Source organism: Hypomesus nipponensis, chromosome 9, assembly GCF_054491055.1.
Source record: "Hypomesus nipponensis isolate SF chromosome 9, ASM5449105v1, whole genome shotgun sequence".
NCBI lineage: Eukaryota > Metazoa > Chordata > Actinopteri > Osmeriformes > Osmeridae > Hypomesus > Hypomesus nipponensis.
This window is the reverse complement of record NC_140369.1, coordinates 5,370,493-5,511,052: the sequence shown is the minus strand read 5'-3', so window position 1 is coordinate 5,511,052 and position 140,560 is coordinate 5,370,493. Positions and strand designations below refer to the sequence as shown.

Genomic DNA, 140,560 nt, shown 5'->3' with positions numbered 1-140,560 from the left:
TAGGGTGTGGTGGTGCTGGGGATAAGGGGGTAAACAGGGGTAAAATGAGGGGTGGGAATGGAAGGGGGGTTAAGCTCCACTTTAACAGTTAAACTACATAGTAAATACTGTGGAAACCCCATCTATAAATGTCACCCACACACACACCCACAACTCCAAGCCAGGGAGAGTCTGCCAAAGGTTGAATACAGGTTTTTACGGGGGGCTTGCATGGGAATACTTCCACATCAAATTATGGCTGCATTTCCTTTCCTGGAGAACAGACTAATGTGAGCAAAAAAGGACGGGATGACTGGGTTTGTTAGTAAAAAAACGTTAATTGTAATTTTTCTTCCTTTTTTAAACACATTGAACTTTAAGGTTATTTGACAGTTGAGGTCTAAAATGTATTTGTGGGGTTCTATTCTTAATCATCCTAGAAATGATGGTGAAAGCCACATAGAGGGAACTGAAGTCTGGAACTACACCTGAGGCAGGAGGCTGGAGAATTAGAGGCTGGAGCGGCAAAGGCTGGAGGCCGTCACTGTTTGTTAGCCAGTCCCAGGGATCAGCCACCTGTGTGTCTACTCGGGCATTAGAATCCTGCCCCACCCCCTCTTACCCTGAATCTGCCCCCTGCCCCTGCAACCCTGTCACCCCCCTCCTCCCCATCAGCCTGCCTCCAGCGCGGGCTGCTGTCCTGGCTACTGTTTGATCCCACATCACTGGGTCGTTCACTGGGGGTTTTCTCACGGTCACCCTCCAACCCCCGACCCCACCACACACTCTCACTGCTAGCAGGCAAACTACAACTGTGCCACATGCACAACATCAGAAGGCATGGGAGGGAAATTAAGAGTGTCAGTTCATTCGGGGATGGAAGGCAGATTCATATTCCGCAGATATTGTTTACATGCAGCCAAGCTCAGTGGTTTTCCAGAGATTTCTATCATGTTATTTTTCACGGTGTGACTTCCAGTTCACCCCTGAGGAGGAGTTGAAATCAAGCCCACCTCAGTCTTGATGAGGGGGACTTTTCCCCACCACATATTTTAAGCTTCTCGGGGAATCACATCTATAAAACTGAGCAGGTGAAGTTCCATTCATGCAAATGGCAGAATATGAGCCTGCTGTAGTCTGTAATTAGGCCCATGAAACTGAGAGAGAAGCTCCAACTGAACCACAACTCAGCAAGTCCTTTAAAGCTCATGTTCTTTTAACTGACAAGAGGCTCCCACAAAGAACAACATAGGAGCTAATGAGTCGATGGCTCGCTAACAACATGCTAATGAGATGCTGCCTACATGCTAACAAAACGCAAACATCATGCTAACTCAGTGTCAACAACCACTCTGCAGACATCACACATTAATGCCAACAATACACCAAAGACATGCCAGCATCACCTAAGCATCATGCCAAAATCCACTCAGCACCATGCCAGTGACACACCAGCATCATGCCAGCAACACAGCAACGACAACACCATAACGCCAAATCAACAGCATCCAAACGACAAGCCTACTGTACATCACACAACATGCAGGATACATGCCAATGCCGTTTCCACTCGTTTATACTAGCTGTTTTAGCCATTACTCCTTCAGCTAGGCTTCACAGGAGAGTCCCCTTCAATGGGGGTTAAAACGTCGGCTACCCAACAAGGAAGCCCATTCTTTAGAAAGGATCCCTACATTTCGATGGTAATTTAATTCCTGTGTGCTTGCTGTCCCATATCGTGGCTGGACGTCTCAAAGGAACAACACGGCAGTAAATAACGTCTGGGGTTCGCAGCTCAGCGCTCGCTAGCTTGCTCCAGTCCCCTCTACAGTTGAAGAATCATAAAGAGGCCAGCGCTGTAAATATACGGTGTCCAGCTCTGGTAAGAAGCCACAGATGGTTCTTGTAGCCAAGCATGGATGCTCACATAAATCCAGCAGCAGAAAGCCATGAAATAGGATGCCTATTGTTTTAATAAAAAGAGTATGTAGCCATATAACATAATAGATAGACTGTAACTAACATGCTCTGACTGGATGACTAGGGGATGTGGAGGATGTGGGGGAGGTTAGGGCGAGATTGAGGAGGGTAGGTAGGATGAGAGAGGAGGTGAAAGAGGGTTTGGGTGAGAGTGCGTGTGAGTATGAGGTTGAGGGAAGGATGAGGGTTAGGGTTAGGGTAGGGGGGACTTCGAAAACAGTACTATGTGGAGAGCAGTGTTGGGGGGGATGATTCCACAATGTTGACATCTTGTCTGACTAAGGCAGAGCACAGCACACTTTCATCACAGGTCCAGTGACCCACGTTAGGAAGACGAGGAGAATCTTTGGAGAAACACATAACTCTGAAAGTCACTTTGAAAACACTCAAACAAATAAGTGGAGGAACGTCATAAACCATGGACAAGATTGATGGTTTAATGGCTTCAATAACAGAATGAAAGCCTATATAAATAAAGTTGATGCGCTATGTTGCCGTAAATTAAAGAGAAGAATGCTAAATGCTGACTTTCCCTGTATCCACCTCCCTCCCCCTCCCCCAAGCCCCTCTCCCCCAAGCCCCCCTCCCCCAAGCCCCCCTCCCCCCCCTCCTCTCTCCGGTAACCCGACCATGTTCCCCCTCTTCAGGAGCAACCGTAGGAATGAAAATCTATCGTTTCCAGATCAGTGGAGGGGGAGAGCGAGGGAAGAAGGAGGAATAGCGTGACCTTCTTTGATCTTCTCTGAAGGTCTCTCCCCCTTCTCCCTCTCTCCCCCCCCCTTCTTCCACACACGCAGGCCTGGCCTGGCCCTGCCAAGCACCTGTCCGCAGGTATGAAATGAGAGAGTCTGCATTCTTTTATCCACCGCTCAGCTATACCTGGAAACAATACCTCCTCTACTCTCACCTGGTCTTCTTTACCCCCCTTCCTCGCTCTCTCAACGCTTATCTCTCCCTCCATGTCCCTCCCACCCCACTCCCTAACCACCCTCATCTACTGCTTTCCTCTATATCTGTCAACACCTATAACTGCAGCTAAATGACTGCCAGCAACCCAGAATGGAAGCAATGATGATTAGGATCTTACACGAAGATCTGCACTTCTCAGGTGCTTACGGGGAACAGCAAACACTCATTCCTGTCTGAATGATATTTTCTGGAAGGAGTAGCGTGGGCGTTCAGGATTCTAACTCTGACATAGCTGTTAGAGGTTTTCACTGCCTACTCCTGCCTCATCTATTTTCCCACCTCCGATTCTCCCTGTCTCCATACTACACCTCCCTCCTTCCTTCCCTGTCTCTTTTCCTCCTTGGCCTCCCCTCCCTCACCGGTCCGCCTCCACCCCACCTCTTCCCTTTCCCCCAAACCACCCGTCTCCATCTTCCGGGCCTCTCACCCCCCCCCTCCCCCTTTTACCTTTCACCCCTCCTCCCCTCCACCTCCTCTAATCTCCCGGGCCTATCTCCCGGTGGGGGCAGCAGTCCCTCCGTGTTCCCAGGCTGGAATGTGACAGTCATGAGACGGCACCTTCTCCTCCTGACAGGCGTCAGAGGGGCGAAGCAGCGGCTCGTAAAGCCGAGGATATGAGACACGGTGGTGGCAGCCCGGGGTCACTCCGGAGGTGTGCTTGATTCAGCCTTTGCAGGCTGGACGATTGCACCCACAGGATAAACTCTTTCCCCCAGACCTGGTCAACCTCAAAAACTTTTACATGACTTGAAAGTTTTTGAGGTGCATTTGATTCGCCTTACAATTGTCTGTTATGGGACTGCTCCTTTGGGTGGATGAGAAACAAGTATACCACGACTTGCAGGTAATCATTGATTATTTGCAAGACTGTCTACCTCTCTAGATGCAAGCCAAGCAGCAGATGCACCTAGGCTTGGTGAAGTGAATGTTATGCATGAAGTAAAAATACTTATAGATGAGTTCATTTTCTTAATCAAACATTTTGCATGCACATTCTAGATGGATTGCTTCCCTGAGACAAACCCCTTGGCTGCATCTTCCATAACTCAGAATGTCAGAAGGTGTGGGGAACCATATGTCCGTATGTGACATCCGTGTTGACTCAGTGGCTGTGAGGGTGCTTCAGTGTCCGTGTTCACCTTCCTCAGCAGCAGGGCTGAAGTCCCCACACCGGGTTCAGGAGGCAGAGTGAAGACACGAGGCTGGAAAGGAAGCTCCATCCGCTCCTCCACTCGCACGCCAAGAGCCCATTTAGGTTTTCGGCACTCCGCTTTGCGTCATGCCTAACAACTCCCCTTACCTGTTCTAAAATCAGCGCAAAACATGGCCTCTTGGGGCTTATTGCTTAAGTGGATCTCCTGAAACATGATTTAAATATTGGTTTATGGTGGTGCTAATCACTAAAGCACAGTTAACAAAGAATGTTGGGGTATTTTGTACATAATTCTCTGTAGCAGCAATGGATATCTTGTCTGAAATGTGTCCTTCTGCACCTAACTCTAAAATCTCTCTCTCTCTCTCTCTCTCTCTCTCTCTGTGTGTGGCTGGGTTGTATTTCATTTACATTTCAAAGTGTTAGGGATCCCAGCTTGATTCTGTCAGACTGGGGAGCGCAGTCAGTGGCAGCTATGTCAACAGCCAACCGCTTCTCTCACATTTCAAACCATACAGGACACAGGAAACGCCTCCTACGAATGCATTAACAAAGGAAGCACCTTGATGAAGTGGAAAATCAGGCCGCTTTGACATAAGTTGTTAACGGAGAGAGCCAGTGAGGGGGAGGGGGGGGGGGGAGTTGAAGAGGGAATTTGGTTGGCCCTATGTGCTGTCATCTGTCAGTAGAAACAGGCCGATCAGACCAGGCCCAGGACAGACTGCTATCTGCTCTGCTATCTTCTCCCTATGTGTTAACGACTCTTACTGTATGTACTGTGTGACACACACGGTTTGATGACCTTACTGTTATGTGTGTGTGTGTGTGGGCGGTTGTAAGACAGATGAGCTGCATTGGAATGCAGTTAGCAGCATGTCTTAGTGTCACCTCCATCTGTGCTTAAACCAGGGACAAAAAAAATACATACACACACACGCGCATAGCAACCACACACAGGAAAACACACACATACCCCTCTGCCACACACAGCCACAACAATTCATACCAATTGCAGCTGTCATGCATCATCCTCTGGGCTGACAAGCATGTGTGTGTGTCTGCATGTGTGCTTGGCCTTGTTTGGCTTTGCTGCCACAAACAAGATGTTTGCTGAGAGCTGAGAGTGGACAGGCACACAGACAGAGAGAGAGGCAGAGACAGAGACAGAGAGACAGAGAGACAGAGAGACAATAGAGAAAGAGACAGAGAGAGGCAGAGACAGAGGCAGAGAGAGACAGAGAGAGACCGAGGCAGAGGCAGAGAGAGACAGAGACATAGAGAGGTTCTGGAGACTCAAAAGAATACTGAGTTTGATAGTCTTGAAAGTGATGCCTGAACACTATTTTACTAATCAATACATGCACATCTAGATCGATACTGAGACTAGAAAGATATCTGACAATCTGGGCAGAAATCCATCTGGCCCACGGCCACTCCTCACTGCCATGCTGCAACATGATAAGAAAACTGTTGCACACACATTCTGCATAGACAGACCTGCACCCACACTTCAAAACAACCACTATCTCAGTGCTGGTGGCTTATTCAGTCCAGATAGGGGAAGCTTCCAAACACAAGCTCAGACCTCCATGTAGACGTTCATCTGGCTGCACCTCACTATACTGTCACCACCGGCAACACTTCAAACTGCCATTACAACTGCAGTCCTTACTGTCAACTCAGCGACCAAACACTCGACGCCAAGGTCAACCTGTGGTCAACCTGTGGTCAACCTGTGGTCAACCTGTGGTCAACCTGTGGTCAACCTGTGGTCAACCTGTGGTCAACCTGTGGTCAACCTGTGCTCCCAACCCGCTTGTCACACTGGTGTGTGTTGGGAATTATCTCCCAGCTGTGGTTTATCCATACCGTGTGGAGCTCTGGAGATGACAGAAGAAGGTCAAGAGAAAATAAATGATCCAGGAATATTTAGCTGTGTATGTGTGTAGGTGTGTAGGTGTGTGTGTGTGTGTGCGTGCGTGTGTACTTGTTCGGAGTTGCACATCTGCCAGATTACACCCCGGGATGTGAATGTGTGATGATTAGAGGCCTCCTCTTATCAGTTGTGGGCTGCCTGTGCGTGTATGTGTGTGCGTCCGGAAAGTGAGAGGACACGCAATCTTTTTGTTCTGTGCAAGCCAGCCTCTACCCCCCTCCTACCCTACCCCCCCCTCCTACCCTACCCCCCCTCCTGCACACCCCTGAGTGGGCTGGTTGGGGCTGGATCTCCTGGAGCTTGGCCCCCAGCCATCAATCAGCCTCCACCAGAGCAGCCAACTCCCACCTCCGGATCTCCAGACCTGCCCTGTCTGTCTCTCCCGACCATACCAGGACTGTTCTCTTCCGCTGTCCCCCTGCTCACTGTTACTGGTGTTTTGTTAGATGTTTTTTGAGAGGAGAGGAGAAGAGTGGAGAGGATTCTGCGGTGCAGGGGCAGTTTGAGCCCTGGGGAGGGCGCTGTTAGCTCAGTAGCACATTCAGGTGAACTTTGATCTGCTACCTGAAGGAGTTTTGACCACAACATGGACTGATGCCCTGTGTGTTTAGCACCCTGGCTTATTGTGTGTCTGTGAGTGTGTGTGTGTGTGTGTGAACAAACAAGCCCCACACATATAAAATTATTTGGCAGTACATGAAGAAGTTTACTCATCAGAGGAAAGCCTAGGGACATTTTCAGACTTTAATATGAAAATGATTCTTTGAGTGGATTCCAATTTTTTGAATGACTGGGTGCTCGATGTGTATCTCTGTTTGTGTTCTTATGTGTCACGTCTGTGTGTGTGCAGGTGTGTGTGCATTCTGGCAAGGAACTTGAGTGGATCAAAGCCTTCCACACCCAGAAACAGAGGAAGAATTCTCCAAAGGGAAGCAGATGTCAGACCTGAGATCAGTCTGGAACTCTGCCAGCCTCTCTTTCCTCTCTGATTCTCGCCGTGAGCCCTGATCCAGGATCAGACTGCCTCTCCCCACATAATAACCCTGAATACTGTTGGTAAGAAACAGTAGCTTCTCTCTCACTCCCCACCCCCTCCATCTCTCCCTCCCTCCCTCCCTCCCTCCCTCCCTCCCTCCCTCCCTCCCTCCCTCCCTCCCTCCCTCCCTCCCTCCCTCCCTCCCTCCCTCCCTCCCTCCCTCCCTCCCTCCCTCCCTCCCTCCCTCCCTCCGTCCCTCCGTCCCTCCGTCCCTCCCTCCCTCCCTCCCTCCCTCCCTCCCTCCCTCCCTCCCTCCCTCCCTCCCTCCCTCCCTCCCTCCCTCCCTCCCTCCCTCCCTCCTCTGTGTTTCTGTCTGTGTTTTTCCTCTCAGGTGTGATGTGGGCTGGTGTAAAGAGTGTCTCCTCTGTGCAGATGCCCCTCAGTCCAGCTATGGCCTGTTCTGCTTCACTCTGCCCTGGTAAGGAGGTGCAGGGACTATGTCAGTACTAGAAGTTTGACAGTACGCTGTGTGTGTCTCAGAGGATTGACTTAATCCTGTACTTCAGAAGTAAAATAGACTGTGGATCTCCTGAAACATTATTTAAATATTGGTTTATAGTGGTGCTAATTACTAAATCACAGTAAACAAAGAATGTTTTGTACATAATTATCTAGCAGCAGTGGATATCTTGTCTGAAATGTGTCCTGCACCTAACTCTAAAATCTTAATCTTTGCGTCTGGTCTCTCTCTCTCTCTCTCACTCTCTAACTCTCTCTCTCATATCCACCCACCCACCCACTCACCCAGCCTCCCTCCCTCTCCTCAGTACTGACCCACAGCCTGGCCAGAACACATGCAGTCACACTCTCTCACTATCTCCCTCGCGCACACACATGCGCTCAGCTACAACTCTCGAAAAGTAAACCTGAGAGAGAGAGAGAGAGAGAGAGAGAGAGAGAGAGAGAGAGAGAGAGAGAGAGAGAGGGGAGACAGTCTTCTCCCGCATTCACTCCAGTAGAGCAGCAGAGTAAGAAGCCCTTAACCAGCCCAGGTCTCGCTCTCTGTCTGCCTGCGAGGACCTCCCTTCAGACCATGGACAGACAGCAGCCGGAGGAGTAGAGGAGGGGAAGGGTAGAGGAGGAGAGAAAAGGAGGAACAACTAGCTTGGATTAATGGACTTTGATTACCATTACTGTGGTGAAGCTTTGGATGGACAAGTCTTACTAAGCAGGAGACCGGACTCAGGATATTAATTTGCTTTCAGAGAATGAGGGTGTCTGCACTTGAGTAAGTGCAAGTGTGTGTGTGTGTGTGTGTGAGAGAGAGAGAGATTGAGTTGTGTGTGTGTGCGCTCTGGATCAGCGGGACCATGTCAAGTGGACTTTTCACTCACCTGCTGAAAGGACTGTGGCTCTGGCAAGGTAAGCTATTCCATGCTCTATTTCTATTTAGCTCTCCTTTCTCTTTTGCTGTTTCTACATCTCTTCATGTCTCCCTGTCTCTGACTCTGTGTGAGTATTTCTGTTTCTTAATCTCCGTCTTCCTTCATTTCAGTCTCTTTTTGACGTTTTTCTCTTTCTTCCTCACGTTGTCTCTTCAATTTTCTCTTTCCTTTTCCACCAATCTTGCTCTTTGTGTTGCTCTGTCCTGTCCTGCTGTGTCTGTTTATCTGTCCTCTGACCCTCCAGAGTCTCACATTTGGTCTAACATAGACTGTCTAACATTCTCCTGGAAAGTCAGTAACTTCTGTAACAACCAGCCTCAAGCCAGACACTACCATGATTGTGTTGAGGTAATACAGAGGATGATGAATAATATTTCTTAAGTTTCATAAGTTTTAAATGTCTGAGTGCAGGATAAAATAGTTAATTGGACGTGTGCAAAGTGCAAAGTGCATTTGAGGTTGTGGCAAAATTCATATCTTGTGATTCAAAGATGGACCTCTTGAAGATAAGACTACAATATATCAAAGATATTAACAGCCAGCTGTCCCAGTGAATCACTTTTGGACTTACATATCACAAAGATAAACCTTAAAAAATACAACAACAAATTTTTTTTTTATTCAGGTTATAGTATTGCTTTTGGGGAGCCATTTACGGCAATTTGTCTAATTCTAAGCTAAAACAACATTGCAAGGTCAACTCACTGGAGTTGACACTTTGTAAAGCCCAGCTTCCTGGTGCGGGCTCTGTGGAACAGCGTGTCTGTGTTCAGGCCGAACCACGCAGGAGCAGCGCAGAGCAGGGAATCCTCGGTGGAGGAAACCTTGGTGTGCCACAACCATTCTTCCCCAGAGGCAGGGAAGCGTGGCCCTGGAACTAATGTTGCCATTATGTTAATGGTTAGAACAACAGCAGACTTGGGTTAGTGATCCAGCATCAGACCCACGTTTACTGATGATTGTCCTCTGGTGGGGGTGGGGGGGGGGGTGGAGGGCAGCCCAACGTTTTTCCCGTCAAGGCTGGTTAGGGTGACAGTAGCGAGGGACTGCAGGAGGCATCTGGCCACTCGTAATCACTGTCATGGAACCCCCCCTCCCCACCCCCCTGAACCCCTCAATCCCTACTCCCTCGTCAACCCACTGCCTCCCCTCACCCTACTGCCTCTTCCACTCCACCCTCAGCTCCACACCCACCCCCGCTCGACTCCCTTCATCCCCCACACCCAACCCCCCTTCACCTCATCACCAGTTTTGGCAACCCTAGCACACTCTCAATTCTCTGCCAGAATATCTCACTTTTGGGTTCTGTCTCGTACATCATACATCGGTTTGTATAAATGTATTGACGTGCAAGCACGTACAGGAATAACACGCCAACCAGTTGGTCAGAGTTGGTAACCCTGAGTGGAAAGGGATGTCTCCGTAGTCTGGCAACCACTGGAAGGGTAGCTTCATGGTAGATGGTCTCCCTCTGCGAAGCCAGTGAAGGGGACAGGGCTAGTGGCTGAATGAAGGAGACAAGGGAGGTTCATGTGTTGGCCCAGACACAGACCAAGCTTGGCAAACTCTGGCCAGTTTACTTTCTTCGGTTTCATAGTTTAGTCAACGGGGCAACAAGTCACATGGCCCTCAGTATTCTCCAGGTTGCTGTGGACTGTGACTGATCACCAGGACAGTGTCTAAAACCACACAACTCCGGAGTCTTCAGTATCGATTGAAGACATTGACTCAGACTTCATGGCAACTTTTTGCTCTGCTTATCCTGATGTTGTAATCCTGCAGAGGAGAAATCAGTACTTACACTCTCTGTGCAATACACACTGATCTCTGAACCTTCACCTCTAACCTCCTACGCTCACGGTAGAAGGGGGTGGAACGTGTCATCAACAGATTTTTTCTTTGACGGCATCCCAGATCTGTTCCCTGTTCTGGGTGAATGAAACCACCAGATGAACCCAGGAAACCTCCAGTCTGCTTGAGGTTTACACAAAGGTCCTGGCCCTGCTATCTGGAATCTCTGGTCACATGATCACTGTTACATTTACATTTAGTCATTTAGCAGACGCTCTTATGCAGAGTGACTTACAGTAAGGACATTCCCCCCAAGGCAAGTAGGGGGAATTGCCTTGCCCAAGGACACATCGTCATTTGGCTTGGCCGGTAATCGATCTGGCAACCTTCAGATTACTAGTCCGATTCCCTAACCGCTCAGCCATCTGACTCCCCCATATGACTGTTACCTCTAGCTTCAATGAGACCATTCAGACTATCTCATCTGTAGCCCTGCTCTGTTCTGCTCGGCTGGGTGACGTTTCCTTCGTGTCTCCGTAGTCGTCCATCCCATTGCGTTCTCTTCGGTGTGTCGTTTCCATGGTAACGGTCGCTCCAAAACCCAGCCGGGAGGAGAGAGAGGAAGCCACGGCTAAGCTCGACTCTCGTCCACAACATCGACAACACTTCCCCTCCTCCTCGATCTCTCCCTCTTCCTGTCACTCTTCACCTCTCATTTCCTCTTACCCTTTCCTGTTTCCTCTCCAGCTCCCTCTTTCATTCTCCTCTTCTCCGTTTGACTTGTTTCTTTTTAGTGGAGATGATTCCGTCATCCGTTCAGTCGTTTTGTGTCCATGAGACCATGAATCAGTATTGTGGAGAGTTGGGGAAGGTGGAGTTTGTGTTGGTGGGGACAGAGACCGAGGCATAGGTACTGTAGAGCAGACTCAGGGAGGAGGGGGGAAGTGGTGAACTAATGTGAGCAAGACAGCTGTTGAGCCAGTGTGCAGGGGTACAGGCAAAGGTGGAGGCAGGAGGGGGGGTGGGGGGTAGAGGCAGGTTGGCGGAGGCAGAGGCAAGTGTAGAGGCAGGGTGGGGATCGAGGAAGAGTGATTCTCGAGGAGGGACCCCCATCATCCCACTTCATCCCTTCTCTAAATAAACAAGGCTGCTGGATTAAGCAGCTTTAACTTTGATGAAAAGACAACAGTGTTGGACCCTAACCCTGCCCTCGGACCAGAGGACACTTCTGGGGATGGGGGAGGGTGACGGACGTTGTATTGAGGGAGACCACGGGGGAGACAGGGGGGTTGGGAGGGGTGAAGGAGCAGAGACAGGAGACAAGAGGGGGTAGCTGGTTGGCACTCTGAAGAAAGTGTAGCAGAACCCATGCAGTTAACCCATCTGACCCCAGACTGGCTCTGTTGTTTTGCAGCTGGATGCCATCGCTAGTGAAGGAGCTTAACAGGCTGTCAGCAGGCAAGAATAACTTGAGAGCAGGAACGGATGATTATGATCAAACATTCTTACTGACTACAGCACAGCCAGAGGGAGAGGCATTCAACTCCATCAACAAATCAGAGATATAAGAAGTTTATAGTCTGCTAGTGTTATTAGTGTTTCTGAATACATGGGCATTGAGATCCCCTTTATCCAAGGCTACGATGCTGTGTGTGTTTGTGTGAGTTTGTGTGTCTTTACTGGACAAACACCCAGATGTACACTCATGCGTGACAATTCAGCATCTCTAGGCTCACACACACACCAAGACACACACACACACGTGTCGTGAAGAGGCTTCCGTCTCTCCTTCCGTCCAATTGTAGCTCATCAGCCCCTGTTAAGAAAAGAAACAAAGAAAGAAAGAGAAAAAAAGAAGAAAGGAATCTGAAAACCATCCAGATTAAATGAGGCGTGAACAGAGGCTGTTTCATCAAGGGGCCGGTAATCAGGGTGGGGGCGGAGGGGAAGGGGGGTGGAGGGGAAGGGGGGTGGAGGGGGTATGGTGAGGAAGAGGGGAGGAGGGAAAGGTTCATAAAAGACATGTAGCCATGTGTGAGGACAAGAGGATTCTGGTACAACTCTAGAGGTTTCGTCCTTTGCCACTGGGTTAGAGAGGGGAGAGGGGAGGAGAGGAGAGGAGAGGAGAGGGGAGGGGAGGGGAGGGGAGGGGAGGGGAGGGGAGGGGAGGGGAGGGGAGGAGAGGAGAGGAGAGGAGAGGAGAGGAGAGGAGAGGAGAGGAGAGGAGAGGAGAGGAGAGGAGAGGAGAGGAGAGGAGAGGAGAGGAGAGGAGAGGGGGGAGGGGGGGGGGGGGGGGGGAGGGGAGGGGGGAGGGGAGGGCAGGGGAGGGGAGGGGAAGGCTCTGGATAGTTGCTATTTATCCAGGACAACTTTAAATAGAGGGCAACATAGAGCTGTGTTTGGACTCAAGGTTATGTGGGAGACATGAGAGGAGAGAGAGAGCTGCCAAACCTTAATCACAAACACAAACAAACAAACTAGCAACCTGGAGGTCCTTCATAAATGGCATCCTTTCTATAAATCAATGTCTGCAGTGTATGTGTGCGTGTGTTTGTGTGTGAGAGAGAGTGTGCGTGTGTGTGTGTTTGCACGAATGTGTGTATTTGTCAAAGTCCTAAGCTTAAAAATTCCTGACAGGTAGATGACTTTGGCAGCTCTTCAGACAGTCCTGGTCTGGTCCGGTCTGGTCTGGTGTTGACAGGACAGGACAGGCTGGACAAGACCACACACTTCCACATCTGCTGCCCTCTAGTGGCCAGAAACACACAAGGAGGATCAGTGTCGCCCTCCATAGGACACTGACAGGACTACAGAACCCCGGGCCCTGTTTCATCACCCTCTACAGAGACACACACGCCCTTCTGCCACACACCAACACACACACACACACACACACACACACACACACACACACACCATTCTCCATTCTCTAGCATGATAGGATAAGTGAAACACTGTGGTCACCAATCATGTCTCATGAGGAACAGTAATTTCTACAACAGGGAGGAAGGGTATCTTCATTCTTGTATAAACAGCTGGCTATTGGCTTGGTCCATTACTATTTCAAAGGTTTTCTTTTGCTTGACAGTGTTTGTCTGAAAATAAGTCATACATCTTTTAGCCTGTGTCAATTTGACAGTTTGGCATATTACCTATTTTAATTCATTATGGTTGATACACCACTGTATGTCACTCTGCTGTTAAGCACTGGTCTCTTGTAATGCGTAGTGTTTATAAGCACAACCATATGCAATGGAAACTGATCACAGAAAGGAGACCACTGAATGACAGTTGGATTGAAAGAATGTGTACAGGGATTTTTTTGTCATGTATGAAATCTAAATATTCCAATCATACCCTTAAACATTAATCTTAAAACAACCAAGTTTAACAACAATCCAAAACATTAAACATGGAGGATCAAACTGGCCAATCAGAACCCTAAACATTAACTGCGTATGACCCTCCTGACCAATTAGAAACCCTGTCCCCTGAAAGCAGTGAGCAGCCAAGGGAGGAATGTTTTGGCAGTTGTTTTTCAATGTCATTACAGTGGACAAACAGGATCCAGACCTGCAGTGTGTGTGTGTGTGATTGTGTGTGTGTGTGTGCAGTATTACAGCATATTAATGAACCCGGCGCCTCTCCCATCCCCTCACAAACCACCCTGACACCGAGAAAAAACAAACACACCAGGGAGCAGTGAAATGTTTGTACGTTTCTGTCTAGAGATATTAGGAATATCAACATGTTCACATTTTAATCAGAAAATGGGCCGCCAGCCCAAACCTGGACACTGTGTGTTTGTGTCTTCATGGAGGTCCTTCTCTGCACAAGGATGGACACAGTCCAACAGTCTCTCACATCCTCTGTCCAGGAAGTAGGACAGCCTTCAGTGCTTGCCATCCTATTAGAATCAAGGAGGCAGCAATCTTGGAACACTCGAACAAACCCCTGTCCCCAAAACATCCATTACCCTTCCAAAACCCCTCTGTCCCCAATCCAACCTCTTCCAACCCCCCTCCACCACCCTCCACCTCCCTCCACCCTCCTCCATCCCTCTTCCTCCTGCTCCTTCCCCCCTCCAGCTCCCTTGATGAACTACATCAGGAATGAGCAAGCTGAGCCAGGATCCCAGTGTTAGCTAGCCAGGATCCTAGTGTTAGGTAGCCAGGATCCTAGTGTTAGCTAGCCAGGATCCTCATGTTAGCTAGCCAGGATCCTCGTGTTAGGTAGCCAGGATCCTAGTGTTAGCTAGCCAGGATCCTCATGTTAGCTAGCCAGGATCCTCGTGTTAGCTAGCCAGGATCCTAGTGTTAGCTAGCCAGGGTCCTAGTGTTAGCTAGCCTGGGTCCTACTGTTAGCTAGCCAGGATCCTAGTGTTAGCTAGCCTGGGTCTTGGTCTTTGACTCTTCCACAACCACCCTCTTCAACCTCAGGCTTAACTGATGATGTCCTCCCTGCTAGCAGCCCGGGTGAAGCAGGGAGGGCGGGTTAGGAGGCTGGAGGAGTGTTAGTGTAGAGGTGTGGGTTTGGTGGATGGGGGGATAAGAGTGAGTGTGTGTCATAGACAAACAAGGGACAGTCTTTAGAGCAGGCCCAGGCCTGGAGCCAGCGAGGGAACATCCATAAAACCGTCTACACAAGACCCAGGACAAGTTCCTGCATCCTGGGGCCAAAAGGAGAGAAGGACGGGGGGAGAGATGGAGCAGAGCTGAAAAGAGAAGGGGAGGTGGAGAGAGGAAAATGAGAAATTATGGAGAGAGAGCTGGGGGAGAAAGGGAAGGAGAGGGAGATGGAAGAGAAACCCGGGTGAAAGACACAGCAGGAGATGTGGAGGGAGATGGGAGGGGAGACCAGGGTGAGAGACACAGCAGGAGATGTGGAGGGAGATGGGAGGGGAGACCAGGGTGAGAGACACAGCAGGAGATGTGGAGGGAGATGGGAGGGGAGACCAGGGTGAGAAAGGACAAGTGGGAGTCTGCGAGAACTCATCCTCGTTAGTGTTTGACGTTTGGCCGAGAAGGCTGAAACCGGAGCCATGATCTTCATCACACACACACACACACACATAAACACACACACACACACACACACACATAAACACACACACACACACACACACACACAGTGAGCTACAGTGACCAAACTATAAAGCTATGCTCATGCAATCTGTAGCCAGAGCAAGATTCTCATCACCTTGAGATTGATATCTACATATTTAAATTTGGATGCAGCACAATCTCCTCTAAGACTAAAATGACTAAAAACCCTGTGGACCATGGCATAGTTTAGACCAGAGAAGGACATTTACTTGGAGCACTTTCCCTTTTAAATTTGGTCAATTCAAAAAGTTAGATTTAAAAAATACCTGTTAATGCAACTTAATCATATCTATCTTCAATACAGTTAATTGTAAAATGACCTAACATCCAGTATTTCAGTTGGTTAGGGTTGATAAATACATGATAAATGGTTGGGGTACATAAAATGATGGATCTAAAACTATATTGAACCCAAAACTGCATCGTAGAAAGGGATGAACCCTGACTGTTGAGTCAAGTCTAAGGAAGGAGCCTGATTATGATCTGGGAACCCTTGAGTTTCTGCTTCTGGTATACACCACAGAGGGATCAGTGTGGGACATCTAGGCCTACAGTAGGATGATGAGTGGATCTGATAATGACCGGGTCTGGTGTATCAATCACATGAGCGTTCTACGTACTCCTGACCAAAGCAGTGGTTGAGGTCAAATAAAGTTTCAGTTCCATAAATTGGGATTTTAAACTTTCATAACTTTTTTTTTTTACCTGTCTTTGCTGACTTTTCTAATCCAAATGACTGAGTATGTGAGTGCCTTTAAACCGTCTGACCCAGGTGATGTCTCGTCTTGTTTTCCACAGCAGCGCTCCTCGCCAGCAGCAGTAAGCTATGGGAGGTTCCCTCCGCCCCCTTCTCCTCTTCCTCCAATCACACTGCCAGCACGCAGTGGGAGCCGCTGTGCCAACGACGACACCTACAGGACGGGGTGAAAATCACAGCTGACATTCCCCCTAGACTGGAGGGGAACTGGGTTTCAACCAGGTTTGTGCCCTAGGAGCACTCTCATCATCAAATGACAGTAAATAAACACATATGTGATGACAGAGTCATTTTTCGCGAAGGAAACTTCAGCTGTGTGGGTTGAGTACCCAAGCCATCATCATCCACGCACACAAACACTTCAGCAAACGTTATCTGTGTAGCAAACATGACATCACTCAGCAAGGCAACCTCCACACTCATCCCTCCCTCCCTCCCCCTCCGTTCCCTGTGCAGGTGTGAGGTGCGGCCCGGCCCTGAGTTCCTGACGCGTTCCTACACCTTCCATGCCAGCCGCCACCTCCGCGCCCTGCAGCACTACTACAGCGACAGCGCCTGCCAGCAGCCCACCTACTCCTTGCTGGTCCGCGCCAAGCTGCGCCTCCGCCAGGCATCCTGGCTGACCCGGGGAGCCACCGAGGCTGATCACCACCTCCAGAAGGTGGGCATGGTGGTCCACAGCCCCGGGGCCACGCAGCACCTCAGCGCCCGGCTACCGGAGGTGTGTGTGGGGCTGGGGCTCGGCCGCATGGTGCCCGGGAAGCTGTACGAGCTGCACAACGCCCGGGCCGGCAGGGCCTGTCTGGGGGCTCTGGGGTTCTCCATGGGGGAGCTGGGTCTGGTGAGGGTGGAGACCCAGCACCACCCTCATGGAGGGAATGTGCAGGAGCTGTTTCTGGGGGAGGTGCATACTGACTGGGCTCAGAGGACACATCACCGCCCTACTGGCTACCAGTTGCCACTGCAGAACGCCATGGTGAGGATGACAGGATTGCGAGAAAAACAATGGAACATCACGATGATGACAATTTGAGTCTTTTCATCCATCCTCTGGTCTCATAGTGTGTATTACATTAACAGAGCATCACTTCCAATTGTGTTTCAGCATGTACTGTGAGTTTTGTCTGTGCTGACGTATTTGACACAGGGACTGAAGAGTTTTCTGTGGGTTTGTCCCTTCCTTGGCATGACCTGTGTCAAGCCTCACAGTTAAAAATGAAGCTACAACAACACCTAGAAGACAACAGCGACTTTGCTGCTTGAATCTTTACTTTCTAACTCCCACCCCCTTTCCTTCTCTCTCCCCCCAGCACCACGTCCACCCCTGCCCTGTCTGTGCCCTGGTGTTCCGCTCCTCAGAACAGCACCCCCCGGTGTTGCCCCTGCCGCACGCCGGCCCCATATCCCTGTCCGGTCGCTGGGTGAGTCAGCGCTGCGAAACCCGCCCGTCCGTCCTCTTCCTGACCAGAGAGTTCACCTTCGCCCCCGAGCACCATGGCTGGGAGGGGGTGTACCGCCACTACTCTGACCCCACCTGCACCCGGCCTACCTTCGCCCTGCGGGCCTCGGGTCACTACGCCCAGACGGGCCCCTCGGGGAAGGTCGCCGGAGGGACGGAGTTCGTCTTCAAGGTGACGGAGGTGAGGGTGACGGCTCTGGAGGAGGCCACGGTGAGGCTGCTGAACGGGAGCCGTCCCGTGGGGAGCTGTGGCGGGGCGGGGGGCTGGGCGCTGGGGGTGGAGCGGGACTTGACGCCCACAAACGGATGCACGGCCCTGGGAATCAAGCTGCCCCACAAGGAGTACGAGCTGTTGAAGGTGGAGCTCGACCACAGAGGGCGCCCCCTGCTGTTCAACGGAGAGAGGCCGACGGACGGCTCCAGCCCTGACCGGCCCCAGAGGAGACCCACCTCCTACCAGGCTGCCATGGTGCTCTGCGGCCAGGAGCAGACGGTGGCTATGCCCTCCTATCGCTTCCGCAAGCAGGACAGCCTTGTTCTGGGACCACCGACCAGTGGAGGGGAGGGGCTGGTGCTCATGCCGGCCCTGGTCCTGGTGTCGACACTGTTGGCCTGGTATCACTGTGGGGTGTAGCCAGTTCCACAGGGCAGCCCCAGGGACCCCCACACAGCTTAGGGGGAGGATGGAGCAGGCAAGGGTGTTTGAGACAGACTCACAGTCACCCCACCCAGCCAGGACCCATCCCTGCAGGACCACTTGATGAATGACTGCTCACTAATATTGGGAGGAGATTGTTTTTAGGAAAGAATGGGGATTATAGCTATATTTTACTGTCTGTAGTTCTTATCCAATGCTTTTTGCATATATAAATTCTGATTCTAAACCGTGTTTAAAACTGACCCCAAGGCTGTAATGCCATGACTTTATTTAGTGTATTCTCCAATGAACATTTCTGCAAAACTATGATCTGTAGAGAGACCTGTATACAAGTCTCACACCGTAACTAACTTTTAAATGTATCAGATTGTCTTTTAGGATTCGAGGTCTTTGTTTCAGTACAAACTGTCTACGATGAATGAGGCATGATGGAGGAAAAAGTTTAGAAAGTGTTCTTACAGTAAAATGAGTATTAGAAGAGGCTGTTTACCAACATCCCACATCTGACTGCAAATGGCAGGCATTCCACTGGATATGATATTGGGATGGGCCTTCTCTTCTGGCCACAGTACAAAGGACATCCAAACAGAACGTTAAACTGTCATGGACTAGATGAGAGAGAGAAGGTATTAATGTCTAGTCATGCCTGCACAGAACTGAACCACACAGGCCTTGTGGTGTATTGTCTTTGTTTCAAAGTTGTGGTGCTCACATATATCATATGACTGCCTTGTATGATTTAAAAAAACAATATATTTATTATCATCAAATTATAGTTATTTTGATGCTGTAAAGGAAAACATTGCTGTAATTATTGTTTGGTGGTTGTATGTTTTTGTCAGACACCCCTGTATCTGTTTCATTCAGCTCACTGTAAAGCCTGTCTGTTTTTATTCATCTGTGATATACAGCTACTAATATTATACTTTCGGAATTGTTTCTAATATTGCGCATTAAAGAACAATTTCTTTCATCCTGTCCATTGTGATGATTAGAAAACCCAAGAATTCCTTCCCAACTAAAACATTGAAGTTAGTCTCCATGCAGGAGGCTGCTTAGACTGTCTTCTCTGCCTCCTCAAAGGAATAATATTCTGTAGTCTAGGCTTGCTATCTTCTACAAACACTCTTTCAACAGGAGCTGAAGATTGAGGACATCTCACTTGCCTAACTCTAAATATTTAATAATCTTGGGTGGAAGTGTTAAAAAGAAAACCTGCATAGAAGACATAAGGGAAAGCTGTGTATTACACCTCTAAAAACAGAACGCCAACAGAGCTAGTTACTGTAGCAAGCCTGCTGACTCTCTCCAACCTTAAGAACGTAAGTGAATGTTCCCTGAGCAGTGTGAATGCGCGTGTGAACATTTCACATGTGAATGTGTTTCATATGTGTCTATGCAAGCATTTCACAAATGTGAAAGTACTAGTGTCAATGTGTGTGAATGTTTCATATGTGAATATGTATGTGTTATTATTTCCCAAACGGCCCCTTATGAGGCAGTGTCAGCGCTTAACCAGCTGTGCTTCAATGCTGACACATGGGATACACTCATCCAAAATAATCACAGTCATTACTGCAAAAATAATCATTTCTTATGATCTGACCGTTAAGATGTTGTTTGACGTAACTTTGAAATGCTCGAATGAAACGACACTGCGGCTTGTCTTCGGAAAAGTCAGGAAAATAAAGCGAGTGGTAGTTGCCACTGGTGCAGAGAGGGAAAGAGAGAGAGCAGAGAGAGAGAGAGAGAGAGAGAGAGAGAGAGAGAGAGAGAGAGAGCAGAGAGAGAGAGCAGAGAGAGAGAGAGCAGAGAGAGAGAGAGAGAGAGAGAGGCATGAGCCACTTCCAAAGTCAACATATTGTTCCTATTAACTCTTGAGAGCAAGAGGGAACGGTGATGCTAGTGATCTGCCAACCCCATTAGGTCATCCTCTGGGTTTGAGCAAGTGTTCTCCACGCTTGGATGAACCATCTAACCAGAAAAGCAAGGGAAAGAAAAAAGGATGACTGGCATTTACCAGAACTCTAACGTGCAGGATCTGTCATTAAATGGCCCCCAAAGCCATCTAAATCCATGTCTTCCCTCCAAGCCAACACCAACGCATGGTTCTTCCCAGGTTGTGTGCTGAAGACAGCGACATGATGATGACTGAGAGAGGATTTTTTGTAGTCTGTTAACGGTTTCTGTTGCACGCCATAAGAGCGTAGCATTACGAAGAAGACACTCTTGTAGTAGCATCGGAAGGCTATAGGGCCGACAACCTGTTAGCAATCAAACTGGTGGCTTGTTAAAGTCGTCAGTTAAACAGCAGTTATAAAACGCTGTTCCAATTTGGTGAAACAGACGACGGAAAAGGGAAAAGCAAGCTTGACTGCTGCTTCCAGGATGTGTATTCATGTTCATTGGGCTCCGGCTCTAATAGTAAGACTAGAGAACGGAGGAACGCAGAGGGAACAAAGTTAGACCGCTGAAAGGTTAACAGACATGGTTTTCAAGTGAGTGGCTTTGTTATTTAGGCATACATTTAGAGGAATGCAGGCTGTATCAAGGTACTCCACCTGGTTATCCAAAGATCAAAAGGCTTGGTTGGATATGGTAGGATTTTGACCCACCTCTCTGGCACAAGAGCCAGGTGCAAAGTGTACTGAAATGCCATGTTGTTTCAACATCACTAAAGACAAAGAATGCTCCATTAAAGCAGAGACAGTGAATTTGTATCAACACTGAAGGGGTTTCCTTTCAGGAAAACAGGCTTTCCAAACCTCAAGCAGTCTGGTGAGTTTGTCAGACAAAATGTCTCTGTAGTAGAATGCTCGAGTTAAACTAAATAACAAAGGCCTAGAAGAATGTTCTCTGTCTGTAGAAAGCAGTTCTTACCTTTTCTCTCTATTCACGTCCCTGTCTCCCTCTCTACCCCTTTTTTGGTCTCTCTCCCATTATGCCTCCCTCCCTCCCTCTCTCCCTCCCCCCCCCCTCTCTCTCTCTACCCCACCCTTGTTTAAAACATAATCTGCCCTTCAACAGCCAACCAAACTGGTGAACAGCTTCATGCTACGGTTGCACCTACAACTTCCGGTTTCAAGCTCCGTTGAGAGAACTTCATTATATTTCTGCTGCACCCGACGTACAGCAGCTGGCCTATAACGGGGCACCAGACCAGCCGCATTCAGCCACGCCCCAAGCCCTTAGCGGGCACGGCAGCGGCGGCGACTGGACGGGAGGAGCCAACCAAGAGCCGTGTTTGACCCCAAAGCTGCAGAGAGAAGCAGAACAGTGCAGAGCGCTCCTGCTTTATCGGCTGCCAAGCTCCTTCATACTGTATCATGATCTAATGCTCATCTGGAAAAAAGGGGAAAGTAATGGGTTACGCTTTCTTTTGAGGGGCCCCTCAGAGATGGTCTGTGGATTCTGGAGCAGCTATCAACTAAACTGACTGAACCTCCCATTTATTATTATTAAAATTCCCACATGCATCTCTCCTTATCCGATCTTTTTCTGATTAACAATCTCAGTGTCAGTTGGTTTATTGGTCATTTGTTTAACTATCCCTTGCAGGCACCCTAACAGTGTTGAAAACAGCGTTGCGTTAAGTATTCTTTCTACTCTTTTATAGATATGATCCAGAGGGAATTGGAAACTAAACATGAGTCGATCAAACTGGACTATATGCATATTTTACAGTAAAAACAAAAACATTTTCCGTTTGTCTGAAATCCGTCCTGCCGAAGTATTTCAGGCTTTGTGTTTGTGCTGAGGAAAGGATCTTACAAACGAGGTGAGCTTTACTGGAGAAGACTGTACAAAGTCAGCCAGTTGTTCTGCCTCCAACCATCCTGGCAAAGTCTCGTCAAGTGCTATTTAAACAGTTATGGGCAGATGTATCAGAACTGTAACATGGCCTGACTTCACTCAGTCATATTATTCACAGGTTACAATGGAATTGCAACAGTTTTTTTTCCTAGTCAAACAACCACTTTTTCCTGCGATGAGAAGCACGTCAAATGTTGGCCGAGTTTATTTGTTACTTTAAAAAGAAAGAGAATTTTCCCAGTGGATTTGAACAGTCAAACAATCACCTTTTACACGCCTGCGATGAGAAGCACATCAACTGTTGGCCGAGTTTATTTGTTACTTTAAACAGAAAGATAATTTTCTCTGTGGATTTGAACAGCAGAGGAGAACAATAGCAAAGACCTTGCCAGGGCTAATCATGGCACACAGTTACCACTCTCAACCCAGTGTGTGGTGGGGATGTGTGTGTGGTGGGGATGTGTGTGTGGTGGGGATGTGTGTGTGATGCACAGTTGAGTGGAAGTGGACGGTGATGTTTTATATGTTTTCCAACTTGGAAACCCAGCCAGACGTCTCTTAGATGACACAGACCTCAATGCGGACCAGACCATTCAAACACAGGGGTGGAGGAGAGAGCGGAGGAGTGGGCTTAGAAGAAAAAGTGAAATAAAATATTTGATGGATGTGGATAAAACAACCTTTACACTGTGGTGGAATGCTTATAAATCATGTTGACCGTTCATAGACTCTGGAGTCTGTCCTATCAGGGTAAATGCACTGTTGACATCCCAACGACACTCTGTCCTCCATCATTCTCCTGGTGTGGGGCACACAGCCCAAGTCTTCAGTGACAGAGGGTACTGTGTTCATTGTTGACTTTTCAGTCTGGGACCTTGTCCGGAGGGCCCCGAATCCAGGGCCCAGAGATGAGATACGGCATGCATGTCTGTAATTGCTAAGTATTTCAGAGTCAGGGGGCTGGAAGAGGATCAATTCTAAATTACAAGTCTTTAGTCATTTATCTTGGAAATGAGCTATTTCCCATCTGAATTTTGAAAATGTAAATGAATGCTGGTTCATTTCCTCAGCCTTGTCTCTCCAGGTGCACTTGACCCCTGCCAAAACAAACACCCTGGTCACTTCTGGGTCCTGGTGCATGCTGGGGAATCTAGAACAACCATGGCCCTATCCAAACTCTCTCAACATATATCATTTCATTCTTTTTTTGTTCCTTTTTTGAGAATCCTTCCTTCAAATTCATCAAAACGATTCATCCATAATACAATAGTATACTTTTTATCCAAAAGCTTCCATTTCTAATCGACCAACCTAGTTAGTGTCTGAATTATTTATGAATTTGTTTTAATGAAAGCATAACTTCAGTAGCCTATAACTACATTCATCATTCCTTATTTCCCATCACCCCTCCTCTCCACTAAAAGGACCAATGAAAACATGCGCTTCTCTTCATGTGATCAGTTCATTCTCAAAGGGGAAGTAAAGAAGAAAGATGCAGAGACACTGCCTCAGTTCTGACTCTCAAGCAGGCCAACTGTGCTCAACTCAAACCACCAAGTGCAGACAGAAAGGCTCCCAGGGTAAACAAGATATAATAACACTGGATGAATTAACAAGCTTTCTTTCAACACAACTAGCTATTAAAAGCCAAATGGCCATTAATTATCTGACGGAAATCTGTTTTTACACATTTATAGCCAAGAATATGGGGTGTGCTCCAATCCAAGCACAGAGAATGAACTGGCTAGCGTACAGCCAGCAATACCGGAACAGATTATGATATTCTGTCAGAAATTCTACATGCACCCTCTGTAGAAGACATGCCTCTAACAGAGCCTGCAAGTATTACCTGGAGATGGCAGGTTAAGAAAAGACAATTCACTCTGTATATATTTGTCTGTGTACACAGTGTGTGTGTGTGTGTGTGTGTGTGTATCAATCATAAAATAACACCACATTGAGACGGAACAGACTTTAATTCATTTAATTTATTAAGATGCTACATAGTCCAACAAGGTGGTTGGTTATTTTTTATACACCAGAGACTAACTTGACTAGGAATATTAATCTTTTCAGATAGACTTATTTATTTATATACATACAAAACAGTTGCCGGACTGCTTACATAGATCATGGAGATATCCAGAGTTTGAAGCTGACAGAAGCCTCAGTGAGGTGGGCTGCTGGGTTCACAGCCAAGCAGTTTGAAGCTGCTTTAGAATGGAATGTTTGGTTTTGAAATGGCCTTCTCAGTTCTGCGCTCTGACATGTTACATCTTCAAACTGAGAGAACTTCTAAAACATTCTAACACGTCTTAAAACTGTCTTGGCTGTCGCATGGGAACCCAGTTATTCTGAGCGCCGAGGTCACTGGGGACCTGGTCACCTCAGGCCTGCTTTGCCCTTGCACTACACTGCAAGTCATCCTCACATCAGGGCCCGGTCACACTCTCCAGGAACACATCCTTCCTCTCTGCCTTGGAGAAACCACTGATCTGACATGACCGGTGACAACTGTGTAGACCAGAACATTCTTCAGCTCATCCAGGTCTGTTGGATCTGTTGGTTTACTCCAGAAGAGGAGGGGGGGAGGAGGGAGGACGCCGGCCAGATAACATAGCCCACTCCACTCCTCACTACACACACAACAAACCATTTCTCTTTTCCCTTTCACTACTCTTTTATTAAGTAAAGCTGAGTGTCCCTTTCCTCGCTCTCCCTCTCTCTCTCTCTCTCCCCCCCTCTGCTCTTCGCTGTGGGTTAAGTAGAATGCACTAGGTCTCTCTTTTCTTCTCCTTGAGTTAACGTGTAGTTACAGCAGAACAATAGTGTCTCCTTTGTAGGTTAAGTAGAATCCACTACCTCCATCTCCACTTCTCCCCCCCGCTAAATACAGATTATTACAGTAGCTTACATAAGATTACAGTAGCTTCCTTTGTTATTTTCGGTCCCCTCGTGCATTTAGCTAGAGAAGAATACACTTTTTTAGTCTCTCCATCATCTCCTCCTCCTCACATATTTGACCAGTAAGAAATAAGCTTTCTATATACTCCACTCTGCTTCACTCTCTCTACAGCTCCTCTTCTTTGTTGAGTTCAAACAAAAGTTTACTGGGTGGAATTTATGATATCAAACATTATCCTCTTACCCACCCCAACACCCCCCTTCTTTCTTGCATCCTGGCAGAAGCTGGCCTTGTGACAATATGGTCCCTTGAGGATAGCGCCTGGAGATACAATACTCTCCCTACAAGTCCCATGACTGACAACACAGACAGACGCAAACTAACAGGGGGTGCTATTATGGGATGGGTAGGAACTGGGGGAAACATGATTTGGACTACTTGTGCATGACAATGAAGATGAGTGTAGCGCCGTGATAGCTGAACCAATAACGATAGAACAAACATTCACTCACTCTTCCGGAATTCAGCAGGGGAAAGGAAGATGAGCAGAGGGAAGTGGAGCAGAGGGGGGGCAGGATGAACGTGGAGAAGGAGACGCAAAGGTACGGCAGAGAAGAAGAGTTGATAGGAGGAGAGGAGAGATTTTTCATAGATGGGGAGACGGAGAGAACGTGACCAGACAGACAGACGGCATGGAACACGGTTCGGATCACAGACAGGCTTTTATCCTAACAGCCAGCAGCAATAAACGAGCGGTTTGACATCACATAGGGCATATCAGTATTGCTACTTGGTAAAAATGTAGTAAACCTCCCTACAGTAATCACTTCTACCCTCAACTGTCCCACAGCTATCTCTCTCTCTGTATGTCTTTCTCTCTCTCTCTGTATGTCTCTCTCTCTCTCTCTGTATGTCTCTCTCTCTCTCTCTGTATGTCTTTTTCTGTCTCTCTCTCTCTGTATCTCTCTCTCTCTCTGTATGTCTTTTTATGTCTCTCTCTCTCTGCCCAAGAATAACTTGCCCATACAGGTCACAAGGCAAAAGGCTTATCCCCATGAAGTCTTGGAGTCAGGAGCCAGTTGTACCCACCTCAAGCTCTACTAGCTAGCCAGCTAGGTTAGCTTGTAACGCCTCCGTTTTACAAACATGAATCACCAAATCATAAAAATGCACAAGAAAATAAAGAGAGCGAGAAAATCCGAAAATTGAGCTGTGCGAATCTACAGCTGAGAGACATGAGACAACAATGATAAAAAGCCATAAAATTAAATGTCAAACTCCAACAATCTTTGTGGACGCATGCAATCAAGACACCTCTGTTTTCTCGGGTCAGGGATCAAGGGAAGGGCTGCCAGGTTTCCTCCACAAAAACACAAAACTGGGAGGAGGGACAAATGGTATGGATCAATCAAATATGTCCCTCAATCAGGGAGGATCCTGTCTACACAAAGACTCTGACTGGGTTGGTCAATTTGATTGACAGTAGCCCTGCATGAAAAGGGGATTAGCTGAAAGGAGTGCTGCAAACCTGGCAACACAGTACAGAGGGGTGGGTACATAAACTAGCTCTGGTCTCCATCGTTTAGAGAAGGAAAAGGCGGTACATGAAAACGCTATTCACACAATGTAAACTGACTGAAACCGCTCCCTCAGTGGTTGGTAACTCCATAGGGATGAGGGACTGAACAGCTAGCATCTCCCTGGATTCAGCAGTCCAATACTGCGGTCATCATCAGTACATTTGGAAGTTTGGGAGGAACGCCAGGATGATTATGTAATGGTTACACAGAGGCAAGACCAGTGACAGTTTGTTTGTTCATAACATGATGACTTTTCTTTTTTTTTTGTCTTTTTTTTTTGTACATATCTCCTTAGAATTTTTACATAAATGACAGAATCAAAAGTAGCCCATTGATATGGCATTTCTCATCAAAAATCCCGAATCCCTGTTTGTTTTGTTTTCGTCCCCCGAAGCATGCTGTCACCACGGCAACGCAGTTGCAGCCATCGCCACGGCAAACGCGCTCTACAATACCAGCTTGCCAACGACGACGCCGACCACGAAGAAGAGGACGATGAGCGCCACTGTGCGAGCGCTAAGCCCCTCCTCCTTCACCATGCCGACTGAGGAGGAGGCGGAGTGCTGGGAGGACATCACATTGCTCTTCCTCATCCGTAGCCCATCATCTTCCTAGTAGCATGGAGGGGGGAGGGGGGGGAACGAGGGGGGAGGTAAGATAAACTTTTTTGAAAGGAAATTTGAAAGGAAAAAAGTAACAGTCCAGCCCCATCTGTCATACGGACAGTCATCTATCTATTCATCAGTCCAGCCATCCATTAACTCCTCCCTCCATCCCACCATCCCAATAGAAGAAAGAAGGAGCCATACGTTTAAATGTACATCTGTTCAAACCCCAGGGGAGTGCATTAGGCGCCAGGCTTTAATACACTCCATTTCCCCATGACGGGTGGTGTGTGTAGGTGTGTGTGCGTGTGTGTGTGCGTGGGTGGAGATCTGCAAGGGTTCTGTTAGTTTAATCCACCACAGGAGCCGCCAACACTCATTCTGACTCTGGCAACACTTAAAGAGGAGGGGGTGGTGCTGTGTGTGCTGTGTTGGTGTGTGCTGTTGTGTTAGGTTGTGTGTGTGCGGTATGCTGTGTGTGTGTGTGTGTCGTCTGACCCTGATCTGTTTGTTCTCTTCTCGTAGCCTCTGTGCCTCCATCTGCAGCCTCTTGCATTCCTCCATGATCTTCCTGACTTCTCCGTCATCCAGGGTGGAGCCCATGGACTTCATCGACAGAGTGGAGGACTCGGACTTCAGCAGGCTGGACGACATCATCTTGGAGGAGTCCATGTCGTGCTGTGTGGGGGGGGGGGGGGTCAGGGGAGGTGAGAGGGGTGAGGGGAGAGCAGGATAGGATCAGAGTTGGGAGAGAGGTGAGTAGAAATGATCCTCAGCTCCCTTCTCCTTGGCAGGCCGAGTGGTGACCCTCAGCCGTTGTGTATACAGACTTGATGAGAGTGCACCCTTCAAAGAGATTCAGGCTGGTTTCAATCTAGCTACAGTGTGTTTCAGGGTGTTGCTGTACAGCAGTGAGCGTGGCAACCGATCCAAAACAACAACATCAATGGCCAACCTTCGCTAGTTCATCATACGTCTGGGGTTGTCTGTGTGTGTCTCTGTGTATGTGTCTGTGTGTGTATGTGTGTGTAGAGAGAGACAGAGAAGGTACCCACCGTTTTATCATTCTCTGCCGGCAGCTCAAAATTGCACCTCAGCTTAGAGTCCATCAGTTCCTCCGGCTTGGCTTCCTTCCACTGGGGAGAAGAGGACGAGGGAGAGATAGAAAGAGAGAGAGACAGAGAGAGATAGAGGGGGAGAAAAAAAGGGGTTGAGAAGGAGAAAAAAAAACCCTGACTGGACAGAACTGACAGGCAGGACTAATCTCCAATGTCGTTTTTTTTTTTGTTCTTTTCCTCATGCTACTCCTCCATTCTTTCTCTCTCCTCCTCGTTACTCTTCCTCCACCGCCCCCTCATTGCTCCCCCATGCCTCCTTCCCTCCCGCACTCTCTCCTCTTCTTCCTCCATGTTTCTCTAACCCCTCTGTCACAATCCCCGGCTTGCACAACAGCCAGCTGGCTCTCACACTCTGCACCATCTCCTTCCTCACCCTCTGTGTGTGTGTGTGTGTGTGTGTGCAACAGAGACAGAGGGATGGAGGAGGTGGTTGTGTGTCTCAATCGCAATATCCGACCATTTTCTCTGGAGGCCTGTCTGTGCAGAGGAAGCACATGAGATCATTTACAACTGAGTGTAAACTAATGACAGTGTCGTTAAGAGAGAGACCACACACACACACACACACACACATGCAGCACTAGGGTCTTGCGGTGGCTACAGGCCAGGGGCCCTCCTCCACACCCCTACACTGTGCTCCTCAGGGTCTGGGTGTGTCGGGGACCTCTGTGTGGGTAACCATGGGCTTCGTTGGAGTGTGTGTGTGTGTGTGTGTGCGTACAGTTTAAAGTATGTGTATATATGTGTATGTCTCATGTGTACAATAGATGCTGAGATAATATGCATGTGTGTGTGTGTGTGTGTGTGTGTGTGGATGGCCACAAGACACACTCACCACTCCCTCCATGTCAGTCATCTCAGGCGGAGCCAGCATGGACTGGACCATGAACTTGTGTTTGCTCTTCTCATTGGGGTCGTAGTCGAAGGGCTGCAGCATGACTGGAGGACAGAGAGAAAAGAAAGACCCAAAAACAAGAAAGAAAGAAAAGACCGAGAGAGAAAGAAAGGAAGAACAGACAGATTAGTCCAACATCAACAATGTTCCTGGGGAGAAATAAACAGTACTTATCCTCTAATGAACTTAGAATAGTTTGTCAGTTTATTCCCCAGTTTAAGTATAAAAAAGTGTGAGGTATGTATTTTGCTGTGGGTCCTTAAGTAGTTGACTCCGCTGTGTGAGGCACACAGCAAGTATCACTGATGCTAACTCTCTAAAACACAGATGCTTTTTAAGTTCTTGATCTATAAATATGTCCCTGGCCAGATCGAACACCTACATACAACAGCTGCAGCCAAGCAGTGAACTAGTGTAAACCCTCTCCCTGCCTCCCTCCCTCCCTCCCTGCCTCCCTCACCCACCCCCTCTCTCTCACAAATACGGCACTCATGATTTATTTCCTTGTTCATGTTACCATGACAGCATTTATTTTTTTCAAGCGATGGATCTCCAAGCAACACCCTGGAGGGAGATCTCTGACAGCTTCCAAACTGTGTTTCAGAGACGCGAGCAACACATGGCTGTAAGCAGAAACAGGTGCTGGGTTGGGCTAGCGTTTAAGTCATCATCTTTAACCCACATCACCCAAACACTGGTATTTGATTTCATTCCAGTGACCAAAAGGTATTTGGAAGCTGTAACAATGATTTATCATGATCACTTTCTTATGTTGAGGTTGTTCCTGCATATGAGGCTGTCGGAGGGGGGGGTGGGGGGTGGGGGGGGGCACTGATGGCTGATCCCGCTCCTCTACCAGTCATTACACTAAGAAGCGCACTGGGAGTCAAAGGCTCATTTAACATCAATACCGACTAGCAGCGCTTGTGTGTGCGTGACATTTGGGCTTTCATTAGAAACAAAATGACCTCTTGATTTCAGAGTCAGGGCCGGGGCTCTCACATGTGGTAAGCACAACCTCTCTCGTCTTAAGACACATGCCAATACTCCACACAGCCCACAACCCAGCCCTCTCCTTCACCATAACACACACACACACTACGGCAATCAGGCGAGTCCAATAAGCCAAACCAGAAGCAGACGTCTGGGACAGATTGAGAACGTCCTGTTTCCGTCTGAGCCAATCAGGCCTGGTGGCTGAGGTCCGAGAGGAGCCGGTCAGACCGGGGAGACAGGGGACACCGGAGGAAGTTCTTTGACAGTTTATGTGAATAACATAAAAAGGGGTCCCGTCTTGGTCAAATGGAAATAAAATCAATCCGTCTTGAAGTCTCAATCTGCTTTGAACTAGGGAGAGAACTAACCAGGGCTTGACAAAACTCCTTTTCTATGGTGTGAAGTCAGAACCGAGTCAGGCAGGGTGACCAGTGGTAGGAGCCCTAACAGTGAGGTGTCATCAGACTACATTTACATTACATTTAGTCATTTAGCAGACGCTCTTATCCAGAGCGACTTACAGTAAGTACAGGGACATTCCCCCCGAGGCAAGTAGGGTGAAGTGCCTTGCCCAAGGACACAACATCATTTGGCACGTCCAGGAATCGATCTGGCAACCTTCAGATTACTAGCCCGATTCCCTCACCGTTCAGCAACCTGACTAGTGACTAGCCCTCTTTCCTCTTGTAAACGCTGCACCCTGTTTACCCAGGAGGAGTGCAGGAGGGGAGGTTGCAAAGAGATCTCCGGGACAGGAACGTGAAACCGTCAAGAGCTCTATCTGGACGCAGTTTAAGGGGTAAGATTCCCCACACACACGACATGCCCTGCCCTCACCGACCGTACGGTGTCTCCGTAACAGCAGGCGGTCTATTTGAGGCTACAGGCCAAGGCGATCATTAATGATATTTAAGGAACAAGTAAACACACTGTGTAAGCATTTCTTCAAAGGAAACTCGTGTGAATTGTTGGCGAACCATAAGGAAGGTGGTCGGGACCAACTGTGATTGTTGGTAAGCTGATCTTCATCGTGATTCCCCAAAAATGTTGATATAACTGGAGAACCTGGAAATCAGTCTTGAGACAACAAAGACTTCTCAAAAGCAGATCAATATTTGTTGACACAAGGATTTCTGTGGGACTTTGAGACATTCGCTCTCTGTTTTTCCCGTTGTGAGCGACACAACGGAGCAGAACACCACCTCTTATGTGGTGCGGTTCACGTCTAAAGTTTCGTCCTGTTTAACCTTCAAAAGCTGCGTGTGTGTCTTCAACTAAGCCTGCAAATGACACATTGGGGACTTGTAGGTGTCTTGTGGCAAAGTGTTCCCTTTCCGAATGACAGAAGAAAATCCCCCACATTGTTTTTGTACTGCTCTGTTTACGCTCAGTGTGCATAGCTCCACTAGGGATCCACAGCAGACCAGCAGACAGGCTGGCTGGCCCAGGGAGGTCTGGGGTCTGTCTGTTGGGTGACATAAAGAAAGTAACACCCAGGAACCCCATGCCAGGGTCAGGATACACACTTCTATCTGAGTGGTTTGAAGTGTGAATTTGATCCGGGCCTGTATTGGGCTTTGTTTGATGTGGTTTGTGCAGGAGCATGTGACCATCAGGGTTTTGTGTACCAGAATCTGTGTACCATCAGCTGGATCGAACTGTCTGTCTGTCTGTCTGTTTGGGGCATGTCTGTCTGTCTCTGGGGTCTGTCTGTCTGTCCGGGGCATGTTTGTCTGTCTCTGTTCTGGGGGTCTGTCTGGATTATGTCAGTCTGAGGTTTGCATCCATGTCTGTATGTATGTTTGTCTGTCTGTCTCACTGCGTGTCTGGAAAAACATATATTTGTCTGTGTATCTGCATTGATGTCAGTAAGGAAGTCAGTCAGAAAGCCTGTCTGTCTCTTTGTTTCTGATATCAGATACTGCAGCTGAAAACTAAGTCGGAGGCAGAAAATAGCAGAGGTGGTTTCGTCTGGAAACCCTACGCTGGGCCTGGAGTCCCTCCAAAACTAGATCTAGGGGAAACTGAATGGTAAGGTGTTGGAAGAAAGGGTGGACAGGAGAAGAGAGGGGAGGAGGAGGGGAGGAGTAAGGGGAAGGGAGAGGGGGGAGGAAGAGAGAAGTGAGGAGAAAGAGAGGAAGAGGGTCGGGGAGAAGGGTGAGAGAGATCAACAAGAGGGGAGGGATACGTGGACAACACGAGGAGGGTGTGGAGGAGGGTGTGGAGGAGGCTGTGGAGGAGGGGGTGGAGGAGGCTGTGGAGGAGGCTGTGGAGGAGGGTGTGGAGGAGGGGGTGGAGGAGGGGGTGGAGGAGGGTGTGGAGGAGGGGATGGAGGAGGGTGTGGAGGAGGGGATGGAGGAGGGGGTGGAGGAGGCTGTGGAGGAGGGTGTGGAGGAGGGGATGGAGGAGGGGGTGGAGGAGGGGATGGAGGAGGGTGTGGAGGAGGGTGTGGAGGAGGGGGTGGAGGAGGGGGTGGAGGAGGGTGTGGAGGAGGGTGTGGAGGAGGGTGTGGAGGAGGGGGTGGAGGAGGTTGTGGAGGAGGGTGTGGAGGAGGGTGTGGAGGAGGGTGTGGAGGAGGGGATGGAGGAGGGGATGGAGGAGGTTGTGGAGGAGGGTGTGGAGGAGGCTGTGGAGGAGGGGGTGGAGGAGGCTGTGGAGGAGGGTGTGGAGGAGGGTGTGGAGGAGGGGGTGGAGGAGGCTGTGGAGGAGGGTGTGGAGGAGGGGATGGAGGAGGGGGTGGAGGAGGGGGTGGAGGAGGGTGTAGAGGAGGGGGTGGAGGAGGGGGTGGAGGAGGGTGTGGAGGAGGGGATGGAGGAGGGTGTGGAGGAGGGGATGGAGGAGGGGGTGGAGGAGGCTGTGGAGGAGGGGATGGAGGAGGGGGTGGAGGAGGGGATGGAGGAGGGTGTGGAGGAGGGTGTGGAGGAGGGGGTGGAGGAGGGTGTGGAGGAGGGTGTGGAGGAGGGGGTGGAGGAGGTTGTGGAGGAGGGTGTGGAGGAGGGTGTGGAGGAGGGTGTGGAGGAGGGGATGGAGGAGGGGATGGAGGAGGTTGTGGAGGAGGGGATGGAGGAGGGGGTGGAGGAGGGGGTGGAGGAGGAGGGGGTGGAGGAGGGGATGGAGGAGGGGGTGGAGGAGGGGGTGGAGGAGGGGATGGAGGAGGGGATGGAGGAGGGGGTGGAGGAGGAGGGGGTGGAGGAGGGGATGGAGGAGGGGGTGGAGGAGGGGATGGAGGAGGGGGTGGAGGAGGAGAAGGAGGAGACAGCTGACACCACTCGTACCTGAGACATTGATGGAGGTCCCCGCATCGATGACGCCGCTGTTCGGCCGCACGCAGTACCGGCGCGGCGCAGTCGTCTTCACCTTGAAACACACATTCCTGTCTGTCGGGTTGGAGAGTTTGAGAGTCGTGGTGACGACGTCTGAGAATGGACCTGACAGAGAAAGAGAAAGGTGGAGGAGAGAGAGAGTACATTTTGAGACAGACAAGGAGGGAAAAAAGACAAAAACACACTTATTAATTGACTGACTAATTATAATTGGCCTAAAACTGCTGCCTATAAATGATAGGAGCTATGTATGGACTAGCTTGTCTTGTCAATGTATGAAGGAGATAGATCTTCTAGAGTATGATACTTGGGAGACCTGTGGAGATCCAGGGAGAGGGGCAAGCTTAGGGAGAAGCAAAGAGAGTTATAGGGATACAGAGAGAAAAAGACAAGTTAGAGAGGCAAAGAGAGGTCGAAAGTCACTGAGCGGTAGGGAGAGGTAGATAGAGTTACAGAGGAGAGAGGTGGAGTGATGGAGAGGATGAGGGATTGCCTTAAATGCCCGACTGTGAACACTGTAGATCTTGTGACAAATTTATATCAAGTGCCACAAACACTCTCCTCGACAGTAGGTTAACAGCGAGAGAGAGCCTTGGAGGAAATCGAGGGGCTATGAGAAAGAAGGACAGCCAAAGTGCCAGTTGCAGACTCGAATGCACAGCTTGTGATCATGTGCAACTGCGCAGCGGAACACAAAAATGATGAGCCAGTCAAATGAAATGAATGCAACCAAGTCAGCACATCAGAAGACATGAAAGCACACATCCGTCATCAGCCACGTTGCCATGGTACACAGAAGAAGAGTTTGGTGAAGGGAGGAGCCTGGCACTCCAGTGAGAAACCCAGGCCTGAGGCAATGCTTGTTACATAATTGCCAAAGAAAGAGACACTTGCAGTACAACCTGGGAGGAACTAAATGTACCAAACACCAAGATATTGAAGGTCATTTTACATATCTACCAGAGTGAATATTGTCTTCCAATTATAAGATACAGACTATGAATCCTGTAGAACAGACAGCATTGTTTTATTTGAGGTTAGCATCACGAGGTAACACGCAGCTGTGGCAAGACAGCTGGCAACACAAGACTTTTGTCGTTTCCTGGACGGTGACATCACGTCATTAACCTTCAGTCTGCGACGTCAAGGGCAACATTTGCAATCTCTATATATGCATCCTTTCTTCCTACAAAATCACAGATATAAAATGAAAGCGTTGGTAAAAAAACTATGATCGATTAGGCTACCTCAAAAACAGCAGGATGGCCTTAGTGATTATTACAATCAGTTTATCGCTAGCATTTGTATTATGATTATATTACTATGATCATATTATTCAAATATTGACACAGACACAACAATTCCATAGGAAGCTACTGTCAGGCCCTTTGACAGAGAGAGAACAGAATGTTCCCATTCTGCTGCCTCTTCCTCCCTATTCTAATAAGTGGAGCACAGAGCAATTAGGTCATAGCTAATTAGAGAGCAGGGTTCATGGCCACCACTACATAAACCCAGACTTGGCCTTCTCCATGAGCAGCCCCATTCATTCTTCAGTCGTACATGTCAATCGATACCAGACTAGAGCCTTTCATACAGACTGCAGACCAGTTTAGCAGTAGCACTGGGAGAAACACTAGGAACAGCACCGGGACATTCAACACCAATGCGCCTCACATCGATCACAGTCTTCTGAAATGCAATGAATCTGTTCTGGTGATCTGGAGAAGAGCGGTGATCAAACAGGTTTGGAACTGGAGGCGTTTAAACCTGTCTACAGTGGATCAGATGGGCTGAAGTGTCTGTGTGTGTGTCCTGGGTCTAGGCCCCAGGTTCAAACATCATTCCACCGGTTATCAAAAGGCCTACTCTGCTTTGGTAGCTTAACATAAAGCCTTTGCGGGATGGGGGGGGGGGGTGATGCAGCATTCATTTTCTTTTTTTTTTTTTTTTGATTTGTTAACTTATCACAATATAAACACATAAAAAGGTGTTCCATCTAGTGAACTGCATCTTCAGAGAACTGTAGTAGGGGAACAGGGCAGAGTAGCATCAAGCTGGGTAGACTGTGGTCCCTAAACGCAGTCAGCCAGCTGTGACCCCAGAGTGTCGAAGGTTTGGGGGTATTTTTACAGCTTTCTATTATTTGATTCAAACTACTCTCCAAATAACAGAGGCCTTCTCTAACTACGTCCAATTTGTTTCTAATAATATCTAATAGAACAGAAATAGGATAATGGCGAGACCGTTAGGACAGTCATAGATGTCCTTGAGAAGCTGTTAGACATTTCAGGGATAATAGAGGGGTCAACCTTTATGGGTTGTGGGTGGGTTTGGTTGCATTAGGCAGGGCTGGGTTGGACTGAGTAGGGCTAGAGGACTGGACTGAATGAAGGCCTCTGCTGATCTATGAGGAAGGAACTACTGACCTGAAGCAACTGCTACAAACAAATCATATCCTGTCTTTATTTCATCAGCTGAGCCTTGTCAATGTTTGACACAATAGGTTTCCATCCTAGCATGTAAACATTCACTGTAGAAGAATACCTCCGATTCTGGTAGTAAAGTTTCCCTCGCCAGGAAAACCAGTTCAATAAACCTGTCAGCTTTCACATCAATCATGAGGCACGATGAGTCACATCCTGGTTCTCAACTCCTTGCTACGGGATCCAATCAGATTGTTGCTGATGGAGTTGCTCAACGTGAAACCATCAGGATCATGTGGGTTGTGTGTGTCACAGTTTAGTGATCCGATGGATTGTAACAACCTGGGGTTAGCTGATGTGGGTGTGGTCAAACCAGAAGAGAATGGCTTTAAGAGTATGGCAACCTACATAACCTCACCGTAAACAGGTACAGCACACAGCTAAACTGTGCACAACTAAAATGGATTTAACTGCTTAGTGGCTTTACATTCCAGCCTTAAGCAATCCAGAGCTGTAAATATTCTGTAGGACCTGGCTGTGTTTGGTTGTATTTCTAAAAAATTCTACCTGGGGCCTCACCGACAAGAGGGTGCACAGAGAAGGAGAGCCTTGGTCTTAGACATAATAGAGAAGTACATCGTGTGAGTGGAAATGTAGAAGCGAGTACAGTAAGCTGGTTGGGAATTAACACTCCTGTATAGGCCAACAGTAGATTCTAGATCAGGTTTCAACACCCCCCCCCCCCACACACACACACACACACACACACACACACACACACACGCTCAGACAAAGAACAGCTTCAGACGATCACATAGCTGGCATGACTACTGAGGGTCTTTCACAGAGTCGCCCCACGCCACCAGTCGACAACCGTACACCTGATCTACAGCCGATTATACCTTACTCTGGGAAGGAAACGGTCTCCAAAAGGGAAGATATTAGGAGCTGTTGCTTCAACGAGGAAGTGTGTTTTGATCAGATAAAAAGAGAGCCAATCAAGGTGTGTGTGTGTGTGTGTGTTTGCATTGGGAGACCAAGCCTTGGTGTACCTGTTCGCCCGGGGGGCCTATTTTTTTTTTAATCAACAATGCTACAGAATCAAAATAATGTCAAATGTGTGCAGAGGCTCCACATTTCAAGACATTGTACAATAGCTGAGTTAGATTTCATGGTTACATTAGACCTACTGCACTTGCAGACTTCAACTTCAGACTTTAATGAATGATTTAGGCCTGAGTGCTTCAGAGCAATGGAAACTGACATCCTGACTAAACCCATGACCACAACTGTAAACCACCTCCAAAAAAGGAAGCCTACTAGGTAACAAATCAATTTGCTAACCCATTATGAAATATATACATTCAAAAGGGTAAGTTAGCACTAGCAGTATATTGCCTAATTGGATAAACACAGCCTAGTGTTGCAAGAACACACCTTAGTGTCTTTCCATACCCTAGAAAGGGATATTGAATGTCTCCTGTCACTTTTGACAAATTGGGGTGGAGAACTTAGATGGGAATATATCCAGCCGTAAATATCTGTCATGTTAAAATTGTGTTGTTGACTCACTGGCTGTGGCTACCAGCGGTGTGTTCAGTTGATCATCTAGAGCTGTCAATTCTTAGATCTTAAATGACAGCTAAAGTGGCAGCCAAGCTAGCTAACTACGTGTTTCGACGGATTTTCGCGTGCAATAATATGACTAAACTGTCGGTTGGTAGTTAAATGTTAAGGCAAGATTTATCTAGGCAAGTTTTCACTAATTTGGAATGGTTTATTGAACGTCAAGGTAGACCTACTGAAACAACCAATTTATACTTGGCTAGATAGCGTTAGTTGGCTAGCCAGCTAGCAGGCTAATTGACAGGTGCAGGAATGTATGACAGGGCCTGGCTAGCAAACGCAAGCTACGCGCTTAGCTAACACTAGCGATGCTGTTAGCGCAGTGGACTATTGCTACGGGGATATGATCATAATTAGCTACCCCACTGACAACACACAGTGCATAACGTTAAATGTTGTTATCTAGCTAGCTGGATATGTCTCGAATTCGTTACCGTAATGTGGGCCTGCCCCCCTCCCCACCATACTGTCACTGAAAGACACCCCTCTCAAGCAAGAGTTGGGCCCTCCCTCTTACCTCGGAATTTCAGTTCGTGCTGTGGCTCCAAGAGCAAAACCTGTTCTTGTCTGGCCATATCCCAGCGGTTCGAAGAGGGTGATCTGAATACAGTTGGTATTCGTAGAGTTGTCTTGATATCGTATTGTTACCTGATTTGAAGTCTACAGTTATTATCTGTTATAATTAGCTACGATTATCCTGTCACCCGGTCACCGCAAAGATCCAGGGTGCTACTCGAGCTACTAGCGGCTGTTATGATGCAGCAGGAAGGGACTGAGAGAGAGGCTTCGTGCAACGTCACAGCCCCTGCATAGTCTCTCAACTAGAGGTGTGAGGGGGGATGCATTGCAAAGGACTGCGGGCAAGGGGACTGGGGCGCGACCAAAGCTTGGGGCAAACCCAAAACTGGGACCCTCAAAGACGTAATCAATCATTCTTAAATTTCGTCTGATATTGCTTAACCAGCAAGCTATACGTTAAAGTAGTGTTATAGGTCTTACTCTTCACCCACCTTTGTATTTGTCACTGTCACTTCAGATTAACCATCCCTTCAAACCCCATCATCTAGTAAATGCATCAGTGTAGACCTATATTCTATCCAGAACAGGTGTTCTGGATACAGTGGACCTGAGTGATCATGTATGTTAGGTGTTGAGAGGCTCTCTGGTGGGAGTTCTGCCCCCTTCAGCAGAATCCAAAGAGCATCGAGGAGGTCCTTTCCGTCTAACACATACCTCAGGTGTCATTTTTATATATATAGCCGGGGGGCTGGTTGCCACCGAAGCAAGACGACTTATTACTAACAACACTGTCACAGTATCCCCCTACGAACACGTTAGCACAGTGTCAGTTTCAAACATCACCATTCTCAAGCCGGAACATTGCAGGACTACAAGCCTCACTCACAAACCTTTTCTCTCTCCAACCTCCCCCCACACATGGAGAAGATACAAATACCCTTTCTTAGTATTGTTTTATTAATAAACAGGTTGACAACTCCCTTTTTTTTTAAGACATTCAGAAATACACTGGGAACAAGTGTTTTCAGGTATTTTTAGTTTACAATCGATATGAAATGCACTGTATTAAAAGCTAAATATGACAACTACTGCTAGGAGTAATTAACTTGTGTATGTAAGTCTATGGGTTTCTTGTATTTCAGACATCATACAAGTAATTCTGACAGGCTGAATATCAATAGACATTTGTGCAATGTACAGGTTGGATGGTATGTACAGTGAAAAATACATAATTAAGAGATTTTGCCAAACATTCTCAGGGCCTGCCCAAGAAGATCTGTATTTTTTCAAACATCAACAATGCACAACTAGTAATATCCACCAATGCTTCAAGTTCAAATTTCATAAAGTAGATATTTTCACAAACCTGACATCATTTTATTATTTAGAACATTTAGGCTAAAGGGGACCATCACCTGTTACAAAAATGCCATTGAAAAGCAATGGAGGACAGAGGTGAATTATATAAGTCATATTAGTCATGTGCTGTGTAAAAATGGCATTTACATGATATTGACAAGACAACAGCTTCTGTAACAAAATTATAAATGAATGAACAGGCATACTACAAACGAATCAAGTGATACTAAGGCTTGCAGGATCATCCAAAGGAACAAGCTGGATAATGTGGATTCACCCAAAACAGTGAACAACAAATTGGTAAACTTCTTTGTACTTTTCAGTTACTTGAAGTACATCTAGAATGTCTGGGAAACCTTGACACACCTAACAACACAAAAGAAGGTTAAGGTTAGGTGCGTAAAGTGCAATTGCTGAAGTACCATAGCTAAAATGTTTCTCTTTTTTAATAAATGCCCTGTCCTTTCAAGACAAGAAAGTCATATTTATGCCTTACAATTCATTATTATTGTTTTTGCTGTTTATAATAAGATAATGTATTCAGTAAATCATCTATAGATCTACCAGTTGTTATCTGTCACATTTTAGTGAAACTTGTCACAAAGACAATTATTGCACATTGAATTCATCTCTAAATAAAACCTGAAGAATATTCAGATTACCTTGTATTTGACAGAGTTCACCAGTAACAAGCCACTTGGATATGCATTATGGCAAGAAAAGAAAGACAGAAAAGTACATATGCTGTTTTATAGTAGACCACCGTAACATCCACAGAGACCAGGCTATGTAGTAACCCATAGTGTCCATCCAAGTCCATGCAGAAACACTGTAACAGAGATGCTCAGAGGCAGCATACCATCCTATCTACTGTTTTCCCCATCTATTAAATTTGAAACAATAGGGGTAAGACAAAAGAAGATAAATGAAATGTGAATTAACATTGCTTGGACAAATATCTAGTACATTCAACACTTGTCCAGCAAAACTTATCCTTCATTCTAGTGTTTTCTGGATGTCTCACCATTTTCTCATCCCACTGCACAAGAAAGGAAAGAGGGAGAGAGGAGATACGAGGTGGGGAGAGGAGAGGAGGAGGGGGGGGGGGGGGATCTCAAGGTTGAAAAGAATACTAATAACAGGTCCCTTGAGCAGAGCAGCACATCACTCAGAGTGGAAAAGCGACCACGGTTCGTTAGCGGGTCAGCATGCTAACAGAACAGAATGTCTGTTTCTGCACAGAATCTTTTCCCCTCAAAGGGTTCCAAGCTCTAACAGCATAGCTTGGTTCGCCCTGAAACAAGTTTCCAGATAGCACCCTTTTCATCACAGGCCAGGCAATAAAACTAGGTTGGATGTGCAAGCCAGTGCTTACTCTGAAAGAATAAGAAGTGAAAGATGAAAAATGTTTATGGGACAATTAAATAATTGGCAAGACCTCACAAAATCAGCCTCCCCTGTAAAACAATCATAAAAAACAGCAAGGGGTTCGAGGAAAGACAGGTTCGCCAACTAACACAAACAGTTAAAATGCCATTTAAGAAACATTGAAGCAAAACTAATACTGTAAAATGACTGGCAGCACACTCTCCAGGCACTCTGGAGCAATTCATTTACAGAATTCCAGAGATTGGCTCATTCTCTCAACCATTAAAAAGGGAAATGTGGAAAACATGTGAGCAGTTGGAAAAGTTAGCACATCACACACTTGGAGGCTGCCAGCCTTGTCAGCACTTGAGGCGAGCCCTCAGCAACACTGTCACCGGGCCTAGAAGATACTGGGGGGATACTGAATCTCATTAGACACCAGTGGCTGAGGCACACCGGACCAAGACTAGAAAGAAAGGGAAGAGATGCTTCTCTGCGTGGCTCTTGGTCTGCTCTGTGGACTGTCTAGTTTAGCAAGGCTTGCTTCATTATTCTTATTGAAGAAGTGTAGCATGGTAGTTCTTACTGCTTAGGGTATGCTACTCTCTATATATTTATTGTGTGTAGGCTGTGACATACCCTCAAAAGTGCAGAACGTGAAACTTTAGTTAAATGTGTTAATTCAATTTGATTAAATGTTTGCAAAGACGAGCTCTAAATGAATAAAACACAAAAATTTGTGTTCAGCCATGCCTCCATGATGATGTGTGTCTGTCAAAGAACACAGAGCGCATGGAAAAGACTGCAAGATATCTAGTACACAATTTAGTTCTGGTAGGGCTTAGCTTAATGAATAATGGCATGTTGTTTTGGTCCTTGTTGTTTTAGAGATTGTGTTTATAGTTCCATCTGGAGCATGGAATAAAGCAAACTTCTACATATGGCACAATCTGAATCAACCATTCCCCATCCATTGTGTTTGACAGGGCATGATGCGGACATCTGAACATTACCTGCTGTGTCCAGGCAAGAAGACAGGATGAGAGTCTACAGCCAACCACCGTACCATGATGGAGCTGGGGCTGGCTCCATGGACCAGCCAGGCGGCAGGGTGTGGAGCAGATGTGTCCCTGTGTGTGGTCGGGATGAGCAGACAGCATGTCGGTGTTGTCTGAGAAAACAACGAGGACTTGACAGATCCATCGGAGGCCTGTGGTGGGCAGACCTGTTGGGACATGTTCGCCCGCGAAACAAGGGGATGTAATGAAGCAGGCCTGCCGTGGCGTGGAGTACAGTACCATCCTGGTCTCTGACGGGCACAAGGAAGTGTTTGATGGACTGACAGGACTGTTGGTAGAGGCTAGTCCCAGGGTATGGGCGGAACACTCTAAGGCAGCGTTAGCATGAATCGCGGTTCTCTGTGACAGGAAGTGGAAGCTCCGAGGGGGCTGTGGGCTGAGACGGGGTCAGAGGTCGGGGGGGGGGGGGGGGGGGTCAAAGTGTACCGGTCCTGGGCAGCATCAGCAGCAGCTGCGTCGGGTCTCAGAGGGCTGGCGCCGCAGTTTGAAGCCCTGCCCTGCAGTCCCTCCTACCGTGTCCAGCACAGGGATACGCTGGCCTGCAGGGGAGGGGACACAAAACAGTGTGACACCCAAAGGGAGGGAAAACAACGTAACATCCAGGCTTAAATACAGTGAACACCCACCCAGAAATCACTTGTGCTACATAAGAGTATTCACCACACAGGGTTTGGTCTTGGAAGCAAAAGTGATGCCTCAAACAATCCCATTAAGGGCCTCTGACAATGGCTGGCTCATTGAAACACACACTTACTAATCTCAATAAACACTTCATTGATGTTAATTGCGTTTTTGGCACTGCTTTCCACAAATATGGCATGAATGGAGTCAGCATAGTCTTTGGCATCCTTCTCTGACACCTCCCTGGAGAGAGATAGAGATACAGCACACGTTTAACACCAGTACCACAAAGAGGGGGAGGGGGGGGCGAGAGACAGAGCAGAAATATACAAAGGAAAAGATGAAACAGATAGTAGAGACACTTCCCCTTTGTCATGTCTTCATACAGTGTAACCAGCAGCAGCCTTGAGTAGGTTAGTCCACTCCAGCTGGAGGCTGTCTCCCCTGCACTCTGGTCATTCAACCCTAAACTGCTGATCAGATTACGCCGTAGCTACAAATGGTGGTGAATGACCATCCACAGATCATGTTTCTACAACAGATTCTACTCTGAACGACGCAAGGGCACATTTATCTGTCTCGAACTCCTGGCTTTGTCTCACAAACAATTACAATAGCTCTGTAATGTGTGTCTATTGTATTGACATTTTCAATAGGCACTGTTGGTCCATTAGTAATCTGGGTAAGCACATTCATACATTAGTTAGGCCTAAATGGACTTGGTAAGCATTGGTCTGGTGAATCTAAATATAAAAGGCAGGAATATCTGTGTGTCTATCACTCGATGATCTTGGGAACCGGGCACTGAGTGATGTTGACCTACGCCAGGTGTACAGCCAGGCAAGTTGTACCTGGCATCAGACAGGTCACACTTGTTTCCGGCGATGGCCACCACAATGTTGGGAGGGCCGTGCTGCCGGAGTTCCTTCACCCAGTTCTTCAGCGTCTGGAAAGACTCCTGAGGAACACATGGAGAGGGACACTGGATAAACAACACGTTTTAGGAAATACACTTTGTGGGTATTTCATGAGAAGTCAAAGGAAAGGGACTAAGAGGGGGATACTGTCTGGTACCTCTTTAGTGATGTCATAGACAATGATGGCTGCAGCCGAGCCTCGGTAGTACATTGGCGCCAGAGCACGGAACTATGGGGAGAGAGAGAGAGAGAGAGAGAGAGAGAGAGAGAGAGATAAAACATGGTAGTAAATGTCCTGCAGTTATTCTTCAAAGACAGAGTCAGTCTGCTGGCTGGAGAAGACTACATCCTTCTGAAGGTCTTTCTCTCTGGATGAACCAGCCTTATTGGAGGTCATGAACCGGCCTTACTGGAGGCCAGGGCCCTTGTACAAGCTGCATGTAGCAGGGGGACTGTACATCAAGATACCGACGCAAGTACAGGTCTAGGATTTAAGACTTCATATACTTCAAAAGGAACGTTAAGAGACACTTTTTGGCATCTCTTCGAAGGCCATTTAAATAGATTTTCCTGCCCAAATGCCTTGTATGTGGAGAAGCATAGGAAAATGAAGGATCCTAAAACAGCTTTACAATCACCAATAACTATGCAAAGAAATTAAAAAAATTCCCTCGTGTGTTTAAGATGTGAATAACCTACCATGGCTTATCACTGCTCATCTATACAGCACCGATAGTTTTTTATGACCCTCATAAATTAACTTTAGACTTCATGAAGATTATTGGAAAAAGCAAAGATGCACCGTTTTGAGAAACCAGAAGAATGTTCTGGGCCCACAGAGCCAGGAAGCTGTGTGTAACTGGAAGTGTGGCAGGCCTTTCCACCAACCAGTCCCACATGTGGTAACCATCAGGAGAAAGATGAGCACAATGTGTCAAAATCAGTTAGCGTTGTCATATTTATGGAGGACTATACATTCGGTCTTAACCCAAGACATCACAAGGCCCGGCGTAATCAAAACAATGTGAACATATTCTCCAATTCCACAGTTGGGGGAATAACTGTTCAGATGTTTGCCAGTTCTTGGTATCCGTTCTGGTATAGTATTTTCCAAAAGCTTATGAGCTCTGAGGGTTTGAAACGTTCAAGTTCAATTAGCAAACTCCTGTCTGCATAAAACTTCAAATCAAATAGCTTACATATCCGAGTCAGTGTTGTACAATAGAAGGGCGTGGAGGATGTGAGGTGGTATAAGTACCACCAGACGGGTCCTAGGCTGATGCGGGGGTTAGACAGAGAGAGTGATTGGTTAGGACAGGCTCCTCAATACGGGTGACCTTCCATCTCATATACTGAACCTCTGTCTTCTTGGATAAAAACAAAATATCATGTGGTTATATTTCCTCTGAAACGAAAAGAAACGTGAGAAACGAAATGTGATTTGTGAGCTGGGTACAAAGCAGCAAGCTACAAACTAAGAAGTGGAAAGCAAAGTGGCCAAAATAATTCAGGTCTTAATGAAGATCCATGTATGTATCTTGAATTGATCCTACAGAGCAGCAACTGAATTCAATGTACAGGACTATACTGTTCAGACTCGTTTCTTTTGGGACAATAAAGTCCATCTTATCTAAAGCCGTCTTTTTGTAAGGTAGTCTTTATTAACACATTTATTATAATAATCCGAGGTGTCACATATTAGCTAATAAAATAAAAAGATTTGACTAAAGAAAAAAAAAAAAAAGTATAACAGGAGCAGCCGAAGCTGGAATGAGCCGCCTTTTCCCGCCAATTCCATTTTACTCAGCAAATATAAAGAAATACACGATCCTCCTTGGAATGAAACAGTTACCTCAGGGAAACACACATTCCACACAATTATAGTTGTTACTGGCTCCAACTCCACCAAAGGCAGTCCAACTAGGGATATTTGGCAGAAGGATTGAGGGGACTCTGTCTGTCTGGCCAGAGCTGAAGCTAGCTCTGCTACAGACAGTCCTGTGTGGTCTGACTGCCTGTGCCCAGAGAGCGCTCACCACAAGGCTAAACCACACATCTGGCCACACTGCCGCCCTCTAACAGCTCCCCGGCTGCTCAGTATGTGCAGATTAATTACAGAAATGATGAGCCTGGCAGTGAGTGAAAGGTGTTCCTCTGTGCCAGTAGGGTGCCCCCAGAGTGGGTTCTCCGGGGGTCAGAGTCAGAGTCCATCCTGCTTGTTGTCTGCATGTGCAGACAGATCAGTCATAATGGATCAGGACTCAGGAGTTAACCGTCTGGTTCGGCTGTACACTAATGATTCCACAAAATCACAACTCTGCTTCTGTGCTCGCTCATTTGATGCCACCTCGTCTCGGTTTACTCTCCAACAGGTCAAAAAATAAAATAATTGGGGGTCAGATGGCTGAGCGGTTACTGTAGGGAAGCGGGCTATTAATCAGAAGGTTGCTGGTTCAATTCCTGGCCATGCCAAAATGATGTTGTGTCCTTGGGCAAGGCACTTCACCCTAATTGCCTCGGGGGAATGTCAATGTACTTACTGTAAGTCGTAAGTCGCACTGGATAAGAGAGACTGTGTAAATGTAAAAAGCCTAAAAAGACTATTCTCCAGAAGCTGAAAATCACACACCATGAGAGCTTTGCAAAATACCACAGCAGCTTAAAAGGAAAACAACATCAAGCCACCAACAGAATATTTCTACATTCTTGCACACAGCTGTGAGCCACTCGGTAGAAAGAGAGATCAGCACAAGCAGACATGGAGCAGAGAAGGAAAGTCTGTGGCAGAGAAGGGAAGTTGGAGATGAAACGAGTGAGAGTGAGGAGAAGGGGAAGAGGAACCGAGCATTGGAAGAGGAGCTGGCAAGGCATCACACAGTGGCAGGCTGGAGACCGCTCTGGTTTCATCTGCCTGCCTTATCTTAAAGGGTTTATTTCACGGGGGTCTGCTCCGGGGACCCTGGCCAGGCCAGGCCCCAGCGGACAAAGGACACGACACAAACACAGTGACTCATCTCGCACCTCTGGGGAAAACAAGGAGGGGCTAGAACAGTTCAGTAGGCGACGCTGTGCTCGCTGAGGAAAGAGTAGGGGAACAACACAAAAAAGGAAAAACAGCTGCGGATCGCTCGATTAAAGAGGGAACTGTTCAGCAAACATTAGAAATGTTTCTCCTTTAGTTGTTTTTAAGTTCCTTATGTGATTGTGCTTATTAGCATACAAGCTAAATATGTTTCTGAAGATGATTATGGTACTCATATCCTATGTTATTTGCATGTGGCAAAGCCCAGGCCTGGGTGGTCTGTGAGGCATTCCAAATATAGCATCATGTAGTATAGTAGACAAACATGAGAGCAGATCAAGTTACGAGAAGCCTCCCATTTTGCCCACCATGTTATGACTGCTGACATACAACTCCTCTGACTGTTCACATAAATGTGTGACATTCTTTAGAATATCAGCCTTGAGTACTGTGTGTAAGCGATTCAACATGCAAATGAATGTGTAGATGTGTTAGGGTGAATGAAAAGAGACAGTGATAGACAGAGAGAGTGAGAGATGGCAAAGGGAGAGGGAGTGGGAGGGGGAGGGGAGAAGAGGTCATGAAGAGCGGGAAGAGAGCAGGAGTTACTTTAATCATGACAGACATACCTATGTTATCCACAAGACTAAACAGGCAGCATTGCTGTTGATAATGCAAACCCATGATTCCTTAACCTGTCAACTCCACTTTATGATGGGGCCTCTTCTAAGCGTTTCAACAATGTAAAAAAACCAACTAAACTTTATGGATAGATAAACAGCGCCCCCTACCAGACATATGATATCACTGCACCTGCAGTAAAAACGAAAGGCCCTTCTTTAGATGAAAATGATGCTAAAACTATCTCCTTTAAGTACTGACCCTCTCCTGTCCAGCAGTGTCCCAAATCAGGAACTTGTGCAGCTCGTTCTGATACTGCACAGTCTTGGTCATGAAGGATGCCCTGAAAAACACAGAAAGAAATATGACACACAACCTACTGTTGGTGTCCATGATCTAAACTACATACTGCAAATGACACCCCCTCCCCTTCATCAAAAAGAAAACCCACTTCACAATCAGATATATTGTTTGCACATGAAAAGATGGGAAACATTGGAGTAAGACTGTGATTGTGATCCAGCTGTATGTTTTTTTACAGTACTTACCCAATAGTTGGATTGATGTTTGGGTCAAAGCTGTCTTCCACAAACCTCCACACAATACTGGACTTGCCAACCCCCGTGTCCTGTAGAAACACAAGAAAATAAGAGATTAACTGTTCCACACACGCAAGGGGCCAAATTGTAACTGTTATACGTTTTAAATCTAGCATCATCAGGTATATAACCTATTCACTAGAAGCAATAATGTATTCCTACTGTTTCCTTCCTTTCTGTCTAAGCCTACATGAACATGTAACATTGTCAACATTAGTAACATTAACTTTAAGATGCACTGTATCCTCTAACGTACACCTCCTTTGTGTATCACTTTTAATAAATTGTGTCAACATATCAACAGGACAGTGAGAGGATAGGATGTGAACTAAAAGAAATTCTGCAGTGATAGACTGATAATGATGGTGATATTTAACTTGATGTAATTAGATAGCTAACGGTAGGCAACTTAGTAGTTAGGAAACAATATCAAACTGGAATAAACCGTTTAGAGAGGCTATGTCTTACCCCAAGAAGGCAAACTTTTAACTCCCGTAGCGCCATATTGATCTCCAAATTTATAGGACATTTATGAACATTCCAACCACTTGACAGATTGCTGCTAGCTCGCTTGCTAAATAGATTCCTCAATGATCAAATTTAGAGAAAATCAATATTTAACAGACAGATTTAAGATGACCGCATATAGATTTAATAAAAAATAAAGAAAATATGCATTTGCTACTCTCTAATCCTAAACATCACTCGTACTATTTAACACATTTTGATTACAGTACACATCCTCGAAACGCCTCGACTCCATCTTGCATTACGGATGACCGTGTCACGTGACAGCATTGGTCCTGTTTTTGTTTAGAAAACATAAGAAGCTGTCAAGCATCCTTTGTGTCTAGTTCATTTGTATATCTACATACTTTGCGTTCAATGTGTCAAAAATATTGTTTAACAAATAAAAACGGTTGAAAAACAACATCAGGAAGTGCTTTCAGGAAGTAGTTTGCCGATGCTGGCAACGTTGAGTGACAACCCACACGGCAGCTCGCCGAGCAGATAATCAAGATGGCAGGTAATATACCTATCATAACATTTATTCCAAAACTTAAACAACGCACTGTTTGACAAAAGGGTTTATATGGTTTTTGTCTGTTAAGTTTTGTGTTTTCTGTAACGCCCAATTTGTTATTGTAGGCTTTGTTTTAATGTGTTTTCAAGCGAGAAGGCTAGCCTACATGGCCAGCAAGCGGTGTTGTCAAGCGAAAGCTAACGCTGCAGCGGCTAGTACTGCAGTACAGGACTGGGTATGCAATGCTAGCCGCGATACTGCCTAGTTTAGCCAACCCAGTTCCCGTGGATGTTATATATTGACAACACTCTGTAAAAAGAATTCTCATAGACACTGGGATGTGGTGGCGCGATTGTAATAATGATGACTAACAATTAACTGCTCATTTATTTGATATTACAAACCCTATCGAGTTATCTGACCTTTTCAGCCCTGTTAGCTTAGCAGGGTAGCTTAGCTAGTTGATCAGCAAGCAACTAGCCTCACTAGCTTGATTTTTAAGCTGACCAAATCCAGCTCAAAACTATAACAAATAGGCCTACATTACGCAGATCGCTAACCAGGTTGCTTGCTGACCACCTATTGACTGCACACGTCGAGTCATTCCTCAAGCGGAGCTGAAGTGTCATGTTCATTTCCCACATTGTGGTCAAAATACGGAGGGGTTTTACCGTGTAAATAACGTTAATTTAGCTGCAGTAGTAGCAGGTTCGCTGCAGCCAGTGTTCCATTTGGTAAACATTGTAACATAGCTATTTTTAAATGGGTGGTCTTCGTTATGACAATATTAAGTTATAGCTATTGTGCTAGTGGCTACACCAGTTAAGAAGTTGTCAGCTGCTGCTTAATACTTCTGTCCAGGCCCAGAGGATGTGTTAGGCAATTTTATCTTTGACAACAGTGGCCAAGTGATCTTAGATGTTTGTTGGGCAATTTCGATGCACATTACAAGATTAATCCCAGCTTGAAGATCCTGTGCATAGTCTACATGAATTCACCTAGTTCTGACCTTCACCTCAACAAGATCCATTAACGTCTCACCAGATCACCAGATCCAAGTTTTTCAGATCAGCACGGCACAAACCTTTTCAGTCACCGCCACACCACTGCCTACTCACTGTCATGCCCGAGATGCCCAGCCGCCCCTCTCCTTGTCTTGGATACGAGGGAGGGAAAGTATGTTGATTACATGTTAGTGACATTGTTGCCTCTCTTACTCTGTCCCATTGTCTCAGGTCTGTCTTTATATTTTGAAGATGGTCACGACGATCTGGATGACTGTGAGTGTTCTCAATCACATTGCGTTTTTGAACGCGTGCATGGCTCAAGCCTTCATTTCAAGTTTAGTTTGAGTTTGGATATTGTTGTTAACGAAGGGACTTTCCAGTTTTCAAAGGCTTAAATGCCTCACATATAACACAACCTGAACTTCTGATCTGCTACATTTTCTCATTGTGGAAATCAGCCGGGGTAATAACACAAGGCTGTTTCTCTTGGTAAGGCCAGCCCATATAGACCACACATGTACAATCACACTAACATTGTCACTGTATTCTCTCCCAGTTGGGTTTGATGACTATGGATCAGAGTGCGATGGTATCCGTATCACAGCGTTCCTGGACGCAGGGCAGGACAACCTAACTCCTCTAGGCAGGCTAGAGAAATATGCCTTCAGTGAGAATGTCTTCAACAGGTAAGCAACTTCCTGACTGGCAGTGTTACAAAGTAAAAGCAAAAGGACACACACACACACCCACCCAGTCTCTTCTAGCTTATAGATGGTAGGCTAAAGGAAATGTTTAGTATTGCCACTGGAATGCTGTGCCAGAACAAAGTCCAACACCAGTAAAATGAAGTAATATCTTGTTCCATCTACATTCCTGTGTATTACCCAGCAGGGCAAAAACCACCTGGACCAATTCCATAGCTCAGGAATGCAACAACACCTAGCCTACCGTTGCTAACGATGCTGCCCATAACTGGTCCCCTAGTTCAGATCAGGCCCGTTCATGATGTCTCTATCAGGCCCCACCCTGTGAACTTGTGGGAAGCCTTGCATGTCGTTCTCTCCCTCCAGGCACAGTGTGTTTCAGTGTGTGTGTCTGTGCTGTTTGCCCCCAGCTGCCTGCATGGTGGTTGACAGGTCTCAGGGAGGGTTTGTGGCTTGGCCTCTCAGATGTGGAGCCTAACACCTCTCTGTGCTCTGCTGCCCCCAGTTGAACTTGTGAAGAGGCCTAGTCTACCCTCCCTCCGCCTGTTAGAAGCTTCAGTTAGAGAGGAGGAATTTAAAACATTCTTATGCAAATCTCCAGCACCATGTACATATTTGTGAGCAGACTGCTTTGTTGGGCTATGGCAGTGTTTTTTTGGGCAAGTCACGTTCAAACACGTGACGTGATTTATATTCACAATGTGCTCTGAAACCAGTGTCAGAACTGTGACTTATCAACTCATCTCATGTTTAACAATCTTATGGTCTAGTTTGAAGCTTTGGATGTGTCTGAGGCCTGGTGCTTTGTTGGAGTGTGGCTCAGTAGGTAATGGCACACTGCAGGCCGGACTAACCTGGAGCTCGTGTTGCTTTCTAGGCAGATTGTGGCGCGCGGGCTGCTTGACGTGCTTCGAGAGTTCAGTGACAATGAGAATGACTTTATCAGTGTCATGGAAACGGTTGCCAGAATGTCAGAAGATGGAGGTATTGGCTTTGTTTGTCTGTCTTGACTGTTTGTTTTGTGTTTATGATGTCCCAAAATTCCCAATGTAATTGCTTCTGGGACAGAGGCCAAATCAAAGCCATTAGAATATTGTAGTTAACCTGAACATTTGTGAATGTGTCGTTTAATCCAAACACATCTAGCACAGGACCATTCCCCCCTATGTTTCAACGTGGTGTGTGTTTGCGTGTATGCGTGTGCCTCTTGTGCATGTGTGTGTCTCAGAACCCACAGTGCGTGCAGAGCTCATGGAGCAGGTCCCAAACATCGCCATGTTCCTACACGAGAATCGGCCCAACTTCCCCGCAGCCTTCTCCAGATACCTGGTGCCCATCGTTGTGCGTTACCTCACAGACCCCAACAACCAGGTTGGCAACACACACACACACACACACCTGTCAGGCTAAACTAGGGTTAGATAGCTGAGATCAGATTATTATCTCAAGCAGGTTGAGTGAGTGATTTGTCACTAAAGTTTTTCTTATCTGATATGTAGGCTTTTATGTCTAGTACCTCTACAGCAGATTCATATAAAATATAGTTAGCATGTCTTTATGGATGTATGGCCAGATGTGTGTGCTCGGCATCTTGTGAAACTTGATGTGCAGTGTTTCCCCACACATGGACTCATTTGTGGCAGTGCGCCACAGAATCAACACCAGCCACCACATTTCATGCGTTTCGTAAAAAACATGTTTTTAACACTATTTAGGCTAAAACACGCAGCGTATTGGTTCAGCTGCAATTCCTTTCCCTGCTGTCCCTCCGTCTCTCTGTCACTCACCTGTCTCTCTGTCACACACAGACACACAGTCACACACAGTCACAACGTCAGCACACGTTAGCAACTATGCATACGTGCGCCGTTCTAGTAAGACAGACAGCTATATCAACGAGCCTTCAGCATTAGTACCGTAGCTAAAGGTCTAGGAAAGTTGAGGCTACTTTTCTCTAGGTACTTACGAACATGTCTTAATCTGCTAGACGAATGGGTTCCCCTTCGTTCTTTTGGTGAGCAGTTTTAGGAACCCTAGGTACTTACCCGGTGTCATGGAGCCGACCAGTTAAATAGTTATTTAGCCCTAGCATTGCTACCTGTAAATGCAGAAATTGTTTGTTGTTGTTGATTTTGTGAAGGTGTGAAACATTTTGTTGGATTAATTTGTAATGTAATAAAGTTCTGTGTAACAAATGATTAACTAAGGAATTATTTTGAATTCCTCCCCACCACCCCCCCCCCCCCCCCCCCCCCCCCCCGATATGAAACATCCCCCGCCCCCCTCCACAAATAGTTTTTCTAATCTGAGGGAAACACTGATGTGTGTGGCAGGTGCGTAAGACCAGCCAAGCAGCACTGCTGGTCCTGCTGGAGCAGGGTCTGATCTGCAAGGCCGACATGGAGACCAAAGTGTGTCCAGTCCTCCTGGACCTCACAGAGCCCAGCAGTGATGATGACTACAAGATAGAAGCCGTGGCGGTAAGGCTGCCCCCTCTCCCCCCCCCCCCATGGCCCCCACCACCCTGAAACCACAGTCAGACTGATTTGGGGTTCATAGACTTCCAGCCCCATGGGCTACCAGTCTGATCAATGCCAGATCAGTACAGTGGTGCAGATGGACGAGAGAAGCTTGTGTTTCTCTACTTGGTTTCTCAGGATTTACACGGATCCTTATCCCCCCTCTCTCTCTCCCTCTCTCCCACTCTCTTGCTCTCTCTCTCTTTTTTTCTCTCTCTCCCTCTCTCTCTCGCTCTCTTTCTCTCTCTCTGTAGATCATGTGCAAGCTGGTGACGATGTTGAGTAAAGACACTGTGGAGCACCTGCTCCTGCTGCGCTTCTGTGAGCTGTGCAGCGACGCCAGGCTCTTCCAAGTCCGCAAGGAACTCCTCCACACCTCTCCTCTTCCACAGACCCCAGTGAGGATGAACACTGCTCGGGTCGCTGGGCTGTTGAGCAAGAGGGGTTGTTGTTGTCTGGGTGGAATTTGAGTCGTGGCGTAGCTGCTGCAGGCTGAGGCAGGGTGTTTGGGACGATCTGTTGTTGAACGTTGGAATGCGTGTCAGCGTTGACACACATTCTCCCTGTTAGTGGGATAAACAAGTTAAATAGGTTACAGACAGACAGACAGACACGTCCTTATTGTGGTGTTTTCCCCCCTCTCTCCCAGGTGTGTGCAGCTAATTTCGGCGAGTTCTGTTCCATCGTGGGTCAGGATGCCACAGAGAAACTACTGGTGAGAACCAGACAATGTTGACATCACCACACATATGCACTGCTTCCATGTTATTGATTTCTTAGCCAGTTCTAACCGCCACAGTGTGTTTGTTTTTCCTGCCGGCGCTGCGCTGCCTTTGTTCCAGATGTCCAAGTTCTTCGACCTGTGCTCAGACAGCCTGTGGGGCATCAGGAAGGCGTGTGCCGAGTGCTTCATGATCGTCTCCAACTCTACCTCCCCGGAGGTGCGACGCACTAAACTGTCCCCTCTCTTCATCAGCCTCATCAGTGACCAGTCCCGCTGGGTAAGAGCTTTGCTGGCATGGAGAGGGGGGGGGTGGGTGGTGGTGATGAGAGACGAGGAGGGGGGGGGGATTGATTGAGGGTAGGAAAGAAAAGATACAGATGTGGGTAACACTTTATATCCAGGTGTTTGTAATGAGAGTTAGTTAATAGGTCATATTTTGGGGGGGGAGACTTTAAGTGTTCAGGAGGGGTTGGGGTGTTATTGCAAGATGAGAAAAGCAATAAGGCCCTATTAAAATGCTTACTAACTTACTGCTACCTACTAACTGATGCTTGGTACAAGCACCTGGATTGACATCACGGGTGTTCCAGTGGTGTGTGTTTAGTGACCCCCTGTGTTCCCCTGCTCGTCCAGGTGCGTCAGGCAGCCTTCCAGTCTCTGGGACGCTTCATCTCCACCTTCGCCAACCCCTCCAGCACAGGCCTCCTCTTCAGAGAGGACGGCACCCTGCTGGAGATGCCCAGGTGTTTTTCTGACAGGTACAAAACAAGCCAACCTCTAATACTGTCGAATCACTGGAAAATACAGATGGGGTGCGCTTGATTTGGTTGAGCCAAATTAAACCAACGAGTGACTTGCAAAAGTGCTAATTGTGTTTGTTTTAATTGTGCTTCCTTGGCAGTGAGTCGCCCCTGTGTATCCAGTCCTCCATGACCTGCTCTGAGTCTGGAGGCTGTCTGGCGGGCAGGACCGGCCGTCACACCCCAGCCAACCAGGACGGGCGGGCCACCCCCGCCCCTGAGCTTCTCTCCAGGGGGGACCATGGAGCCGTGGATCACCCGGGCCCCGGACCCCCTTCCTCCAGCTCTGGAGACGGACATGGACCCCACACACACCACCACAGCCACAAGCCCGTATCAGTCACGGAAAACAGCAAAGAGTCGGATCAGACGGACGAAAACTTTAACTCTTTCCACTACTGGAGACCTCCGTTACCGGACATCAGCGGAGATCTGGAGATGCTGCAGGGGCCCGTGGTCCAGGAAGAGGGGGAGGAGAAGGAGGAGAGGAAGGTGGGAGAGGTGGAGTTGGAGGATGGGGAGGTGGAGGAGACAGAGGAAGAGTACCGGGGGCTAGACTCCAGCCAGGGACCGGCCACCAGCTCCCAGATTCAGAAGGTTCTGGACTGCCTCCAGCCTCACATGGATGACCCGGACGTACAGGGTGAGTCAGAACGAACGAGGACGCACATCCACAACGTTTTTATTTGCTAGTTTGCAAAGTGGTATTTTGGGAGTTTAGTATGTGCGTAAATGTGTGCTAACCTCTGTGTGTGTGTTTGTGTGTGTCCTTGAACAGCTCAAGTCTCTGTGCTGTCAGCCGCCCTAAAGGCAGCCCAGCTGGAGAGCCAATCAGAAAGTCAGCCTGACAGCCAGTCCGAAAGCCAGTCCGAAAGCCAGTCCGAAAGCCAGTCCGAAAGCCAGTCCGAAAGCCAGTCCGAAAGTCCAGCAGCCATCCAAATGGAGGAGAGCGAAGCTCTGGAGGCCCAATCGGAGAACGGCGAGAGCGGGGCAGCGGAGGAGCAGGTGTCAGACCCAGCTCCTACGCTGGAAGCGGAGCCCAGCCCCACCCAGGAGCAGGCCGAGACCCAGACGGAAGCGGAAGCAGATGCCCAGGAGAACCAGGACTCTGCTTCAGACTCCCCCGTCCTCGTACGGGATGATTCTGACCACAGCAGTGTGGTGAGTCCACAGTCCTCCTCCTCACCCAGAGGAAGACACTGGGGGAAACGCTGAGGCTTCTATAGAGGGCCCCCATCGTCTCCACATGACTGAGTGTGTGTGTTTTGTTAGGAGTCTGAGCTGATTGAGAGTGTGGAGGAGGAGAGGAAGGATGCCTCTTCTTCAGGTCAGGTGTATGAGGAAAAACCTAAGGTTCAGGTGAGTGTCCGACAGACTGGTTCAGTCCAGCCGCACCTTCTCTAACACCCCTCGGTCTGTCCGTCCTGTCCTTACATTTACATTTAGCAGACACTCTTATCCAAAGCGACTTACAGTAAGTACAGGGACATTCCCCCGGAGTAGGGTGAAGTGCCTTGCCCAAGGACACAACGTCATTTGGCATAGTGGGGAATCGATCCGGCAACTTTCTGATTACTAGCCCGACTCCCTCACCGCTCAGCCATCTGACTCCTTCCATAACCCCATCGTCTTCACCCTGTCCTCCTTTCCCCTCTCTCCTGCTCCTCCAGAACGTGATCCCCCAGCAGCTGCTGGACCAGTACCTGTCCATGACGGACCCAGCCCGGGCTCAGACGGTGGACACAGAGATAGCTAAGCACTGTGCCTTCAGCCTGCCCGGGGTGGCCCTGACGCTGGGCCGGCAGAACTGGCACTGCCTGAAGGACACCTACGAGACGCTGGCCACGGATGTCCAGGTGGGCACCGCCGGCCCCTTCACACACTTCCTGTTTCGGAGCCGGCCAACATCCTCTCCTGTTTTAATTTTTTAAATTATTTTTCTGAGGATGCGGCCGCTAAATATAGCTTTGTGTCATCAAAAAGAAAGGGGATACATTTGCAATGACCTGTCCCACCCACTGATCATAAAACCTGCGCCCCTGGGTTTCCATATTGATTCAGCTCACAGCAGTAGTGTAGAACTGAATGTGAATCAATATTTTCTCTCTCTCTCCACCTCTGTCTCCCCAGTGGAAGGTGAGAAGGACCCTGGCCTTCTCCATCCATGAGCTGGCGGTGATCCTGGGAGACCAGCTCACGGCTGCAGACCTGGTGCCCATCTTCAACGGTTTCCTCAAGGACCTGGACGAGGTCCGCATCGGGGTCCTCAAACACCTCTACGACTTCCTCAAGGTACCCGCTCACCCCCCCCCTCCCTCGATCCCTTCCTTCCTTCCTCCCTGTTTGAAACGTGGGATTCTTCCACGAGAGGGCGACCTGTTCCTCCATGACTTGAGCCGACTCCTGACACCCCTTTCATTCATCCCCATTATGGTCAGGAATAAGACCAGCAACACTTGACCTTGATCTTGACAACAACCAGTAAACCACTAAGGCTCAGGTTTTTCTGACCTTGGCCAAAAATGAATGGTGATGAAGGTGGTCGCGATGATGATGATGAACTTGGTGATAGTGATGATGGTGAGATGTTGAAGATGATGGTGTTTAGGAGGGTGTTGATGGTGGTGGTTGTGTGTTGCAGCTTCTCCACGCAGACAAGCGGAGGGAGTATCTGTACCAGCTTCAAGAGTTCATGGTCACAGACAACAGCCGCAACTGGAGGTTCAGATACGAGCTGGCAGAGTAGGTGCCTTTGGGTTATTGACATTATCTTCATGGATCTAGCCGTGTGTTCTGTAACAGAGCGTGTGCGTGTGTGTGTGTGTCCACCAGGCAGTTGATCCTGATCATCGAGTTGTACAGCCACTATGATGTGTATGACTACCTCAGACAGATAGCTCTCACCCTCTGTTCAGACAAGGTGTCTGAGGTCCGGTGGATCTCCTACAAGCTGGTGAGATCTCCAGGAGCCCTGCTCACTCATCTCCTATCTCTCTCTCTCACACACACACATTCCCACTCCTCCCCTGCAGCCCTACTTGACAGCGCATACCTGAAGTGCTGTGTGTCTCCTCAGGTGGTTGAGATCCTTCAGAAGCTGTACGCGTGTGGAGCTCATGACCTGGGCCTGAACTTCATTAATGAGCTCATCGTCAGGTTCTGCCACTGTCCCAAGTGGGTGGGCCGACAAGCCTTTGCCTTCATCTGCCAGGTAACGCACCACGTGTCCCATCAGACAACAGTCCAACATGCCTTGTCTATCTGCCAGATGCTGCTCACCGCTCTGCCTCTGTCCACTTACTACCGAACATTCCTGGCTGTATCTGCCCATGAGCCTGTCTGACCTGCTGGTCTCCCTGTGTCTGCTGCTTTACTGTCTCTGACCTTCTGATCTCCCTGTGTCTGCTGCTGTACTGTCTCTGACCTACTGACCTCCCTGTGTCTGCTGCTGTGCTGTCTCTGACCTTCTGATCTCCCTGTGTCTGCTGCTGTGCTGTCTCTTACCTTCTGGTCTCCCTGTGTCTGCTGCTGTGCTGTGTGTCTGACCTGCTGGTCTCCCTGTGTCTGCTGTGTGTGCAGGCCATCGTGGAGGAGGACTGCATGCCCATGGAGCAGTTTGCCCAGCACCTTCTCCCCAGCCTGCTCAGCCTCTCCTCCGACCCTGTGGCCAACGTGCGCGTGCTGGTGGCCAAGGCCCTGCGGCAGAGCGTCATGGAGAAAGGTAGAAAACAATGTTTTCTTGGGCCCCACAACATCAAGTGCTTTTTCTGGGGAGGGTTTAGGGTTAGAATTGCATTAAGGGTTAGGGCCAGAGATGGCAAAAGTACACACACACACTACTCAAGTAGAAGTACAGATGCTCATGTTTAAAAAGACTGAGGTAAAAGTTGAAGTACTGACACTACACTTTTTCACTCAAGTTGAAGTATAGAAGTGTGAGGGCTCTGACATCGACTTCAATCAAAAAGTAGTCATTACTACTACCTGTTTAAGGATAGTAAAACAAATGTGTGTGTGTGTGTAGCGTACTTCAAGGAGCCTGGCAGTGCCTACTCTGATGAGCTGGAGGAGACTGTGATGGCGCTGCAGGCTGACAAGGACCAGGATGTTCGTTTCTTCGCCAGCCTGGACCCCAACAGAGCCCTGCTGGACACGGCTGCCTTAATCTAGCCCCTCACAGCCCAGCCCCTGGTGCCCAGCCGCTGGTGCCCAGCCGCTGGTGCCCAGCCCCTGGTGCCCAGCCCCTGGTGCCCAGCCCCTGGTGCCCAGCCCCTGGTGCCCAGCCCCTGCCTGTCTACCTACCTGTCTGTCTGTCTGACAAAGTCAGCAACTTACCAGCACCAGATCAGACCACTCGCCAGCAGAACAGACCTGCGCCAAGGCACTGATGACCACTCACACCTGCGCGCACACACACGCACACACACATGCTAAACAAAAGTGTGTGTGTGCTCAGAAAGACACCTTCACTTTCACACACACTAGAACAAGCACTCTTCTCTCCGGGGGAGGCGCGTCCACCCCCTTCCCCCACCTCCAGAAAGGATTGAGCAGGGCTCGGGTGAGCTGGATCTCCCAGACGATGCGACCACCAGCCCCTCACCCCTCCAGGACTGTCCCTCTCCATCTTACCAGCACCCTCACACAGACTCCACTAGCAGACTGGAGGACAGCACAGCCAGCTCACTCTACTCTGCTCTCTCCAAAGCTAATTGTGATCGTTTTTCTTTTATTATTATTACTACTTCCTCCTTTTTGTATTTAATCAACCAACAAGCCGTCAGGCAGGCAGGAAGGCCTCGACAGGCTCTCTGCCTTCCACGGCCACTAACTCAGGGGGACTGATGGAAACAGACAGCATTAGCAACAAACAGCGCTGCTGACTCAGCACGGGAAGTTAAACTAGTAAAACTCCAACCAGCCACACAGCACCCCCACCCCACCTGTCCTCTCCGTGGTACTGAATCGTCCTTGTGTGTCTCGCTCTTTCTATATCTTTCTGTCTTTACCCCCCCCCCCCCGACTCTCCCATGCAGTCTGCCTCCTCTCTTTTCTGTCTTCTCGGGCCTCTGAACCACTACTGCCCAGCGGGGAACAGCTCAAGCTGCTCCCCGTAGACCTCTGGTGGTAGAACCAGCTCAGATACTTCTAAAAGGAATGTGTCTGAATCAACTGTTTGATCTCGTTTCTCAGTGCACATGCGTTTGTTTACCAATAATGTGACAAGTCTCCCGTACAGTTGGAGACATGAAATACCTCTGTTAGGACGAGGCTCTGTCTGGTGTGTGTGGGGGGGGGGGGGGGGGTTGAGGCTGAGGAGGACATTCATCTGTGATACTGAGGGGGGAGGGGGGGGTCTTATTGTTGATAAAGGGCTTCAGGTGAAGTGACCAAGGTGTAATGTAAACCATGAGGCAAGTGCAGGATCAAGACTACATGGAACAGGCATGTTTCATTGCAGTAGAAACTCACCTTCTCTTCTGCCACACAGTTCAACCACTTCCTCGTTTGGTTGACATCCTGGTATTTATTATGTGGCGTTAGTAGCTCAGTTGGTCTGACTGCCCACAATTGTACAGTAGCCTATAGGAATGAATGAGTGAGTTCTGGCGATGTAGCAAGGGTCCCAGTCTGAGAGGCTGCATATGTACCAAGTTTTAATATGTACCAGGTATCATAAGATTAGCAACTGTTCAAGCATTGTACAGCATAACCTGTGGAAACGATGTGTGTTTGTGAAACCAAGGCCAGTGTAAGGGTTGACGTTCCCCTATTGACATGAGTGAATATAACGGGAGCAGTCACCAAGTCACTTTTGTAGTCTTTTTAAAAAAAATATATAAAAAAAACTTTTCTCCAGTGTATAAATCGCAACTCTTTGTTAAACCATAAACAGGACAGGACAACTGTTTATGGTGTGCATCTCAACTCTGTTCCTCACTGTAAAGGAGAGGTTGTTGTGGTTTGGCAGTAGCTACTCATCTCATCTCGGTCTGAACTTCGTGCCCATCTTGTTTTTTTTTGTGGTAGAACTGTTAATATATGCATTTTATGAAATTTATTTTTCTTTTCAATTATGCACCATTGTTCAGAGATTTTATATCCTAACTTTGCAGAATTTGAGACCTTTGTAATATTCAATGGTTTCTTTTAAAAATACATTTTATGTAATGTTATTTTTAGAATTCTGTAATTAAAATTATTAAATCCAAAAAGGCCTTTTGTTCACTCTTCTCCTTCGCCACAGATGTGAACATCATGACGTAGCGTTATATCATTCTGTAATCCTCAAACACTGGTAAAGAAGACAAAATATGGGTTGTCAAACTTTTAATATGAAGCCTACAGTTTAAATCAATGTCCAACTTTTCTTCTGAAAAGCAGCAGCCTGCGATCCCAGGTAGTGCTGCCAAAGCACTGCACCAGCTCCATCCCACAGTGCTTCTCTAAATGTCCCCGGGCATGCTCCACCATATCACCGCGAATCTTCAGGTCCTTGAAATGATCAAAGTCCGAACGACCCAGCTTGCGGAGACGACGGGCAGCAGAGCGGTAGCATTTCCACGGTTGGGCCTCTAGTAGAAGGTGCTGGCTGATGCGCGCCAACCGGGACAGCAGCTTCAGCAGCGTTGCGTCACCATGGTTCAGGTGGACCCACATTGTGACCGCGAGACACAAGCAAAGATGGAAGCTCGAGCTACTGTGTTTTCTCAGATAGCTTTCTAGTTGTCTCTGGCTGGCTTCGTCCTGCGTAATGTCCAGGGGAATGTAGGAAATGTTTTGGGGTAAAGGGTTGGTCTGTTGTGCGCGAGCAATGAGGGATTCATCTAGGTCAAAGCCCAGGAGATGGAGATCTGCTTCTCCTTCTCCAGCTGTAACCTCTAGGGAAAGGGACTTCTGCTGAAGATGTCTGTACAAAGCCACACTCAAATCCTGCAAGATGAAAGACAAATCGCTCAGAACACTGACACACTATACATAAATAATGTTTTGTATCGTGTTGACTAATACAAGGGACCCATGAAAAAAAATATAAGCTAAGTCCCGTTTTAAGTAGATGTAAAGTTTGCCAACTTACCCCCGAGTTGCAACCCACATCTAGTAACAGTATGGTCTCACGACTGGCCTTGTACCCTAAATCATGAATAAGTGTTTGCGGGATGAGACTCAAACGGTTCTCGGGCGGGTTAAATGTATAATAGTTTATGAAATTTCCGAAAGGAGCAGCACCTGGGTCGTTATTTTCATCTAAAACTTCCTTTGCTGCGTTCTCGTTCACACAAGCTGCCATTGCCACGTGTGCTACTTCAAAATAAATCCGAGAGGAAACATTTCACTTCCGGGTTCCACTAACTACCGACGGAAGACACTGAAGATCAGTTACGAAAGTGGGTGCTGTTAGCTTGCGTTGCGTTGTTAGCTCCGTGATATAGCCACTGCATGGTTTGCTGACATTAAGAGGAATATCAAACAAGACTGTCATTCCCATTTTAAGAAAGGTAATTATATTATATTATCAACACAGAACCCGAAAAGGGAAGGTGAATAGGTTATTTCTGCAGGGAAGTGTACAATTAGCGCAAATCTATCTTGATAGTTTACTACTAGCTACCTACTAGTTGTCCAGCAAGGACTAACCTACCGTACTCACACACTGGTAGCCTGATACACAGGTAGCTGATCAGTTTATTAGACAACAACATGGGACTTTATTCTCTTTGTATATATCCACCAGGATTCTTTGGTAAAAGCCTTAATACGTTTATATTTTCATATGAAGTGTACCTTCCGTGTTTACAAGAGGGTGTACGTTTGCCATGCTGAAAACAACGGGGCTCAACAAACCTTTTCGGAGAACTACCCGCCTGTAAAGGCTTTTGCTCCATCCCCTACTTAATCTAGTTTATCAACCAGCTAATCAATTGAATCAAGCGTGCATATTTAATGAGTTGAAGTGAAAACCTACGGGAGTTGCTCTCCATTAACAGGTTTGGAGAACCCTGCTGTTAAGAGTTTCGTACTTATCAAACCCCGTTTTCTTTCCACCTAGGCTGACCACCAATATGTTGGCAAGGCGACTGGCCGACTACGGGTACAGGGGGTTCTCTGCCACGATGATGGTGTTGACTCTCTACGGGGGATACCTATGTGTGATGCGTGGATACCGTTTTTCCCAGCGACAAAAAGAGCTCAAGATCGCCGCAGAAAACCAGGACCCTGACGTCCTCAAGGACTGACGTTATTACATAACAGGAAGGGATATGTTAATTCCTTAAATTTGTCCATCGCTAAAATCAAGGACAAAATTCTTGGACTTAAAAATGATCGCTTTATTTGGGGTTTTTCGGTTTGCTGAAATGAAAATGTTTTCAGCGCATCTCCCAAATCCATCTGTAATGATGGGGATGGCAAGGATCACTGCTGTCAATGTACAACTGGTTGTAATTTAAAGTTATTAAATGTCTTTAACAATTATATACATATGTCTCTATAAGTAGTCCAACAACAATCTTTTTGTGATTTAGTCCATTAGTGAACAGGAAGTCATGACCAATCAAACATTATCTCCACACAGTAGTGGACAAAAATTCTAAGAAGAATTGACAAAACAAGACTAAAAGTTATTGATCAGTATATAAAAAAAATACAGTAAGTAAAAGTCCAGTTCATCTAACCAATAAAACTGGGAGAGAAAACAATCTCCAGTACTTCACATGCTGACAGACCTGTCCATCCATAACTAAATCATAGAAAACATTTTGACTGAATATTTTCTTGAACTTGGTGAGGCAATTTCCACATTAGTGTCTCTTACATCCCAATTAATGTCCACAAAAAAAAAAACAATTGTGTCCACTCTCTTGCTGCCCGTCAATAAGTTGTGAAAGTGCTGTGTGGTGGAGATAAGAACAAGGCTAGGAACCTTTAAAGTCCAGCCAGGAAGCAGGAACAGGGGACCTCATGAGGACAGAGATAGATACTGCACAGTGTAGATACTGCACAGTGCATCTCTGGAGGAGGAGGAGGGGGGTGTCTGGACGGAGTGGGCCTGCCTCCAGCTGGGCCCGCCTGGGTCAGCAGGTGTGGCTGATGTGTGCTCTGGCTCGGGGGATGCAGTGGCCGTTGGTGCCGTTGGTGCCGTTGGTGCCGTTCTCTCCCTTAGGGAAGCTGCTCCGGAGCGACAGGGCTTTGATGCGCTCTTTGGTCGGGTCACTTTCGTCCTCTGAGCTGCTCTCCACGTCGCTGCGGTCGTCCTTGGACACCTGTCAGACACACGATCAAGTGCACACGCTGTCATTAATGTTACGATTTGGGATCTTATCTTCAAACTATTGGCGTTTATTTTTGTTTGGTACCGAGAGACCACTTCGTATTGTTGTACGACCTGAAATGACATGCATTCCTACAGCAGAAAGACAAAAAGGTTTTGGCGGGTTTTGCGACTGATCCGCAGGCGTATGTGCTGTGTGTAGCTGTGACCCTGACGTAACCTGTGCGTGCTTTAACGTGCCACAAGGTGGTGCTTCCGAGTTGGAAACAATCCTCTTACATGCAGGAAATTGAAATCAATGAAAGCAGTGCAGGAAATAAGATCAGAAGTTAAATCACAAATGAAAGGGGAGAAACTTACAGGCGAGAGAAAAGAGGAATGTTGTCAGGCAGACAGAGGGAAACGAGAGGAGGAGAAACAGGTGGAGAAAGAAGAGGGGACACTCGTTCCTCCCAGAGGGAAAAGAAACATGTTGCTTCTGCGAAGAGAGACGCCAGAGCTTGTCAACATCTACAGCACAACAAGAAGAGAGGGAAGCACATTTTTTACGAAAAACAACCCGGTGATCGGTTGTCCTGTGTTGGGTGCAGATCTGACATGCAGAGGTGTTCTGCTGAGAGCTGAGCCCGTCCTGCCCAGGCCTGTCCCTGCAGCTGCTCCACGCGGCACCTGGGTGAGCTGGCATACGGAGGACAGACAGGCGGAAGCACGCACCTTTCCCCGCAGCATGGCTTTGATGGCGATGCGTGCGATGAGGTAGGACCAGATGATGTGCAGCACCTGCAGCACCAGCAGCAGGGAGTTGAAGAGCCACCAGGAGGGGTAGGGCCCGATGATGTCCCAGCTCTCAAACAACGTGCTGTTCAGGATCCTGCCATGGCAACGGGGACAGGGGGGGATGGATGGAAGAACAGATCAATGAATAAATGATTATGAAAAGAAAAAAAGTATGTTGTAGGCATGTGGACACACAACCACTTGTGCACCCTCACACACACACACACACATACACACACACGTACTACAGAATAAGAATGTGTCCACGAGACCCACGTGTACACAGGTTGTATCTTTACATTGTTGTTCACTGAGCTAGCATGAGTCCCACGTCAGACAAACACAGCACCAAGCCTTTTTTCCACATCGCCATGGACACAACTTGGTGATGTAACAGGTCAGGACTAAACAGTGGGACTTTCCTCATAAGGTCTTGATTAACTAACAGTCTGTACTCTGGGTCCAATGGAAAATGTTTAACTATTCATTCACATATATTTATGTATGTTTAATTTGATGTTTCCAGGCCAGTGAATGGGGAAAGGCCATTTTCAGTGACAGCCTGACCATTGGCAGGATGAGAAAATAAACTGGTGTGACCTGAATACACTACAGAAGAAACCCTACTATTATTTAGCAAATATAAGATGTATTAAATACTTTCAACCCCTTTCCTGGTTAAAACAAGTTGTCCAAATGTCTCTTCAGTGAATGGAAGGATGGCTGTACACTTTGCTTCTTCATTTTGGACCTATGGTCAGGTCAGCAGAGAAGAAGCCCTTGTCAAGTGTCATACCCCACACCCTTGCCATCACACACATAGACACACACACACATACACACACACGCACAGACACGCCAGGGGATGGATTACACTCCTCCTGAGCCTGGGCTTCATCTCCACACCCAGACACTAAATACAGGAGCTCGGGTTACAGCGGTCCTCAGGGACCTCCCTATTGTCTGCCTCTCCGCTCCGCAGAGCCTCCGTCTGCCTGGACTGATGAACACCAGAGGCCCAGCAGTGACTGGCGTACTACCTGGACATGACAGCTCCTTCACAGCAGGTGCTCAGGCTGGAGTGCTTCCACACAGCCTGGTCCGTTCTACACACGCCTCAGAACAGCCTGGTCCGTTCTGCAAACGCCTCAGAACAGCCTGGTCCGTTCTACACACGCCTCAAAACAGCCTGTTCCGTTCTACACACGCCTCAAAACAGCCTGGTCCGTTCTGCAAACGCCTCAGAACAGCCTGGTCCATTCTACACACGCCTCAGAACAGCCTGGCCTGTTAAGGACCCACACCTGCTCCAAACTACTCACCACACAGGATAGATGATGAGGCGCGTGATGAAGAACACCACTCCAAACACTACGAACAGGAAGTCACAGAGCCGCTGGTATTTGGCATAGTTGGCTAGCTTGGCAGCCTACAAAACAAAGAGATCCAAGAGGCAAGTAAAGACAACACAGTATGTTAACGTCGCTGAAGGGATTTTCTTTCTCAATCTTTCTCTCAGTTCACAGACGCTGACTGTGGTAATCGGACGTGACAGAGTAAAGATGAGTCAGAGTTTACGGTAAACTCATGCTGCTATTTCTTCTGCTATTTCTAAGTTTACAGTCTACTGCGCGGACAGAGAGAAAACTGAAAGTCTATTCAAATGCAAATGGTTCGCAACTGTTCCCACACGCCAATATGAGCGGAGATAGGATCTAGACACCTCTGGATCCCTACAGGTCCATCCGCATCCCCCCCCCCCCCCTCCTCCTCCTACCTCCAGCAGGATGTCTGAGGAGTCGTGGACACACATGACCAGGCTGCCCACCCGCAGCATGTTGTTGGCGTAGGAGAAGCTGATGAGGCTGACGGTGGCCAGGTGGTGGATGAACATGATCAGGAAGTCCTGAAAGGAAACACGGGACACTTCCTGTCACGGAAGCCCTGACAGAAACAAGTGGCACTGCAATGTCCCTGAGTGACTGTTGCTAGATGTGTGATCCCTGGCAGACACAGAGAGAAGGCCCTGGGCTGTTAGCTCATCACCTAATCCCTTACTGGATTTTTACTCAAGCACCTGGATTAGCAGGTCTACATTCAGGATAGTCTGGGAAAACCCTTTCATGACCCCCTGGTGTCCTTCCAGGCCGTTAATGCAGAAATCGGTGACCTACAGAGATCCTATTTCTTGTCCAAACCAACAGACACAAACAAAGGAGACGGAAGGATTAGCTAGGTCAGAGATTAACGACTTCAGATGCAACCACACACAAACAGAAGCTTGACACACACAGACACACACATACACACACACACAGAAAGAGAGAGAGACACACTCACACACATAAACAGAGAGAACATGACACACACACATACAGAGGACGTGTAAGTTACAGCTGGGAGCGAGGGTCAGATGTCACTGGTTGGGTCTACCTCAGGACTGATGTGTTGCTATGGGTCCACCTCAGGACTCATGTGTTGCTATGGGTCTACCTCAGGACTGATGTGTTGCTATGGGTCTACCTCAGGACTGATGTGTTGCTATGGGTCTACCTCAGGACTGATGTGTTGCTATGGGTCCACCTCAGGATTGATGTGTTGCTATGGGTCTACCTCAGGACTGATGTGTTGCTATGGGTCTACCTCAGGACTGCTGTGTTGCTATGGGTCTACCTCAGGACTGATGTGTTGCTATGGGTCTACCTCAGGACTGATGTGTTGCTATGAAGACCAGCCTTAGCTCCGCTACAGTGAGGGAGGCCTAGAGAACAAATGTCTCTCTCTCTTCAAGCTGAAATGCCACAAAACTACAATGTATAGTCTTAGGGCTATGCCATACATTGGGTAATAATACACTATATCCGACACAACACTGGTCTGTTCCAGTTGGATTTTAAACAGCCTAGCTGCCTGTCTTGCGCAACAAAAAAGATAATATAATAATGCAGGAATTCTCTCGTTAGGCCTGTCAACCAGCTAAACAAGTGCTTCTTTCACATCTAAAATGAAACAGCAAAATGCTTAAGGAAGACTCTGACTAAGACAAAACTCTCCAGCTGTCCTACCTACAACCATTCACCTTCTGCTTCCAGGAATCTGCATGATCACAGGTCTCCCATCCAGACCTGGAGTCACATGACTGGCAACCAGCCAGGGCTGGGACCAAGCTCTGATATACTGAAAGAGTTTTACTCGATCATGTGAGAGTTTTTCTCTCTCTCTTTCTCATTCGCACCATCGCAGCACACAGCAGACAATAGTTCGTTTTAAATGCTTCTGTGAACAAAGGTCGTACCAAATATTACTGTAACAGCAGTTCCTCACTTAACATCACGACAGCGTTTCCCATTACAACCAGACACTATTCTATATCCTTGTTTCGAAATGCCAAGTGTGTAAAGGGCAAATTCCCTTATGGGCTGGGTCACTGAACTTCTTTTTCTTCTCTCACGGTTTCTTTGATTGTTACATTATTTCGAAATCTCTCTCACCTTCCTTTTGATGTCAGTGAACTGGGAGAACATGAGGGACCAGTAGAAGGCCAGCTCTGACACGTAGTAGTAGAACATCCCAGGAGTCAGAACCTGGAGAGGGGAGAGGCCAGGAGGGGCCAGGGGGAGGAGAGGCCAGGGGGAGGAGAGGTCAGGGGAGAGGCCAAGGGGAGGAGAGGCCAGGGGGAGGAGAGGCCAGGGGGAGGAGAGAGGTCAGGAGGAGGAGAGGGGAGTAGAGGTCAGGGGGAGGAGAGGGGAGGAGAGGCCAGGGGAGAGGCCAGGGGGAGGAAAGGTCAGGGGAGGAGAGGGGAGGAGAGGCCAGGGGAGAGGCCAGGAAGAGGAGAGGGGAGGCCAGGAGGAGCCAGGGGGAGGAGAGGCCAGGAGGAGCCAGAGGGAGGAGATGGGAGGAGAGGTCAGGGGAGAGGCCAGGAGGAAGAGGGGAGGAGAGGCCAGGAGGAGGAGATGGGAGGAGAGGTCAGGGGAGAGGCCAGGAGGAGGAGAGGCCAGGAAGAGATGGGAGGAGAGGTCAGGGGAGAGGCCAGGAGGAAGAGATGGGAGGAGAGGCCAGGGGGAAGAGAGGTCAGGAGGGGCCAGGGGGAGGAGAGGGAAGGAGAGGTCAAGGGAGAGGTCAGGCCAGGGGGAGGTCAGAGTGGGAGATATCAAGAGGGAGTACAGAATTACCCACTGTTACAAGAAAATTATGGCAAATATATTCCCACACATAATGAATGAACACTTTATTTGGTTGTTCTTTGGCAGTCATTAGTCATGGAGATATTTTCATTTCTGTGTAAAGTTATGTAAATCAATGTAAAGTTGTGTATGGCTGTTTTCTTGGCCTGGGCCCAGTATGTACTGGGTCTATTTCAGAACGACTTCCCTGGTTGAACAAAGAAGAAAGTGAAGTGACAGATGAGCTGTCTCACCTGATAAGGGTAGTTGTACCAACAGTGGTGTGTGTCCCACATCCATGGTGTCTATGGAAGAACACACACACACGCAATGTCAACTCTGAAACTAATGTTGACACACACTGCCACATAACAGATGTACCACATACAGATTTCAGCTCACCTGCCACAGAAAGTGGATTCCATACGTAAATATGCAGAGATAAAACATGAACCTCCACCTAGAAGTCAATGACAGAGTAACAGTACAATAAGATGAAACTTTATTGTTCCTAAAGGGACATAACCAATGTTTGGATATGCACTTAGAACAGTAAAATATCCAAGTAAGATACTGTTACATGCATCCATTTACATATACTATTCATTAAATAGATACATTAGATAAAAGGTCAGAGATACACAACGCCCAGAGAACTATATAACAGTAAACAAGCACACCTTCACCCACTACACCCACCCCCCTCTACACACCCATGCCTCAATCCACCACATTCACACAAAGAAACCCCAGCCTCTGACACTCCTACACACCCATAATCAAACAGACATTTTTGATCCCCCCTCCCCTCCCCTCCCCTCCCCTCCCCCAGACAGGGAAGCTGTATGGTTGTGTTGGTTGGATGGTCGTGTTGGTTGGATGGTTGTGTTGGTTGGATGGTCGTGTTCTCTAGCTTGTGCTGGGCCATCACCTACATGCTCTCGCAGAACTTGGTGAGCATGCTAGGCTTGTCCTGGTTCCTGCGGTGCCTGAACCAGCGCTGCACCTTCCTCACCTCCCAGTCCAGCTGCTTGGACAGCCCATCCAGGTGGTAGGAGTCTGGGTTCTGGTGGATCGGCCGGGACAGGAGCGGACAGAGGGGATGGAAATACAGGAGAGGGGGGAGGAGGACAGGGGAGGAGGAGGACAGGGGAGGAGGGGAGAAGGGTAGGAGAGAAGGAGATGAGGAGAGGAGGAGGGCAATAGAGTGAAGACGAGAAGAAAGGAGAGGAGAAAGACAGGAGTGGAGAAGGAAAAGGATAGTTAAGGAGGAGAGTGGAGGAGAAAGGGAAGTACAGGAGGAACAGCACAAGTTACCAATCAAATCAATCAATCAATCCATTAGTCAATCGATCAGGGCAGGCAGAAAGAGAAAGAGGAGGGCCGTGACACGAGGAAGAGGTGGACTAGAGCCTCAAGCATGGACAGCTCAAGGATAGACAGCTACCTTAGTGATGGAAGTAAAAACCTTCTCCAGGACAGCATTAGGCTGGGCTCGTCTGCACACCTCCGCGTGGATATGAAGACTCCGGGCACAAGGACTGGCGACAAACCTGCCAGGACCACAAGCAGGACCACAAGCAGGCCCCACATCAGAACACTTCCATCCCAATCCTTCCAACAGAACAGATTCTCTTTCAACACTCAAGACATATTCAAGACCATACAGCACACTCGCTGTCTGTAACAAGGCCTGTAATGTAGCATGTTTTTCCCACACACCCAGCTTCACTCCCTGGACATGTTTGATCTACATTGATTGACCTTACAGGCATGTCATTACACTACACCTGTGGGAGATATTAAGTGTGGTGTGGGAATGATGTCCAGGGTATCTCAGTACACATGCATCAGGTCCAGGTACCCAGTATAAGAGACGTTGTTTGGCTAATCAAAGTGTGTCTGTGCGTAGCAAGGCCCGTCACTTATAGGGGTCTGGATCTGTTATGATGAATGTGTGAAAAGGTAGTGTGGCCTTTGGGTGAACACAACCTCAACCAACATAAATAAAAACTCCAACCTAACACAAACTGACAGAGCGGGCCAGCCCTCCTCCCACAGCCCTCAGCGCATTGCGAGAGAGCCAGGCCTCTCCTCATGTGGAGCTGCGCTCCACTGTTGGTGGGAAGTCACAACAGTAGTGAAAGCGCTGGTGCGAATTCCGTTGTAGAAGAGAGGATTGTCTGTGGTGTGGAGCAACACTGACCACAAATAACACACTTTCCCAGCCTCTGCCACTCTCTTCATTATGAGGAAAACAATTAAACGCCCCACTTGTTTTGTAATGGAAGTGAAAATAAAATAACATGACAAGAATGTGGACAGACGGGGATGGTGCAAAAAAATCGTTTGACAAAGAGAGAATAGTTCATTGTTAAGACACGAGGTTTAACAAGCTGTATGCGAGTGCGATAAACATCACTCCAGGCCATCCGAAAAACCCTTCTACTGCCTGTGAGAGTGAGCCCTGAAGAGCCAGGGTGTGACCAGCCTGAGGGCTGCGTCTCAGGAGAAACACCCACAGTGTTGCACTAATGACACACCTGATCTGAAGAGAATAGGAGAGAGGAGACAGTCTATGATATACACATGTTTATGTCACATGCCAAAACATCCCTGTCTCTCCTCCTCATGTGACCAGCTCGGTAACCACAGCTCGCTGCCTGGAGACAGGCCTCCAGGCCAACCACCTAGGTGACAGCAACCCTGCTAGCTCTCAGCTACTGTACATGAAGGACTGAGAGGGGTGACAGTTTGCTGTCTGCAGGAAACAAATTAGTCTAACAAACAGAAAGGAGGTCTGCGGGTTGCCTTAGGATACTGGCTGTAGAATGGAAGCTATGAAGTTCATTTGGGTGTTGTAATTTATTTGACTCGATGGTTTATGCTGTGTGGAGCAGCTGTGAGGTATTAAGTCAAAACCAGCAAGACAGGTCAATTAACGGCTGGATCCAGAAAAGTTCATTACAATTCCAGAGATACGCCTGCTGGTGGTGGAGTCCACCCCTTCTCAAAGAGGCAGGCTACAGGCTTGAACACGGTCCTGCCTGTCATTGATATTGTAGTGTTCTGAAAGTGAAGCAATACCATGTTTCTTGTCACCAGTTTGAGAAGTACTAAACAGGACAGAAAAGGATTATGGAGGAAGAGATACACATCTGTTGATGATGTGTATCTCTGTGTGAACACAATGCAGTTTAACCTGAACAAAGATTATGAAGATAACCTAGAATAAGGAGAGGCCAGGGAGAGCGACTCAGAGCCAAGTTCAACATCACTCACACCTCTTCATTAGAAGTCCCCCATTTATTCAGCACTTGGAAAAAATGGAAAAACAAAACAAAAGCTCAGGTTGGACAGTCATGCGTGATTCTGTTTCGACCGGTTTTTCAGGTTTTATACATTTCCATACCAGGTACCACAAACCCTACTTTATATGCGTGTGTGTGTGAAAGACAGAAGAAAAACACGGAAACCAAGACAGACAGACACCGTGGGTTGGTGCTGCAGAGGCACGCAGGAGGGAAGGAACACGAGATGTGGTGTGATGTTATCTGATGAATAAATGAATGAGTGGGCCGGACTGAGCAGGACCAAGCCAGAGTGGTGACATCATCCAGGGACACAGCCTGAAGGGGACCGGGCAGCCAGGATGCCTGGTCCTGTTTTGCATCGTCCCCCATCTTCCTTTACATCCCACTCCCTGGATCCTCCTCAAAAACAATCCCTCCTTCTTCAGCTTGTGTTACCTAGGTCCCGTTCCAAAGCAACAACTCTAGCTCCGTTTGATCTGATCTCCTTGTGTGCTGCCTTCGGGTCTTTCTGACCCACCGTCGTGGTGCAAAAGGTGGGTCACAATGACCCAAAGGCGGCACAAGGGTAAACCCAGAGAGAAACTTCTAGCTCTATTGCTCCGCTCATTTGCCCCTACTCACTACCTCCTTCGCCCGTTACACATATAGGTTACTCCCCACGTAGCTTCGGCAAAGTCATTCAATCACTGGTAAAACCTGATTTACTTTCAGATAAAAATAGCATTTGGGTCGAAATATCTCAAGGAAGTCTGTGATACAGCATCTGGATCGATGGACACTTAAACAAAGAGCCATTATATCTCACAACAAAACGGGCTGTTGGCTTTGATATTCCAGGAAGACAACACTAAGAAATAATGTCAATCAATACCGCTGTGAGTGGTCCATAGGCCCTTAGCCTGGAGGGCAAGAGAGAGAAAACGATGAACTGCATCGTATGATCTGAATCATGAATATGACTTTAGACGTGGGTTCGCGTTAATCAACACATCTATATCAAAACTCTTTTTTGCAGAACTTTTAAAGTAAAAGTGAACTATAAAAAGGTAGTTCTAATAGCGACCTTTCACGGCAAGTCACAACACGTAGGCTATGTTGCGCCTGGAGCATTTTCAGGCGTTATTAACAACGAAACATCCCAAGTCGTTAATACTTAAGGCTGTGACCGTTTGTGATAAACTCCCAGGGTTAAACAGGATGTACTGTAAATGATCTAACAACAAAAACTCACGAGTATGGTATTGTAGCAAGGGCAACGTTAACTTAATAGATCAAAGTCTGTTTGCTGGCATGCAGCCAAGGCTAGAGCTAACTGTTGTGGACAAGGCGAGCGTGATTTGCGTTGATGGAGAGATTGATAGCTAGCTAATTAGCTTTCTGCTATGCTATTAGCCAACTTCCAGTCCAAGCAACAACTAGACGTGTCCAGTTACTGTAACACCGTCACCGTGACAACAACCTATTTGACCATTTTGTAAGCCATCTATCTAGCTTGTTGTTTGAATTAACATAAGGCCTGAACCCGTTCGTTTGGTACTAGAGCAAGTGGCCACAGGAAACTGCAAGTTATGGTTGATGCTTTCTGTGGTGAAAGTTTACTCGTCATCATGGCACGTGGAAGTGTAATCTTCAAGACTGGATTTACCCAAACTAAGTTAGTAGCTTTTTTTTTTTACATGTAACCTCGCCTAGTACTCAGTTCATACCTCTCAAACAGTATTCTGACGGCAAAGATCCACAAAGCCAACGGCAAGGCAGAGAGCAAGTGTCCAGCTTTTGGATACTCCACTCCAGGCGCTGGGTCTGCAAGATCCGCCCAAGTTACATTGTGTGGGAGCCAAAACCTCTCGTTCCAAAACCATGCTGAAATAGCAGCCATATCAAACAGTAAATAGTCTTCCACCAATAAATGTGTATTTTTGGAAGAAAATGTGAGGAAATAATCCGTCGCCTCTCCTCTGTGGAGCTGGGTGTTGTGGACTAGTCAGTATAAACAAGCTCGAGAACATAACGTTAGTTACCGAGATGGGGATGGATTGAGGAAGTAAAGAGAAACTGCCCCACCTCCAACCACCTCAAGCAAAGTGATGAAAGCAGACATAATATTCCCTAACATCCTGCGATCCGCATAGATCGTCACCACAACGTCAACAACCACTTTATTTTTGTCCCAAGGAATACAATTAAATACAGGCATATAAAATGAAAATAGCGATCACGAAGAACTAACACAAAGAACCGTTAACTTTTTTAGAACAAGATGGTTGCGTCCCCTTGTGGCCATAGCTGGCATTACAACTACATCAGAGAATTTCGGTATTTTATACGTTATTACGTAACATTTTTACGCGCACATTTCATTGTTCCTCAGAATTGTAGCGCATACGCCCACATCTATAATTCTGAAGTTATGAGTATCTCCATTGAATCTTACATAAACTAAAGAGGGAATCCAATCATAATATGTGATTTTCAGTCAGGATATTTTGGTTATTTGGGGTATAGGCCTACTGTAGGCCACTGATCGTACTTTTAATAAGGCAGCTGCTGTTTTGATGGTCTTGGTTAGTCTATCCAAACCCTTGCTTACACTTTCACTAATTATAGTTCCACCTTTGCCCGATAGAAGGGGTTATTATTAGAAATCCCCTAGGACATTTGACTCATAACTATGCAAAGGATTTCAGCTGTGGAATCAAATTATAAATTGAAGAGAACAAATTCTACAAATATATAGTTTTGGAACTAGTCATCCAACAACATGCATTATAAACTATATGCATTAATATACTGAGTTGGCAGAGGTCAATCGCAACCATAATAAAAAATATCAAAGTCTATCAATTTTTCACAAAAAATGCTTTACAAATATACCTAATAGAAAAAAAAACATTGTAATTGCAGAGAAAAGCAGGACATTACATATTCCTCTTCCTCTGCAAGGTCCAAAGCATCCCATAAATAATGACCAAAAAAACCCATTCCATCTCAGTCCACTATCGTGGAACTGAAGGGCAAGACCGGACCTGCACACAGAGCAAAGTTAAAGTACACTCTAGAAAATGGTAAAGGTGAAGAGATTAGGGTGGCAGGCTAGCCAGACGGAGATAAATCCTAATAAATAGTAATTTTATTTGAAATGCACTTTATATTTAGGTAAAATGTCAAAGTGCAACAGTGGAGATCACGTTACTTGGAAGCTCAAGAGAGCGTGCATATGTGGAGAGATCCTCAGCAAGGCCATGCACAGTGGCATCACTGATTAAAGAGCAGTCAGTTCATCACTGCTATAAAACCTGTGACACATGTAATCATAAAAAGTTTGGTCCGACGGCATGCTTTTAGAAACAATCTTGTCAGAATAATAGTTAGGCAAGAGCTGTCAATGAGTTATTTATTCAAGTCCTTGGTTAAACCTAAGTAAATACAAATGGTTTACAAGACATATTTACCCTAGGGTCAAAGGTCATTCATAGTACTTTCATCTCATCATGAAGTTAGACCAGGATATGGAAATATAGTCTCCATATCTTTCTTAAATATTAGCCTAGTAATTCCTATGATAATCAAAGAGAATCTAAATCACTCTCTCATTTAAAGACAATTCACATCTAACCCTAACCCTAAAGGTTTTAAGAACAATATGACAACTGGTTTATCAATGCCTTCTGTTGTACATTAATGCATACTACTGTATAACACATTAGCCCATTACAAATGTACCACCAGAAAATATTAATGATTCAGTAAAAACTGAGACAGGTAGTGTTTTCCTTTCAAACAGTTAGATGAGGCACAATCATCCAACCTGCTTCTCTGCTTCTCTTTGAATCTTCACTCCGACTGGTTTCCTAGTTTGCCTGCAACCCCAGAAAAAGCTCCTTCAGTCTCTTACATGTGCTCTGGGTGGTTCTGCAAACAGGTAATGAACTCCTTCACCGAGTGTTTATTGAAGCAGATCTGGTAAACAGCATTGAACAGAGGGAACCTGGAGGGAGGAACAGAGGATGGGGCAGTTTTAGTTAGTAGGAATATGTGAGATTAATCTGAAGCTCAGAATTGAATTTGTTCAGGGTTGGTTGTTGATTTCTATAAACGCTTTTCTTAAAACTAGTTTTGGAAAGTTAACAAAACATTGCAACCCCCTTCCCCCTCAACAAAAAGTTGATATGCCCTTTTAGTAGTTCTATGAAAAATGTCATTGGGTCTCAGGTACTAGCATCTGTGAGGGCACTTTGTGACATAGTATTTAACAATGGACAGGATTTGATTAGAGTTTCAACTCACTTGTCCACTAGGTTTTTGATTTTCAGAATATGGTGGACTTCAGATGCCGTGGCTGGACCCTGAAGCTTTTGTCCATTCAGCATCTCCTTCTCCAGCTCCTCAATAGACTGAAGAAGGAAGCCCACACATTCAGACAAGAGGTAGAGAACAAGCGGGTAATGAAACAGGAATTAAGTGGTGCTCAGACAGCGAGGTCTGGGTATTTGATTCTTCTTCTCTCACCTTTCCTGTTTTAGCAAACGCCTCGCCGACCTTGCGGTTGCGTCCTCCGTAGCAGGTTGTGATGAGGTCAGCGATGCCACAACTCTCCAGGAATGTTGTCGGGGAGACGGGCCCGTTAGTGCAGAAGACCCGGGTGAAGGCAATCATCTCCATCAGGCCCAGGCGGATCACCGCTGCCTTGGTGTTGTCACCGAAACCAAGACCGTCACAGAAACCCGCGCCCACCGCCACAATATTCTAATTGGAGGGTAAAGGGGAGAGCAGAGGCAGCTTCACAGTCATTCTGTGTACCTCAAAATCCACACCGAATCGATCAACACTGTATCACTGCAATTAAGGAGTTACTACAGTGTGCAGACTTTTTTGTCTCAGAGTGAACCAGCGAACGGCTGACCTTGAGAGCTCCACAGATCTCCACCACGTCTGCTTCCTCCACCACAGTCACCCTGAAGTTGATGGTCTGCATCAGCTCCTTGAGGAGAGGGCCGTTCACCTTGTCCTTACATCCTGAGGGCGGACAAACCTAGCTGTAACAGCACTGGCATGAAGCCTTGGAGCAAATACTGTATGTGGCACCGATCATAGTTGATAAAACAGCAATGTATGCAAGTGCATTAGTGATATGACAAATAATCTAACAAAACGCATGGAGGATTCTTATATAAGAGTATTTTCAAGTCACAGGTAGAGCTACCAAGCTATGGTTTGGATCCACATCTCTATGACTCGAGCTCCATACCGATTGTGGTTTCGCAGAACTTCTCCTCTGCAACCTCGTTGGCGATGTTCGCTCCCATGAGCACCGTCATGCTGATGCCAAGCTTTCCTCGTATGACCTCAGAGATCAGCTTCAGTCCCTCAGGACCCTCATCCACACCCTGTACACCACACACACACCAACACACACACACACACACACACACACCACACCCGCACGCACACACACATTTTGTGCTACTGCGACATTCAATCCATAACACTTTCCTCAACATTTTCCCAACTGTCATCGTGACTGAAGCAGAGAACTTCAATGTAGCCCTGGAAGGAAGCACCTACCTTGATGAGAGACATTCCCACTGCATCCTTCTTGATGTGATCTTTGATGGTTTCACATATTCTCTGTATGAACTGGTGTGGAACTACAAAGAGCAGGATGTCGGCCCCTTTAACTGCATCCACCAGCTCTGGGACAGCCAGCTGGAGAGGGGCGGGGGGGGGGGGGGGGGGGGGGGAGTTACTGTTTGTATCCGTTACCTATCAGACTTTTTTCTTGTACAATGTTTATACAATTGTTACAACACACAAAAGTACAAATACTGTCGTTTTTCTCAGGATCTAGAGGTTAAAGGATACATTCCTGAAATCATTATGGGGGGGGGGGGGGGGGGAGTTACTGTTTGTATCCGTTACCTATCAGACTTTTTTCTTGTACAATGTTTATACAATTGTTACAACACACAAAAGTACAAATACTGTCGTTTTTCTCAGGATCTAGAGGTTAAAGGATACATTCCTGAAATCATTATAGACTGAAATGATAAAATTACATCAGCTTGAATGTGTGTAATTGGACAACTACTGCAAGGGAGCTTTTACCACATTGGGGGGCAGCTTGTGTCCAGGAAGATACTTGACATTTTCGTGGTCTGTGTTAATGATATCCGTGAGTTTACGCCCGTTCACCATCTCCTCAAAAACCCACATGCTCACGGTCTTGTCAAACTTGGGATTCTTGCCTGCATTGAAACCCACTATCTTGGCAATGGCAGAGCCCCTGGAAGATGATACAGTATATTAATTAACGCAAGAGCTTCATAGGAGTGAATCAGTGTGTGTCTGTTTGTGTGTTTGTGTGTGTGAGTGAAAGACCGAAGGATGAGATTTAGCGCTATCGAATTGTGTCAAATCTCTTACTGCGACTCTTCACCGTGATTTAATCATGAAAGACAAAAACCATGCACTTGCATATTCATTAAACAGGTCCTGCAGTAACCAAGTTGAACTGTCTCCAAATAACCCAACCATATTTGAAACTATCAATTTTTTAGCTCATCTACTAAATGTATAATCAATTTAAATGGGCACTGACTGATCCGAAGAAACATGTGCCTGCATGTACGCAATAAGTTGCTCTTTGTAGCTATTGTTCATTCATAATGACTCACCAGTTGCCAGAGCCGATTATACAGACTTTCTTTGGTGCTGCCATACTGTGCTAACTCCCAGTGTGTATCAACGACCCCTCTCTGTGCAAAGAGACGGAGATTAAATGGAGACCTATGCATTTATACTTGTCAGTGGAAGACCGTACAGTTCACGCCCCTTCAACTTTATTGGTTATCATAGCCCAGGCTTAAATTACCCCCAACTAACGCTCAATACATTTGAGTCATTACGTAGTTGTCTAGTCTCCGAAAAAGTGATCAAAATGACAATGCGATGTTGATTCATATTCTGAACATGCGTGCAGAGCAACAAGTAGGTTAACGCTTAGCATAGCTGTGGTCAATGCACTTTGTCGAGTCCAAGTCAAGACCGAGACAAAAATAAAGAATCCTCTTAACCTGATAATAATAGTTGTGTAACACTAGACTCAGGTATGTCTGGTTGTAAATCATGTGAATCATGAGCATGGATGCAGAGGGCGTGGAGATTTGGCATTCGATTGGAGAACTATGTTGGGATCTCTGGTACTTCACTTCAGTGGTTTAGATCGTATCTATCTGATAGATCACAATATGTCCACTATGATGGTTGCTCATCCAGGAGCACTACTGTAAAATACGGAGTACCACAGGGTTCAGTTCTAGGCCCTCTGTTATTTTCACTCTATATGTTGCCTTTAGGAAACATAATTAGAAGCTCTGGGGTAAATTTTCACTGTTATGCAGATGATACTCAGCTATACATGTCCATAAAGCCTGGAGAATTTCCACATGCTATGGAAAAATGTGTTTCCGGGTTGAGAACTTGGATGACAGCAAATTTCCTTCTTCTTAATTCGGATAAAACCGAGGTTCAAATTTTCGGCCCTAAAAAATACAGAAATAATTTATCCAATCTGACCTTAAACTTAGATGGTGTCAAAGTATCTCAAAGCCAGTTGGTAAAAAATTTAGGAGTCACATTGGACCCAGACCTTTCGTTTGAGTACCATATTAAACAAATCACCAGAACTGCATTTTTCCATCTACGTAATATTGCCAAAATACGAAAATTCCTCTCAAAGGATGATGCTGAAAAACTAATACATGCTTTTGTTACGTCCCGATTGGACTACTGCAATGTGTTGTTCTCTGGCCTCCCAATTACCTACTTGAAAAATTTACAGCGGGTACAAAATGCTGCTGCTAGACTATTGACAAAAACAAGAAAGTTTGATCATATAACATCTACTCTTATCTCTTTACACTGGCTCCCTATCCAAGCCAGAGCTGATTTCAAAGTTTTACTACTAACTTACAAATCTCTACATGGATTGGCACCACTGTACCTCTCCGGTCTCCTTGCACCCTATTGCCCCGCAAGGACTCTAAGATCTCAAGATGCCGGCTATCTGGTAATACCCAAAATTAAGAAAAAAACTGCTGGAGGTAGGGCGTTCTCATATAGAGCACCTCTTCTCTGGAACAAATTACCTGTCTCAATTAGGGAGGCTGATACTGTTTCGACATTTAAAACTAGATTAAAAACGTTCCTGTTTAGTCAATCCTATGATTGTTAAATGTGTGTACTTTCTATGTAAACCTGGGGTGTGCGTTTGCCTATGTGTGTATCACATGTAACTTTTAAATTGTAATTTTAGCTTATGTTCACACTGCCCATTTAAATGCTACAAATAAAGTAAACCTGTTATTGTATATTGTTACTGTAATAGTTCCGTTGCTGTATATTTTAATTGTTATAGTTTACTAGTTGGAGACAACGGGGGGCTGGTTGTTTTCATCCTTATTCGTATAAATATAACCTATTTTAGAGTTGTTTCCCCTGGAACAGATTTCATGTTCCAACCAAGGGGGGCTGTCGCTGTCTTGGTGTGTGGGGCTGCATCACATACCCTCTTAGCTTTGTTAAATTGCTGCACTAGTCCACACTTGACCGGTGGGGATCTCATTCTATTACGACTGAAACTGTTAGCTGCTCCTGGCATTCTCTAATCCCTGTTCTCCTCTCTGTCCCCCCCACACATCCCTTGTGGTGTGGGGGGTCTGAGCTGTCAGGACCTGCCTGGTCGTCGGTCTACCAACGCTGGACCAGGTCGTCAACCGGAAACCAGCCTCCATGACGGTCAACAGCGAGTTTCCAGGTCCCATCCAACGTCTATAAAGCCGAACAATGGATTTTTGGTGTTTTAAAACCCATTGACACTGTATGACTATGTTTAGCTTGTGTTCTGCTCCTCTCTCTTGCCAACCGTCTCTGGAGGAGGGGATCCCTCTCTGAATTGCTCCTCCCAAGGTTTCTTCCATTTTTTCTCCCGTTGGGAGTTTTTCTGGGAGTTTTTCCTTGTCTTCCTTGAGGGTTTAGGTTGGTTGAGGGGCAGTTCTATGGGCGTATGTGAAGCCCTCTGTGACATGCTTGCGTGTAAAAAGGGCTATACAAATAAATTTGATTTGATTTGATTTGATTTGGTTAACAGGTGGTAAATGTCACTGACTGATCTCGATGGATTTTGAATTAATTAAATCAATACCCATTTTTTGAACAAGTTGCGCAATGGGTTTGTTTTGAAAGTTACTTCAGATCAAAATTGATATTTTTAAAGCCAAATAGACTCGGTCCAGAACAACTAGAACAGTTGACGAGACCAATGGCCTAACAAGTCACCTGAGTACAGCTCTGGCTTCGTGTAAGAAATACAATACTGTTGTATGAGAACTAAACATACAGTCAATTAAGATTTCCTTTATTATAGCATAGGATTAAAACATACAGAAAAATAGGTTTGGTCCATGAAAAATTATAAGTATGACAATTCAATTACAAGATCAGTCCTTATAATGCTCCTTTATCCCCACTGGTTTTCATCTCAAACATTTTGTAAAGTAATGTCTGAAACACAGATCATGCCTATAGTCTTGTATTATAAAACATTGTCGAGATTGTCTATTAAAAGATTCTCTCAGCTCTTAACTAGTCTTCATTTGTGGTCAGTGAAATTGGGCATTTTCTTTATTAGGGAAACATGTCAGGAAATCCAAATGTTCAGGCCAGGAAGCAGTTAGGAAACAAAGAATCCACGCTGTGCCTAAATAATGTCATCATACAGAACACAACAGAAGCCACCCCCATCTGGACATTCAAACAATCAAAAAAAAAAAAAAAAAAAAAAAAAGCTTAAAGAAGCCACACCTAATAGTGACCACATCACTACACTTTCTCCAGTGAATATGGCTTCAGCACAGAACGGCAATACAAAAATAAACAAATACAAATAATTCAAAAGCAGATCATAGCAGAATAAGTCAACCTTCACCTAACACAGTGTGGGCTTTCAGCTTCTCTTGACCTTTACCAGACGTGCTTTGCCAGCACGTCTGAGGTGATTATGAATCTTCTGGTGTAAAACAGGGATCACTGAACGGGGTATAACAATCTGGTTACATATCAAAAACTAACTGAGCGTCACAGAGACCAGAGGATCTGTTGTCATGGAAACAGAACAGACACACTTTCCTCCAGATCAGAACTGTTTCTTCTGCTCAGTATTTACGAGACTATAAAGACTAGGTGCTATCACTACTTCCTGAATAATCTTTACCAACTAACAAGACAAGTCTTAATTTTTTTTTTTTTTTTTTTTTAACACAAAGAATATCAACATAAACAAATATCTGTTGAAGACTGAATGAAATTGCCCAATGGAGAAAACCGACTAAATGAACACACATTGCATGGCCACAGTTTCAGAGGTACAGTACAGTCTGCTGTGGCAGAGCATTGAGGGAGAATTCAGCACCACACTTTGAGAAAGGAACCTAAAATGAAGATGTCATAGATGTGTATCTGACAATCACAACATATCAACCAACAAATATACCGACCAGGCCAGTTCTAACCTAGAAGACTGTATGGTAGTGTGCGCTATATTTATATAAATTCAGTTCCGGATTCAAGACACATATGCTGCAATTACAGAAAATACAATTCAATTAGTTATATGGAACCTGTGACATAGGCCGAGGGTAAAGGGGGCGCCATATTTCATAATAGCAGGAATGCTTAGGAGGTAAGGCATAGACGCAGGTGAAGCAACACGTCAGGTTCAGAGTGAGACAGCATGGGCTTCAACAAGACAAAACTGAGCGGACGGGGGGGGCGACCTCATCAAAAGTACATACTGAGCGTAATGGTCACGTTAAAAACAAGATTCTATATCTATTTAGCAATAAAGCAGTCTATGACTATATCTGTCCAATCAGGAGAGTTGATGTCCCAAACAATCCTCCTCTGAGTCTGCAGAGGTGTTCCTCAGGTGTTCCTGAGGTTCTTCTCAGGTGTTCCTGAGGTTCTTCTCAGGTGTTCCTGATCCCCAGAGCCTGCTCCAGCTCCTGCCGTCTCTGCTGGACCTGCGACACGTTCACAAGGACAGATACAGGTCAGTCACCTGAGATGACGTTGTGATTGATTTACGAAGAATGCAGATAGGAGAATGGATAGGTAGTGACTGAGGTTGTGACCCAGATGCAGAAGGAGAGGCAAAGGACTGCAGAAAAACAAAAGCCCTCTCGGAATCTTTCACAGCCTTTCATGAAACATTTAAATGAAGGAGTGAAAACCACTTCCTGTGGGCGGAGGTATTCCTTTATTCAGACAAATATAAAAGGCCCCGCATGGACTCACAAAGCCTTTGTTGTTCGTCTGAACACCCAACAACAGAACAGTCGACCCCTACAGTACCTCCAGTTTGGCTCCAGAAGGAGGCGGCGGGAGGGAGGGAGGAAGAAGAGGCGCTTACCTTGGAGTAGAAGTAGCGACACACAGCTTCCTGGGCCCAGGGCTGGAAGTAGAACTCTGCCCTGCGCTCCTCCTCAGGGTTAGCCACCACGTCAGTCATGGTCTGGACAGACAACACAGGTCGGGATTTAGATTAGGGTTTGTTTTTTCCCCACATCAGGTTTGAAAGAAATTGTGGGGCTGTATCACGGGGTAAATCAATCGACTGTAGACACACCCTCAGGGAAAGCTCTGCTCTTGTGGAATTTAAGGCATGTACATTTACGACAAAGCAGGGGAGTATTTTTCCCCCTCTTCTAACAATAGAATTAAGGTCCTCGTGTTTGATGGTAAATAACTTGTAAAGACTGAGATAGCATTCAAACCTGTGTTGCTATATATTGGAAATGTTTTAGTTGCTATGCTTGGTATAAGTTTGCCTTATGTTGTATTTTAAATGTTGTTTTAGTGTGGTTTGATGCCTCATTGGTTTCTGTTGTTTTAGTGCAAATGGATCCAAAGGTTCCTTTAGTTTCAATGGGTGTCACGTGATCACTAATGAGTAAGTCCAGAGGGTATTTTTTTTTTTTTTTTTTTACCATAGTCAAGAAACTTCTTCTACTTGGTATAATAAGGTGTACAACAGGTCAGATTAGGTATATGAGGACAAAGTACAAATCTGTGGTTGGTGCCCTGATTTTGCACAAAATGAAAATCAGCTTAATTTAAAATGTGTTAATGTCCATTTAGTAGGGTTGGGAATCTTTTGGTACCTCACAATTCAAATCGATTCTTGGAGTGATCCAAATGTGAATCGATTTCCCCCCCCCACCTCTACTGTTTATCGTTTGTGGATTCAGTTAACAGCAAATGGAGATAACACATTTAAGTCAGGCATTGTTCAATCACTTAATTCCAGTAATTATCCAATTTTAACTGAGTACTGGACTGATCAATTAGATTCAGACCTTAAAAAGGAAAGGAGGTTATGCATTCGAGCCCATTTGAGTATATTTATCTTCAGGTCGGAAAACTCAGATTAATTGGCCATTAAAATGATCTTTAATCTCACTTTGCCGCTCTGTTGATTTTAGGCCCAGAGAGGTTGGGGAAATCCATTAAGGTCCATGTGTCAAAGTCAGTCTAAACCCTACATTTATACTATAAGAGATTGAATCAGGAGGTTTCCACACTACATCCCTCAGGGGAGTAGACTGCTGTGGTGGAGGGGTGTAGTTTGGGCTCAGCTGCAGGGGAGAGCTAGCCTGACGTTGTCAGTCATAATTCTAGTCAGAATATGAGTCTGAAACCGCTCCGTTGGGCTGTGAGTATAGGGTGTGTTTCAACCGAACTCGCAAAAAAAAATGCCTCTTCCCTCAATTGGATATACCTACAACCAATCAGAGCATCATAGTATGTTGTTTGTTGAAAACAAATTCAACCCAAGCAGAGTGGGCGGGGCTCCTGGGAGCAGAGCCAGAGTGAGTCTGGCTCAGGTGCTACCTGCTGGATAATCATCCTCTTCCCTCTGTTAGGCAGTGGCGTCCTGGAACTGTGATGGGAAAACACCCCGCAGGAGCCAGACAAGGCTGGGCGAGCCAGCCCTCCATGATAATGACACCATGTGACAAACACTGACCACACGGCTGCCTGGCTCTGACTGACAATGGGGAGTCAGCCTCTCCTGTGAGGCTAGTTCTGAGTTGGTTTCCTCCACAGCGGGACAGTCAGTGGACCCTGGGCTTCTCTCCAGCCCTGCGTCTACACACGGACACACGCTAACAGGCTGGTAAAGGTCCTGTTCTAGGAACTAGCTGAACAAACAGCCCTGGGTGAATAGAGGGGGTGACAGGGAGGGTGGATGGTCGATGGACAGGAGGACAAGGGTCTTATCCAGTCTATGGGGTGCTACGGAGGGAGTAAGGGGGGGAGGGAACTGAACTCTGCTCTGGGCTCCTGCTGGTTGTCAACAGCACACCTGGTGTACTCCACTGGCAGAGTCACAATGTTCAAAATGTTGACCTGGAGTTGTTTTTTTTTTGGAGACACCTCATTTTCATTCTATTGGCAGGGGGAAAACAGTCGCTGTTGTAACTTCTTACACCATTTTCTTCGCCAACATCAACAGAGTTAGCCAACGGAGGGTTGAAAGGGAGCCAGGACAGGTCACTGTGCGCCGGGCCTACCTTGAGGTCTCTGCACTGGGACTGCAGCCAGTCGTTGATGAAGCCCTGAGGGTCCCTGGCGAAGCTGAGCATGAACTCTCTCTGGGTCTTCAGCTGGTTGATGGTCTCAATGGTCTCATGGATCTGTGGAGGGGGGGGGGGGGTCTCCAGGTCAGAACCAATCCCAATCAAATCAAACCTCAGTAATGAGGGGGACCCTATTCAGCCCATTGTGGATGTGCTTTAGGAGACAGCCGTGCAAACAGATCTAGCATGTATACATAAGTCGTTTAGGCCGTAGCTTAGCTACACTGACTAGATCAAAGTCAAGTGAATCATTCAACACAGCTCTTCAAAAATAAAAAAGAATCAAGTAGTCAGCTAAGATGAGGAGAAAAAAAAAAAACTGCAGGCATACAAAGCTAGACACTGGAACCCTGATATCAGCAACACAGATGTGAATTGTTTATTTAATTTGAATGTTTCAATAGTTTGTGTTCAAGCGTACGTGCATGTGGATTGTGTGTGTTGGTGCGCACGTCTCTGAACCAGCTTTGATCCCCAGACAGGAAGAGGGCTTGCCGACACAAGACCCAAACAACCTGGAGCGTGGAAACACTGCTAAACACCCCCCCGGCCAGCCATGCTGTAGCCCAGCAACAAAGAGAGGCAGGACAGCCTCTGCTGTCTTAGTCTCCATGATGGCCAGAAAACTTCAACACAGACAACTAACATTTTGGGCCTCGGTTCATAGAACCTTGTTGTGACACCTCCCACGTTCTGCTAACCTTGTTGTGACACCTCCCATGTACTGCTAACCTGGTTGTGACACCTCCCACGTTCTGCTAACCTGGTTGTGACACTTCCCACGTTCTGCTAATCTGGTTGTGACACCTCCCACGTTCTGCTAACCTGGTTGTGACACCTCCCATTTTCTGCTAACCTTGTTGTCACACCTCCCATTTTCTGCTAACCTTGTTGTCCAGCCCTGCAATCTCCTGCTGGCTGGCTGTGGAGAGCAGGAAGGAGTTCATCTGGGTCTTCAGAGTGTCGTCCACCTCCACGTCAATGTCGTAGCAGGCAGTCTTCTTCTGGTCGTTGGGGTCGACGCTGGAGAAATACGCAGAAGCACATTTGAAAAGTTCAGTTTCTCTCGTACACGTGGCTTGTTATCATGCTCAGCTGAATTTGAATCAGGTGTGTTGGAGCAGGGAAACATCTCCAACATGCAGGACAGTGGGCCCTGAGGACAGGGTTGAAGACCACTGGATGAGTCGATCATGTGCAGCTCCAGCTGGAGGCAGAGCCTACCTGATGACATGGTTGATGATTATTGGTTCTGGAGGCATTAGGAGGGCGTGGAGACGCTGGGGGATCTCAGAGAACTTCATCCGCTGGGTTTCAAAGATCTGCCAGCACACAACTAGTTAATAACCATAAACGCATTCAATTGTCACTCATCTATACCCACAAACATAAGTTCTGATATGTTCTCATTCAAACTAAACATCTGAGGACAAACATTAACTTTGGCCTAAACTCCATTCAAGTCCAGTAGTTCTAGTGGAATAACTTTTACAAGCCAGACCTGCTGCAGGTACTTGTCACAGTTGATGAACTCTCTCTCGTGGGGGTCCTGCAGCTTGTGGGTTTTCACATACTGCCAGAGAGCCTGGATGATGACCGGCCTGGTCTGGGTGTGGATCCCCAGCATACGGGCCAAGCGCGGGTCCAGCTTGAACTGAGGGGGCTAGGTGAGAGGAGGGGGGGGAGGGAGAGAGAGGTAGCAGTGAAACATATGTTGTTTGAATTCAAAATGAACACTCCGAGTCTGAACTACAGTGACATCTAGAGTAGGTCCCTATGAACACCAAACCCCTCACCCAACTTGAAGCTGCAGAAGACACGTTTTTTTAAAATTAAATACATGTACATATCAGACACACAAAAAAACATTGAACTCTCAGGGGTAACCAGATTATTCAGCTGCCTTTGTTTATCTGAGAGGGGAGAGAGGACAAGTGGCATATATCCCTACCTGGTAGTCAAGCATGAGAAGCACAGTGCAGCGCACACCCACATCACCTGGCCTCTTCACCTGGAAACCATCAGTCTCCTGGGTGGTGGCAGTCCTATGCCACTGATGGGGGAGGGGGAGGAGCAACGAGACACATATCAAACAAAACAGTTGATGTCATGTCGTAATTCAACTAAGAAGGATTTTCCATCCGAGCCTAAGAAACTGTGTGAAACTACTTTATAAGAGTCAACATCATCCTTACCTCGACCAGATGATTGTCTGGTCCGTACAGGTCTTTGTCCAACTCGATCACCAGAGACTTGAAGAAGGAGGAGAACTTCCTCTTCTGCTTGGTGGCTTCATACTTGGACACAGCCGTCTACAACAGACACCGGCACTAATTACTTCCAGCTGGAGAGTCATTATTTACGAGCACGTGTGCCAAATGCACGAAACTCTGCAGAGCTCTGCTCGAATGACAAAACATCTTTCCCTCGTTCCCATCACAAGGTAATGATCTAACGTGAAGGGATAGGTTGTAAACCTCCTGCTCTCTATACAGCTGTGGATGATCCGGTGATGTCAGATCAGTGATATCTCAAAGACAGGACGGATGGGGAGATTTAATTTGATAAGAATCCCACGAGGGCCAGGAGAATGGAAGGGCTCAGTCTTACATCTTCAAGCAAGCGACCTTCGACACGGAGCTCCCATGATGCAACGGTCCCCTCCCCATCCTCAGCATCAGGCTTGGCAGGGTTGAAGGTGTTGGATATGAATATACGAAGCTTTCTCTTTTGCTGGAACACACAGAACACATTACACCCCATTTCAGATCCCATTGATCGATCACATTGATAACCTAATTGTGTCTATAATCGCCAGCCAGCGTTGGCAGACTAACAGGTGCCCCATCCTGATAAGACCAGACGGCAGCCAGGAACAGATCCTCACCTTGATGGGTCTCTTCAGGGCCTCCTGGATGTCTAGACGTTTCCTCATGATGGTCTGGTCCAGCTTCCTCTCGAACGCCAGTAGGTCCATGTAGGCCTGGGACTCTGGGACCAGTTCCCGGATCTACACACACACACAGACAGACGTTACAGCCCGCTTTGGAAAACAGTACTGATTTCAAAGAGAGTTTTTAAACTTTTAATGTTAAGGACTGATTTGGGCAGTTTGGTTATGATAAGGACTTCAGATTGATTGCAGTGCTTGGAGGGATTTCATCCAACATTCATCAAAATAGGTATTTCCTATAGTAGTTTAGAGGCAGAAAGACAGACCCCAGTTCAGAGACGTCCATTTGACATGAATATAAATGGTGGAAGTGGCACCATTAAATATGATTAATTTGACGTCCATTGAGACTCACCCGCTGAGGTAGGATTTTGTCGGCCATCTTCTTCTTCTTGGTGCTGCGGAGAGACGTCAAAACAATGTGACTGAAAGGGCTCAGTAACAGGAGAAAAGAATACTGCTCCAAGACATCACAACACATCTTCCCCCCCCCCTCCCCTCTCCAAAGTAACTCTCTGATCTCACATGACAGGATAGAAGACAACCTCTTAGTCTTTATAACTTGACTGCCAGCCATGCTTTCTCAAACATGTGGCTCTAAATTTCTATTTTGTCCAACTCATCCCTCTAGACATGCAGGTTACACAGCATTTGCTCCCTTTCATTTACAATGGAGATATACCATCTCATTTCAACAGCAGAAAATCTCACTGTTGTTAACACAAGCCAGGCAGACAACGATGAGAGAACTCAACTTACTGCTGGTTGCGGTTCTGCTGCTGGACCTGCATCTGCTGGGGGGCAGGTCTCTTCCTGGATGGGTCCATGACGGGCATCCCAGGCCGGGACACGGGGCTGGAGCCGTACCCCGGAGGGCCCATGGGGGGGCCCTGGGGGGGCATGCGGCTTGATGGGGGCATCCCTGGTCTCTGTGTGGAGGGAGAGAAAAACAGGGATGTTAGAAAGGGCAGAAGGATGTCGGGATGGAAAAGGCTCTGATAAGATGTCGGGCAAATACGGATGTATTGCCCGACAGGGTAGATTACAGAAATTGTGAGATTACAATGGGTCAGTGTTGCAGTATGACTAAATTCAATTTTGGACTCCCCCACAATCTGAAAGCTAAACTAGAAGGCTACTGGAGATTTTAGGGTCTGAGGCACTGCCATGACCTCACCAACAGATGTTCCAATGATGTAGGTGGGTTGACAGCAATACTGAAGTAAATAAACATGATTTGAAACTTGTATGGATTTTTCCCCAGTGGTATGTGTGTAATGACTTAGACTGTACAAAGAAACCTAAACGGTGCTTCTTTTCCACTGACTGTATTACTACTGCTGCTGCTACTGCTTCTCAAGGACAGAGAAAGAGCTGCCAAGGCAATGTCCTAAACGAAGGTTGTTTCATTGACTGAAGAGCACTCCATCAAAATTCCCTCCCCATTCACAATGATAACAATGTGTCTGAGTCACAAGAAGAATATTCAGACAACAGTTAAGAAACAAAAGTGTAGAGAATAGGCTACATCTACTCATTGCTTTAGCTAAACTAACTACACGCTAGGTGGGATTACATTTACAGATGTGCTTAACACATTTACAACTGACAGGCCTACTACAGCACTTATCAAGTCAAAAAGATGCACATTATTAAAAACAATTCTTAAGAGGCAATGCCACAATAACAAATAGGCAAGAATATACAAAAAGAAAAAATAAGCTAATATTAGGCCTAATTAAAAAAATACTGGCCAAAGAAACAACACCAATTCTTAAATAAGCTGCCTTAGCCTACTAGAAAACAACTTTCACTAAGCTGGCAGGCAAAAAAAAAAAAAAAAAACGGTTCTAAACCAACCACAAACACAGAAGTAGAATTTACAGGTGTGTTCTCTTTCTTCACCCAGACGTGTAGACATGCACATGAAGAACTCACCAAGCCATGTGCCAGGAAATCAAACAGTCTGCTTTGCGTCTCTGAATGCATCAGTGCTAACAGAGCAGCCGGCGACTAACACATCCCCTTGTGATGACAGTCACACAGAGCTGTGAGCTTCACACCAGGGAGAAGCAGAGACACACACACACACCCCTCCCTCTCTCTCTCACGCTCACTCCCTCTTCGTCCTAGCTCGCTCTCTCTTTCTGCAGCCTGTTACTGGGGTAGGGAAGGCAGCACTCCACAGCCTGCTCCTCTGCTGCTGAAGGCAGCAGCAGTCCACACACACACACACACAAACGCACAGTATTCACAGGGGCAGCCATCTAAAGCTACTTATTCTGAAACGCACAACTAGTGTTTCATTGTGTGGTCTCCTTATTGTATTTCCTCCCTACAGTAAACCTTTTCATTCATCACCATGGTGATTTGTACAAGTCTTCCGAAGGCCAAACTGTCCCCTGGTTCAAGGACACTGGGACCAGAAACCCAAAGCACATAGTAAAATATTCTAGGCCTGCATAGTCAAATACGTGATGATTAAATGTTTAAGATCAGATACAACTTATATTGAATGCATTACTCCAATTCAAAAGATTTGCATGTGTTGATTAAATAGAATAGTATAAACAGTTAAGAGTTGCTTTTTTTCAAATAAGTAACAGCATTAAATCCACCAACGTGACTACTATGTTACTCCAATGCAATCACATTTTCTGATGCCTCTTGTTTCAAAGCTTTTCGTGATACACCTTCCGTTTGAAATTCATTTTATAAACCAGATCATTCTAAAATCAACTACAAGACATTTGGGTTGGGGTGAAAACCTAGAGATAGAGCCCTGCGCTGCAGAGAGGGAAAGGAATTCAAAAAACGAATGAAACTCACTCTGAATAATTCTTCTCTACGTTTCTATGAAAACGACCGTGGCTTTTTTTTTTTTTTTACAGGAAAAATAGTCTATCTAGCAAGTATAATAGCTGGATAGATACCTATGTGGATTCCTTTGTGATGTTGCCAAGGCAGCTTGAACGTGTGAAAGCAACCCAAGGCCGCGAGAGACAGACAAAACATTCTCGCAGAAATGTATTTTCGAGTTAGTGAGCAAGGATGTGGAAGAGGGAGAAGACGCACAGAAGTCTCATTCGTACACTACGGGACACAAGTCAAAAATTACGAAAAAGCCGCTGCTAATTCTACTTCTTGTGTACACAAGTTTGCAGCACCAGATGGGTCCTTGCAAAAGTGAGACTGTAATGTATACGAGACTGTTCTATTTAGCTGGAAAGGGGAAATTTAAGAGCACAATTGAAATAGTAAGTTTATTAGTGTGCTGTGGGGCGGGTAGAAGTAGTTAACCAGGTAACTTCGACGGCACCAGCATGCATGATCGAGTTGTCTACAAACCAGCTGTCAGACTTGAAAGCCAAATATCTGCTTGCTAAAATTACTAGCTAACTACTACTGTATACTCAAGTCAGTACTTGAAATTGTGGACTAGTCCAAACCTTAGCTCCACTTTACTCTACTTTATGATAGTCTAACAAACCATAAAAGGTTGGCTAACTAGCTAGCACTAGATTCCTGTCTGAATTTCTCACTGGCTAGTTGGCTTCAGTTGTGCTACGTTGAGCAGCCTATCTAGCGGTAGCCTTTTTCTTCTAGCTGTAATGTTAAGATTAGATGGCTAAGCTAGTCTAGCTACATAACGAGTTACTAAACAAACGTAACTAGATTCAGCTAATAAGACAAATGAATTGGAAAAAAATATCTAACTGGCTCACGGCCCTCTGTGTATTCAAATGTGTGGCCCTGTCCACAGGCTAGCCGCCACAAAGCAAAGGCTTTGTTCTTGCAAGCTACCACTAGCACTACACTAGTTAACGTAAGCTGCTAACCAGCTAAAAAAACCGCTGAGAATTTGTGCCTCACCGGGTATCCAGGCCCAGGCATTGGGGAGCGGTAAAGGTGATTCTGTGCGCCCGAAGAGGGTCCCATCCTTCCCGACGGAGTTCCAGGTCCCATACCTGGTCCACCACCAGATACCGGGGGTCCAGGTCCCATTCCACCGCCTCCACCACCAGTTGGGGCCGATTGAAAACCACCTCTAGCCGCCATCTCCTCTGTCTGTCTCCGCCGGATGGGGGAATGAAAGTATCGCGAGAGTGGTGACGTGATAAACCACGATGTGTTGTACAACACTGACCTCTAGTGGCGTTGTATTTTCAAACTGCTTGGTAATTAGCACAGAGATGGCAAACGTACATCCTTCACTCAGACAGTACAGGTACTCATGTTTAAAAAGACTCAAGTAAAAGTTCAAGTACTTTTTCACTCAAGTTAAAGTAAAGAAGTGTGGGCTCTGACATAAAGCTTCTTAAGTAAAAAGTAGCTATTATTACTAGGGTTTTAGCTGGTACTTCACATCATATTCACACACACATCAATACAAAAAGACACCATAAACACGCAGCACATTCGCGACACCAGGAATCTTTTTTGACCCAGACAATCTTCCTGATGTGTGATCAGGAATGTCTCTATTCTCAGTCATGTCGACATCGACAACTCTGTGTTTAGAATATTTTTCTGAACGTCTTTTCGAAAATATTTTTCGAAACGTCTTTTCGAAATTATTTTATCCGAAAATATCTGAAAAATGTCTGACCTTTTTTTGCGACTTTTAAGTTAAGGTTCAACACATCTAACAAATGGCTGATGACGTTAGGGTTGCAGAATTCCTAATGCACCAGCAACACATTATCATGTCCTGCTGTAACTTGTGTATTTGTTTAATGTCCATGGTCCCTTTTAAGAGCTCCATTTGGTGGTTTTGATTGGACAATAAAATATTTTTTTATCATTTGAGTTATGCTTGTTGGTCTCTTCTGTCTTTATTTCTTTCTGCCTCCCTTTCCCTCCCTCTCTCCCTCTCTCTCTCTCCTCTTTCTCTGTTTCTCTTTCTCAGTGCTCTCTAAATTATAGTTCCTCTAAAATTATAAAGCCTCTTAACTAGCAGGATACTGTCTTGGGCCCTGAGGATCTCTACAGCTTATCTATGACAAACGTCTGGCTCACTAATTGCACTGCCAGATCTGACAGGATAAATGAACCCTGGGATAAAACTGGGGATCTCACATGATTGTTGAAACAAAACAAATACTATGTGAGGAGATAATGTTTTATTTATTAAAAAAAACACATCACATTTTGAGGCAAAATAAGATGGTGTAATACTGTGGGTTTCAACAGATCAGAATTCCAAGGCGGACTAAAGAACAAGATCAGGACTCTATATTAATGGAAAATGTCATTAAAATGCAGAGCTCCATATTCCTACAGTCGAATAGAAGAAAGAGCACAGCACTTACAGGAGATGTTCTCTTCTGATTTGATAAGAAAGCACTATCTTTTGACCAAGCATCAGACCACTGCTATATCTCCTTTGACTCTCATGACATTTTGTTGAGGGACAGTCATGAGGGATCAAACCTTGAACAAAAACAAAACGTATTGCATTTAACGATGTGAAGTCACACATGCATCCAGTTACACATATCCCTCTCCCTGGTAAATACAGTATTTATGAATCACAATCTTACTGGTGAAGCTAGTCGTAGATTAGCACTCCTACTCAAAAATGCTGTATAAAAGGAATTTTCAGACAGCCTTCGGAGGGCTAACGGGCATCATCAGGATGCACAGAGTGAAGCAGATGTTTGTTTTTGGCAGCTCTCCTGAAACACTGTCTCCGACCCTCTCCAATCTTCAGAGAGGCAGGCAGACAAGTGCTCACGCTGATACACAAACGCTTGGCCGCTCGGGGGAGAGGACCGAGCACCATCATTTATTCTTGATTAATTTATTGTCTTGGCAACCATAACAGGAAATAAATTAATGTACCAGAAAAAAAAGGACCAACGTCAGGAATTGAAAACAGGGAGATGTTCATAAGTGATTTGGGCTGACAGGAGTCCTTGGGTGGGGGCTCTGAAGGGAAACAGCAACAATGAATGGAGGAAGTATCTCATCATCAGTTCTGTCACATCTTTGTGGCTGCAGCAGCCAGGATTGGACCATCCATCCACAGTGATCACAGGGATTATAATCAGTTACGCTGGTGTGACCCCAGTGAATCACGATGTTGGATAGAGAGGGGTATTCATCATCAGAAGGTCTAGGCTGGGAGGTGCAACCAAAATGACTTGTGGTAGATTTGTATTGAATCCATTTCACCTTTATTTCAGTCATGTTGAGAAGATGTTTCGTTTGAGATCATTTAAAAAAAGAAGATGGCTGAGCAGTTAGGGAATCTGGTTGTTAATCAGAAGGTTGCTGGTTCGATTCCCTACCATGCCAAATGACGTTGTGTCCTTGGACAAGGCACTTCACCCTACTTGCCTCGGGGGAATGTCCCTGTACTTACTGTAAGTCGCTCTGGATAAGAGCATCTGCAAAATGACTAAATGTAAATGTGAACCAACCAGGTCAAAAGCTTTCATAAGATTTGTAGGTCAGGCTGCCAATAGCCTTTCCCTTATCAAGAGGGCGGTTTCACTGTCTGACACGCTGGGGATGTGTCATCTTCTTCCAGAGAAAATAAATTTTTATCAAAAAATGTAAAAAGGACAAAACATTTCTATTGTGTTGTTAAGCTAACATGAAGCCCTACAGTCCTCATCAGACTTAATAATGTCCAGTGGCCGCTGATGTCAGTTCAGAATCCCTTAGCCAGACTACAATGCATGACATATTGTGTAATATAAAAACATTCTATATTACCTCTACAAATTAGGTGTGACAAATAGTAGTAAAGAATTTTGTATTTTTCAATTGTTATCGCATACCCATGTGCAATATTGTCTGAGACTGAGGTGTTAGGCTGGGGCCATGCAATGGGTGTTTGACAAAGACTAAGTTTGAAAGGTAGCTAAAAACTCCAGCCACATGAACTGATGCAGCTAAACCACATTTCCCATCCCACACTGGCAGTTGGCTAGACCAGATGTAGTGAAGACGCCTTCAGAAAGTGGTCTGATTGGCTGGCTGGCTGGGCATCAGGCAATCTTGATAAAACTCATGGCAGGATATTTCCCATCCATCCTGTTGTCACAAAGCAGGTCATAGCTGCAATTACATTTCGCAGCTGCAGCTGCAAAACACAAGTGTTGTGTCTAACAGTCTGTGAACAACACTAAATGGAAGGCTTGTGAGGTAGGCAGTAATATCGATCTTAGTGCTTGATCACCTTCCCTCTAGCTAATGCTAAATTAAATCCAGAAAATGTGATATAAATTAGAATGTCAGATAATATGAGTAATTGCAGATTATTCAGATTTCTCAGCCAAATGCCTGAGAAGAAGGGTCACATACCTAATCAGCTGCTGCAGCTAAATGTGATGAAAGGAGTCTATAGTGTATTCACAGGAATGAAAACAATTAAACAACAAGGCAGACCAAGGATTGGAGCGAGGTATAATATGCTATCGCACCAATGAATACAGCTTCATTACTTACTAGTCTCAGAAGCCTTGAATTTAGAGTAAATCTCTTAATGACTATAAATAAAACAACCACTTTTAAAATGATATTTACATTTTATTATTGTTTGTTACTGTAAATAAATAGCACAGTCTGTTACCTCAAAAGATGGAGACTGGACTACCAGGCAATATGCATGTTTTTGTATTAAAGGAAATTAATAAAAGGATTCAGATAAATACAGTAATGATCAAAAAAGACATTGATAATATGACAATATTAATAAGAATACTACTTTAGTTTTACATCACCTCTACATATTGGTGGTATTGTGCTTTGATATGACATTTGCGACTAGAACATATATAGTATAATAGTAAAATCCTTACTGTACCAATCAATAGAGAGCTAATTTAAATGTTTGACGCCACCTCAAACCCTTCGGTGAAGAAAATGGTAAATTAAATGATAGAATAGACACACAAACATCTCACAACTCAAACATACATTCATGAGTAAAAAAAAGGCCTGTTGCTGAAATTAAGCTCTGCCCATTGATAAATGCTATGCACACGGTCAGACCAAACAAGACCCCACACATGCACAGTCACACACACACAACCACACAGACACACACACACACACACACACAGACGCACACACACAGAGACACACACACACAGACACACACACGCACACAATAGTAAGGTGGGAGCATTAACATCCTTTACCTGTATATCATTGAGGCAAACTTGGCAATAATAAAACGTAAAAAAATACAACAAAAATACATGCACAGGACAGATACAAGCATGCATCTACACGATGGGAGGCCTGAAAACGTTCACCATACGTTTAACACTAAATGGTAGACATTGCGTACATCTACCACATACCTCTACCACTCTTCCTCACACGCGTGTTTACTCAACCCCTTACGGAGATACATTCTCGTCTGAGGTCCAGTGAGTCCTGGCTGCAGCCCTGTTGGACACAGCAGCAGGTAGAGATGTTGCTACATGCACAGTGGAGTAGGCTTAACACTTAGGGCAGGCCTCAGAGACACTCAGTCTGCTGCTGCCGCCGCTGCTAGAAAGGCAAGCTGCTCGCTCGGTTGAACTGCGCTCTAGTTTGCAGTGATCCTATCTTCTATCTGCAGCGCTTCTTCAACAGTCTCCTTTGCGGCAGTATTCCTAAAACACTGGGATAAACAATCGAAAGTATATTCGTTTGATAGAGCGGTTCCAATTCTTCAAATGCTCCGAATTTTTTGTTGTTGAAGTTTTTGTTGTTGTCGGTTTTGTCATCTCTCCTTTATAGTTTGTCAAGGTTTCCCTATTAAAATAGTTTTTGTTTTGTTATGCGTGAATCCATGTTGACTGGACAGTGTTGGTGTATGGTCGACTTTGGTTGGACACCACTGGGTTCCCCACTGGGCTCTGATTGGGCGATTCAGCAGGTGAAGTCTTCGAAGTTGCCCTGTCCCGGGTGGTGAGGTAGCATGTTGGCAGGGTACGTGGTTGGTGTCCTCAAGTTCTCACAGGGAGCCTACAAGGAGCATAGGGAGAAGCACATGGGGTTAGGCAGCTAAATGACCCCACGTGGTCTTTCATCATTGGCATTACAAGGAGTCCCATTGCTTGGATGCTATTGAGGCTGGCTGTGTTGGGACATTACACGGTCACAGGTGGAATCCACTAACAAAGAGAGAATTATGCAGAGAAGGAGAAATAAAAACAGGAAATGGGTTTCCAGTCCTAAGCATTGAGAGAGAAAAAGTGCGAAGGAACTGTCTTCAGCACACGGGCACCATGACACGGACAGCAGAAGTAAAGGAGGATGAAAGGGAGAATTAACGAGTCACTGTAAAGAGCAGGCGGATTCCCTCTCAATCCCCAGACTCAGACTCAACAATTAGACTTGACTGACTTCATTTAGACTAGGAAATCAAGGGGCTGTCACAGTTTCTGAGCTCTAATTCTGGCCCCGCCGGCCCTGTCCACCATCTGTGATTAAACTCAAACCAAGCCACTTTTCATTATTCCTCTCTCTCTCACATACATAGACTATCTTCCTCTCTCTCTCCCCCTCCCCCTCCCCCTCCCCTTCTCTCTCTCTCTCTCCCTTTCTCTCTCTTTCTCTCTCTCTCTCTCTCTCTCTCTCTCTCTCTCTCTCTCTCTCTCTCTCTCTCTCTCTCTCTCTCTCTCTCGCTCTCCCTCCCTCCCTCCCTCCCTCCCTCCCTCCCTCCCTCCCTCCCTCCCTCCCTCCCTCCCTCCCTCCCTCCCTCTCCCTCTCTCTCTCACATACATAGACTATCTTCCTATCTCTCTCCCCCTCCCCCTCCCCCTCCCCTTCTCTCTCTCCCCTCTCTCTCTCTCTCTCTCTCTCTCTCTCTCTCTCTCTCCCTCCCTCCCTCCCTCCCTCCCTCCCTCCCTCCCTCCCTCCCTCCCTCCCTCCCTCCCTTCCTCTCCCTCTCTCTCTCACATACATAGACTATCTTCCTCTCTCTCTCCCTCTCTCCCCCTCACACTTTCAATCACTCCCAATTGCTCCCTCTCACCCCCCTATGCAGCCTGTCAGTCTCAGTGTAAGGGAACTGTCTGTCATGGCGAGTTCTCTGCTCTAGCGTACTGACATGGCGCTTGACGTCGTCCAGGCTCAGAACCGCTCCCCTGTCGTTGTTGTTGCTGCGTTTGTGTTTCTTCTTGGAGCATCGGCACAGCTTGTACTTGATCACCTGCAAGGAAAAAAAAAACTTTTACTGCTGAGCTTTCAGCGTGTTACAGACGGGAAACTTTATGGATGGGAGCCAAGTGAATCTTTATAACGCACAGAGAAACACACACAATCCACACAGAAACATACTACACACACACACACTCACACAAACACACAGTAGAATATCACCTGCAGCAACAGTGCCAAAGCCATTGACTATACTGTACTATATGTATTTGTGTTTTGTTATATTTGGCACCTGAATAGACTGGCCTATAAACAGTACATCTCCTTCTCTCTCATCCAGGTAAAATATTCTGCTGATTACATTTTACAAATGTAATCAAAAGAAAGAAGAAAAAGAAAGAAAGACCAGATTCATATGAATGGTAGCCCAAGCTTGAGATGGATTACAATAAAACTGAATCTAAAATGTAGTATGATGAAAATATTAATGTATTCATTGTCAGAGTGCTGCAAGGACGCATCTAAGAGGCTTGCACCTGGGAGTGACTGACCTGCAAACAAACTCACACAACTTTTCCCATCTTTCCAAGTAATCATGTTCACCATACACTGCAGATCCCAGAGACGTATGCAAGCAAAGTCAATTCATTGACATTTTTGATGTAACCTCTTACTTGAAAAACATTTCTACACCAGCAATCATTTGCAGATCTGAAAAAACACCCCTATCCGTGATATCCATGGTGGCAGACCAAGGTCAAAATACAGTTTCAAATACTTAGCGTCTGCTTGGAACCTCAGGTGGGTGAGATTAGCATTTTTTAGAGAGCAGCCATTTAGTTCCACTAGTGCCAGACAAGAGAAATCAAGAGATTGAGCACACAGTGATTGAACTGAAACCAGTCAGAAGTTTATCTTTTGGACATGAAGTTTAGAGTCATGGAGCCATGGAGAGGTAGTGAAAGAGATGTCCAACCTCATATAGATAGTCAAACAGCTCCAGGATAGTCAGGATACTGGCTCCAATGAAGAGACCCATCTGACCTCCAATGTCACCTGGAGGACACACAACATTCAGTCAGCAGGCCCACACCTCTACATTTATCCAAAGGCTAAAACAGAAGGAATTTGCTCATGCATCCTTCTAGAAACAGTATTATTTGTTGCTTATGTTCAAGTATAGATACACAGTATATTATTATTTTTCTTAGCAGCCACTTACATATACATTTTGGTCATTAACAGCAGCAATCATCAGCTAAAAGACTAAGTGCGTTTGTCTAAAGTAGGTGAACTGACTGTATGTCAGTAGAGTCTTCCAGAAGAAGTGACATCAGCTGAGTTCGAATTATACAATGACAATCGGGGGGGGTCAACTTCTTCTCCAGGGCATGTATCAACCCCCCCACACCTTTTTACCTCTTTTGGGGGGGTCAAAGTCTTAATTAGGGGGGTCAGACCCCCCCCCCCCCCCCCGCAAACCTCCCCGTAATGTCTGATCCCAGGGAAAACTCCCTGGAGGCGAAACCTCTGACCCCTGGTGGGGCAGTTTAACCCCTCCTCCTTACCCAGCAGGCCCGCAAACTCGTAGGCCTTCTTCTGCTCGATCGTCTCATAGTTCAGGGCCTCGAAGAAGATATCAAGGACCAGGATGTTGTCCCTGCCAAAAGAGACACCAATTAAACCTCAGTAAGCTGCACTTCACAGCCGTTTTTTCTCACTAAACCGAGGCATCGACTGGCAAGGTTTGTGCGCCTGGGATCTGTTTGTTTTCTAATTTACAGAAGATAGAGCAGATGTGCCACGTCGCACGCTCACCTGCCTCCGGCTCATCTCCAGCCATTGAGGAATACAAGGGAAACCAATGACAGTTGTTTGATTTCACACTGTGTTATTTCAGGGGCCGGGTCCCGTCTGCAGAACTACGAGCTGGGATCAGTGTAAGACTTCAGGCAGCTTACACCAATTTGTTTTCAGAATATCCGGAGAATAATGAAGTACAAGGACTTTGCTTCGGGATAAGTCAGACTTCAAACCAGAGTTCAGATCAAAACGGATGCTTCCCTTTGTTGGAATTGTCTTGGGGCATGAAAAAAAGTTCAAAGTAAATGTGACAACATTTTTTTGTCAAAATTGAAACAACAAAATTGTGACAATTTGGAGGTCAAACAGTCACTTGAAACAACATACATATAGTGGCATCTTAAACATATAATGACTGCTTTCAAAAATAAACATGAGTTCCTTCTATTTGCTAATTCCATCAACAAGCACTTGTCCTTGTTGTTCATAATTATCTTGTCACCTACAAGAAATTTAATTTATAAACGTCCTCCCTCCTGTGTCTCGGGTGCATCTTAATTGGACTTCTGATGTTGTGTTTCTGTAACTGTCTGACATCCTTTGCGGTTTGGCTCCTTATTTCCTGAAGCAGTCAAGCGTGAGAGCGAGGCAGCGTCGTCAACAACATGCACTGATGTCTTTCACATCCTGTCAGCAGCGGGCACGCTCACTGCCCCAGCCCTCGTCACTCCTGGACAACCAGGGAAACAGATTTGATATCCAGATCTGAAAAACCTGTCAATTGGCCCGGTGTGACTCTTCCAAGCTTTTCAGATTGGAGGATTAAAGTGGGATAATAACAAAACGAAAAACAGTTTAGGATTAGATTAGGCCAGGGTAGATAATATTATGGTTTTATATTTTCTGTGTGGCCTCAAGCCTTGAGGCCAATTTATATTTGTTGGTGATATCAGTGCCCCTGACAGTTTCAAATGAAATCCCCCCAATGTGGCCTCAACAGCTTTGAAATAAATCTGGGTTTTGTTTGAACCATCAGCAGCACCAACAGTGGCACATCCACATTTAGATCTAGAAAATGGCATTAGTTAATACTTTTCGAGCAGGCGAACTCTGGCAGTACTTTAACATAAATAACTAATTGACTGAGTGCAGACAAGTCATCTGTGGCCATATATGATGAGCAGATTTTCTGTGACCAGAGAAGCTTGAGTCTCTTGCTGTGGTCAAGAGGTCACGCAGTGGGTCTCTGACAATACACATATAGAATATGCTACTTTCACCTTTGGAAAGAGCAACATGCAGAAAATAGTACAAACGATGAGTGATGACCAAACCACCTGTGTGTTGTTTTCCCTGTTAAGTTGTGGAATGTGTACCGTTAAAGGGCATGTTTTGGTGGTTACTATATTTGTATGGTCCAGCTCATGTATATAATGTCCACCCGAGAGACATGTCTCTCACTCATGCCTATCACTCTGTTGTGGACTGATGGTGTGATCCGAGCTTGATAGCTAATAAACAAAGTCAACTCTTTTTCATTGTGGTGCTTTCCTTGGCCCATCTTCCGACAGAATATTATCTAACAATATGGTTCTGCTTCAACAGCTCTCTACTCCAGAAACACAACCTGAGGTCTCTAGGACCACGGCAGAGACTCCTCGTATCTCCCCCCACCCCTGACAGACACAGAGAAGACACAACCACATGTGGAATCTGTGGCGGAGGCAGCAAGGAAGGAGTTGTGACACACTTACTTAGCAGCAACGTCAGATGACTTCCTGGTATTAAAAACACGATCCTGTAAATGCTGGTGAGCATTATTGGTTGTGCGTGATATATAACAGCGGTATGATCACCTGACCAGTCTGGAGGCTTAACATCGGAACCAAGGTCGTTCATACAGTTACCATTTACATTTAGTCATTTAGCAGACGCTCTTATCCAGAGCGATTTACAGTAAGTACAGGGACATTCCCCCCGAAGCAAGTAGGGTGAAGTGCCTTGCTAAAGGACACAACGTCATTTGGCACGGCCGGGAATCGATCTGGCAACCTTCAGATCAATATCCCGATTCCCTCACCGTTCAACCTGACGCCGAAAGTGACTTACGCAATGTACTGCTCAGTCTTGTTGTACTTCTTTGCCAGATACTTGGCCGATGCCTTGCTGGGGATCCTGACGAAGGACATCTCCTTGCCGAAGCGTGTCATGTTGCATGGAGTCTCGCACACACAGTAGTCGTTGTCCCTCTCCACCAGGAAGTCTGGAGGTCAGGAATCAAACGTTTCACGTTTGACAAGACTGGTGCCACTCACAACCATACAGGGTTCTTTGATTGATTTTGGGAGAACCCTCTAAAAGAATCCTGGATTGTGGGAAGGGGGGTGGGTGTGTGTGGGGTGTGGTGTGGTGCTTACCCAGGGCAGGATCGGCACATTCCTTATACTGCTCGGGGGTGCAGTAGGGGGCATCTCCTAGACAAACAGGAAGTCAGATTGAAACCCCACACAGGTGTCAACCAGCTGTCACAGGACTTTCGCTCAATACGTTGACTCCATCCTCACTTGGCTCCATCACTAAGAGTCCTCTAACTGACAGACACGTGATGCCCTCCCTGAAACCGCTGTGTGGCCAGATACTCCACTGAGAAGCCAGCCATCCGGAAAGGTTGGGTGGGCAGTCAGTCAACTGAGTAGCCGGTTTCACCAATTTAACTTGGCGACACAATAGCACTATTACACCAAGCCAGGAAAGTAAACTAGAATATGTGTAGAAGTATGCCGTCCAAGTCAGATATTACTTAACATGAACACAGAGACAGCACGCACGTAGTGTAGGAGCTGTACTTGGGTCTGCTTAGTCGAGTTAGGTACCGTTTTATTGTAAATCAGTCCGGAGAGATGACGGCTTTCTGAGTCGAGATGCGTACTCGGCCTTCTAATTGAATTACGTCAGTCTGTCATTACATTACTTATCTCTACTGAGGATTTTTCCTTGAATTAGATTTGATCTCCAAATTGAATTCATTAACTTGAGTTCCTTTCTCCCACATACACACTATGTTCCAAGTCCCCAATCGTATCAGAGCCAGGAAACAATGTGTCCTGGACACAGCCAATTATCGTCCTGCTGTAATTATTCATCGTATTTGGGTACACTCTCAGATCCATCTTTATGAAGCAGACAGGTCTTGGGTGAGGTGTGGGTGTGTGTGTGTGTGTGTGTGCAGCTGGGAGAAACTCTCTGAGAGGATGGCATTATCACAGCTAGACCTTCGAGCACAAACTGCCGGATTCAAATAATCACCAGCGCAGGCTAATGGCTACACTCTGATTACAGAGTAAGCTCGAGATCTAGAACGTTCCACTTTCCATTTCAATCCTGCAGAATATTTGTCCACTGTCAGTCTGCATCACCGACCAGCTACTTTCCCCAATTTAAAGGTGACATGACATGAAAACTTCATTTTATGAGGTTATTTAACATTAATATGAGTTCCCCTAGCCTGCCTTTGGTCCCCCAGTGGCTAGAATTTTCGATAAGTGTAAACCAAGCCCTGCGTGTTCTTCTCCGCCTTTGACAAAATGAAGGCTCAATTGCGCTGTTTGAAAATCTCCCCCTAGTGACGTAGATAGGGGGAAGGTTACCTCCCCTCTCTCTGCTTTGCCCGACCAGATCGTCTAGCCCGCCCATGAGAAACTGAGCTACCACCGTGCAAGGGCGAGTGCGATATCAGTTTTTCCTGGAGAGACATCATGGCGAGCAAACAAACGAAGCATAACAGTTGCTCAGTGCTTGGATATACAAATGCAAGCACACATCTTTTTTTCTGTTCCTTCATCCGAGCCTCTGCACAACCCGTATCTTAATTGTATTTTCGCTGGAAATGCGCCGACACAACTTCCCAAAGTGTTGTATGTCTGCTCCAAACATTTCCTCAACTTGAGCCAACTCAAAGCTGGCCTTGCTGAAATTAAATTCTGGATCATTACTAAATCTCCTTGGTCAAGCTACAAACCTTGGACAAGTAAGTTAACTAACGCTACATCATTTTGTTGCTTTACTGTATATGGTTACCTAGCTTGCTACTCTTAGAATGTGGCTGTAACATTAGCTCTGCAGCTAACAGCTGAGTTACTGTTGCTAACGTAAAGATAAATGGCATCAAGTGTGTGTGTGAATACAAACGCTGTAACGCGAGTGTTGTACACTTCTTTGTTATTTGGATAACCGTTCTGCTGTTGGTGTTATGGCTCGCAATATCCGCCTTTCTCCACATTGAAATGACTGAGTGTGCACCTCTGCAAACAAGGGTGATCAGAGGAGAATGGCTAAATTCGAGGCATTTTACAGCAACGGGGGCAACGAGCCATTGCGATACATCCTGTAAACATTAGCATCATTAGCATTTAAAGCTACAGACACAGAAACAGCGCGTTCTGAGGAAAGCTGATTGTGGGACTACTTGTAGTGGCTATAATTCTGCACCATGGCTGAATTTCGGGAAAGAGACTTCAGATACAGTATTAGGGGACAACTAAGGCCTATATAAAAGCATCCAAAAACAGCATGTCATGTCACCTTTAAGACGTTAAAAACTAAGGTAACTTACGTAACCATGGTTTTCTACCACTGAAACTCCGTACAGTCACCTGACCGCATGACCCCGCCCCCTAACTCCAGCTGACCAGAACCAGTACAACCCAGCAACAGACAGGCAGATGAACAGAATCTGAAACCCTTCACAGCAGCGAGGCTGACACGGGCATTTCGCTGGCATGACGACGCGTTTGTGTTTACTGCATGCTAGGATTGGATCCTGGCCCAGACGCCTGGCAGAGTGGAGACCAGGGGCTGCTGGCTGAGGCTCTTACCAGGCATGTGCACCATGCGGCAGTTGCAGTTTTCCACCAGATAGCGCGTTTCACAGTCGATACGGCAGGCCGTGAGGCTGTAGCTGCTGAAGAAGTCAGAGTCCATGGGCGTCGACTTGCAATCTCCCCAAGGAGGGGGCAGGTACGTCAGCTGAGGGGGAACAACCTGTCAGTTAACCAATCTCCAAACCAATCATACGTCAGCCAGTCAATCAATGATGGCCCAGTGAATTGCCCAATTACTAGATCTGTTTCAATCCTAAACTAATGTTTATTATATTGTATTCTTACTTTGATGGTTACTACACAGTTTGTTTGATGATAATGTGTGAAGATTTACTAAACGTAACTAAATTCCTTTGACTAAAAACAACTAGTAATAAGCATATAGTACACTGTATATATTACATTACATTGTATATTATTCTGTGTCTGCTCCTGTCAGGCTCCACAGGCCATCGTGGTGCAGAAAATACATGTAGAGCAGACATCAAGGGCATTTCAGATATTAAATTAGACGGTGCCCCATTGAATGTGCAAGGACCGAGAAATTGAGTATGCCTAAAACTTTAAACCATGTGATCATATGCAGTGGTTTAGGCCACACACACACATTCAATAAGCCCCCCCCCACACACACACACACACATTTCTGTGCCAGCACCAACACCAGATGTACTATGTAAGGTAATAACCACACTTTGGTCATTAATGAGTTTGTTGAGATTGATTGGTGGGATTCACAGAGTGGCACACAGCGTTGAACCCGACCGGGGTGGAAACGAGGAGGTTAGTACCGGAAGGTTCTCTGGGTCAACCCAGACCAGCTCATCATCTGTATTGTACCTGCCTGCAGCTCCAGCCAGCTGAGTAATAGTCCCAGCATGCTTGGCAGCACCCTCCCCCCAGCCCCCCAGCCCCCCTCCCCCCAGCCCCCCACCACTGGTACTGCACCATGTAGCCATCCAAAACCACCCATCTTCACTCATGTTCTTCTGTGGACTGTGCAAGTGGAGGATTGAATCAGTGGGCGTTTACTGAATGTGACTACCAGTTTAGATGTGTGAGTGGGTGAGTGCGTATGAGTGAATCTGTGTGTGCGTGTGTCTTTATGTGAATGTGTGTGTGTGGGTGAGTGAGTAAGAGTGTGCGGGTGTGGAACATTTTTGGTGGATGGTAGCTGTTGAAGACCAGTCTACAGCAAGAACACCCAAAAATGCATCATGTCATTCTAATCGCGCTGTTGCTTAATTTCTGCTAACCAAACAAGGTTGACGTGATTAGCCGGATATGATCTATGCCGCGTAGAGAGACAGACAACAATGGAGATGGAAAGTGAAGGAAATGGAAGCGGAGGGGAAAGCATGTCTATTCATGACATAGAAAGGTGGACACAGGACTGGGAGGGAAACATGCAGTGAAAAAACGAGTGTGTGACAAGATGCTTGGTCAACAGAACACTGAATTTCATTAACATGTTGACACCACAGGACAGTCACGTTAGCAAGAGGTTGGCTGAACGGGAGCCAAAGCTGAAATAGAGGTAGAGAGACAGGGGAGGGTGGAGGTTATGAGAAAGAGAGGGAGGAAGAGAATGGGGTTGACATAGAGGCAACGGTTCAAGATGGAAATGATTGGAAAAAACACACACACACACACACGCACAAACACTGACATTGACAGCATGCATTTCTCACTGCAGCATCATCACAGCAGAACACACACATGCACTCACAAAACACACACAGACACACACTCAAATAAACAAGAGGACGTAGGTAGTCTGTTAATTCATTTTCCAGTTTTCATGACTCAAGTTGTGTGTGTGTGTGGTTAATGCACTGCTATCACCAGCAAGGTATGATAATTAATTAAGTTGAGGGTTAGCAAGCGGTTGAGATTGGTAAGCTTGCCCAATTCTGATTGGAACATGGGTTAATTTTAATATTCAGCCAGGTGCTTTAATAGACCAGCATGCACCAGTAAGACTGACTCAGTCCGTCACGGTGAGAAGTGACTGGATTCCTAAACTCTCTCAGGACACATAAATCATCACTCGTTTAGGTCAGAGACGCCAAAATACACCACGGTCAAGCTAGCTCCTACAGTCTGCCTGCTCTTCGCTAATCAAGTGCTTGATTTATCCACCATACCATATTCCAAACACGACTAGATCTCCGAAGTAAATCTCTGAAATAAATCGTCTCCCACTTCACCCTTCATGCGTATTCGACCTACCCTTTGTTCCTGGCAGGATACGAAGGTCTGGAAGCCCGGGGCCACCCCAAAGCCTAGCTGGTCGATGAAGGGCGGTTCGTCCTGGGTGTGGATCTGCACCTTTATTCCCGCCTCGAACGACGTCTCGTCTGCGGACAGGAGAGAGACTTGGAGTCGGGAGCAAGACCAGACTCTTAATGGGAAATTTCAGCATATGAATGTGTGCAATCCATTCTAAAAAGCTGAGAAATTATAATAGTGTTAGCGAAAGTTAAAAATATATCAATATAAAGTACAAAAATATGATTGGATATAATAATTTAAAGGAAAATTGCAAATAGTCTACCCTCCTCCCTGAGATCAAGTGACCTGCAGGCTTCTGAGGACATGCTTGGGACGTGACTGAAAGAACGGATAAATGAATCTATAAATGATGAGAAGGGTAAAAGGACAAGCAAAGGATCCGTCAGTTTCCTTCTCCTTGGCTCTCTGCATTACAGCATGAACAGATGGTCTTGCCTGATTGTGAGAGCATAGCCATATTAGTGAACAGCCTGGGCCACTTCCTGTCTCTAACTATCAAACGCATGGAAACTTCTTTGTCATAACTTTCTTTGTTTTGCTGTAGGTGGCGTCTCCCAAATAAAGAGCAACAGCTTGCTGGGGTATTAAAGATGGAGGAAAACAAAGATTACTTGTTTCGTTGAGCTATTTACTGATCATAAGTCCTGCTAATTCTGGCAGGATATCATTTCTTCATGGGATCATTTTTGGGGGATCAATCAACTACCATTAGAGCACATTAATTATTAGTTGGAAGGTTTATGTCAAAATTCATGTCATATTCAAATTCATGTCATATCCATGTCAATATAATGTGTCATTATAAAATATTCATACACAATTTGAATAAACGCACCCCAAGGAGCCTTAAAAACATGAGGAAGCAGAATTGCTGGTTTAGAGTGTCGGAACAATCCAGAATTTTTTGGCCTCTCCTGACTTCTCTCTGAAAGACCGATAACACGTCTCTTGAACTTACAGTCCTTCTCTCTTTTCAATTAGAGGTGAACATGACTTGAATTCTGCGGGAGCGTTCTGATAAGGAGGAAGTAAGTAAAACTTAATTTATATAGCACTTTTCATACAAGAATTGCAGCTCAAAGTGCTTGAGGAGGGCAACAGACATTCCCAGTTACATTCAGGTCCTGAGGAGTCAGCGACTGAGCCAGCCTGTGTCATTGCCAACACAGTGTTCACTTCGGGCTGTTAGCAACACATAATATAACCAGAGCTGAAGCCAACCCGTCTTTTAAGGAATCCAGGCCATCTTTCATATCCTCGCAATCTGTCATCCTTAGACAGTTAAAATATTGATATGTAGCCCTGAAGGCGGTTCGGGAATTCAAATGTAAATATCGACAGAGTTTTTGTGTGTGAAATACAGCTCAGTACACAATACTCTCAGTACAATTTCACGCAGTCTAGCTTTATGTGGGCTGTCACAAAGAAACAGTGTAGAGAAGTAGACACGAGTCCCATCATTGATTTTTCTCATCTTCCATTGGTTCTGTATGATGCATACAGACAGTAAACATGGCTGACAACTGATAGCGTCATATCACTATAAGGAGGACATTTCATAAATCAATCTCTATATGATTGAGGTTCAGTCGATAATGCCCCCTACTGTGGTTGGACTGTGTCCTGTGTACATTTTGGGACCATGATTTATACTCTGGCAAGAGACCTGTCAGTCATAGAAGCCTCTCTCTGTCTTAAATATGTCCTTTAGCTATGTAACACCGTCTCAAAGTACTTTTGAGCACCTTGTGCTAATAAATTGCACTTAAATATGTCACAAAATGACATTTGACCAAAGAAGGACGTTAGAAATGAGAATTTTTCATTCCAAAGACACCATTAAATTTGACATTACGGCGTTTATTAATCATCAGTGGAGTTATGGAGTTAGGGGTATTCTTATGAAGATGTGTCACAGAGTGACATTTCTATGTCAACATAATATCACAAGAACTCAGTTCTTCTGTACGAATAAAGATCACAGACAAGAAAAGTTTGATTTTCCTGAACAGAACTGAAAAACGGCAGTTGAATGTAACAACCAAATGCAACAAAACTGAATCAAACCAACATTTTTCAACTAAACTGATGTGAACAGACGTGACTCAGGTAACTCACCGGTCTCTCCCCACACAGGCAGGTACTCGTCCTGCTGGATGTCCAGCATCAGCTCCAGGCCGTTCCCCATGCCTCCCTTCATGGTCACCATGAGCGGGCGGCCATCTTGGCCCGAGTTAAATGTGTAGCACTTTCCGTAGCGTGTGAAGATCTGAAACAGACAACAGAAAGACAGCAGATTCAAAGCAAACTGCAGGACTGGACACCACACCAAACAAGGCATCGACCAACATTGTCCGACACAGCGAGACACTTCAATAGTCAGCATGCTGTAACCGATGCTGCCTTGCTATAAACAAAAGCGGTCCCATTACACAAGGCTTGCTGGGCTTCGATAAGACAGGTGGGGGGTTAACCACAGTAACCTCATTACAGAACCCAGGAAATGGAAAGCTGGCTACGGAGAGGAACAGAATGGAATGACCCTCCACATCGTGACTCGGTGCCCCAGGGAAGCTGTTTCTCTGAGGCTCCCAGGGTGAGAGGGAGGACCACAGACGGCAGGATCCAGGTCACACGTACAGTACTGTCTACCAGACGCTATTGTGCTGTTCCGTCTTTCGTCTTCCGTTTTCCTGGAAGTCTACCTTGAGGGGTTTACAGTGGTTAAAGGTGACGATCCGCGGGCATCTGCGAAGACCTCTGTGATAGTGCTTGTCATAAAGGGGCGCTGGTTTTATTTGTTTGTTGACACTCATAACTCTTCTTCTTTCTGAATGAAGGGAGAGCATTCTAAGTGAGGCTGCACTACAGTGCTCACTCCCTGTTTAAATGAAATGATGAAAACAGACAAAAGGCACTGACGGAAAGTTAATTTATCTAAATTATTCTTTTTCTTAATCTTAATGCTAAGCACGCACTCAGAGACCTTGGTTGGTATATTACGAACAACTTTGATAAAGCATGGTTTTACATGTTCCTTGATAAGGGTGATTCATGACCACTCTTTTAGAGAACAGTACAATATAAAGCACTGTGACTCACTAACAACCCGATAATACCCGTGGAACATGTGACTGAAAGCAGGTGGATGAACTGTACAATGGTGTTGAATCAAGATATCTTATCTGGATGTAACAGGCTGTGAAAATGGACAAAAACCTAGAGGGTTAATTACAAGTGGAGCTGATGACTCAAACATGACATGACTTATTATGGTGATATAATCCTAGAGAGAGTGCTGAAAAACAGACGAACACCAGACGTGAAATTCACAACATTCCTCTGAAATATCAAGTGGCGCGAAGAAGAAAAAAAACAGATGATAATAACATGACAATGACATTAACATGGGCCTACATGTGACCTCCTCAGGCATGGGTTGGAACCGAGACAAACGACCTCTGCAGGAGAAAGCTCAGCTACCTGTCAGCAGACGGTGCAACGTGACCTTCAGGAAGTGCGAGTGTTGAAGCAGAGCCTGGGGAGAGGCGGCACACAGGATGGCAGCCATGACTCCTGGGACAACATGAGCACCAATGCCAACAGCAGATCCTGAAACCGAGCCCACCGCTCCACTCTCCGCCCCGCCTGGACTGTAGTCACACAATCCATTGCCGCATTACTCATCGGCACAGCACGTGACCAACACTAAGGCCTCCGGGAGACAGAAGGGAAAACCTTGCAGAAAAGGTCCTTGTTTTTTATCCTCGGTCCGCCGTGTGGATTGTGTTTACGGTTTTTCACATATTCCATGAGCGTGAAACCAGGAAATGACCTCGTCAGAGAAACGTCCCATGTCCACCAGTGAGATAGATTATCCTTCTGCACAGAAAACCACAGGAGGGAGGAATAACGGACCCCTTATCAAGACATGATGAATGTTGCTGAGTTTGAAAGTAGACAGGAAATCCAGTAGTGAACTGCCTCAAGCCCATGCCCAGGCTGTCGTTGTGTTACACTCCTGTTGGGTGTCTTAGGCTGTTAATAGTCTTCAAATATAGCTCTGACTCCACCACTGACGTCATGGTTCACAAAAGCTTGTAAGATGTTTATGAGCGGGCTATTGAGTGCTCTTATTGTAATGTTTTGCACAAGAGACAGCGACTGGCTGCTGGCTTCTCTTTGTTTACAGAGTCTGGCTGGAAGCAGGTTGATATGCATCACCAAGACCAGACTGATAAGAGAGGTGAGTCAGTGTGTGTGTGTGAGTATGTGTGTGAGCATGTTATTATGCGTGTGGGTGTCTGTGCTTGTGAACTTGTGAGTGTGTGTGACTATGTTAATATGCATGTGGGTTTGTGTGCTTGTGTGTGTGTGTGTGTATGTGCCTGTTTATGTGTGGTTACAACAATGTGGTTGGTATCATAGTACAAGGTGACTGAAAGTCTATGGGAAGCCTTGCTGTGGTAGAGTTGCTGTGGTAACCAGTAGACTTTGTTGCGATGCAGGGCGGGTGGGTGACCTTGGAACCCTGTGCTGTGAAAGCCGTGAGACTCCTCCTGTGGCAATGGCAGCATGTCGCTCCCCGGAACAACACGGCTCCTACACAGAAGAGGTGGCGGAACGGCCGGGATGACACGCACTACAACCACATCAAGTGGACTGCATCCAACGATGACCGAGTAAAAAGCCATAATATCATGATATAGATGGCATTAATATGCGGGCCTTTCACAAACCGCTTTCTGGCAAGCAGGCGAAATCAGAGCAGAATATCCTGTGACGATACAATTTTGAGACGCATTGTTATTTTATGTGTTGTATCCACAGTTAACTGTAATCTAATGTCGTGTGGATAATCGGATTTGGCACTCACATGTGACACATAACATTAGTGGTTTCAGTCACACACGATACACAGCTCGCATCTCTGGCTGATGGTCACGCATGGGCATACGCACACACTTGCACAGAAATGTAACTCTTAACGTGCATGATTCGCAGACGTGTTCCAGAGGATGTTGGGCAGGCCTGCCTAGGGCTATTCTCTAGGAGACAATGGCTCCAAGGACGCTCGAGCTGTTACAGGGAAGATGCCTTGAAGCCTGGCAGGAGGTCACCCTCGTCTTCTTATTGATCTGAAGATCAACCGGGCCACACTAAACCAATACGCTGTCCACACAAGAGGAAGCAGATGCACACAGCCACATGCTTCCCACTGTATTGCTGCATTCGACACATCAACTAAAACCTGGTGCTCATGCTGCATATTTGCCAAAGCGAATACACAGTAAGTCATGCCAGTAAATGCAACCATACGATTGTAAGTGTGCGTCAAGGAGAATATTCCTACATAGCAATACCTGGAGTTTAGCACTTTTGCTCTAATTTTGAGGCTGGCAATGCATAGCTCACAGTGATTACGTGAAGTTAGTGTAGGCTAGGTAGTAGTGATTAGGGTGAGTTACTGTGGGCATGGTGATTAGGGTGAGCTAGCGTAGGCTGGGTAGTAGTGATTAGGTTGAGTTACTGCTGGCATGGTGATTAGGGTGAGCTAGTACGGTATAGGCTAGGTAGTAGTGATTAGGGTGAGTTACTGTACATCTGATCCATGAGCTAAGACAACTAAACACAGGGATCAATTCAGCTGCATGAAGCATGGGGCGTTCCACCTCATGTCGATTGGTTAGCAACTGAAATCCATTGCTGTAGCCCTGAAGTCAGACTGGACCAGGCTGGAAATGTGTTCAGCTGAAAGAAGGAAACGAGGGAGGGGGGGAATTGATGGGTCGGATGGACCGGAGTAAAGCGAGTGGCAAGCCATGGGGGCTTCCTGTGAGAAGGTCAATATCCAGGGTATAGAAGCAAGCCTGGGGGCTTCTCTCTCTCTCTCTCTCTCTCTCTCTCTCTCTCTCTCTCTCTCTCTTTCTCCCCCCCGCTGACTCTTTCTCTTTTGAAATGTATGGGTAATCAATGTTTGTTGGACAGGTTAAGGGGTGGAAGAAAGACAAAAGGAGACAGGGTATACAACTGGCTGTATTGCTGCAGGAGAAGGGGGCCGTCCTTTATCGCTCAGTGTCATGACACAGAGGAACCAGTGGCAGTTGGCCACAGAATCAGTCTGACCAGCAGCTCATAATCTGTGTGTCTCTGAGAGGCCAGAGAGGAGCTGGCAGATGAATCACAAGTCTTCATTAACGTTGGATTGGTCTCCTGGGGGTCTTTGTTTGCGAACATATATTAACGAAGCAACAGTAGGAAGCCAATGAAATAACAGTCTGTATACAGAGATTATACTGTATATACAGACTGTAAGTGTTAGTATGTGTGTGCATCGAGAGAAAGAGAGAGACAGGAAAGGGTTGAGGTAGACAAAGACAGAGAGAGTGAGAGAGCTTTAAAGAAGATTTCACATATGAATAGGTGATTCTCAGCTGTGTTGCTGCTTCGGCTGCACTACATGCTTCTTCCTCACTTGACCTTTCCAGGGTTCATTGAGGGGTCTTGAGCTTAAGAACACAACTGTAGGTTGTCTCATAAATGACACCTTAGTTGTCTCATAAATGACACTATGATGAAAAAGAGCTAACCATCTCCAGGGTGGTATTGTTATTTATATTAAATTAAGAATGATTAAATTAAATTAGAAATTAGTTAAAGAAATTCAACTTATATGTGTGTGTTTGAGCGACCCATCTGTTGAGACCATACTGTAATAAAAGCAGGATATTGCTAATTATATGGAAGCTGTTAGAACTTTCTGAACTCACAATCAACTCTGGTACTGACATATGAATCTTTTCAAACATCATCAAAAGAGCAGGGTATCAAATGTGTTTGAGAAGCACTTGTTGTCATATTTGCCTAAATAATCTTGATAGTATACCTATAAAGGTTTGACGGTAATATTAAATCCATCCGACATCTGTGGGCGTCGCAAGACTCTAATAAACACAACAAATCATTAGGCCACACCTTGACTAATGATTGGACAGGCTACCTGTCTCCTGCGTGCTGTCTACCCCTGCACTCAATGTGCGTTTCTGTCGTTTTGTGGGAGTGGCTTGGAAGGGAGGGGTGGGATATTTTGGCTTGAATCGTGTCAAACAGGAGCTAAAATAGCTTGCTTCGCAGAACTTGCTTAACCCAGCTTTAAGAAACACATCCAATGGCCATTGCGGTCTGGCATGTGTTAATGGTCTCTGATTCTTATATGAACAAATCAAAAACGTAATTTGCTTTTGTTAGATTCTTCATCACTTGAAAATCATTTCATAAGAAGATAAAACAAAAAAAAGATGGGATCTGTTTGTTTACTCTGAGAGGTAATCTGTTGTTATACATGGTTAGATAGTACTCCTTTGTTCACATGAATAAAGTGCCTGTTCTAACATGAAAGGAAGAACATAAGGCTCAAACTTCAAACATCCCGACTGAATGTCGGCAGAGTGGACATCAAAACAAATAAGTTGCCTGCTCTTGATGGGGTCAATTCCTATATTCGTATACTGTGTCGTATTCGTATTCAGGACAATTCACATTGTACTTTAAAGTAGCTGGGGTCAAATTGACCACAAGGACAAAAGATGTTAGTAAATTTGAGGATAACAGGAGGGTTAAGTAGACTACTATGTACTACAGACCGGCATCAACAGCACTTCTACAACACGGGGTATTTAGGTTAACCTACAGCAGCCTTACTAGCCTAAACAGTTTACAACTTGTTGCAGTCAACGTCAGACGACTTTAATTTGATTCACTGTGGCGCTGTCCACACACTTACGGTGCTGAAATTGCGCGGCCCGCAAAGCTCTCCTTGAAACCTGCAGTACAGCAGCATCTCCTCCAACTGGTGTCCCAACCGGTCCAGCAGCTGCCTCGTGGACGGCTGCGATTCGCGCGGAGGCGGAAGAAAGTGGTTGAAGTCCAAAATGCGGGAGAACGGCGTCCACGGCGGCTCGTTGCCCATACTGCCGCTGTCACCTCGAGGTGTGAGTGCCTCCCTTGCGCCCGGGGAGAGTTGCCAGTTTCTCCCCAAAAGTCCCAGCCACCTTCCGGCGCTGAATATGTCTGGCTTGTTCATGCGTCGCGGCAACAAGAGGTTTTGGTTACATATCGTGACGGCGGGGAAAACAAGCCGTTTGGCATTCACCATATGCGCCTTGGTGTGGACGGGTGCGGAGAGCAGGTACCGTACCCGGTTAGACGACCAGGTGAAGAGGAGAGCCAAAGCAGTTAGAAAAGCCAGAAGCCAGGCAAGTCTCCGGGGATAGGATCCGCTGAGAAAGACATGTCTCAAGCCGTGAAAGGTGGTGTGTTTGAGGAAGAGCTTCCCAGCTTCGGTAAGGGATCCCGCTCTACCTTTTTGACCGGAGTCACACTGACACATCCTGAAAGGTTCGTGTTCGGAGCACAGCTTCAGCGTCAGGACCGTAATCGACAAGAAGTCCTCGTGGACAGATCTGATTCTGTCAATTACTTTTTATGAGTGCACAACACAAGCGCATCCCTGCGCCCGCCAGAGCTATTTTCTCTCACTCCGCACTCTCTCCCTCATACACGGAGGCTGCCTCTACGAGGAGGAGCGCTCTCTGACAGTGGATTGCAGAATTCTGGACTGCCAAGTTTTTCAAGATGATTTAACGGCGTTTCCGATACACAGGAGCCCAACAAATGACTTCATCTAGCATCTGTTATATTAACGCTAAAAAGGAGCAATACCATAAACGTGATGTCTTTATGACATAATGCACAGCATTTATCTAAAAGATACTTTTGGGGGCATTTTGAATCTTTATTGGATGGGACAGAACAAGATAGACAGGAAAGGCAGGAGGGAGAGAGAGGGAAATACATAAGAAATGGCCTGGGCTGGAATCGAACCCGGGGGCTAGTAAGGCCTCAGCCCATGCTGTCTAGTGAACAAAGGGAGTGCCACACAGTCTTTTGACTGAAACTCCAAACGACCACAAACCCAACACCCCAAAAAATCCCACAAGTACTATCTGTTGCTAGGCAAGTCTTTAAATACTGCATGAGCCAAGTCTTCCGTGGTTTGGATGTGATGGGTGCTCCGACTAGACTTGTCCTGAGAACATGGCTTACACCAGGGGCGTAACAAACATCCTACCGTTGGATCTTGAGTATGTTTAATTTGACCTCAAGTAGGGACAAAATAATAGATTTTGCCTTAATTTGAGAGTAGCCTAAACGTTTTGGAGCTTTAAGTACTATAAACATTACTTTAGACGCATTGTTATCATGACTGTTAGTGCCACATCCGATTATATTATAAATCAACAAGCAATATTTCATTAAGTTTTGTTATAACAGACATGAAAATCCCTCAACTTTCGGCGAAATTCTCAGTTTTGAAACCAAAACAGGTGACCTACGTGAATCGTGTAGATTCGATGAGAAATTGTTTTTTGGGGGTGTGTGTTTGTGTGTGTGTGTGTGTGTGTGTGTGGGGGGGGTATTCATATGCAGTGAACTGCGAACAGGTGCGCGTGTCAGAAGGGAGCGCGAGTGCATGGAAATATTAACGCGAAGGGCCTTGCATCACCAGTGCAAACCACCATCAGAAGCTGAAAGCACCTGGCCTCGGTGAATGATGGTTTCAATCATTTTTATATTTTCTGCTATATCTAAGTTAAGTTACCCAGGAGCTCTGTTGACATAGATTTGGCTAACTTTAGCTACAGCTTGATGAATTGAGTCATTGAACACAGCAGGAGAGAACGCAACGTTAGCCAGCTAGTTAAAGCTCCGGTGGAAAATTCCAAATGAACTTCTGTGCCGCCTACACACAACAGTGACACTGGCAGATCGAAAGCTAATTTGAGACAATATAAAGATGGAAAACCAGGCTAACAAAACGTAAACGTAATTACCTTCACTAGACAACGTTTTACAAATTGGACAAACGGCTATGTTTGTTTGTTTCAAGCTCCAAAAACTATGTTTCGCTCAAATCACGCGCGCTCGCATTAAGCATGAAAGTCCCTAACTAGCATCACATCAGGCACAGAATTTGCACGCATTAGCAGGGCGCTCGCTGTGGTGGCGTATACGGGACCGGTTCTGGTGGGCCGGTCTGGATCAAAGTCCAATGCCTATTTTTACTCCCAGTCCGTCCCTGCCGTTTTATCAATAAGCGGATCTGCCAACCTGTACGCAATTTGTGTAGCGGATACGCAATTTGACTTCAAAGTACGCTGGTACGTGTATTGGCTGTCAATCATGATGGAAGAGTAGACAAGTAAAGTTACAGCATGTCCACCATCTCTTGTGGTGGTTATGCATTAAGCCATTTGTGATGCCCTTACCACATTGTACCTCATATAAGGGAAATGTTAGACCCAGTGACAGGCTGGCATCAAATGGCTTGCATAATACCTTGTAATGAGACCATAATAATTTTTGACTCATGGCTTAAGTTACGTTTCTCCAGCTCTCCCCAGGTTGGCAAAAAAGTATCTCAAAATGCATCAGATTGATGCTTTAAAATATGGAATATTTAAATTTTTCTTATGGGGGAGCATGCACCCGGACCCCCTTAGAGGGGTAATATCCTCCTCACCTTTTTCACCCCTGACCCGTTTTCATGCATGTTATAAGCTAGATTCTTATCTTTTGGATAAATCCCCAAATATCCAGTAGATTTAGCCTTCATTAGGGTTAGGGTTGCATTAGGGTTAGGGTTACACGGTGCGGACCATCAGACCCACACCCCCTCACACGGTGCGGACCATCAGACCCACACCCCCTCACACATTTAGTCAGAGCTAGAGACGTCCGCCGACATGCTAGAGACACTGCATTTATTTTGACACGAAAATTGTGATGTGAAAACTCACATCATGATGTGAAAACGCACATCGTGATGTGAAAACGCACATCTTTTTTTTTGTCGAGATATTAGAATGACATGCGCGGCTCCACTCAGGAGGTTCGGGGCTGCAGCCTGTCACGCAGCGTCCCTGGCTTCTACCACCCTGAGGGCTCGACAGGTCCGAGGTAGGCTGACGACTCTCATGCTCGGTTAGGTCAGTGCAAAGTGTTCCACGGTGGAGGTGGAAGATGCCCTGGTGCAGGTTCCACCTGGCTGGCTGGACCTCCTCCACTGGACGATGTGCAGCAGAGGGCCTCCTCGTTGGATGAGAGAGCAGGAGGCTTGGGGGCTACCTGAGCACGTAGCCTGGCTTTATCTCAACAGGTTTGTAATGGCCTCTTAAGAGAGAGATTTGGACTGAGATCTGTCTATAAGTAAACGCCTGCATTACTAGTGTTTATCACAACACATGGTCATCATGGGTCATATTCCATACACTGATACATACCAACGCCCAGGCAACGGAAGCAGACACTAAATGATTTACTATCTGAAGGTTTGTTTCCCCAGCACCCATTAACCCCACAGTCGAGATCGAAAAAGCCCATTCAGTGTACCGGTTTCTACTGATAATTCCTGCGGTCTAGGACTGGGTGTACTCTGCAGATGGCAAACTGGCTTTCATTTTCCCCAATTCACTACTACTTGTGAAGAAGGGAAACCATTTTTCATGCAATTTCTCTTTCCTTTTAAACATACTCTGGTTTTGTCAGTTGATTACTCACTTCACTGACAAGCAGTGCACTCCAAGGATTGGAAATATAACGAGCCATTCACAATCAAATGAGACATCACATGGTCAGGATTTGTAACACAGTCAACTGGATCTGCTTGATTTCATAAAGCTGTGAGTCATGTTACAGTGCAGGCGTTGGAGAACGTGAGAGAGGGAATGTGTGGAGAGGAAGAGAGAGGCCACCACTGATTCTCCATCTCTGGCGGTGCGCTGTAAGTATAGAGATGAGGGAGAGTCATTCATGACACATAATAACACGCAGATTATGATAAGTTACTTGGCTGAGAATTTTACCACGGTAGATGATTTCTGACATTTTAAATTTCACGGTAATCAGAATATTCTGGTTGCATTCACAGGGTCCACAAATACACACACCTACTTGAGACAACCATTTGTCTTCTAATGATAAGCTGTGGTGTATCTTTGAAATGCTTTCTGCAGCTTCAACAAGCTGAAATCCTGGCACAGGGAGAATGACCACCAACATGAATGACACGGACACAACGACACAAAGCACAGTCTACAAGAGAAGTCTGGAACAATCCACTATGTGAATCACAGCTGTCGTGGTAGCCAACATGCTTCACGATAGAGATTGATTCTGTGTCTTAAAATAACCCTCAAGGTTGTAACTAATGGAGACGAATAAATCTAAACATTCCAGGCCAACCTTCACATCGATTTACTTGGGATGGCACAAAGAGAAATTAAGAGGATTCCCCATAAAAAGGCTGTTTACTTGATTGGTCTTTGAGGTAAAAAAATAAAAATAAATTGTTGGCTTTTGTCTATGACTTTGGCTAAAAGCCCATTGATTCTATTGCCATTGTGGAGAACTTTGCAGTCCATTTAAAGACAACAAAAACATCTTCGTTTCTGGGTGATGTATTTCAAATTGAAACCTCTCAGAGCCATCTTTACCTTTGTGTGGCAGTTGGTCTGGAACCCTGAGCTTATTTCATCCATCAATGATCGTGCACAACAGCTGAAGCCACGCACCCCTGCCTGCCTCACTTAACAGAGCAGTGGCAGAGAGATGGACACGCCCTTTCTATTAGCCCCTCCCAGCACAGGTAGCCTTTACGGGCGGCTCGTGTCATCAGTCGTATCCTGGCGAACACACTCTGTGAGTTAGAAACAAGCTAACTTCCCCTCTCGTCTCGGCTGGAGTCACATTCGAGGAAGCCGTGTGTTACAGATGAGGCGCGTGTGCAGGATACAAGAGGCTTGACTGACGGAAGGGGGGGGGGGGATCAGATTGCTGAAAGGAATCTGTGGTACATCTTTATGCAACATTCAAGCTAACTCCATTTCTAGCTACATAGATGGAATTTACAATGAGGCCAGACTATATCCTGTGGTTTAGAGCATGTGTGTTAAAAGGAGAGGACAGGCAGAACTATGGAGCCTTGCTCTATGGTGAAACATGATTTGCAAACACGGTTGAATACTTTTTGGCACACCATTGGTAGTCGCAAACATGTAGACATATATTGAACAAAGCTCAAACACGTCTTCTGTTTAAAGCCTTTCGGTGACAGTTAATACTAAGTTTTAGTCTACTCATGCAGTTCCGGAAGCGTTCAACCTTATCAACCTGTCACTGCCGGCTATAAATGTGTGAAATGCACCTTTAACCTTTACTGGTGCCAAGTCAGATACCACCAGACCACAGGGAAGTCAGCAGAAGGAGACAGAGGGAGTAAGAAACAGAGAAAGAACGAGAGAGAAATAAAAAATGACAATGAGGGAGGTATTAAAAGAGAGAGATAGAGGGAGATAGAGAAAGAGAGAAAGAGAGAGAGAGAGAAAGAGAGAGGGAGAGAGAAAAAGAAACATAAAGACAGGGAGAAAGAGATAGAGCGAGAGTGTGGCAGGGAGACAGTCAGACAAGGACATGGTGATAACTGAGACAATTTGGAGGATAATTATGTTCATGATCAAATTTCAACGAGAATCTCCTCCAGGAATTGTTCACTTACACTCCTCTATCTTCCTGTTTGTCCTCCTCTCCCCTCCTCTCCCTTCATTTCCCCTCCTCTCCCTTCATTTTCTCTTTTCAATCTTCACCTCCCTCTACAGCCACTGTCTTCATCCCCTAATGTACTGTTCCTAACACTCCCTTCTCCCCCCCCCCCTTCCTCTTTCGTTTAGTTGGCTGGACTGAGCTCATCAAGGTTTTACAACTCACTCACTCCTCATCACTGCTCACACCACCCCTCCCCCTCCCCCTCCTCTCCTCTTCTCTCCTCTCCTCTCCTCCTCATCTCACCCCTCCTATCCTCTTGCTCTTGTAGTTTGTCCAAAACTCATCAAGCTTTTCCATGGGCAGTTTGTAGGCTCCATGTAAATGGGGAGGATGTATCATCTTCCTGGTCCTACAGTGGAGCCGGAGGGCTATGAGCTCAGCTGAGTCACCCTGGTGGGATTTACATAGCCGGGCTGGAGAGTTCCAGAAAGGGAAGAAGATAGTTCTCATGAATGTCTAGCTCACAGCTCTCTTTCCCCCCCCCCCCGTCCCCCCTCGAGTTCTACACACACCCACACACGCACGTACCCGTGTGCACACACACACACACACACACACACACACACACACACTCACAGAGGAGGGAGATGAATGAATGGCTCTTTTGTGAAAGAAATGGTTCTCCTTCCTCATATACCAACGATGGAAACACAGGCCAAAAAAGGCACCAACTACATATTTATTTGTGTGCGTGTGTGCGTGAGTGCGTGTGTATAACTTGTTATCTTGGTGTGTAAACACCAAGATAACATTTCTTCCAGCATTCAGACATTAAGACCCTTATTAGGCTCTTTATTATTATCAATGCCTTTGCAGTGCATAAACATTCCTGCACTAGCAGTGGAAGTATCTTATGTAAGTTTATCAGATGCTATCCTTCAACTTAAAAACCAGCAGAAAAGTAGAGGGCAAAAATGAACTGCCAACAGAGATTCAGTTCTGTCCCAGACATTTATTCAATACCAAATGTTTTGTTCTTAAGTCTCAACACAACTTTCTCACGACAAAAGATCTTGCTGAACTGGCCAGAGAAGACAATTAAAGTGCGGTCAAATGAGAGTCTGTGTAAACGCACTATCGGGTGTGCGTGTGTGCGTGTGTGCGTGTGTGCGTGTGTGTGTGTGTGCGTGTGTGGGTGTGTGCGTGTGTGTGTATTTACTGTCAGGGATTATTCAGATGTGCAACAAGTCAGGGAAGACAAGCAAACTTTCAAAGCAAAAGCAAACTTTCTGCTGAAAAGCGAAGCGTGTTCAAAGTCAAAGTGTTCTTCTGTCAAGTGAAAAGTACAACACAAGGTCACACAAACAAGGACATCTTCTGACATGACCACATGGGGTTGCTTGATAGACATGGGGAGGAAACATTAAAAGAGCCACAAAATATTAGTCACAAACTAATGTGAGTGTGTGTATAGGCGTGTGTGTGGGTGGGGGTGGGGGGTGGGGGTTGATGGCTCCCTGGTGGTTTTGACACACACACAGAGTTTAAAAGCTTCCAATCACAGGAGAGCCACACAGGCTTTCTAAGCAAATGGCTTCTCCTTTCATGTTATCTGACTTTCTCTGGTCTGTAATGGTCTCTGGAAACACATTTTCAGGGAGGGATGGAGTGATTTAGGTGAGTGTGCGGGTTTGTGAGCAAGTTCATGTGTTTGCATGATCATACGTCTGTGTGTGTGCGTGTGAATACAAATAGCTCTGGAAAATGTTTTGACCAATACAAAATTATCAGGTTTTGCTGATTTTAGTATTCATAGGGCAGTTTGAGTAAATATTTTAGTTTGTCTGCTACTACTGACCAATATTCAAGCAGCTCAGCTTAGTTTCATGCCTCTTAATCATATTCCAGAGACTTTCAAAGGATTTCAGGTCTGGAGATTGGGCTGGCCATGACAGGGTCTTGATCGGGAGGTCCTCCATCCACACCTTGATAGACCTGGCTGTTTGGCATGGAGCAGTGTCCTGCTGGGAAAACAAGCCTCAGACTGGGGGAACATGGTCTGAGCAGAATGGAGCCAGTTTTCTCCCAGAATAACCTTGTCGCTGGCTTCATTCATGCGTTCCTCACAGAGACGAATCTTCCCGACAACAGCAGCCACCATGAAGCAGCCCCAGACCGTCAGCAGTCCTACAGCCAATTAAGACTCTGGCTTGTAGGCCTCTCCAGGTCTATTAGAAGACCAGGTGTTAGGCGAAGCTGCAAATTGAACTCAGAGAAGATGGCCTTGCTTCAGTCTTGTACGGTCCAATCCTCATAGTCTTTTACTCACCTCAGACTTGCTCTTCTTTGCTTCTCAGTGACAAAAGGCTTTTGTCTAGCGTTCCAGAGGCAGCCTGTCCTCTCTTTGAACGCCCTTAACCCCAACTGCCGTTTGCCATTTTTTAATAAGTCCCTGGATGTCATCCCTCGGTCGTAGAGTGACATGTGAAGACATTTGGCGGCCCCCTCGGTTAATGGAGAGCGTTTGTGCCCTCTGCCAGCCTGTTGCTTTGTTGTTCACCCTTTACTGCTGCTTGACTTTCTTCTCTTGAACCACCATCTTTGACATTTTGAAGATAAAATCAAACTGTCGCTCACTGTATCGCTCTGTCAGTAAAGCCAGGATTGCGCCCTTCCCTTTCCTCGCTTGTATTTATTTATAAATCTTTCGGCCGACAGTTATTTTTTTATTCTAATCACTTTTGAGGTACAACTAGAACAGTTGTTGCCAACCATCTGGTCCTATTGCAAAAGGATTATAACAACCACAGCAGTGGTTTGTAGACTTCTTCTCGTAAAAAAAAAAAAAAGATTTGTTTTAGGTGATCACCTAATCAGTACCTCATTAGGTAGAATGAGGTGTGTCTGTGTTGAAAATCAACTGACACTGGCCTGGAATGGCTGCCATACATGTAGAGATGGTGAATCAAGAAAAAGTTGGGAGTGGCCTTTTGTAGAGCTGAGTGTGTGTGCATGTGTATGCATGTGTGTGTGTGTGTGGATGCAGGAGTGTGTGTGTGTACGCGCAAAGCTGAATACAGCGGGGGTAGCTATTGTCGCCAGCCACATCAGGAGGTGTTTGGGCAGAGCCGATCAGTGGTTAGATTAGTATCAGTTCTTCTTATTGAGTTGTGATCATGAATATCATTATTCACCTCATCTAGCCCCCCCCCCCTGTCCTCTCTCTGCTGCTGGTGACTCACTGCCACAGAGCCACAACCTCACCCGCCTAGATCGAGCATGCAGGCAGACACACCATACACACACACGGCTGGTATATACTAGGGTGACCAGATTTGAGTTTGTGAAAAAGAGGACACTTCGTAGCGTCAGTGGTGGGGAGGGGGGGGGGGGTGCTGGTCGTGTATTGCATGTCGCACTATCTGATCAAAATGACAGTTCTCTCTACAGTCAGAGTTTGCGCAAGAACGTGGAACGTAAGGGGGTAATAGTTGGTGAAAGACCCAGAGAAACACGAATATCCAACGAGGCAAAATCCCAGACGATTTTGGAATCCCTGCCGGACGCATTTTTTAGGTCTCAAAAAAAGAGGACATGACCGGGTAAAAGAGGAAATTTCCGGGTAAAAGAGGACATGTCCGGGTAAAAGAGGACATGTCCAGGTAAAAGAGGACATGTCCAGGTAAAAGAGGACATGTCCGGGTAAAAGAGGACATGACCGGGTAAAAGAGGACATGACCGGGTAAAAGAGGACGTCTGGTCACCCTGGTATATACAAACCCATGGCTGAACACACACATGCACACACATGGATGGATGGTATGCACAGACACACAGTCCTATGGATACAACAAACACATGGACCGCATACACAAACACATGGCTCTACACACACACACACACACATACATAAGCCCACACGCCGGCACATCACAGGTTTGTCAGTATAAGCAGTGTGTGGAGGTGTCCAGCCTGCTGATTCTCCAGTCCAGCGTTTCTTCATCCTGGTCGTTTATATCAACTACCGCCTCCTGCTGACCTCCATCAGAAGTGCCAGCAGAGCAGCCAGGCGAGGAGGCCCAGGAGAGGAGCGACAGAAACACCATCCCAGCACCACACACACACACACACACACAGCCACATACACACCTCCCCAACCACCCACACACACCTTCCCAACCTCCCACATAAAGAAACACACACACCCACACACACACCCAGTCCCCCCACATACACACACACACACCTCCCCAACCACCCACATAAACAAACACACACACACACACACACACACTAAAGCAGCCATAGAGTGACTTCTGAGAGTACTTCTGGAAACACTTTCCTTAACAGCTGAGCTGACAGGCAGGCAGAGTGTGAAGCTAAGATCCCCGCGCTGGTATTCCAGAGCTGATATCATGTGTGATAGCAGAGCCCATTAGGGATTGACTTTGCCCTAATTAGTCTCTGATAAGTGGGTGTTGGCCACATCTAAGGCACTTGTCATCTGTCTTCTTCATCTATAATGGAGCCAATGAGCTTTTCCCTCACTTTCCCTCATTTAAAAATGATTAGTCTTCATTAATCTAGTTTGAAGGATGAAGAGTCAATGTCATGTTTCCACCACATGGTGGTTAATCCCTGTGTGTGTGATAGAGAGGTCCTGAGGTGAAGAGAGGCCTTCTGACTGCTCTCTCTCCTGAAGGAGACATGCTACATGTGGGTCTCAGCTTCCAGCCAGTGTGGCTCACTGTGTGTGACTCTCAGGGCATGGCTTAATGGAAAAGTTAATTAAACGGGCTGCTTTTAGAAAACAGACATCTATCATGACAGGGAGAGGGTGAAGAGATAGGGTAGACAGAGACAAGCGAGAGAGAAAGATAGAGACAGAGAGAGAGAAAGAAAATGGAGAGAGAGAGAGATAAACAGAGAGAGAGAGAGAGAGAGAAATAGAGAGAGAAAAAAATGGAGAGAGAGAGAGAAATAGAGAGAAAAAAATGGAGAGAGAGAGAGAGAGAGAGAGAGAGAGAGAGAGAGAGAGAGAGAGAGAGAGAGAGAGAGAGAGAGAAAAGAGAAAAAGAGAGAGTGCAGACATGACGTCTATTCATGATCCTGATGACAATAACACAATTAGGCATCTTGATTCACATTGATTCCCTATCCAGACATTTTGTGCAAAAACATGTTCTCGGTTGGTCATTAAGTCTTCAATGCAGAGTTAAAGTCCTTACCGAGTCTATATTCTGCCGCAAACTGTGGCTGTTTGCTTTCAACATACATGCTGTTTATATGAGGACAAACTATTAGATACAAATTCAGTACAATTTGAATAACTCGGACGAAAACATGGCATGGACTGGTTCTCCCTAACGACACCGCATCTGCTGTGGTCACAAATCTGAATCTCGAAGTAGAGACACCAGTGCCCCCTGGTGTACATAACGACACAACTCGTCCAACTCCTAATGCCTGTCTCCATCATCTACAGTATTTTGCTAAATGTGGTTGACCACTAGGAGGAGGTAGAATATTGGACAAACATGATTTTGTGTTTGTGTGCTGAAGGGATAAAGGATCCTATTTGTTTCCAAAGTAGCAATTTAACGTTCGAGATAGTGAATGTGGACCAAGCTTCCTATAGTTGATGTTATCACTGTCATCCACACACTCTGTACATTGTCACATTGTCACATGTCATGTCATTAGGTGTCTCACACTGTCTAACATTCATTATGGAACAGTCCTATTTGAAATCATCTGCTCACAACTCCCGCTTTGCAAAGCAGTAAAGCACAGCCAGTGCATCCTGCTAACACACTGAAGCAACTACAGCCGACCCTGACATTTGAATTCCCATTCAGCAAAAGGATTGTGTTGGGAGCAGCGGGAGAGGACAGGAGGAGAGAGAAGAGAGGAAAGAGGGCTGGGCTGGGCTTACATGAGGTGCATTTGATTCATGATTTGAATGAGCACATTTGGGGACCTGTTTGGTTGTACCGAAGCCAAATCAAGCAGCAGTCCATTAAGAGACGCAGGTCTGCAGTGAAGTGGGACCGAATGCTGAGCCTGGAGGATCGGAGGAAAGACAGGAGCTGGGGTGACTGCTCTTTCTCTCTCCCCCCTCCTCCCTCCCTCTCTGTCTCCCCCTCTGTGTCTCTCTCTCTCTCTCTCTCTCTCTCTCTCTCTCTCTCTCTCTCTCTCTCTCTCTCTCTCTCTCTCTCTCTCATTCTCCCTCTCCGTTTCTCTCTCTGTCTCTCTCTCTCTTTCTCTCCTTCTCTCTCTCCCTTCACCCTGGTCTCCCCTCCCTCCCCCTCCACTCCCTGTTGGGGTTCTCAGATTCTGCCCTAGGACAGAAACCTGAGCCCTCTTTCAGCCTTTCTGTCTGCCTTTCTGCTGGTCTGTCTATCTGTCTGTCTGCCCACCTTTTCTATGTGTATGTCTGTCTGTTTGCCCGCATGCCTGCCTGTCTGTCTGTCTGTCTGTCTGTCTGCTAGACTGAGACAGAGTGACTATGGATCCATGCAGCCTGCCCACAGTGGGAGAGGCAGGCCCCGGTTAACATCCCTCAACTTCACCCCAGCAATCAATTACCAACCCCCACCCACAAACACCCTCCCCCACATCCTGACTCCATTTACCATCATCACCTTATTTAATAAACAGGCCAGTTAGAAACTTGATGCTTTGCTCTACCGTCTGTGTAGTAAAACAATAGCCAAAATGAACACACCCTATTGATTGTCATGGTCCCCCACAGAGGGGTGGAGCCAGAAGCAGGGATGTACAGAACTGTGAAGGGTTGTAGGGAGATATCCAGTTGGACCTGGAGACACACCTCCCTGAAAAACATTTCCATACTTGAGATAGCTTGACAGAGTTGGAGGTCTGTTTGAAATACCTTACAGTATACCTTACTGAAATACCTTACATCCTTTTAGGATGGTTTGTTTTGTTGTATTAGGTAAACAGAATGAAGTGCACCGATCAGACTTTTTAAACCGGTATTTAACCTGCAACAGAGATACTGTAATGCAATTGGAAGTGTGCTCTATGGGAAATTGTGCTGGCCTTATACCCCAGTCCAGCCTAGGCAGCAGCAGCCAGAAGCACTTAAAGATGGTGTTTATTTCAGCTAGGGGGAAGGGCATCTCTGCTCCTCAGAGATGGACAGGGAGATGATAGCTTATCCACAGGGGGAAACTCCATCTCTCAACAACACTCTACAACCTGCACACAAACACACACACACACACAGACTCATACACAGTCTCACACACACAAACACACACCCTTTAAAATAGATAGCAGAGGAGAAAGTGCCCTTCTGAACATATGTGATTGAAGGAAGCAGGGGCTTGCTGGCTATTCATTTTGAGCGGTTAAGTAATGGATGGTTACAGGCTGGTCTGTAGCTGGGGGGTGTACCATGTCTTTGATGGCATAGATAATGAAGTTACCAGGATATAGGGTTTCGTTTCAAACTAATAATGACACCAGGGAAGTCATCAATAGCTTTTGTATGCCTTATCCATGTAGTTATACCAATATCAATGTCCAGACACGATGAGGATCTGTTTTGATTCCAGATGTAGTTAATCTAGTTAGGATGCTTCACGAGGACACAAACTTTTAAGCATGAGATTGATTCGAGTAAACCATGACCCGAGCCCTAACAATATACCCACGATTTAATATTTAAAAGGAATTAGACGAAGCAACCATTCGTGCGTGTGGCTCTGCAGAAACCCTCCTGCAGACTGCAGGCACACACCAGAGGCCACACCCCCTCCTGCAGACTGCAGGCACACACCATAGGCCACACCCCCTCCTGCAGACTGCAGGCCTCACTCCTTCTGATGAGACAGACAATCAATAAAGAGATTCATGTTCCCTCGTCTTTGGACAGAAAACCTCATCAAGGACACAGAGCCACCACTGTATCTGGGTTTTGTCTTTGGGAACGAGGCCTCAAGCCAAAGTCAATGAGCGCAGCATGAATTACTGTAAGTGACACAACCGGATCATTACGTCCTAGGATAGGAGGACACACTAGATGGTGCAATACCTACCTCTGTTTCAAACATGGGTGCTTCATTTATTTCAAATGTTATCCTCGCTATGATTGTTCCTTAGATAACATGGTATTAATCAAACAAATCAAGCACGCCCCTAATTGACAACATCTGTGAATTGTTTGGTCCTTGAGTGGGTCTGACTGATATGCAGAGGAGAGGGGATGAAAACTGCTCAGTGTGATCATGAGCAGAGCTCATATCATACACCAACCTTCAGGGACCAACCCAGTCTGCCAAGACGACAAATGATCAACATTTTAGTGTTACTAATTAGGATGCTATAGGAAGGCTTGGGCTGCCTCAAGCACATTCACAGACACAGGAGCAACAAGTCTCAGTAAGGAAGCTCGATATAACTGAGACATCACAGGGTTCTCAGGCGGAAGAGACAGCTCTGCGTCTATAAACTAGACGAGGGGCCTTTCGGTCAAATTCCTGAATTTACAGGCAGGTCACACCCCAGTCCAGAGCTGTAGAAAGGTCAGCCAAATCAATACACCAATAGCTGCGCTCCTCCCTCGGTTCTCTGTGCTGCTCAGACCTGTCTGAGGGTCAGGGTGTGTGTGTGTGTGTGGGGGGGGGGGGGGGAGGGGGCACACAAGCACACCGGCTAGCTTCACACTGAGAATGCTACAGAACAATTCCTAACAAACTCCCCAGGGGGATCTGTCTCGTTGGCTAATGTGAACATTCTGTTGGGTGACACTTTGACACAGCTGAAAGCCTGGACGTGTGTTGACTTCACAACAGGATTGTTGTTAGCTCACTGAGCTGAAGCCTAATCAGACGGATCGGAGATCTAATCTCATTTATCACGCAAGACTGTTCATCATGACAATGAGGACCACCAGAAAAGACCTTGGTTTATCACCGCCATTTATCTTAACTTCAGAGTTGAACAAGTATCTCTCTTAATTGGATTTGACTACATTCCAGTATACTCAAATGAGACACCATTTGATTGGATTAGATCAAATTAAATTACTTTCACAAACGTAATTAGGCAATTCGGCTCCCCTGGGACTGTGCGTAGATGCTGCACAGCTTCGAAGGTTGAACGACACAGTGAGTTGATCCTGTCGCAGAGACATCAGGCCACCCTACCTCTCTGAATTGCTCCGGCCCACATTCCTGCCCGGAGAAGTCACACTCCAGCAGCATGTCCTCGATCCGGTGGCGTGTCCGGTTGTGGAACTCGTCCAGGCTGAAGCGCGAGCCCGGCTGCCGGTCGGGCTCCGGGGCGAGGGGGATCCCGGGCGCCATGTTGTCCTCAAAGCCCAGCAGCTGCCCCATGAACAGCAGGTCGCTGTATGTGATCTGCGAGCGTCTCATCGTGTTGTAGTTACAGAAAGTGACGGCCGGGAAGGTCATGTTGTTGGCCACCATCTCGTCCAGCATGGTGACGTGGTCGTACTGCAAGTAGTAGATGATTCGGTCCGCCACCTGCAGCACGAACATGGACAGCGCCAGGAGGAACACCACCCCCCACAGTCCCTGCCGCACTCCAAACTTCTGGTCCTCCACGAACACGTGGTTGGCTCCGTGGAGGGAGCAGCCGCCGAAGAACGCCGCCAAGTCGTCCACCTGGACCTCTTCCTCCTCCTCTTCGCCGTCGTACACGTCTAGCTCCTCGCTCTCCTCCCGGTAATCGCCCAGCTCTCCCTCGCCGCCCTTCACCACCCGCCGGTAGCGGTCGTCGAAGACGTCCTTGCCGGCTCTCCCTCCCGGCTCGTCGTCGGCGGAGAAGGAGATGCTGCACATGATCCTGACGGGCATGGCGGAAAGCACCAGAAGAACCGCGGGGAGGACCGGGGGGAAACTTAAGGAGAGGGAGACTCTGGACTGATGTCAGAAGTCAGAAGATAAGAGTCTGGAGGATGCCAGGTGAGCACTCGGCTGACCCTTAAGTGTTCTCTAAGCCTGCAGTGTCTGGACCAACACAAGAAGACCAAGGGCAGACCAATCCAAACTTCAAATATAGGAACAGTGGACAGTGCTAGCTCTGAACAAAGATGACACCCAAAGACAAATTCCAAACGACCGAGAGTGTCCGAGAGTGACAGACAGCAGATTAGATCGTCAGGAGAAACACGGAAGGCACTCCTTTTCAAATTCTTCCTAATTCGAAAAGAAAAAAGTTCAGCTGAACTTTTTTTCCTTGAAGTGAATGAATTTGCCGTACGAACCGGAGGTGAAAAGTTAGCCTGCAGACAGGATGATGAGTTACCAGAGGGCAGAGGTGGAGGCAGGATGAAGATGATGATGACAATGATGAAGTCCGTTCTATCTTCTGTTCTTCCCACCAGAGCAACGTCTCCAGTGGTGCTCAGAGAAGAGATGATGATGCTCTGTCTGTCCTGACTGCAGTGAGCCCAGTGGAGGAGAGGAGGAGGAGAGGAGGAGGAGGAGGAGAGGTCATGAGATCAGGACACAGTATACTCCCCTGGAGCCCCCTCCAACAGGTCAGTGAGTCAGGGCCCGGTTACAGAGTATCCAGGATGAGCACAGCTGCTTTGACGCATCAGGGGAAACAAGAGCTCTGCAGTCCAGATAATGTTCAGGAGCGCCAAACTAAATGAGGTGATTCGGTCCTTTTCGCCGATGTCACAGTCTTGGTTTAAAGCTTCTCTGCCATGAACTCAAACCCTGAGTTCTCAAATCAGACCCACCACTCATCACAATTTCTACTGTAACAGGATGACACACAGAAGTCAACAGACTGGGTTAGATGTAGTATTTATTCTCTATTTGAATTAAGATGAAAATGATGCTACAGTACACAGTCCCTCTAAAATTAAATGAATTTCAGTTCAATGTACTTTCATGGATTTGAGTAAAAGAAAATACAGTAAAATAAAGTAAAGGCTTAAAACCAAGAGGGAGGATGCAGCTTCCTCCACGAGGAACATTCTTAGTCTGATTCAAGACATGCTGTAAATGTGCCCATCAAGATAAAGAAATAAGCTAATCCAATGAACAAAATCCAATTTCCTTGTTTTTTCCAATCACAACTCTTATTTTCTCATCATCTCTCTCAATGACATTCAGCTCTCAGCTATTAGCTGAGAGGGGAAAAGAACGATAAACAGAAAACAATATAATTGTAGAGAAAAAGGTGCCTCTTGGCATAATGAATGAGGACAGGAAAGTGGTGTACCTGTGGTGGTGTTGCTTCTGATATGAAAAGGAAGTAGATGAAACTGATACAACTTTATTGATCCAGTCCCATTAGTCTGTCAGGATATTATTTTCAGAAAGATGATGGAACCAGGAGGACAACCAAACACTCACTGAGGTTTTATCTCTCTCACACACACACACACACACACTCACACACACACACACACACACACACACACCATTTCAGCAATGTTTATCTTTAGAATCAATCCATACTACAGGAAGTGTCTGTAAGGAAACATCTGGAACTGTCGAGCACCACAGGGTTTCAACCAGCAGAGAGCCTGCATGGTCTGACTAGAGAAGATTAATACTCTCTCTCTTTCTCTCTCTCTCTCTGCCTCTTTCTTTCCTTAAGTTAGGGAGAAGGGAAGGAGAGGGGAGGACGAGAGAAAAGACTAGAGAGAGAGTGCACAGAGAGAGCACAAAGAGCAGATAATGAAAGAGCAAGGCGAACTGAGATGGTATCTCTATGGGAAGAGACTTCTTTGACACCCCTACGGTCATTGTGTAGTGGGTCACTGTCCCCCTGTTCTCTGGCTGTTCCTAAACACAGTCCAGACATAAATACACACTATGAGATATGACCCAAGATAGGGAAATAAGTATGGAGGACTGGATGTCTCTGACACTGTGGTAAATCAGCGGTGCATTGAAGATAACCCTGCTTTTAGGGCAAATGGTAATGTTTCTACTGATTTTAATAAATCAGTGACTGGTGCTCGGTTACAGAGCAGTTCCTTGCTTCAATACCAGGGGTCAGTGTTGGTCTGTCGTAGACAGAAAGTTCCCCCGGGCCTGGCGTTTCAGCTTCCCGGTCAAGAGAGGAGAGAGGAGAGGAGGAGAGGAGTGGAGAGGTAAGGGGAGTGGAGAGGAGGAAGGAGAGGAGTGGAGAGGAGAAAGGAGGAGAGGATAGAGTAGGAAAAGAGGCTTCTTCACAACTCCTTCTCGAAGACTTAGCTAACAGCTAGACCCGCCGTTGCCGTGGTTACGAGTCATCCGCAGGAAGATGCACACAAAGCTCATTGCCATGGACATGCACGCACAGCACACACACTCACACACTCACACACACACACACACAATATAAATCTAATTGAGATTATGTTGCCAATACAAAATGTGACCGTAACTGGGCCTTTGATGTAAAAAATATAAATCCCACAAGTGAGCACATGTGGCCTGATCCAAGATTAGACTCTCCTCAACAAATAAAACCTACATTATTAAATAATTGCAAGCAAAAATACACAAGTACGGTACCAATTGGGATAAGATACAAATGTTAGAGGAGGATAAGGGGCAAAGTAGGTAGTGGTAAAAAGCAATAGAGCAGAAGGAGGAAGAGGAGGAGGAAGGATGACGAGGAGGAGGAGGGGGAACAGGAGGAGTGATATATCTTGAATGTTCTCTCACACAAGGATTTGTCTTTACCTTGAAATCAAAGCTTGCCCTGTTCTCATCCAGCTCAGACCTGTCACGATCTGAACTGGAATCTGATCCACATCTCTGGATCTGTGAACACATAGAGCAGCATGGATAGAGCAGCATCGCTAGAGCAGCAGACAGAGGCAGAGATAGAAAAGGCAGAGGCAGAGACAGAGGCAGAGACAGACAGAGGCAGACCGAGAAAGAGACAGAGGCAGAGACAGACAGAGGCAGAGGCAGACCGAGGAAGAGACAGACAGAGGCAGAGACAGAGACAGACAGAGGCAGAGAGACCGAGTAAAAGACAGACAGAGGCAGAGACAGAGACAGACAAAGGCAGAGACAGAGACAGACAGAGGCAGAGAGACCGAGGAAAAGACAGACATAGGCAGAGACAGAGACAGATAGAGGCAGAGCCAGAGGTAAAGAAAGTGGTGGAGACGGAGGCAGGCCAGGTCAGTGACCCAGACAGCATTGGATGGTGAAGTGAGACTGAAACAGAGTGTTCATGCAGTGTTCCACAGCGCAGGTCAGACACACCAGGAGGGAACTGTCTGGATACACAGCTCTGCTGAACCTGCTCAAATACCAGGCTGCATGCCCCGCCTCTTCCCCTCTCTCCCCTTAACCTCTGCTCAAATATCAGCCTATCCTCTCCATCTTCCTTCTCCTCTTCCTCCCCATCCTCCTCCTCCTCCTCCTCCTACCCATCTCCTCCCCCTCCTTCTCTCCATCCTCTTCCCCTTGCCCATCTCCTCCTCATTCCCCAGGAGACTGTCAAGATTCCCTTCCTCCTGTCATAGTTACACATGATGGTTACACAGAGTGAGAGAGAAAGAAAAAAAGAAAGAGAGAAAGAAAGCGAGACAGAGAACAAATGTTAATCGGTCATATAGGCCTTTCGCAATTAGCAGCTGTTATTGACGCTGTGATCTCAGTGGGACGGATGGGTGGCTGCTGTAGCTGTGAGAGGCAGCGCACACACAGCTGCTCCTGGAATCAATGGAATCAATGGAGGCATCAGATGTTGCCATCGGTTACATTAGCACCACCTCCCCTTGGCCCCTCCTTCCTGACAGAGAGCTGGCTCACTGGCATGACGGGCAGTGGTCAGGAGCCAAGGACGGCAGTTTGGCGATCGTTCGTCTGGCCCGCTGGGTTAGACGCCGGCCTGGCCAAGAACGTGGTTACTGCTCTGTGTTCTTTATTTCCCTGATACTAAGAGCGCTCTCCGTCTCCCTCTCCCTCTGTCTTTCAAAAGGGCAATTTGAGAACGCCAGTTATCTCGCTAAATTGTCTTAAATGTTCTTCCCAATACGTTTTTTTTTTAATGCAGCCTATTCATCAGGACCTCTATTCCAGCTGGCCTCCATGGCTATTGCTCTAGCTTTAAAGACATAGTCTGAAGCTATTTAATTCAACAGCAAGGCCAAACTGTTAGGACAGACTGGGAATAAAAACCCACTAAGCAATCCAAAACGGTTTACTTCTGCAACCAGCATTCTCCACTCCAAGCCTTTAAGACATATACTGTACTCATCTCACCATGAAAACAGAAAAAATGACTGAGAGGGGGGAGGGGGTCTTTAGTGTGAGTTAGTGAGTGTTTGTGTGTGAGATAGTGTGTTTAAGTGTGTATTTCTTCCTGTCACGAGCAACAGAGTGGTTGTGACAGGATAGTAACAACTCTTCCTCTGCAGGGCAGGTCAACACACATCACTCATGATTGTGTATGGTGTGTGTGTGTGTGTGTAAGCTGAGGAGGTGATGACGGGGAAGGATAAACATTTACACCACGTCGCCCTCCTCAGGTCACAGGATGAATAAGACACAGATGGTGGCTAAACCTACTGGCCCTGTCAGAAATAATCAGAGCACAGCGTCTGAGTGCGTGCACCTGGCACTCTTCCTTGTCTCTTTGGTTATTAAACAGTACTGTGAGGAGAGGAGTAGAGGAAAGGAGAGAGGAAGGAAGAAGACAGGAAGGGAGAAGAAGGGAGCATAGAAGGGAGGAGAGGTGAGGAGAAGATAAGAGAAAGGAGGAGAGAAGGAAGAGATGAGAAGAGAAGAGAGGAGGAAAGTAGATGAGACGAGAAGGCAGTGGTGGTCAACCTGCCTGCAGCTGGACATGTACCTAAGAGCCCAGCTCGAGGCCCTAACTGCTCATATAATCCTGTCCAAGCCTAGAGGCATCTCAAACTGTTCCCTCAGCAAAACCTACTGCTAACAACTGCCAAACTACTGCCCCCCCAAACGCTAAGGTTCAACAACTTTCTGGTTAGTGAACTAGAACCTACAGCATTGACTAAAACAAAAGTTACTTTCCGGATTTTGATTGAAATGTCCCATTCTCCTAGGTTTTGGTTAGGTAGATAGGTTTTTGTCACAAAATCTCCTCCTTCCTCTTAGAAAACAAGATATCTTGTTATCCTTGTACTTTTCACATTGTACATACACAGCATTTGCCTGATGGAACAAACCTCGCCAAATACTGTAGACTTGTAATGTTTATGAAAACCCAGAACTGAGTGATGCATTCCCTGACAAAAAAAGCACCACTGCAGTCCTCAAGCTTAGAGGTTTAGTATACTGTTTTGTATATTATTTTGAATATTTAGGAGGTTTATTATATTATATCTTAGCTAATCATAGGTGTAATCTATGTTCTTAGTTCTTATATGTCATGTTATGCCAGGTTGCTTTGCGTAGTCTTGTCCTAAGAATTTCAGTGCCCAGTCTGACCTTGTGTTGTTCTATGCATCTGACAATAAAAGACTTGAACCTTGGATTAGAAATAACAGTATGTTCACAGTAGGCAGAGGGATTCCTGGTCCACAGTACACAGTCACTGAAACTGCCTCTTGGGCGTAGGAACGGCAGGCTCCATAATCTCTCAATTACTCTGACATCCAGAATGTTCCGAGATAGCGGAATGCAGCATCAGAAGCACAGATGACATGCTCCGTGTAAACACAGCAGAGCAGAGGAGAGAAAACACTTGTACTTCTTACTGGGGAGAAATGTTCTTTTTCTGTCTTCGTCTCTCGTTTCTCTTGTCTCGATCTCATGTTTCTCTCTCCTACTTCCTCGCTTATACACTCTGTTTCTCTATCTACCTCTTTTGCTCTTTATCTTTCTCTCGATGGTTTGTGAATTGGTGCCTTCCGCTTCTGAAATAAGCTACTTATATTTTTCCATTCAGTGTTTGTAATGTATTTAACCCTAAGATTGCTGTTTCTCTCACGGGTTCATATTCTCCTTCATAATGCAGCCCTGATGTAAAAACGTTATATTCATAGCACTCGAGTAATCATGAACATTCTAGAAGGAAATAGGAATTGAAAGAAGAGGGACAATATAAAGGTCGAAAGAATGGAGGAAGAAAGGAATAACCTTGTGAGAGACAGTTGGATTTTGGAGACCATGCGAAATCCTTCTTGCCAACCTCCAACCTTTCCGTTTGTGGCCAAACCACAATGGTTCGGACCAATCAGCACCCTACGAAGACTTGCAGTCAGGAAAGGGGAAGGCTGAAGATAGATGGTTCAGCCAATCATCTGTCAAGTATTTTTTTTAAGTGCCTTTCCTTTTCCAAACAGTTTCCAAGGAAGACTTCCCAGATAGATATGTGTAACTAACTGGTGCCTCAGGTTAAGGTAGGAAGGAAGAAATCGAAAAGAAGGGAGAGAGGAGAGATGGAAGACACTGAATAAACTTTTCCAACTATTTTATTCACCCTCTGGCACGACTCACAAAAATAGACACGTTTGTCTTTGACAAATGATATCAATCAATGTGTTTACTTCCAAATGAATGTGACCGATTGATAATTTCCCTGGAGAGATGCCTGTACAGTCATCTGAACAAGCCACAAAAAACAAAAAACCTGTCTTTATTTTTACTATAACTTGCTTTTTTACCTTAATTATCACAAAGTTTTCAGGAGCAAATGTGGGACCAAAGTGTGTCACCTATTTTGTGAATGATTGCGATTCCTCCAACCCTCCAATGACTCCACCTGAACTATCTGAAATAGCCCCAGAAATAAACATAAGAGTGTCTATTGTGAGAATCGCTTCAGTGCTGCTCTATGGATGGAGGCAATCATCACTAACATCCAACAATTGCTATTCCCTGATTGTCCTCTATCTTCGGTCTGCTTCTGTAGTTATAGATCGACTATCATGGGCTCAATTGTTTCTCAGCTGTCATTGGACAACCCTGGAGAACGGCTTGGTTGACCAAAGAGTTGCAAACACTTAGTTTCAGTGTTTGAGTGTGTATGTGTGTGTGTGTGTGTGTGTGTGTGTGTGTGCGTGTGCGTGAGGGACGGACAGGCCGTCAGGAGAGTCGGGAGATTTCCCGAACGTCCGGTCAAACGGCCGCGGTATAATGAAAAAAAAAATATATATATATATTATAATAATACACGGTCGGGTGCCGGTCTGCGTCCTGGATGTTTTTCAGTCCCAGTCCAGACCTGGCATTCATATGTCGTTGTCAGTGACCAAAATAAATCTCCGGCTCTCCTCTGACTAGAAGATACGTGAAAACCCCCACATTGTGATTAAAAGGCACCAAAGTAATTGATATTCCCGAGGGACCTGCTAGACGCTGCCAGAGAGGAGGAAGAGGAAGGGGAAGAAAATACTCCATTGGATTACTCAACGTCAGTAATGGCCATAAACATATAAATCACAGTGTTTAAACGCTGCTGCGGGGAGGATGAGTCAGGACGAGGAGGAAGGAGGATGAAGGGAGGCGGGGGGAGGAGACAGGGGGATGGCCCGCCTCCTCTGTACCACTGCAGCTCCTGCTGGAGTCTCTCCACTGCAGCCTGTCAACCAGAGTTAGACCACAACATTAGCATCAATTACTGACCCGCTTACATAGAGCGAGGTCTCCCTTGACTGCTAATGAGACAGAAGGGGCCTTTACTGTCTCATCGCAGGTCCTGTCCGGCGCTGTGCCGTGAAAAAGCCGGGTTTGATGTACAACTATGCCACTGGATGGATAAAAAAAACCTGCTGAGTCAGACAGGGCCGTTCTGAATGTTAACTGCCTTTCTACTGTAGATGGTCAAAAAACTTAAATGGGTTACACTTTTCAGATCCTATCAACAAGGCAACGCGGCATTCTGTGCTCCATCGGCCAGACCAGACTAGCAGAGGCCTGAGCACACCATCGGCCAGACCAGACTAGCGAGGCCTGAGCACACATTGACTGTGGCACATTGTAAACATCCACCCCCAGCTTAGGCCCTCAGTTCTGCACTTGGCACTAAATCAAGGTTGAATTTAAAGATCATTTTTTAATTGTAGAACTCTACTGGGACTTTATGAGCCTCTATGGGGCCCTATTTTCCCCTCTCTCAATATTCTCTCTTTCCCACACTTGCTTGTGAACACAACCCATACTGTATTCACCCTCAACCTTGCTTCCACACACACACCTTCAGAATCTCTCCCCGTGGGACCTGCCTGTCTTGTCTGATGGACTGCTACACGATGCTGGCTGTTGTGTCTGCATGCACAGGATTTCTGATGAGTTTGTTGTTTTACACCGTCCTCCTGCTCTGGCTGTTAGAACAGATGGAAGCCTGTGGCTAAATTGGTTCCTTAGTTAAGGCACCTAGCAAGCATAGCATCGGAGCTACCTGGCCACATCCATCTACATGATTGTTGCTCACAACCTACCTGGGGCACCATGGTCTCACTCACACACACACACACACACACACACACACAAACTATTAGGATCACAAACAATCAACACACACAAACAAAATCCAGAACGGACTGTAACACAAGCGAACACACACCAACAGAGTCCTGCCAAGAGGGAAAAAACACCAAATGCACCAAAAAACTAACCCATACTGTTGCCCCTCACAGATGGGCAGAGAGGCTTCCTGCCCCAAAACGTTCCAGTAATGGAAGCTGACATGTGGGCTCCTCTTTCCTCGTGTACTGCAGCGCGGGGTAGCAGCCAGGTGTTGACGTGTGAGTGATCAGTGTAAGCACCATATAATCAAATCAATCAGCCTGCAGTTACACCCAGCATGGCCCCCACAAGCAGAGAAAACACACATTTGCCCTTCTGATCGTAATCAACATTTACATCATCTGTAAAGTAATTGCACATGTTCAAAGATGTGCATGCGTATGTGTTGATGCGTCTGTGCGTGTGTGTGTGACTGTACATGTGTCAGAGTGTTGTGGAAGAAAATTCTAGCTGGACTGTGTACATTTACATTAAGTCATTTTAGCAGACGCCCTTATCCAAAGCAACTTACAGTAAGTACAGGGACATTCCCCCCGAGGCAAGTAGGGTGAAGTGCCTTGCCCACGGACACAACATCATTTTGGCATGGCGGGGAATCAATCCGGCAACTTTCTGATTACTAGCCCGACTACCTCACCGCTCAGCCATCTGACTCCCTAGTGTGTAGAGTGTGTTAGTATTCCTGGGAGGACAGAGGCAGAGCCAGTGTTGTTTGTGTCTTTGATGTGAATCAGATGATGTCATATCCTGTACATGGATCTCCTCTGGTGTGCTCTTGCAATCAGGGCACAGAGGAACACCTACTGAGTTATTTTGCCTGAGAGAGCAGCATGAACAACTTTGATCATGCCTGATA

At 46.4% G+C, this 140,560-nt stretch overlaps 10 protein-coding genes across 19 annotated transcripts in view; 3 read left to right on the top strand and 7 right to left on the bottom strand.

Moving 5' to 3' along the window:
- Positions 1-8,001: 8,001 nt before the first annotated feature.
- On the top strand, positions 8,002-19,164 carry apcdd1l (adenomatosis polyposis coli down-regulated 1-like). The gene is made up of 4 exons (XM_084706449.1): positions 8,002-8,415; positions 16,133-16,313; positions 16,548-17,067; positions 17,402-19,164. The coding sequence occupies exons 1-4, from the start codon at positions 8,364-8,366 to the stop codon at positions 18,182-18,184; spliced, it is 1,536 nt and encodes a 511-aa protein (XP_084562575.1). The 5' UTR covers positions 8,002-8,363; the 3' UTR covers positions 18,185-19,164.
- Positions 19,165-23,989: 4,825 nt separating this feature from the next.
- On the bottom strand, positions 23,990-38,277 carry vapb (VAMP (vesicle-associated membrane protein)-associated protein B and C). The gene is made up of 6 exons (XM_084704777.1): positions 38,013-38,277; positions 33,396-33,548; positions 29,065-29,168; positions 28,167-28,247; positions 27,610-27,789; positions 23,990-27,117 (listed from the first exon to the last, which is right to left on the bottom strand). The coding sequence occupies exons 1-6, from the start codon at positions 38,068-38,070 to the stop codon at positions 26,953-26,955; spliced, it is 741 nt and encodes a 246-aa protein (XP_084560903.1). The 5' UTR covers positions 38,071-38,277; the 3' UTR covers positions 23,990-26,952.
- A 673-nt stretch (positions 38,278-38,950) lies between these two features.
- Positions 38,951-48,387, bottom strand: rab22a (RAB22A, member RAS oncogene family). 3 transcript variants are annotated; one of them, XR_014766563.1, is made up of 8 exons: positions 48,069-48,387; positions 47,550-47,629; positions 47,263-47,344; positions 43,516-43,587; positions 43,293-43,399; positions 42,575-42,684; positions 41,755-42,359; positions 38,951-40,412 (listed from the first exon to the last, which is right to left on the bottom strand). XR_014766563.1 is itself a non-coding variant. In XM_084704778.1 (7 exons), exons 1-7 carry the CDS (start codon positions 48,102-48,104, stop codon positions 42,262-42,264), a joined length of 585 nt encoding a protein of 194 aa, XP_084560904.1. In that variant the 5' UTR covers positions 48,105-48,387; the 3' UTR covers positions 38,951-42,261. The 3 variants fall into 3 exon arrangements, 1 of the variants encoding a protein (XP_084560904.1); XR_014766564.1 differs by having other exon boundaries at positions 38,951-39,739; XM_084704778.1 differs by having other exon boundaries at positions 38,951-42,359.
- A 40-nt stretch (positions 48,388-48,427) lies between these two features.
- ppp4r1l (protein phosphatase 4, regulatory subunit 1-like) lies at positions 48,428-59,666 on the top strand. Of its 4 annotated transcripts, XM_084704773.1 has the most exons (20): positions 48,429-48,627; positions 49,860-49,904; positions 50,188-50,317; positions 51,213-51,319; positions 51,564-51,706; positions 52,669-52,815; positions 53,109-53,217; positions 53,505-53,569; positions 53,697-53,855; positions 54,212-54,336; positions 54,480-55,021; positions 55,157-55,539; positions 55,651-55,737; positions 56,049-56,234; positions 56,509-56,670; positions 57,020-57,120; positions 57,211-57,331; positions 57,455-57,589; positions 57,958-58,099; positions 58,403-59,666. In XM_084704773.1, the coding sequence occupies exons 1-20, from the start codon at positions 48,621-48,623 to the stop codon at positions 58,546-58,548; spliced, it is 3,042 nt and encodes a 1,013-aa protein (XP_084560899.1). In that variant the 5' UTR covers positions 48,429-48,620; the 3' UTR covers positions 58,549-59,666. The 4 variants fall into 4 exon arrangements, with proteins under 4 accessions (XP_084560900.1, XP_084560899.1, XP_084560902.1 ...); XM_084704774.1 differs by lacking the exon at positions 55,651-55,737 and having other exon boundaries at positions 48,428-48,627; XM_084704775.1 differs by lacking the exons at positions 48,429-48,627; positions 49,860-49,904 and having other exon boundaries at positions 50,250-50,317; positions 50,520-51,319.
- A 1,027-nt stretch (positions 59,667-60,693) lies between these two features.
- bcdin3d (BCDIN3 domain containing) lies at positions 60,694-61,716 on the bottom strand. The gene is made up of 2 exons (XM_084704770.1): positions 61,457-61,716; positions 60,694-61,311 (listed from the first exon to the last, which is right to left on the bottom strand). Exons 1-2 carry the CDS (start codon positions 61,667-61,669, stop codon positions 60,733-60,735), a joined length of 792 nt encoding a protein of 263 aa, XP_084560896.1. The 5' UTR covers positions 61,670-61,716; the 3' UTR covers positions 60,694-60,732.
- A 2-nt stretch (positions 61,717-61,718) lies between these two features.
- On the top strand, positions 61,719-62,853 carry cox14 (cytochrome c oxidase assembly factor COX14). The gene is made up of 2 exons (XM_084704772.1): positions 61,719-61,877; positions 62,429-62,853. Exon 2 carries the CDS (start codon positions 62,442-62,444, stop codon positions 62,613-62,615), a length of 174 nt encoding a protein of 57 aa, XP_084560898.1. The 5' UTR covers positions 61,719-61,877; positions 62,429-62,441; the 3' UTR covers positions 62,616-62,853.
- cers5 (ceramide synthase 5) lies at positions 62,685-75,171 on the bottom strand. Its single transcript, XM_084704768.1, has 11 exons — positions 75,097-75,171; positions 73,610-74,929; positions 70,037-70,142; positions 69,525-69,655; positions 68,992-69,049; positions 68,844-68,894; positions 67,918-68,010; positions 66,204-66,332; positions 65,749-65,855; positions 64,364-64,520; positions 62,685-63,641 (listed from the first exon to the last, which is right to left on the bottom strand). Exons 2-11 carry the CDS (start codon positions 73,780-73,782, stop codon positions 63,453-63,455), a joined length of 1,194 nt encoding a protein of 397 aa, XP_084560894.1. The 5' UTR covers positions 73,783-74,929; positions 75,097-75,171; the 3' UTR covers positions 62,685-63,452.
- Positions 75,172-75,283: 112 nt separating this feature from the next.
- Positions 75,284-78,702, bottom strand: LOC146272486 (glycerol-3-phosphate dehydrogenase [NAD(+)], cytoplasmic-like). The gene is made up of 8 exons (XM_084704769.1): positions 78,578-78,702; positions 78,009-78,186; positions 77,469-77,609; positions 77,152-77,290; positions 76,807-76,919; positions 76,413-76,649; positions 76,191-76,297; positions 75,284-75,891 (listed from the first exon to the last, which is right to left on the bottom strand). Exons 1-8 carry the CDS (start codon positions 78,619-78,621, stop codon positions 75,795-75,797), a joined length of 1,056 nt encoding a protein of 351 aa, XP_084560895.1. The 5' UTR covers positions 78,622-78,702; the 3' UTR covers positions 75,284-75,794.
- A 4,074-nt stretch (positions 78,703-82,776) lies between these two features.
- On the bottom strand, positions 82,777-92,627 carry smarcd1 (SWI/SNF related BAF chromatin remodeling complex subunit D1). 3 transcript variants are annotated; one of them, XM_084705807.1, is made up of 13 exons: positions 92,427-92,627; positions 89,313-89,482; positions 88,909-88,978; positions 88,488-88,610; positions 88,211-88,333; positions 87,796-87,912; positions 87,552-87,653; positions 87,102-87,263; positions 86,825-86,922; positions 86,488-86,623; positions 85,535-85,657; positions 83,371-83,472; positions 82,777-82,981 (listed from the first exon to the last, which is right to left on the bottom strand). In XM_084705807.1, the coding sequence occupies exons 1-13, from the start codon at positions 92,610-92,612 to the stop codon at positions 82,928-82,930; spliced, it is 1,566 nt and encodes a 521-aa protein (XP_084561933.1). In that variant the 5' UTR covers positions 92,613-92,627; the 3' UTR covers positions 82,777-82,927. The 3 variants fall into 3 exon arrangements, with proteins under 3 accessions (XP_084561933.1, XP_084561934.1, XP_084561935.1); XM_084705808.1 differs by having other exon boundaries at positions 88,909-88,951; XM_084705809.1 differs by lacking the exon at positions 92,427-92,627 and adding an exon at positions 90,492-90,590.
- Positions 92,628-96,107: 3,480 nt separating this feature from the next.
- Positions 96,108-140,560, bottom strand: part of asic1b (acid-sensing (proton-gated) ion channel 1b) — a 91,464-nt gene continuing 47,011 nt past the window's right edge. The window contains exons 1-10 of one of the 3 annotated variants that reach the window (XM_084705978.1): positions 130,417-131,088; positions 109,757-109,907; positions 107,576-107,703; positions 105,338-105,488; positions 102,881-102,937; positions 102,573-102,726; positions 100,229-100,320; positions 99,637-99,716; positions 98,611-98,712; positions 96,108-97,523 (exon numbers count right to left, since the gene is read on the bottom strand). In XM_084705978.1, coding sequence (XP_084562104.1) covers positions 97,428-97,523; positions 98,611-98,712; positions 99,637-99,716; positions 100,229-100,320; positions 102,573-102,726; positions 102,881-102,937; positions 105,338-105,488; positions 107,576-107,703; positions 109,757-109,907; positions 130,417-131,088 — 1,683 coding nt within the window. In that variant the 3' untranslated portion in view covers positions 96,108-97,427. Of the gene's footprint in view, positions 97,524-98,610; positions 98,713-99,636; positions 99,717-100,228; positions 100,321-102,572; positions 102,727-102,880; positions 102,938-105,337; positions 105,489-107,575; positions 107,704-109,756; positions 109,908-115,421; positions 116,028-130,416; positions 131,089-140,560 lie in introns of those variants that run through there. The other 2 variants (XM_084705979.1, XM_084705980.1) reach the window with 2 other exon arrangements.

Bases quoted from the DNA above. Each gene is read 5' to 3' on its own strand.
- apcdd1l (XM_084706449.1), top strand. From the start codon at position 8,364: ATGTCAAGTGGACTTTTCACTCACCTGCTGAAAGGACTGTGGCTCTGG. The intron at 8,416-16,132 runs GTAAGCTATTCC...TGTTTTCCACAG, and splicing joins AGGACTGTGGCTCTGGCAAG to CAGCGCTCCTCGCCAGCAGC. The intron at 16,314-16,547 runs GTTTGTGCCCTA...TTCCCTGTGCAG, and splicing joins GGGAACTGGGTTTCAACCAG to GTGTGAGGTGCGGCCCGGCC.
- vapb (XM_084704777.1), bottom strand. From the start codon at position 38,070: ATGGCCAGACAAGAACAGGTTTTGCTCTTGGAGCCACAGCACGAACTG. The intron at 27,790-28,166 runs GTGGGTACCTTC...CCCCCCACACAG, and splicing joins CGGCAGAGAATGATAAAACG to CACGACATGGACTCCTCCAA. The intron at 27,118-27,609 runs GTCAGACGACAC...CCATGCTACTAG, and splicing joins AAGAGAACAAACAGATCAGG to GAAGATGATGGGCTACGGAT.
- rab22a (XM_084704778.1), bottom strand. From the start codon at position 48,104: ATGGCGCTACGGGAGTTAAAAGTTTGCCTTCTTGGG. The intron at 43,400-43,515 runs GTACCAGACAGT...TGTGTTCCTCAG, and splicing joins TCTATGACATCACTAAAGAG to GAGTCTTTCCAGACGCTGAA. The intron at 42,360-42,574 runs GTAAGTGTGTGT...CCTCCCCTGCAG, and splicing joins TGAAGTGTTTATTGAGATTA to GCCAGCGTATCCCTGTGCTG.
- ppp4r1l (XM_084704773.1), top strand. The intron at 54,337-54,479 runs GTACAAAACAAG...CTTCCTTGGCAG, and splicing joins CCCAGGTGTTTTTCTGACAG to TGAGTCGCCCCTGTGTATCC. The intron at 55,022-55,156 runs GTGAGTCAGAAC...GTCCTTGAACAG, and splicing joins GGATGACCCGGACGTACAGG to CTCAAGTCTCTGTGCTGTCA.
- bcdin3d (XM_084704770.1), bottom strand. From the start codon at position 61,669: ATGGCAGCTTGTGTGAACGAGAACGCAGCAAAGGAAGTTTTAGATGAA. The intron at 61,312-61,456 runs GTAAGTTGGCAA...TTCATCTTGCAG, and splicing joins ATGTGGGTTGCAACTCGGGG to GATTTGAGTGTGGCTTTGTA.
- cox14 (XM_084704772.1), top strand. From the start codon at position 62,442: ATGTTGGCAAGGCGACTGGCCGACTACGGGTACAGGGGGTTCTCTGCC.
- cers5 (XM_084704768.1), bottom strand. From the start codon at position 73,782: ATGGCTGCTATTTCAGCATGGTTTTGGAACGAGAGGTTTTGGCTCCCA. The intron at 68,011-68,843 runs GTGAGACAGCTC...TCCCCTCTCCAG, and splicing joins GGTACAACTACCCTTATCAG to GTTCTGACTCCTGGGATGTT. The intron at 63,642-64,363 runs GTGCGTGCTTCC...TGTGTCTGACAG, and splicing joins AAGCCATGCTGCGGGGAAAG to GTGTCCAAGGACGACCGCAG.
- LOC146272486 (XM_084704769.1), bottom strand. From the start codon at position 78,621: ATGGCAGCACCAAAGAAAGTCTGTATAATCGGCTCTGGCAACTG. The intron at 77,610-78,008 runs GTAAAAGCTCCC...GCCCCTCTCCAG, and splicing joins ACAAGCTGCCCCCCAATGTG to CTGGCTGTCCCAGAGCTGGT. The intron at 77,291-77,468 runs GTAGGTGCTTCC...TGTGGTGTACAG, and splicing joins TGGGAATGTCTCTCATCAAG to GGTGTGGATGAGGGTCCTGA.
- smarcd1 (XM_084705807.1), bottom strand. From the start codon at position 92,612: ATGGCGGCTAGAGGTGGTTTTCAATCGGCCCCAACTGGTGGTGGAGGC. The intron at 89,483-92,426 runs GTGAGGCACAAA...CCCTCCACACAG, and splicing joins TGCCTGGGCCTGGATACCCG to AGACCAGGGATGCCCCCATC. The intron at 87,264-87,551 runs GTAGGGATATAT...CCTCTCACCTAG, and splicing joins TTCTCATGCTTGACTACCAG to CCCCCTCAGTTCAAGCTGGA.